This window comes from Enhydra lutris, unplaced genomic scaffold (assembly GCF_002288905.1).
Source record: "Enhydra lutris kenyoni isolate GAN:26980312 unplaced genomic scaffold, ASM228890v2 scaffoldscaffold109, whole genome shotgun sequence".
NCBI classification, from domain to species: Eukaryota; Metazoa; Chordata; class Mammalia; order Carnivora; family Mustelidae; genus Enhydra; species Enhydra lutris.
The window spans coordinates 123,493-264,396 of record NW_019154193.1 but is presented as its reverse complement, the minus strand read 5'-3'; the positions used below and the strand labels follow the sequence as shown (position 1 = coordinate 264,396).

General features: G+C 50.5%; 4 protein-coding genes across 16 annotated transcripts in view; 2 read left to right on the top strand and 2 right to left on the bottom strand.

The window, feature by feature from the left end:
* The first annotated feature begins 1,610 nt into the window (after window positions 1–1,610).
* LOC111139471 (ubiquitin B) lies at window positions 1,611–12,578 on the top strand. Its single transcript, XM_022491735.1, is given in 5 exon segments — window positions 1,611–1,708; window positions 2,641–2,791; window positions 11,601–11,644; window positions 11,710–11,745; window positions 11,951–12,578. Coding segments are annotated over 4 exon segments (687 nt in total). The 5' UTR covers window positions 1,611–1,708; window positions 2,641–2,646; the 3' UTR covers window positions 12,413–12,578.
* Window positions 12,579–33,619: 21,041 nt separating this feature from the next.
* Window positions 33,620–56,160, top strand: LOC111139467 (transient receptor potential cation channel subfamily V member 2). 12 transcript variants are annotated; one of them, XR_002640094.1, is made up of 21 exons: window positions 33,623–34,046; window positions 35,563–35,868; window positions 37,292–37,452; window positions 39,263–39,556; window positions 41,107–41,405; window positions 43,816–43,989; window positions 44,373–44,528; window positions 45,148–45,243; window positions 46,123–46,193; window positions 46,551–46,716; window positions 47,744–47,810; window positions 47,918–48,258; window positions 49,161–49,288; window positions 50,232–50,311; window positions 51,986–52,163; window positions 53,360–53,719; window positions 53,941–54,016; window positions 54,249–54,515; window positions 54,799–54,890; window positions 55,389–55,493; window positions 55,724–56,160. XR_002640094.1 is itself a non-coding variant. In XM_022491730.1 (15 exons), exons 2-15 carry the CDS (start codon window positions 35,669–35,671, stop codon window positions 52,078–52,080), a joined length of 2,301 nt encoding a protein of 766 aa, XP_022347438.1. In that variant the 5' UTR covers window positions 33,624–34,046; window positions 35,563–35,668; the 3' UTR covers window positions 52,081–52,186. The 12 variants fall into 12 exon arrangements, 3 of the variants coding, with proteins under 3 accessions (XP_022347439.1, XP_022347440.1, XP_022347438.1); XR_002640093.1 differs by having other exon boundaries at window positions 53,941–54,039; XR_002640091.1 differs by having other exon boundaries at window positions 53,941–54,300.
* A 73-nt stretch (window positions 56,161–56,233) lies between these two features.
* LOC111139469 (leucine rich repeat containing 75A) lies at window positions 56,234–100,206 on the bottom strand. 2 transcript variants are annotated; one of them, XM_022491733.1, is made up of 4 exons: window positions 99,955–100,206; window positions 70,955–71,083; window positions 60,965–61,080; window positions 56,234–58,106 (listed from the first exon to the last, which is right to left on the bottom strand). In XM_022491733.1, the coding sequence occupies exons 1-4, from the start codon at window positions 100,204–100,206 to the stop codon at window positions 57,566–57,568; spliced, it is 1,038 nt and encodes a 345-aa protein (XP_022347441.1). In that variant the 3' UTR covers window positions 56,234–57,565. The 2 variants fall into 2 exon arrangements, with proteins under 2 accessions (XP_022347441.1, XP_022347442.1); XM_022491734.1 differs by lacking the exon at window positions 60,965–61,080 and having other exon boundaries at window positions 57,747–58,106.
* Window positions 100,207–140,434: 40,228 nt separating this feature from the next.
* Window positions 140,435–140,904, bottom strand: part of LOC111139477 (zinc finger protein 287) — an 83,807-nt gene continuing 83,337 nt past the window's right edge. Inside the window, 1 exon segment of the mRNA XM_022491744.1 lies at window positions 140,435–140,904. This exon segment is cut by the window's right edge and continues 376 nt beyond it. The gene's annotated coding sequence lies outside the window, so the exon portion shown is untranslated.

Sequence of the window (140,904 nt, the reverse complement as noted above, 5' to 3'; positions counted from 1 at the left end):
AGTTTAACAAAAAACAAATAAAAAATTTTAAAAATCACACTTTGTGACAAAAAAGCCTTTCATCAGCGACCTCCAAGTGCAAAATTAAAGAAACTTATATTTATGTTATTCTAGTAAACAGACCTTACCCAATTTTAGTTCATTTAACTTAAACTGTTGTTAAACTCATCATTTACCTGTCTATACTGTTAACTCACGGACACCGTTTTGGAAAAGGACGCTTAGAAATGCTGTATTTCAATGACTGACGACCTTTTCTGAGGGGTATGCCGCTGATTTGCATTAACGTGCTCATCTGCAGACTACTCCTCACTTAGGGAGGTTGGTTATTGCGCCACAAACAGCCCTCTGCTTGTTTATTTCCACCCCCGGCTCCATGACTCAGACTCTGGGCCACGTGTCCCCCAGAGCCCAACGCCCCTGCCTTAGTGGCGTTCCTCGGGTTATCTCCTTGCGGGACATGGGGCCACACCCACGGCGTAGGGAAACCAGCTAGAGGGGTCGTAGCTGGGAAATGCCACCTTATAGGGTCACGCGTTTGGAGGAGAAACACTATTTTCTTGTACACGAATTCCTCGTCTCCCAAAGCGGGTTTTCGGCTTCCCGATCCGCAGCTTTTCCCCCAACCAGAGTTCGGGAAAACAGCAAGGAGGTGAAAGAGACTGCAGGTTTCTGCCCACCGTCGTGGTCACCGGGAGCCCTAGCCCAGTCTCTCTGGGCCTCCTTGGTGGGGGCGGGGCGGGGGAGTGGGAGGCCGGCCCCCCACCCCACAGGTCTCGACCCGAGAGTCTAGCGTACGGATTCTCCTCGGGAATTGAGAAGGACAAAAGCATTCTGACTCTAAAAAGAGTGGCATTAAAGCTCCTTCATCCTGCTATAACCAAGGGCGAAAATGAAAGCAGCCCGGACAGGCTCGCGTTAAGATGGGGGTGGGGAAGTGTGCTTCCGCTGCAGACACTGACAAAACACAGCGGCGGGCCGCGCCGCTCCTGAGCGCCTCCGAACCCGAATCGGGGTGGCCCTCCCGGGAAAGTCGCTGCGGAAGACCCTTTCCCCCTACCTAACGCGGGAAAAACCTAAGACTTAGGGGGGTTTGGGACTTCGGAGGCGAGAGCAAACTACCCCACCTCCCCCACCGGCCGGAAGTACCCCTCTCTCTCAACGGCGCGCCTCTGTGGCGCACGCGCACCGAGTTACTTAGCAACGTCGGCTCTAACCCACCCCAGCTTGGAGCCCAGCAACAACCGAGCCGCCGCGTGTCCCACCAATCAGCGCCGGCCTCGCCTTCACACGCTTCACCAATCAGTGCCGGCGCTGCAAGGAAGTTTCGAGAGCTTTCGAGGAAGGTCCCCCTTAACTCAAATCCATCCGCCAGATAATTTTCCTACTTTTTCCTAAGGGAGGAGAAGGGTCGCCTGGAAGAGAGGGGAACTGATTTTTCAGGGTTTTTTCTTCGGCTCTGAGGAACCTCGGGCTCAGTGGAAGGGCCTAATCGGGCCGCGGGAGGTGGGGCCGCGCGAACTACTTTCAGCCGCGTACGGACACGGCGGCTACGTAAGCAGTGATGAGTCACGCAACAGACGCTGCATAAATTTCAGCCCCGCGGAGCCGCCAGCGTTCAGGAGCGGCTGGCATTGTCGGGTGTGGGTGTCTTGGTGTTTGAGTGACTCGACGAGATTGCGTTCAGTGTCCTTCCACTCGCTAACAGGTACTGGCCGGCAGCCTTCGAGACCTAGGAGGAGTGGAGAGGGGCTCTAAGTGAGACCAGGCTGACGGATTGGGAGGTGGGGGGGTTGCCTCAGGGAAAGGGGTTGGGGGAGGGGAGGGCGAGATGACGCGGCGCTGCGGCGCCGGGCCTTTCCGGAAGAGTGGGCCTTGTTTACGTGGAGGGAGCGGGGGCGGTTGGCGCGCGCGCGCCGACAGAGACCAACCGACACTCAACCAATGGAGATTCCATCGAGTCTGCTTCAGGGGGGGAAGGAGGAAAAAAGGTAGTCTAGTATGCTTTCTAGAACTGTCTTGAGTTTTGAATCCCAGCGCGGTGAAAGGGTCCCACCTCACTTTTTTCTTCAGACGGTAATTTTTATTTACCGAGATTCGGGTTTTGTTTTGTTTTTAAATTCTATGTATCTTCAGGTTTTGGGGAAATTCAAAGGGTGCGGGGGAAGACGGTTTAGAAGACTCTAGAGTAATTAGGGTTCTGGATATTAATCTTTGGGGTTTTTTTGTTTCTTGTTTTTTCTTTTCCGTTTAAGTTGAAGCCTTGATTAAATTTTGCATTCAGCGGCTGATTCAGGAATACTAAAGGGGGGAGTTGTGAGCGATGTTAACGTGGTTAAAGCACTTTGGAGATGAAATTAATTGTTCGCTTTAGAGAATGGGTTATAGGTGTGGGTAATATAAAGATTTTTAAGATTTATTTACTTCTTAATAGAGGCGGGGCGGGGGAGGGGGGAGAATCCCAGTCAGGCTCCATGTTTAGCGCAGATCCTGACTCTCAGGGGCTCTCTCCCACGACTCTGATGACCTAAGCGGGTGTCTTGAGTGAAGGCACTTAACCCATTGGGTCACCCAGGCACCCCGCTAATTAATACAAGGATCTTGAGATGGTACGCTGACGTTTTTCTTCTTAAAATCTAGGTCAAGATGCAGATCTTCGTGAAGACCCTGACCGGCAAGACCATCACCCTGGAGGTGGAGCCCAGTGACACCATCGAAAATGTGAAGGCCAAGATCCAAGACAAAGAAGGCATCCCCCCAGACCAGCAGAGGCTTATCTTTTGAGCAGAGAGCCCGATGCGGGACTCGATCCCAGGACCCTGAGATCATGACCTGAGCCGAAGGCAGCGGCTTAACCCACTGAGCCACCCAGGCGCCCAGTTTTTTTTTTTTTTAAAGGTTTTATTTATTTATTTGACAGACAGAGATCACAAGTAGGCAGAGAGGCAGGCAGAGAGAGAAAGAGGAGTCCCGAAGTGGGACTCGATTCCAGGACCCTGGAATCATGACCTGAGCCGAAGGCAGAGGCTTTAACCCACTGAGCCACCCAGGCGCCCCTCAAAGGGCAGTTTTTAATTCCACAGTAATTAAGGAACCTGTTCTTTACCTTCCTTTTGGCATCAAATAAATTCAAAGAGAGAAGATCTATTAGGGTGACACTAATGTCTGAAACATTAACGTAGTAAGTCTCAAACCGGGTAAATACATCTTTGTATTTTATAAAAGGAGACTGTAACATTTATTTTCTTCTTCTTCTTCTTTTTTTTTTTTTTTTAAGATTTTATTTATTTGACAGAGAGAGACACAGTGAGAGAGGGAACACAAGCAGGGGGAGTGGGAGAGGGAGAAGCAGGCTTCCCGCCCAGCAGGGAGCCAAACATGGGCTCCATCCCAAAACCCTGGGATCAGGACCTGAGCCAAAGGCAGATGCTTAACGGCTGAGCCACCCAGGCGCCCCTATAACATTTATCTTTTAAGAACCATTTTTAGGGGCGCCTGGGTGGCTCAGTGGGTTAAAGCCTCTGCCTTCGGCTCAGGTCATGATCCCAGGGTCCTGGGATCGAGCCCCGCATAGGGGCTCTCTGCTCAGCGGGGAGCCTGCTTCCTCCTCTCTCTCTGCCTGTCTCTCTACCTACTTGTGATTTCTATCTGTCAAATGAATAAATAAAAAAAAAATCTTTAAGAACCATTTTTAATCTTTTTTTAATTGCTGGAATCAGTGTCCTTTCACTTCCTGAGACATCTTTGTGCTCTTTAAGGATTTACCTGAGCTATCTCAGGGATTTGCTCTGCCAGATGTTTGCTTAATTTAACTTTGTTATAGCTTTACTGAGGAATAAATGGTGCACGATAAATTGCACATATTTAAACTATATAAATCGGTAAGTTTGGATATATGCTTATACCCATGAGACAAGCACCAAAATCAAGATAGTAAACATTTCCCTCACCCTCCCAAAGTTTCTCCTGCCTTTCATAACCCATCCCACCTCACTCCTTCTTCCTGCCTCCATCCCAAAGTGACCATTGATCTGCTTTTCCTCTTGATAGATTAGTTTGCATTTTCCAGAATTATCTTGAGATTCGTCCATGTTCTTATGTGTCTACGTGGTTCATTTCTTTTTATTTCTGAGTAGTAGTCCATTGTATGGCTATACTACAGTTTTTCTAATCAGATGAATTTACGTAATTGTCTCTCTCCATACTGTCTGGGGGGGAAAAACTGTCTGGAAAAACAACTACAGCAAAACACTAAACCTGTGGCCCACCTCTAGCAAAAGGACAGACTTTAATGCCAGCATGTTCTAAACTCATCTCACTAATTTAATTTTCTCTTCTTTCTTCTTTTGTTGTAAGTTCCCACATTCTCTTATCTTTTAATTTTGTCACGTACATTTAAGTCAGTCATCTCGGTTCTTTTCTGAAATAAGGATCAAGTACAACTAAATAATGTCCAGTTTTCTATTTGATTTTACCACTTACTTCTGTTTTTTTTTTTAAGATTTTATTTATTTATTTGACAGATAGAGATCACAAGTAGGCAGAGAGGCAGGCAGAGAGAGAGAGGAGGAAGCAGGCTCCCCGCTGAGCAGAGAGCCTGATGTGGGGCTCGATCCCAGGACCCTGGGACCATGACCTGAGCCAAAGGCAGAGGCTTTAACCCACTGAGCCACCCAGGCGCCCCATGTCTTCCTGTTTTCTTTAGGGATGCTGGATTTTGTTGACTTGGTCTACTTACTTACAGATGTTCATCATTTCCTGCTTAGACAGCTGCTGCCATCTCCGGAGTCCTGGTCTCTGAGCTCATCTCCCTTCTGTTCACCTGCTATGATGTCACCAGACTATCATTCTACAGCAGAAATCTGATCATGTCATTCCCACACAAAACACCTAACCAAAGGATCTAAAGTCCTTGCCATGATGAGGCAACTCATTAGTCACTCATTCTTTCAACAAATATTTACTGAGCACTGATTATGTATCAGGCTCTATGCTAGCTGGCTAAGTTTGGAGGCATGGTGACAAACTGGAGAGATGTGGCCTGTACCCTCATGGAATTTATATTCTAGCAGGGAGACAAAGAGATTTTTTTTAAATGTGCGCAATATGATTATAAACTGGGTAAACATGAAATTGTTATTAAGTAACCAGGGTGCTGTGACTGAGTTCTGAGAGCAGGGGTGGATGGCAGAGGTGGCCCCTTTGAAGAGGTGACATTTATTCTTTTTTATTTAAAGATTTTTATTTATTTGACAGACAGAGATCACAAGTAGGCAGAGAGATAGGCAGAGAGAGAGGGAGGAGGAAGCAGGCTCCCCGCTGAACAGAGAGCCCGATGCAGAGCTCGATCCCAGGACCCAGGGATCACGACCCGAGCCAAAGGCAGAGGCTTTAACCCACTGAGCCACCCAGGTGCCCCGAGGAGGTGACATTTATAGTGCTTGAATTATGACAAAGAAATGGCCATGGGAAAGGCTCTCGGCCAGGGAAACATCAAGTACAAAGGTCCAGAAGTGGGAGAAAGCTTGGATGGCCAGTATGGCGGAAGGGACAGTCGTTGCTGGACAGTTGAGCTCTGCCTGCTTCTCCAGCCTCATTTCCCAAACCACAGACCCACATGCAGGCACCCTAAATCCCAGACATGCACAGCTACCCCACTCTTTCTTCAACGTGCCATGCCTTCTCATTTTGCACCTGCTCCCTCCTGATGATCCTACTCCTGGTGTTTGGGTTTCTAAATAATACCTCCAACAAAACCTTTGGGTTCCTCTCCTACCCTCTTCCAGGCACCAGACTGCTCCTTCCTCCTCTGGGCCTTCGTAGAAGTCTGTATGTACTTCCCATTTTTTTTAAATAGCTAGCATTTCCTGAGTGCTTTCTGTACAGCGGGGACTATTCCAAGCACTTTACCTGTATACTCCACTTTATGAGGCAGGTCCATTTATAATCCTCAAAACATCGATGAGCAAGAAATTATTACTGACTCTACGATACAGATGAAGAAACAGAGGCCCAGAGAAGTGACATCATTCATCCCCAGTTACACAATGAGGAAACAGCAGTCAGGATTCCAACCCAGACAGTACAGTTTGTATGTTAACAATGAAGACCTTTTGCCTTTCAAGATTGAGAACAGTGGCTAACACTCATGAAGCTCTCCCTATGTGCCAGGCTTCTCAACTCTTGACGTGCATGAACTTACTGCACCCTACAACTCTCTGAGGTAGACACAACAGCCCCCTTACTGGCACTGAGACTAGAACTTTCTTGGGTGGAGCCCAGGTCCTGTCCCAGTCAGCAATCCCAATGTCTCCTACACCCAGAAATTGCTGAACAAATGTCTGCTGGATGGATGAATGAACTATCAGACCCAGTGTTTTTTTTCTTGGCTCACGAATCAAGAGCGTACAGCGCCCAGAAATAGTTGCTTGGAGAAAATTATTATAATGGAATATAAATCTGTTGTAGTAAATATATACCTATGAGAACTAATATAAAGGCTAACTTCACATGCATATTTGCTGCATTTTCAAATGTGAGGTAGGGTAATTCCTTTATATTTCAGAGATTGTATTATATATTAGAAGATGTACTAACCGACCAAAAATGGGGCAAAGGGCTGCTTCTAAGACAGCTCCCACAATAAATCTAATGTGTGTTGAAGTGTTCTCACAGCTCACAAAAACAACACATCAACTTATAAAACCATCTCCATCTTTTGTCTAGCTATTGTTCTTTGACTTGACAGCAAATAAGTTTCACTTATTAGACACAATGAAGAAAAGTTTAAAATGTCATTGAGGGGGGTGCCTGGGTGGCTCACTGGGTTAAAGCCTCTGCCTTCGGCTCAGGTCATGATCCCAGGGTCCAGGGATCGAGCCACGAATCGGGCTCTCTGCTCCGTGGAGAGCCTGTTTCCTCCTCTTTCTCTGCCTGCCTCTCTGCCTACTTGTGATCTCTGCCTGTCAAATAAATAAATAAAATCTTTAAAAAAATAAAAATAAAATGTCATTGAGGGGCGCCTGGGTGGCTCAGTTGTTAAGCATCTGCCTTCAGCTCAGGTCATGATCTTGGGGTCCTGGGATTGAGCCCCATGTCGACTCCCTGCTCAGAGAAGCATCTGCTTCTCTTTTCCCTCTGACCCTCCCCCACTCTTGTGCTCTCTCTCACTCTCTCTCAAATAAATAAATATTTTTAAAAATAAAAATAATAAATCAGTAGGGAAATGCAAATCAAAACCACAGTAAGATATCACCTCACACCCATTAGTAACAAGTATTGGTAGGATGTGGAGAAATTGGAACCCTTGTACATGGCTTGTGGTTATATAAAATGGTGCAACCATTATGGAAAACTTAAAAACAGAATTGCCATAAAAACTTAAAAAAAGAATTACCATATAATCCAGCAATCCCACTTCTGAGTATATATCCAAAAGAATTGAAAGCAGGATCTCAGAGAGATATTTGCACACCCATATTCATTGCAACATTTTTCACAATAGCCAAGAGGTGGAAGAGACCCAAATATCCACAGACAGATAAGTAGATACACACAATGTGGTATCTACATACAATGGACTATTAGCCTTAAAAAACAAAGAAATTTGTCACATGTATGGATGAACCCTGAAGACATTATACTAAATGAAATAAGCCAGTAAAAACAAATACTATAGGAATCCACTTTGATAATGTATCTAAAGTGGTCAGAATCATAGAAATAGAAGGTAGAAGAGTGGTTACCAGGGCCTGGGGGCGGGGAGAAATGGGGAGTAGTTGTTAAGTGGGTACAGGGGTTCAGCTTCGCAAGATGAAAAAATTCTAGGGGCCCCTGGGTGGCTCAGTGAGTTGAGCGTCTGCTTTCTGCTCAGGTCCTGATCCCAGCGATCATGCCTCGCATTGGGTTCCCTGCTTAACAGAAGAGCCTGCTTCTCCCTCTCCCTCTGCTGCTTCCCCTGCTTGTGCTCTCTGTCAATGAGTAAAATATTTTTTTAAAAGTTGAGAAATTCTAGAAATCTACAAGTCACAGTAATGTGAAATATAATTAATACTACTTAACTGTACACTTAAAACTGGAAAGAGGATAAGTTTTATAGTATGCTGGTTTTTTTGCCAAGGGGAAAACAAAAAAAGCTAAAGCAAATAACAAAATGTTCGGATTTAATAAAGTTGGGTGTTGGTTATGTGGTTGGTTATAGTTATTATCTCCAACTTCCATTTATGTAATATTCCATAGTAAACATTTTTTTTTAAATATTTTTATTTATTAGTTGACAGAGATCACAAGTAGCAGAGAGGCAGACAGGAGAAAGCAGACGGGGCTTGATCCCAGGACCCTGAGCCCATGACCTGAGCCGAAGGCAGAGGCTTTAACCTGCTGAGCCACCCAGACGCGCCCCAATGTAAACATTTTAAAGTAGCTATGTTTTATTGGACAGATTTCATAATTTTAAGGCCCAAATGTAAAGACAATACAGACTTTCTCCCTGTGTTCATTTGGACATTCAATATCAAAGTTTCTAACTTGCTGGTAATGAATCAGGAGCTTCATCCTTCTATTGAAATAAACAGCCAAACGAGGAAATGACAAACCACTTATTAACTCTGTATTTTAAATATCAGATGATAATGTCAAGAAAACAACTGTGAATTTATCATTGGAAGCACAGTTTTCGCACAGATTTTTATTAAAAGACATCTAGCCAAGTGAAATTACTTAGAATCTTTGTTTTTTTTTCCAAAGAACTGCCTACGCAAAAAATATTTTGTCTATGGAAAATTAACTCTGGTTTTTTGCTTTGTATTTTGGTGCCTGAGGCTGTCACTAAATTGGGGTGTTCCCCCCCAACTGAACAAAGGTAAAACTGCATTACATTTACTACACATGTATTGAACACAATGCCAAGTATTGTGCTAAATTATCAAATTCCTGGTCTTTGGGATTTTATAATTCTGTTCTCTAATTTGTTCACAAATCATCTTTTACAATTTAGTGCCGGAAATGACATTATGACTAAAATGTTCACTTAAAAACAGACCATAAAAAATTCACCTTGTTTTACAAGGACAGCACTTGTCTTCCTTCTGAAAACATTTTGCTTTGTTGAGGTTACCAAATGCCCCACTTTGGGAAAACATTAAACCAGGAAGCTGTATGACTAACTTGGTTCTGGCAATTGCTAGAACCTCCAAATGAAGTCATCCTATCCGTCAGGAGCTCTCCATTCTAGATTATTCTACCACCCAAACTCCATGACTCAGGAGAAGCTGCCAGTTCGTGACACAAACTCAGACTCATTCTAAGTTTAACAAAAAACAAATAAAAAATTTTAAAAATCACACTTTGTGACAAAAAAGCCTTTCATCAGCGACCTCCAAGTGCAAAATTAAAGAAACTTATATTTATGTTATTCTAGTAAACAGACCTTACCCAATTTTAGTTCATTTAACTTAAACTGTTGTTAAACTCATCATTTACCTGTCTATACTGTTAACTCACGGACACCGTTTTGGAAAAGGACGCTTAGAAATGCTGTATTTCAATGACTGACGACCTTTTCTGAGGGGTATGCCGCTGATTTGCATTAACGTGCTCATCTGCAGACTACTCCTCACTTAGGGAGGTTGGTTATTGCGCCACAAACAGCCCTCTGCTTGTTTATTTCCACCCCCGGCTCCATGACTCAGACTCTGGGCCACGTGTCCCCCAGAGCCCAACGCCCCTGCCTTAGTGGCGTTCCTCGGGTTATCTCCTTGCGGGACATGGGGCCACACCCACGGCGTAGGGAAACCAGCTAGAGGGGTCGTAGCTGGGAAATGCCACCTTATAGGGTCACGCGTTTGGAGGAGAAACACTATTTTCTTGTACACGAATTCCTCGTCTCCCAAAGCGGGTTTTCGGCTTCCCGATCCGCAGCTTTTCCCCCAACCAGAGTTCGGGAAAACAGCAAGGAGGTGAAAGAGACTGCAGGTTTCTGCCCACCGTCGTGGTCACCGGGAGCCCTAGCCCAGTCTCTCTGGGCCTCCTTGGTGGGGGCGGGGCGGGGGAGTGGGAGGCCGGCCCCCCACCCCACAGGTCTCGACCCGAGAGTCTAGCGTACGGATTCTCCTCGGGAATTGAGAAGGACAAAAGCATTCTGACTCTAAAAAGAGTGGCATTAAAGCTCCTTCATCCTGCTATAACCAAGGGCGAAAATGAAAGCAGCCCGGACAGGCTCGCGTTAAGATGGGGGTGGGGAAGTGTGCTTCCGCTGCAGACACTGACAAAACACAGCGGCGGGCCGCGCCGCTCCTGAGCGCCTCCGAACCCGAATCGGGGTGGCCCTCCCGGGAAAGTCGCTGCGGAAGACCCTTTCCCCCTACCTAACGCGGGAAAAACCTAAGACTTAGGGGGGTTTGGGACTTCGGAGGCGAGAGCAAACTACCCCACCTCCCCCACCGGCCGGAAGTACCCCTCTCTCTCAACGGCGCGCCTCTGTGGCGCACGCGCACCGAGTTACTTAGCAACGTCGGCTCTAACCCACCCCAGCTTGGAGCCCAGCAACAACCGAGCCGCCGCGTGTCCCACCAATCAGCGCCGGCCTCGCCTTCACACGCTTCACCAATCAGTGCCGGCGCTGCAAGGAAGTTTCGAGAGCTTTCGAGGAAGGTCCCCCTTAACTCAAATCCATCCGCCAGATAATTTTCCTACTTTTTCCTAAGGGAGGAGAAGGGTCGCCTGGAAGAGAGGGGAACTGATTTTTCAGGGTTTTTTCTTCGGCTCTGAGGAACCTCGGGCTCAGTGGAAGGGCCTAATCGGGCCGCGGGAGGTGGGGCCGCGCGAACTACTTTCAGCCGCGTACGGACACGGCGGCTACGTAAGCAGTGATGAGTCACGCAACAGACGCTGCATAAATTTCAGCCCCGCGGAGCCGCCAGCGTTCAGGAGCGGCTGGCATTGTCGGGTGTGGGTGTCTTGGTGTTTGAGTGACTCGACGAGATTGCGTTCAGTGTCCTTCCACTCGCTAACAGGTACTGGCCGGCAGCCTTCGAGACCTAGGAGGAGTGGAGAGGGGCTCTAAGTGAGACCAGGCTGACGGATTGGGAGGTGGGGGGGTTGCCTCAGGGAAAGGGGTTGGGGGAGGGGAGGGCGAGATGACGCGGCGCTGCGGCGCCGGGCCTTTCCGGAAGAGTGGGCCTTGTTTACGTGGAGGGAGCGGGGGCGGTTGGCGCGCGCGCGCCGACAGAGACCAACCGACACTCAACCAATGGAGATTCCATCGAGTCTGCTTCAGGGGGGGAAGGAGGAAAAAAGGTAGTCTAGTATGCTTTCTAGAACTGTCTTGAGTTTTGAATCCCAGCGCGGTGAAAGGGTCCCACCTCACTTTTTTCTTCAGACGGTAATTTTTATTTACCGAGATTCGGGTTTTGTTTTGTTTTTAAATTCTATGTATCTTCAGGTTTTGGGGAAATTCAAAGGGTGCGGGGGAAGACGGTTTAGAAGACTCTAGAGTAATTAGGGTTCTGGATATTAATCTTTGGGGTTTTTTTGTTTCTTGTTTTTTCTTTTCCGTTTAAGTTGAAGCCTTGATTAAATTTTGCATTCAGCGGCTGATTCAGGAATACTAAAGGGGGGAGTTGTGAGCGATGTTAACGTGGTTAAAGCACTTTGGAGATGAAATTAATTGTTCGCTTTAGAGAATGGGTTATAGGTGTGGGTAATATAAAGATTTTTAAGATTTATTTACTTCTTAATAGAGGCGGGGCGGGGGAGGGGGGAGAATCCCAGTCAGGCTCCATGTTTAGCGCAGATCCTGACTCTCAGGGGCTCTCTCCCACGACTCTGATGACCTAAGCGGGTGTCTTGAGTGAAGGCACTTAACCCATTGGGTCACCCAGGCACCCCGCTAATTAATACAAGGATCTTGAGATGGTACGCTGACGTTTTTCTTCTTAAAATCTAGGTCAAGATGCAGATCTTCGTGAAGACCCTGACCGGCAAGACCATCACCCTGGAGGTGGAGCCCAGTGACACCATCGAAAATGTGAAGGCCAAGATCCAAGACAAAGAAGGCATCCCCCCAGACCAGCAGAGGCTTATCTTTGCCGGCAAGCAGCTGGAAGATGGCCGCACTCTTTCTGATTACAACATCCAGAAAGAGTCCACCCTGCACCTGGTCCTGCGCCTGAGAGGTGGCATGCAGATCTTCGTGAAGACCCTGACCGGCAAGACCATCACTCTGGAGGTGGAGCCCAGTGACACCATCGAAAATGTGAAGGCCAAGATCCAAGATAAGGAGGGCATCCCCCCAGACCAGCAGAGGCTTATCTTCGCCGGCAAGCAGCTGGAAGATGGCCGCACTCTTTCTGATTACAACATCCAGAAAGAGTCAACTCTCCACCTGGTTCTCCGTCTGAGGGGTGGCTGTTAATTCTTCAGTTTTGAATTCGTAGTGCCCAATGATGGCATTGCTCTGCACTATAGCCATTTTGCCCCAATTTAAGTTTAGAAATTACCAGTTTCAGTAATAACTGAGTCACTGGTTTTCTCAATAGCTGTTCAAAATGTTAATAAAAGTTTTGTTGCATGGTAGCATACCTGGTGTCTGTCGTGAAATTATGTAGTGGTGTGGGGACTATTACCTGATTAAAACCAAGTTCAAAGAAGGGACTTAGCATTCAAAAAGTCCGTTTCATCAGCACTAAGTCATTTTGTTTGAGAAAAGGGTGTGTTACAGGGAATTTATCCTTCAAGGTCTGTCTGAATGATCTTGATGTAAGGGGGAACCATTTCTTAAGTATTGCACAATTAAAAGTTGCTGAATATGGAGGCTTGATGAGGGGAAGCAAACTTGATTACTATCTTCCTCTTAAATAGTGGTAAACAAAGCTACTGAAGCATTATAGAGAGAAATGAAATTTTGGTTGAGGCTGCTAAGTTGTGTCATCAAGTATTTTGATTACTGGTTGACTGCTCATGTTGGCTGTCAAGTGCCTTCCATTCAGGTTCTGACCATAGGTTATGAAACCCTAATTTCTCTGCAGTACATGAGCTTCAAACCAAGTGGAGTCCTCGTCAACAGATTTGGAAGAATTCAGGTTTGAGGAATGACCTGATCCAAGGCAATTTGTTGACTTTGGTTTTAGGCAACAAATGAAGGTGGTTCCTAAAAGTAAGCTCTGCCTAACATGGGGTTTAAACTCTCAAAGCTGTTGAGATCAAATGGCATGTTCTGCCAACTGCTAGGCGCTTCACTGGTCCTTAATGATAATTGCACATTTTTTTAAGGAGAATCAGTAAAATAACAGCAAATGAGCTGAGTCTTGACAAAAACCTTCACTATAGAGTCAGCCAGATGCAAGCAGTTCTTACACATCCATACCAATAAACATGTTTCCAATAAAATGAAGTAAAAACCTTATCTGGATGGGAGGGTACCCTTTATTGTTAACGATACCTTAAGTTCTCTCTCCTGCATTCACAGTACCCTGTTGTGGAACTTGAGTAAATAGCTAAAGCGGTTTTCAACTTGGGACAAAATGGGAGTTGAAGGGAGTGCAGTGTAAGGGGGAGAAGTTAGAAACCCTCTTGGGTTTTCCCAAATTGACACTAGTAGGAAAATAACTTCTGGTGCAAAAACGTGATTTCAAGTGTGCTGTTAGGAGTAAGAACAAGAACTTAAAGATAGAACAGCAGAGCAGGGAGAGAAGCAGAATGAGAAGTAGGCTTCCTGCTGAGGAGTCCTGTCATGGGACTCAATCCCAGTGCTCTGACATGATGACCCAAGCCAAAGACACACCTGACTGAACCACCCAGGCAGCCACGGGAGTAAGAACATCTTAAATCACCGAGGTGTGTGACGACAAAGCTGTACATTATGCCAAGAAACAGGCCTCTGTAGGTATACCCGACAGTGGCGGGCTTGCTGCATAATTTTGGGAACTCTGTTTTAGCTGTAGTTTCTTAATTTCTGTCCTAGAAATTTACTTAAGTTTGAGTATGAAATACTAAGTTGGTGTACTGAACCAAGGTTTTCGTTCTAAACTGGACTGTGGAAATACTATTTAGTGGGCTGTTTTCAGTAAGTATTTCAACACCCTAGAATGGTAATGCTTGAGCTAGAAAGGGCAAAACAGCTACGTTAAAACTTTGGAGGTGGTGATGGAAAATTCATTTTAGATTTAAGGAAACAACATTCACTTTCAGATGGGAAGGATTTCGATATTGGAAGGTGACATCCTCTCCAGTCCCAACATTTTATGGTTGACTTGCTCAATGCCTACTTCTTAGTTCAAGCCAAGAACTCAAGTCCAAGTGTCCTGTCAACTAGGAGTTAGAAACCTCAAAATTGACAATGTTTTAGGCATATATCCTCAAACTAGTGTTTTTAAGGTGGCGTTTTGCTGAATATTCAGCAGAGTAAGAACAGGCCTTTTTCTAGTGAAGCTGGGTTTCAAAGATAAGTCTTGATTCTTTCCCAGACTTTCCTTTACACTTAATAAAACCCTTGATTAGAAAACCTGGAGAATAAAAGTATTTCACTGAATAAAAACCTAGTGGTGGTTTGGGCATTAGGACTTGAACAGCTGTGTTATTATTTCTCCCAAATCTTCAGTGTCTTGACGGTTGGCTGCTCTGCACAGTCTTGTGGATCTTGAGAATAAAAGATACAGCTTACACTGTTTAATTTTCTCAGGGTCTCTTCTGTAGGGGTTCCCTATGAATTCATTGTTTAGCAAATCCTCTCTGCACACCACTTGAAATGTGACCGAGAGAAATGCTCTCTGTGTGTTGGTCTTCAACAACCTCTGCTCTCAGTTGAGTTTGGGAAATGAGTTTATCACTCGTGGCCTCAAACCTTGCTCTACATAGAACAAAATTGAGGCCAGTTGTAGTGTGTGGTTCCTGTTCGTTTCTCTTGACCACTGGTAAGGCACTGGCAATGCCGGGGGGCGGGGGGTGGGGGCGGGAATGTGACTGGGAGTGGGGTTTTGCTTTGGGGATGTTCTAGAAAGGGATGGGTGGGGTGATAAAGATGTGTTCATGTATCTGAGTCCAAGATAACTCATTTTTATCACCTAGTCAACTTAATGTTCTTTGTCCTCCTAGAGTTAGTTCCTCATCTAGCTGCGAGAGATATAGTTCTCAATTGCACTGTTAGTCTAGATGCCAAAGAGCCCGTGGGAAGAGAGAGACCTGTGTTCTGCCATGGCCTGTGGTGAAAGTACCACACCGGCCCCTTAAGAAAATGTTTGCCCTCTACTTCGAATCCAGTAAAAGCAGGGTTTCTTTTAATACATCTCTTCCGAAACAGTGCTCATACCTGTGTGCAAAGATGTGCTAAAAGAGGGACCCCTGGCTCGTTCAGTCAGTAGAGCATGCAACTCTTGATCTTGGGAGTTGGGAGGTCGAGCCTCATGTTGGGGGTAGAGATTACTTAAAAGATTTAAAAAAATGGGGCGCCTGGGTGGCTCAGTGGGTTAAAGCCTCTGCCTTCGGCTCAGGTCATGATCCCAGGGTCCTGGGATCAAGCCCCACATCAGGCTCTCTGCTCAGTGGGGAGCCTGCTTCCTTCTCTCTCTCTCTGCCTGCTTCTCCGCCTACTTGTGATCTCTGTCAAATAAATAAATAATTTTTAAAAAATCTTTAACAAAATAATATTAATTACACCTATCTCAGAATAGTTAGGAGGATTACATGTCAAAGTGCTTCAAACAATGCAAAACCTTGCCTAGTGCTTATAATGCTATTTAATGCAATAACAAAATTGAAAATGACCTAATTGCCCATGAAAGGAGAGTGGTTACATCATAATAATGCAGTAAAGAATGCAGGAGATAGGAACTGACATGGAAAAACATTCAAGTAAGTGAAAAATGCTCTGGAGAATAACATGTATGCGGGCATAAGCATGCAAAAAGGTGCACCCCTGTTTAATATTGGCTGCTTCAGGAGTGTAAAGGGGTATGTATTTTAATTCCTTCCTAGGTATTTTTAACTCTGCCACCTGTCAGCTTCTGGGAAGACTGAAGTCGTTTACAAACACAACAGCGTTGTTCACACATAGCCCCTGTTGAAGAACCAGCGATGTTATTCTGAAGTCAAACTGTGCTCCCGAAGGGGATAGAGTAAATTTCTCGCACAAGTCTCTTTCATTCTCTGTGGATCCTCCAGGACCTTTAGAAACTACATCTCATGGGACTAACTGAACCTCAACACATTTCATTTTCATTCTACTCTGCTCATTCCTCAAAGAAGCTGTAGGGACAAGCCATGACTCCCCTTTAATCAGGCCCAGCCCACTCTGAATGGAAGCTTTAGACCAATGGGGGGGACTTTTGGGAAAGGATCTTGCACTTAGTGCAACAATATTAACAGAAAAATAAGTGTGGAGTTTGCTTCTTTTTTCACACTTTCTTGACCCCATCACTATCCTTATCCTCCTGTTTTCGGGGGTGGGGGGCATCCTCAGAAGTTGAATGGGAAAGTGCACTCTCTAGCCAGTAAGTCTCACCCAACCTGCATAATTTATTCTAGTATCTACTCCTCTGTTCACCCAACACCTATCAGGACTCCTCTTAAGGAATATTTTTACCTTCAGAAAATTCTGGTTTCAGTGTTTCCCAAACTTTGTCCTCCAAACCACTGTGAAAAAGATGCTGTGGTCACAAGAGCTCCGGAGGTCATTGTCTCCCTCCTAGACACTTACAATGTGCACTAGTATGTTAAAGGTTGCAGGAAGTTTAGCTCTGAAGAACTGGTTTGATGTTTAACACAGTGTTTTTCTATTTCCGGTTTCCCTCGTGACCTCTCCCCTGCCTCCCTAACCACTGCTGATGGTGCTGGGTTCCAGTATTAATTTTGTTTAAGATGTTTATTTGTTTATTTGAGATAGAGAAAGAGCGAGAAAGCAGCAGAGGGAGAGGGACAAGCAGACTCCCCACTGAGCAAGGAGCCCGATGCGGGGCTCGATGCCAGGACCCTAGGATCATGACCTGAGCTGAAGGCAGACGCTTAACCAGCTGAGCCACCCAGGCGCCCCTAATTTTTCACTATTAAAACAATGCTGCAGTGCCTTTTAATGCCTTTTATGGCACATGTGCAAATATTTCTTCAGGCTATACCTAGTGGTAGTGGTGAAAATGGAATTGTTGTATCAAAGAATATGGCATTTTAAAACCCATGATTACTATAAAATTGCCCTTCAGAAAGATTGTGCCACATGCAATGGAATATTATTCAGCCCTAAAAAGGGAGGAAATTCTGACACATGGTACAGTGTGGATAAAAGTTGGAGACGTTATGCTAGGGGAAATGATAGGGGAAATGAGTTGTTCACAAAAGGGCAACTACTGTGTGATTCCCCACATACCCGAAGTACCTAGAGTCATCAAATTCATAGATGCAGAGTGGAATGGTGGTTGCCAGGGGCTTGGGGGGAGGGAAAGGAGAATTAGTTTTTAGTGCGTAGGAAATTTCAGTTTGGGGAGAGGAAAAAGTTCTGCAGATGAGCGTAGTGGTGGTCACGCAACAGTGTGAAGGTACGTGATGTCCCTGACACATACCACTTAAAAAGGATTAAAACGGTACATTTTTTGTTATTTATTTTTTATTATCTTTATTTTTTAAAAAGATTTTATTTATTTATTTGATGGAGAGAGATCACAAGGAGACAGAGAGGCCGGCAGAGAGAGAGAGGGGGAAGCAGGCTCCCTGCTGAGCAGAGAGCCCGATGCGGGGCTCGATCCCAGGACCCTGAGATCATGATTTGAGCTGAAGGCAGAGGCTTAACCCACTGAGCCGCCCAGGCGCCCCTTGTGTTATTTTTTCTACCACAATAAAAAACCATACCAATACCAATATACGTAAGACTTCCTCGTCCTCCATCCCCTCGTTAATATGCATTATGAATCATTCCAAGTTTGGATACCTTGAAGGGCAAAAGCGACACTTTATTGTTTAAGTTTGCACGTCCTTGATTAAATTTGTGGGATTACAGTAATCCCCTCCCCTTATCTGGGGTTTTGCTTTCCCTTGATTTCCGTTACCTCTGGTCAGTCTCAGTCTGGAAGCAGATGATCCTCCTGATGTGTAGACGGAAGATAAGTAGTAGCCTAATTCTCCATCAAAATACCTACCTCTTGACCTCACTTCATCCCATCACACACGCATTCTACCTCCTCCCATCCTCACAAGAAGGCTGAGTATAGTACCACACCACGTTGCAAGAGGGAGAGACCACATTCACATAATTTTTTATTTTTTTTAATCTTTTTGAGTTCTTTTTTTTTTTTTTTTTTAGATTTTATTTATTTATTTGACAGAAAGTGAGCACAAGTAAGGAAAGCAGCAGGCAGAGACAGAGGGAGAAGCTGGCTTCCAACTGAGCAGGGAGCCTGATGCGGGGCTCGATCCCAAGACCCTGAGATCATGACCTGAGCCGAAGGCAGACGCTTAACTGACTGAGCCAGCCAGGCACCCCCACATAATTTTTTAAAAAGATTTTACTTATTTGACAGAGAGAGAGAGAGAGCACAAGTAGGGGGAATAGGAGGCAGAGGGAGAGGGAGAAGCAGGTTCCTCGCTGAGAGGGGAGCCCAGCACAGGGCTCGATCCCGGGATCATGACCCGAGTCGAAGGCAGACACTTAACCGACTGAGCCACACAGGCGCCCCTCATTCACATAATTTTTATTACAGGATATAGTTATAATTTTCCTATTTTATTATTATTGCTAAGCACTTACTGTGCCTAATTTATAAATTAAACTTTATCATAGGTATATACATTTAAGAAAAAACACAGTGTATGCAGGGTTCATTATTATCTGCATTTCGGACATCCACTTGGGGGTCTTGGGATGTACTCCCCATAGATAAGGGGAAGACTTCTCTAGACACCTTTTATATTTTTTTAACATTATTTTTACTGTGAATTACCTATTCACATCTTTGCCCATGCTTACTATTAAAGTGTAGGACCTCTTTATATATTCTAAAAAGTAATAATCTATTATAATTGTGGTAAACAGGGTCTTTCAGACTGTTATTTTACCCATTGCTTATGGTGTCTTATAAAAACAGAAGTTTTGAATTTTTTAAGCTTTTTTTTTTTAATTTAAATTTTACTCAGTTAACATACAGCGCAATATTGGTTTCTGGAGTAGAATTCACTGATTCATCACTTACATATAACACCCAGTGCTCATCACAAAAAGTGCCTGCTTAAAACCCTTCACCCATCTATCCCATCCCCTCACCTTTTTTTTTTTTTTTTTTCCAAGATATCTCTAGGGGCGCTTGGGTGGCTCAGTGGGTTAAAGCTTCTGCCTTTGGCTCAGGTCATGATCCCAAGGTCCTGGGATCGAGCCCCGAATTGGGCTGTCTGCTCAGCAGGGAGCCTGCTTCCCTTCCTCTCTCTCTGCCTGCCTCTCTGCTTACTCGTGATCTCTGTCAAAAAAAAAAAAAAAAAAAAAAAATCTTGGGAAAAAAGATATCTCTACATACAATGTGGGGTTTGAACTCACAACCCTGAGATCAAGAGTCCCATGTTCCCCCGAGACCGAGCCCACCAAGTACCCCAGGAAGTTTTGAATTCGAAAAAGAATCTGGTGGGACCCCTGGGTGGTTCAGTTGGTTGAGCAAGCCACTCCTGATTTTGGGTCAGATCATGATCTCATGGTCATGGGACGCAGCCCTCCCGCTCAGTGTGGGTGGGGGGGTGGGGGGTGTGTCTGCTCCAGATTCTCTTCCTTTGCCCCTCCTCCCTGTGTTCTCTGTCTCTAAAATAATAAAGAAATCTTAAAAAAGAAAAGAAAAAGAAAACAAATTGGGCAAACTTTTTCTTTATGGCTTCTGGGCGAGAAAAATAACTGAATATGTAAGGCTTTTAATAACTATATATAACACACATTTTTTTAAAAAGGAGATTATATAATGCTTCTCACCATTCTGGGACAGCAGTGTTTCAGGAAGAGGAAACTACCAAACTCAGGATTTCCAGATCATAATAATATTTTGGCCCCCAAGGATCAACAAATGAGTGACAGACTCTTTGGAGCCATTATCTACTGGTTAATAGCTCCAATGTCAATAGTGACTTTGACATACACTTTATTTTTTTATTTTTATTTTTTAAGATTTTATTTATTTATTTGACAGAGAGTGAGAGACCCCAAGCAGGCAGGCAGAGAGAGAGGCAGAAGCAGGCTCCCCGCTGAGCAAAGAGCCCCATGCGGGACTCAATTCCAGGACCCTGAGATCATGACCTGAGCCGAAGGCAGAGGCTTAACCTCTGAGCCACCCAGGCACCCCAACATACACTTTCTTTTTTTAAAGATTTTATTTATGTATGTATGTATTTATTCAAGAGTGAGAGCAGAGGGAGGAGCAGAGGGAGAAAGATGGTAAACTCCACACTGAGCACAGAGCCCAGCACGGGGCTCAGTCCCACAATCCTGAGATCATGATCTGAGCCGAAATCAGGAGTCAGTGGCTTAACCCACTGAGCTACCCAGGCATTCCTGACATGTGCTTTTTATATTAATAACTATACCTTGCCAAGCATACTGAACACTATTGTAATTGTTTCTTGTCGCACCTGTGATAGCCGCATGCTTCTTTATAAGTTAAAATAAGTATGTTTCAAAAAAGCACAACTTTGGGGTGCCTGGGTGGCTCAGTCGGTTAAGCATCTGCCTTCAGCTCATGTCATGATCCCAGGGTCCTGGGATCGAGTCCCACATGGAGCTCCGTGCCCAGTAGGGAGTCTGCTTCTCCTTATCCCTATGCCCCTCCTTCCTCCTTGTGTTCTCTCTCTCAAGTAAATACATAAAATCTTTTTTAAAAAATGGCATGACTTTGCTATCTTGTCCTTACTGATGTTTTGGGCTTGAGTTTTTACTTCTTATTTTTTTTAATGGAAACAGCCTGATTCATATTTGTTATCCTATCAAGGGACCAACACAACACATATTCATCATTAAAAAAAAATTAGAGGGCGCCTGGGTGGCTCAGTGGGTTAAGCTGCTGCCTTCAGCTCAGGTCATGATGTCAGGGTCCTGGGATCGAGCCCCACATCAGGCTCTCAGCTCAGCAGGGAGCCTGCTTCCCTCTCTCTCTCTCTCTCTGACTGCCTCTCTGCCTACTTGTGATCTCTGTCAAATAAATAAATAAAATATTTAAAATAAAAATAAAAATTAAAAAATTAGATAATCTAGAATGGCAAAAAGAAGAAAACAAAAAGATTTGAATTACCTGAATTCCCACCAACTAAAAGTAGCTATTCATAACAGATTTTTAAAATTTTTTTATTTTTATTTTTTTAAAGATTTTATTTCTTTATTTATTTGACAGAGATCACAAGGAGGCAGAGAGGCAGGCAGAGAGAGAGAAGGAAGCAGGCTCCCCGCTGAGTGAAGAGCTCAATGCGGGGTTCGATCCCAGGACCCTGGGATTATGACCTGAGCCGAAGGCAGAGGCTTTAACCCACTGAGCCACCCAGGCACCCCCGTAACAAATTTTTTTAGAGAGTCATTGAGCTCCCGCAGTGTGGGGAGGGGCAGAGATAGAGGGAGAGAAAGGATCTCAAGGGGTCTCCAGCTGAGGGTGGAGCCCAAGGTGGGGCTTAGTCTCACCACCCTGAGATAATGACCTGAGCCCAGAAATCAAGAGTCCCATGCTTAACTGACTGAGCCACCCAAGGGCCCCTAGCTATGAACATTTTAAAAGCACATAACGCTTTATATGCAATTCTACTTCTAGGGATCTGATACTATTACAAATGTAGACAAAGAAACATGAACACAGATGGTCCCTGCTGTATTGTTAATAATAGCAATAAAAACAAACTAATAATAGCATTAAAAACAAACTACATGTGAATAGAAGTGAGTAAATGTGTTCCCACTTACCTGAACAAGGGGATATTTATACTTTAATGATTTTGCATACACATAATATAATTCTAGAAGGATACATAAGAAATTGCTGATGGTGGTTGGTTCCAAGAAGGGAAGTGGGAAGGGATACATCCTTTCCACTATGTAATATCTTTTAAACTGCTTACATTTTCACCATGGGCAGATATTATCTATTCAAGTAAATAAATACTTAAAAATTCACATTTATTTGATGAGTGAGATTTAGCACCCTTTATTTTTCCTTCTGTGAACCCTCAGTTCATATCCTCAATTTTTAAAAAAGATATATTTATTTATTCTAGAGAAAGAGAGAGCTGGTAGGGGGTAGGTGGGGTGGGAGAGGGTCAAAGGGAGACGGAGAAAGAGAAACTCTGGCAGACTTCCAGGTGATTGAAGAGCCTGATGCAGGGATTGATCCCACGACCCCGAGATTGTGACCCGAGCTGAAATCAAGAGTCGGATGCTAACTGACTGAGCCACCAGGTGCCCCTCATAGACTCAATTTTTTTTTTAAGATTTTTAATTTATTATTTATTTGACAGAGAGAGATCACAAGTAGGCAGAGAGGCAGGCAGAGAGGGGGAAGCAGACTCCCCGCCGAGCAGAGAGCCCTATGCGGGGCTCCATCCCAGGACCCTGAGACCATGACCTGAGCCGAAGGCAGAGGCTCATCCCACTGAGCCACCCAGGCACCCCATAGACTCAATTTTTTAAAATTTTGTTCTGCTGTCTTATTGGTTTGTAAGAGCTCATTGTAGGTTAAGGATATTTACTCTTGGGGGCCTGGGTGGCTCAGTTGGTTGAGCGACTGCCTTCAGCTCGGGTCATGATCCTGGAGTCCAGGATCGAGTCCCGCATCGGGCTCCCAGCTCAGCGGGGAGTCTGCTTCAACCTCTGACTCTCCCCCCTCTCCTGCAATCCGTCTCATTTTCTCTCTCAAATAAATAAATAAAATCTTGAAAAAAATATATTTACTCTTTGCTGCAAGTATTGCAATTTTGTTTACTGGTTGCATTTTAGACTTTCAGGAGTTTCCCCATAATTATGAGGCATTTAAGGCCGTTTGCCAGGATCCTAAAGACACAATGTCACCTTTTCACGTGATTTTCCATCCACACCAATGGGTATTTGTATTATTAGGTGTTATTTACCAGCTCCTTGAGTGGTGCCAGAGCTGCAGTCTTCCCTCGCTGCTCCTGGCACTGGAGCAAGGGTCTAAGCTCCAAGTCAACAGGTGGCATCCAAAGGATCCTGAAAAAGGCAAGCTTGGCAGAGCCAGGCATCCTTCAGCGCTGTAGGGATGGACGTGAACTTCCTGCTGGAAGACGGTGAGTGCAGGCGAGCACTGGGACCAAGCGGCTGTTCTGGGAACAGCAGGCAGAGCACAGAGACCCACCCTTCAGACTCCTCCAATATGTGGCCCAGACCTTCTTGCTCTTTCCCCGCCGGAATCCGAGTGGAAGAAACCGGAGCATTCAGCAAAGAGAATGTGCAAATCCCTGGGGAAGAGAAGGGCCTTTCAGTCTTATCCGAGGAAGTCTTTACGGCCACGGGAGAACACCGTATCCCCATATACCTAGCAGACCAAGGTCACCACCTCTCAATTTGCAGATCAGCTGGCAGCCTCCAACAACCCCTGGTTCCCCTTGACCTCCTGGGAAGCAGCCCCTCAGCCCTTCCCACGCCTGTGAAAGTGGTTCTTCCCGGCATCAGACCTGAACATAATTTTCTCTAAAAGCTGAGGCAGCCTGTTCTCTTTAGCAGCCAAAGCTTTGATTCAGAAGCTCTCTCCTGGCCTTTTAGGTAAACTTAACCCCTCTCCCTCCTCCCCTGAGCTTTTCCTGGAAGCAGCTTGGCAAGGTTTACTGGAACAATATGGCTCCAGTCCCCGCACCAGTCATGACCTTGAGAAGGGAGGGGGCACAGAGCGATCCCAGGGCAAGACTAGAGGAGCTTGGGAAAAACAGAGACCTCCAGAGATAAGAGACAGAGAGATAAGAGACACTGCGGAGTGTGCACATGGTGTGCTGGGCCCGGGCTTTCCTGGAACTGCTGACACATCTACTGTCTACTCTTTTCTGCAAGAACATGAACTTGAGGCTGCTCTGGCTTCCGGTAATGTGCTGGTGATTTCCTCTAAGTGGCCACCGGCCTGCAGACTGACTGCGGCTGCCGAAAATGACTCACTCGCTTTGCTTCCAACCGCTGTCCTTCCAAACTTGTATTTCAGGCCTAAGCAACCCAGCGAGACTCCAAGCTCCATCCTGGTTCGGACGAGCATGGCCTCTAACATAGAAATTTTTTTTTTAACATAGGAAATTTTAATGAAATTAAGACCTTGTGCCTAAAACATACCACAAAGTAAATAGGACAACTGGCCAGGCTTTCTTGGGTGACCCCAAACCACAGAATGTAAGAGGAGGAGGTAGAGACACAAACTTCCTGTGGGGCATGGTTTGGGTATGCCCGGAAGCAGATAACTATCATCCCTTGAGTTCTGAAAAGGTGGGGCCAAAGCTCTGTGTGAATCTGGGCCCAAAAACATCTGAGGAAATGAGACTGTTGTTCTAAGACTTACTCTAAAGCCTCATATTTATAGAAATGGGGACCCCCTGGGTGGCTCAGTCGGTTAAGCCACGACCTTCAGCTCAGGTCATGATCTCAGGGTCCTGGGTTCGAGTCCCACATCGGGCTCCTTGCTTGGTGGGGAGTCTGCTCCCTTTCCTTCTCCCTCTTTCTCTCTTTCAAATAAATAAATACAGTCTTTAAAAAGAAAGACAGAAAGAAAGAAAATTGGTCTTTCTTACCATGTGCAAAGTGCTAGGGCTCCCCAGAAAAATCTGCTGTCAGTCAGTGAGTGGAAACAGGCAAGTAAACAGAAACTTGTAACTGGGGATGCCGAATATGGTGTGGGTCTGGGTCACACTCAGCTGTTGGCTCCTCCCCAGGAGAAGGGAGGGAAAAGTGTGAAAAATCTCTTGGGGTCCTGGGGAGGGATGAGGTGTTCCGGGACGGGTAACCCACAAGGAAGGGTGGAGTTCCCCTCTTGTTCCTTCCCCACCATGGCCTTGGGACCCACAGTCCCTGCCTCCACCTCTTCTGTGACTCAGATCTCTGCTCCAGGTGTGTCCAGAGTCAAATCAGGGCCGCCCAGGCCTCAGTGTTTGGGAGACGCCAAGAAAACAAGTGCAGACTGACCAACTTCCAGTGGTTGCCTCCTCATCCCCCCACTTTAACCATGCAGGGAATGACATTTTAGGGGTGAGTCCTAATGCTTCTTCTCCCCAGAGAGCAAAGTGTGGAAACGTGTCCTGAAAGTCGTTTCGTGGGCCGAGAAGCAGCTGGCTGTACTTTTCTGGTGACTTCTTCTGGGGATTATCTACTAATACAGAGTATTCCCAAGGACTATAGAAGGCGGGGTGGGGACCTCCTCTACTCTCAGTCCTTCACTCCTGTTGCTTTCAGTCACCCAATATGCAGGTTTTTCTTCCTGCACCCCCCAATTCAGAAACACCAGCCTGGTGTCCTACAATTTAAGTCTACTCTGATGCTATCTGACCGGAGTTAGTCAGGTCCCACAGGGGAAAGTCATCATCACCTTGAGGAAAAACTAGAAACTGTATTCTCTTCAGAATAAGAATCTTAGACCAGAGACGCCTGGGTGGCTCAGTCATTAGGCGTCTGCCTTCAGCTCAGGTCATGATCTCAGGGTCCTGGGATCGAGTCCCGCATCGGGCTCCCTACTCAGCGGGGAGCCTGCCTCTCCCTCTGCCCTTCCCCGTGGTTGTGTGCATTCTCTCTGTCTCTCTCAAATAAATAAATAAATAAAATCTAAAAAAAAAAAAAGAATCTTAGACCAATAAACGGTGCAAAGATATAAGGAAAATATTGGAGCTGTAACACAAGAACACAAAAACATCAAAAAGAACCAATCAGAAATACTAAGTTGAACACATAGTTGTTGACTAAAGAACAATATTCAAATATTCTGTTGAATAAACAGCAGAATGAGGACAGGTGGGGTGCCTGGGTGGCTCAGTTGGTTAAGTGTCTGCCTTTGGCTCAGGTTATGATCTCAGGGTCCTGGGATCGAGCCCCGCATCATTGGGCTCTCTGCTCAGTGGGGAGCCTGCCTCTCCCTCTGCCTCTGCCTCTTCTCCTGCTTGTGCTCTCTTGCTCTCTCTCTCAAATAAATAAGATCTTTAAAAAGAAAATAGTTAAGATCAAAGAAAAAGGAAATATATCATAAAACCAGTAATTAAAGTCAGAATTAAAATAACTTCCATGTGAGTTCAGAGCTGAGTAGATAACAAGGCAGGGCCTTTGCACATCTTTAGGTTAGTGGTACAGAAATGAGTTAAAAAAATAAATAAAAATAAAATAAATATCTGGGACGCCTGGGTGGCTCAGTTGGTTGAGCGACTGCCTTCGGCTCGGGTCATGATCCCAGCGTCCTGGGATCGAGTCCCACATCGGGCTCCTTGCTCAGCGGGGAGCCTGCTTCTCCCTCTGCCTCTGCCTGCCACTCTGTCTGCCTGTGCTCACTCTCTCTGACAAATAAATAAAAATCTTAAAAATAAATAAATAAATAAAAAATAAATAAATAAAATAAATATCCATCTAAAAAAATGAATTCTGAGCCCCAGCACACCGCCACTCGCACCTTCCCTGGTAGAAGACCATCTCTAACCTGGCAAGTTCAGGACGCCTGGGTGGCTCAGTCAGTTAAGCATCTGCCTTTGGCTCAGATCATGATCTTGGGGTCCTGGGATAGAGCCCTGCACCAGGCTCCTTGCTCAGCAGGGAGCTGCTTCTCCCTCTGCCTCTGCCTGTAGCTCCCCCTGCTTGTGCTCTCTCTCTCTCACACAAATAAATAAATAAAATCTTCAAAAACTAATAATGCTCTGGCAAGATCAACTCTTTCAGTTCAAGGTAAATGACCTCCACTCCAGCCTTTGGAAATCACCTTTTATCTTTTCCCTTCTCTGAGATTTTTCTGTATTTCTCACAGGGAGTTCTGTGCACCAGCTGTCAAGTGGTACCTGGGATGGGTTGGGGGTTAAAGTAGAGGCTGGGAACCGCACTAACCTTGGGGTATAACAGGACCCTGGGAGCTGCTGATCGTCCCTCGTATCTGAAATGGTACCTCTGTGTGGGCAGGGAAGAGACGGTCTAAATCCTCAGTACAATCCCTCCCTGGGAAATACACTTCTTCCTTTTTCCTGGTCACCTAGCGCAAACCCCAGCATGGGTGAGTCCCACACTGCCTTCTCCCTGCCTGGACTCAACTGCGGGTGTAAAAAAACCCACACACACAACAAAGCTGACAGGTTTCATTTTAAATTCATAATCATGAAAACCAAAAACATAAACCACTGCCCTGCAGTTCTATTCCATTTCTCTGAGAGGTGATCGACTCTTTTTTCTTTACACAAAGCCTGCCCCCACCTTGACCCCACATCTCCTTCTTGTTAGTGTCCCACCTCCCTGCCTCCCTAAATAATGAACCGCCTCCAAAGGGTGGTCTGCACTTTGGCTCAACTTCAACGTTTTCACTCTTCGGGGGTACGAGAGGAAGATTCCAGAACGTCTTAAAAAAAGAAAAAAAAATGTCACAGCTATGGTTGGGCTTCCAGTTTTAACATGCTTTCCTCCACAAACCCCTCTAAAAGGGTCACAAAGGGGATGCCTGGGTGGCTCAGTCAGTTGGGCGGCTGCCTTCAGCTCAGGTCATGATCTCAGGGTCCTGGAATCGAGTCCTGCATCGGGCTCCTTGCTCAGTAGGGAGCCCGCTTGCCTTCTTCTCTCTGCTTGCCTCTCTGCCTGCTTGTGCTCTCTCTTTCTCTGACAAATAAATAAATAAAATCTATTTAAAAAAATAAAATAAAATAAAAGGATCACAAAGAAATCAAAATGGTGTGAGCCCACAAGGACAAAGAGGGTGAAAGAAGACCGAGCAGAGACACCATGAACCACTGATACTGACTCAGAACTCTGCAGAGAAGCCAAGACCTTGGTGCCCTGGGGACCCATGCACAGATGAGAGCCTGCCTCCTGGGAGGAATGAAGAGGACATTGGCATACGACACTTGGGGAACCACAACCTCACCCTTGGGGGAAGATTGGTGAACCCCCAGCCATGCATCTGGCTTTCTGGTAGCTCAATTTGAGGAGAGCTTCTACTGTGAAAGGCAGAAACCTACAAAAACAAACAGGGACAGGGGTGCCTGGGTGGCTCAGTGGGTTAAAGCCTCTGCCTTTGGGTCAGGTCATGATCCCAGGGTCCTGGGATCAAGCCCCGCATCGGGCTCTCTGCTTGGTGGGGAGCCTGCTTCCTCCTCTCTCTCTGCCTGCCTCTCTGACTACTTGTGATCTCTGTCTGTCAAATAAATAAATAAAATATTAAAAAAAAAACAGGTACAAAAGGAGACAATACAAAGAAAACAAAGGAAACTCTGAAGAGTGTTTACCCATTCGCTAACTCTCTGGACCCCGAGTGCTAGTATCTGGCAATGTGTGTCCTGGACACCCAGATCTGGACAACTTTTCTCCTCACCTAGGCTTTCATAGGGGCACCTGCATGGCTCAGGAGGTTAAGCATCAGACTCTTGATTTCGGCTTTGGTCATGATCTTGGCGTTGGGCTCTATGCTGGGCATGGAGGCTGCTTGGGATTCTCTTTCTGCCCTTCCCCCCATTCTAAAAGAAAAAAAAAAGGAGATTGGCTTTTGCAGCAATGGGGCAGCCCTTGGGGTCTCTAGGGCTCTGAGGGAGGGTCTAACACTCAAATCATAACTTCTCCTTCTGAACTCTTGCCCCTGATTCTTTAGTCAACCTCTTATTCCCTTTGCTAAGATCAGAACGTTTGTGTTCCCCCCCGCCAGGCCCGCAAAATTCCTAATGCCCAATGTGATGGGATCAGGAGGCCTGGTCTTCAGAAGGTGCTTAGATCACGAGGGTGGAGTCCTCATGAGTGACATTGGTGCCCTTTTTTATAAAAGAGACCCAGAGCGATCCCTTGCCTCTTCAATCAGGTGAGGACACAGGGAGAAGGTGCTGGATATGAACCAGGACAAGGTCCCTGAGCAGGAGGCAACCATGCCAGGGCCTTGACCTGGACTTTCCAGATCCCACAACTAGGATAAATAAATTCCAGCTTTGAGGCAGCGCCCTCCAAGCTTACTCGCGTTCCCATCTCTAGAGTGCATCCCTTTAGGACCAGCCCGCTTCCTCACGGAGGCAGACGGCACAGGTCCTGACCTCTCACTGTCCAGCTCATCCCTTCAGGAAAGGAGTGGGGCTGGAGGCGCGCGCCGCCAGCAATCAAGGGCGCGGGGGCGGGGCTCCGCAGCGCCCCCACGTGGTCATGGGAGACTTAGCGCCGACTGCGGGACCGGGACTCCGCGGGGGGGGGGCGTGGCCGGGGCGCGGGCGCGTGCTCGCTTAGGGAAAGGGGGCGGGGCTGCACTTGGGGCCGTCCCCGGAGCTGTCGCGGGGGCGAGGCTGAGGCCGGGTGGGGGAGGAGTCCCGGGGTGGTGGAGGGGCGGTGCGGGGGCGGAGTCTCCCCTCTGCGTTCCAGGCTCATGGTTTTGACCCGCATCCACCCCTCCGAGACCGAAAGCCGAGTTCTAGACTCGGCATCCCACGCAGCCCGGGTTATCCTTGATCTCAGTCAGCCTATCGGATGCATTCTCGGTTCTCGGCCCGGACGGACCCTGCCTGCGTCTGCCCTTTCGCCTAGTCTCTGTCGCGGGTTCTGGCCTGTCCTGCCTCAGGCTGTGTCTCTCTTCTCTGTCCTAACACCCGCGCTTCCTCTCTCTGCCCCATCTTTATCTTGACTCCGGCTTTATCTATCTTGACTTATCCCCCTTTTCTCAGTTCTGGTCTCTCAAATGACATCCCTTTCTCCTGATCTTTTCGTTAGTAAAATAAAAATCCATTAGCCAATAGCAGGGCCTTTTGAGAACAGGGCCCAGCTCCAGCCCAAGGTTGGGAATCCCTAGAGCTGACCGGACCTGGGACTGGGCTCCCAGATTTAGCCCGTGGCCTGGATGTGGCTGTTCTGGATCCTGGGGGGAAAGATCCCACATAGAGGTCTGGCCAAGCAGTGGCCTCTGGGGTTCAGAGGCAGTGTGGGAAGGGGCAGCTCACTTTCCATGAGAGGGAGAATTCTCCCAGGCCAGCAGGCTGTACTCACACCAGCAGGACTTTAGTCCCCTTTTCCAGGAGGAGCTCTTGGTCTTGGTAGCCCTCTGAGGGTCCCTGTCTCGCTGAGGACCAGGGTCACCTCACCTAGCATTTTTTTCTGCCACTATGAGCTTGCTGAACTCCAGTCTCTGCCTGCGTTGTACCAGGAAGCCTGTCGAGGTTCCTAAACGGGCATACTTCTATGCCTTTTCTGTCAGTTCCAGATACAGAGATGCTCAGGGAGGCTGCATTTATCTGGCCAGTAAACATCGCCCAGCCCAGGCTCTGGACCAAGTTTTGGGGTTGGCACAAGGAGAAGCAAAAGCTTTAGGCATGGCTCCTGGTTTGTTCACCTGGCTCACCCCAAGTCCTACCCTTCCTTCCCTCTAAGGCCAGAACAATTCCCACCTTCCAGACTCTGAACCCCTCTCAACCACCTCTCTTTAGAATTTACATTAATTATGCACAGAGTTTGGCCATATCTTGCATATGTGAGTTGGAGCATTAACTCAACAAGAGATTCCATATTATTTTAGAAGTCAATGGAAAAAAATAAAATAGTATAAAGGATACACATTGAAAAGGAAGTTGCTTTCCCATTCTTGATCCTTTTTTTTTTTTTTTTTTTTTTTACACGTAAGCTTTACACCCAAACTGGGGCTTGAACTCGGGATCCTGAGTTTACTGACTGAGCCAGCCAGGTGTCCCCCATCCTTGATTCTTAACTCCCTCCTCCAAAAGATACCTTTGTTACACATTTTTGTGACCTTTTTATTGTTTTTGTTAAAATTGATTATGAAAATAAATTCAAAAAAAGAAACATGCCTTTATAAAAAGTAGCTAAGTGTGAAATGAAACACAGAAGTGTAAAGGAGATTTTTTACTTACTTAGAGGAGATTTTCCTTACATGGAGACTAGACTGGGGAAGTTTCTTGAAATAGAAGTCCAGTAACCTTGGAATTGAGGAAGACTTGCTTCTCTGCCTGATTCATTTTCTGCTAAAAACACAGGCATTCTTTCCTGCTCAGAGGACTTTTTTTTTTTTTTTAAGGTAGTACGGTTCACCAATTTAAAGTGTACAATTCAATGGTCTTTGGTATATTTACAGGGTGTGCCACTGCCATCACAGTCAAGTTGAGGACATTTTCATTTCCTCCAAAAGAAGCCCTGTACATTTTATTTCTATTTTTTAAAGATTTTATTTATTTATTTGACAGAGAGAGACACAGAGAGAGAGAGGGAACACAAGCAGGGGGAGTGGGAGAGGGAGAAGCAGGCTTCCCACTGAGCAGGGATCCCGACTTGGGGCTCGATCCCAGGATCCTGGGATCATGGCCTGAGCCGAAGGCAGATGCTTAATGACTGAACCACCCAGGAGCCCCAGCTCTGTACATTTCAGCTCCCCATATTCCCCAAGCCCTGTTGCCCTCATCAACAACTAATCTATTTCCTGTCTCCATTGATTTCCCTATTCTAGAGTTTCACATAAATCAAATCAAGCAATATGAGATTTTTTGTGACTGGCATCTTTTACTTAGCCTAATTTTTTTAAGGTGTATCCACAATTTTTTTAAGTTGTAGCATGTGAAACTCCTTCATTCCTTTTCATGACAGCCTACTTGTGCCACAAGGCAGAGGCTTTAACCCATTGAACCACCCAGCACCCCTCATTGTGGTTTTTATTTGCCTTTCCCTGATGGCTGATGATCTGAGAACTTTTTATAAACTGCATTTGCAACTGGGGTTTTCAGCCCAGTTGTCAGGGTCACCTGATGTGGTGATGCCTCTGAAGGATGTGAGTGTATCCACTCACTCCTCAGTTTTTCCCCAACACAGTAATGTCCTCTGCATTGTGATTAGCCACCCAATCATTCAAAGCCTTCTTGGGGGGTGGGGGAGGCTTCTTGAGCACAAGCAGGCTGCTGGGTCCTGAGGATATGGAGAAAAGAGAAAAAAAAAAGCAAAACTTTGTCCCTTGTAGAGCTTGGTGCATAAGCATGTGGCCCTGGAATTCAAACCTTGCTTTGTCTCATCCCAGCCCTCTGGCTTTGGACAAGGTGCCTAACCCTGCCCAGCCTCAGTTTGCCAGTCTGTGAAATAAGGTTGCTCTGGGAATTGCACGTAAAGCACTAGCCACAGTGTCTGGCCCGTGCTGAGCGCTTAGTATGCATCTGTTATTGTTAAAGGTGAAGCCAGACAGATGTTAACAATAATGGATAGTGAGTTATGATCAGAGAAGTACTAAGTGTCATGAGAGCACATAATGGGGCCCCCCAACCTGGTCCACGGTCTAGGAAAGGCTACCCAGAGGAACCAATGTTTAAATGGAGAGACAGCAGATGCGTAGGAGTTGGCTAGAACAAGGGCAGTGTTTGGGGGGGGGGTGTGTGGGCAGGGAGGGTTGTTCCTGGCAGGTGCACCAACTTGTGCAAGGCTTGGAGGCAACAGAAGGGGGCATGACATACTGGAGAAACTGAAATGCGTCCCAGTGTCTAGAGCCACATGTCCAATGGAATCCTCTGGAATGATGGAGAAGTTCTATATCTGTGCGGTCCAGTATGGTAGCCAGTAACCAAATGCGACTACTGAGCATTCGGAATGTGGCTACCGTGACTGGAGAACTGAATGTTTAATTTTGTTTCATTATAATTGATTTACATTTAAATAGCCCCTGTGGTTAGCGACTACCCAATTGGACAGCGCGGGTCTAGCGTGTAACCTGTAAGACAGGGTTGCGAGAGAGATGAAGGTGGAGAAAAACATCTAGACTTCACAGGGTTATGGTGTAGAGTTTGCATTGTATTTGAAGCCCAGGGGAAGCAATGGGTTGGGGGTGGGAGGTGGGATTAAGCAGAGGAGTGGGGGTGATCAGGTTTTCCAAAGATCCAAAGATCCTTCCAATTGCTGTAGGGAGAATGGAGTACGAGGGTAGGGTTGGTCTGAAGCAGAGAGACTAGTTGGGGGATGGCTGCAGTCTCCCCGGGGAGAGATGATAGTTGTTTCGGTCAGACAGAGAAAGAGACAATTTGGTAGGTTTGGGGAGGGGACTGGATTTTAGGGAGCTGGGAAGAGGAAGGTGTCCTAGTCTCCCAGCAGGGTGACTGAGTCCCTAAACCCTAGTGTGGAATTCCTCCCTACCAGGGAGTGGCCCGGAGTTATGATTTCGGCATTACCTGGGGGCTTCCCTGTCGGCCCCTGCTGGTTGGTGCTGGAAGCGCCTTTCACGAAAGGAAGTGTGCCACTGACAGGCCCCCACCCCCCCACCCCGGCTGGGGGGCTGGGGGAAAGCCCCGGCAGGTGCGAAAATCCCCGCAAACTGCTAGCTGGTTGGGTGGCGTGTATTCCCAGGGTCGTGTGCTGGGCTGCGTCTCTCCTGTCCCCGGGGCCCGTCCGCATTAGTTCTATCTGCCCCGTGATGGGTTCCACCAGTTCCCAGTCTGAGCCACATGGCCCCTGGAAGCCCTGTGGTGGGGCGCGGAAGGAGGTAGACATCAGCACCATGGGGCAAGAACCCCCCCCACTCCATGCCGGCTCCCACCGGAGGCAAGGCCCCAGCACCCAAGGGTTGCCTCTGGTTGCCCCACCCCCACCGGGGCCCTCCTTGGCTAGACAGTGGGGGTGGGGAGGCGGGGCGTGTCTCCCGAGAGCAGGGTGTGGCCAGTGGTCCAGATGGTCACTCACTGATGGCCCTCCTGTCCCGACCCGGGAGAGATCCCCCTACCCCACACCATGCCGGCGGGCCGGGTGGGCTGAGGGTGCGGAGACCCAGAGACCCCGAGACCGCAGCCCGCTGGCGGAGCTCAGAAGCAGGCTTGGGGAGGTGCTGCGGCTCCGGGCTGTCAGCGCCCGCCACCCTCCCGGCTTCACTTCCTCCAGCAGCCCCTGCAGCCCCGGAGGCCCGGGATCCCAGCGGTGCGCGGCCCCGGACGCCGAGCCCTAGGCTCGGCCGCCCTGCGGGGTAAGTCGGTGGGCGATCCCGGCACATCTGGGGAGGGGGCGGCCTTGACCCGACAGTGACTGATCAGGGCGGCGAAGCCCGAGGGCGGGGGCTCCCTGCTTCTTCAGCCCCGAGCCAGGGTCTTCGAGGGGCTCCGGCTTCCACCTGGACTGCCGGACCCCTTCCTCCCGCCCGGTGAGGGTCAGGCCCCCAGGATGGGGGCGGGTGCTGAACAGGTAGCTGTCGCTGCTGACTCTTGGCAATGGTGAGCTGGGGGGCTTCCGGGGAGGCAGACTGGGGGGCGGGGGAGATGGTTAGGGACACACGCCAGCTAAACGGTGTGTGGCTTGGGGAGGATGCCCCAGATTGGACAGAAAGATGGTGGCTCACGTTGAAGTAAAAAACCAAAACCAAACTAATTAACAACAACAAAAAAAACCCTGCATGTGGAGGCAGTCAGCCAGATCCCGGCCTCCCCAGCTTCTGTGGGAAAATGCCTCCCCCACCCCCACCTCCAGGTCCCTGAGGGCTGTGGGAGCCTGAAGCTGGATGGGACACAGCCCAAGCCCTGCCACCATCCACCCTCTCTACTTCTGGCCTTTCTTTTCCTTTCCCATGCTCTTCTCTGCTCCCTGCCCCCTTCTCCCACCCAGCTGTCCCCCCACCCACCGCTCGCTCTTATTCCTTCTTCCTGCTCCTACCCACTGGTGGGCACATAGTCTTCCCCCTAACTGCACCCCCCACCGGGGCCCCACGCCTTGCCATGCGATGGGGACTATGGTTTCCATTCTCCTGTGAAGAGATGTCAAAGCCCTGAGCCCCATCTAGGACCTGAGGTGGGCTTGTCTGTCAGGGGGAGCTTGGGCCTCCAGCGAGGGGTCTCCCTCCCCACTCTGAAGCCCCCACAGACCCAAAAGCACAGAGAGAGGTGGCATTTGATGCCTTCAGAGATGAGTCAGACTGAAAACAGGGATGGGCCCCAAGAGCTACTGAGAACTGAAGCAGACCGTCATGGTAGCGTGCTGTCTGTGGTTTTGGACCAGGGTCTGCCAACAGCTGACCACCTTGAGAAAGTCACTTCCCCTTTCTGGGCCTTAGTCGTCCTGGTAGCAAAATAAGAGGTTTAGTAGACTGGTTTTCCAACCGTTTCTGTGGCAAGAGGTTGAACGACCTGCCTCTAGCCTACAACGGCACTCTTATCTGCTGTGAGTATTGGCCACTGGACAAGATGTGATGTAGAGAAAGGTTCATACTGTGAACTCGAGAGTTTGTTTTCCTGGATCAGCAGCTGTGGTCTCTCAGATCCCAGGAAGTCCCGGAGGGACAGTCAGGGACAATCTCAACCCTTCCCATGGGACTGCGTCAAGAGGCAGACCTGTTGGGTCCCTGTTCTTCCCATGTTCCAAGCTCACACCAGGGGCCTCCTTCTCTCTCCTCACCCTCTGCCTGCCTCCCTCATGGCTCATTCCCTGTCCCATTGGGCTGACTCGGTGGGTGGGTCTACTTGGACTCAGCTTCTAAACTTTTCTTTTTGTAGGCCTCAGCTGGACCTCCTATCCCTACCCAGGCTGGGAAGAAGAAGGAGCTTCTGACAGCTCTGTCACCAAGGTTTGAGCCGGACAGAGCAGCCTCCTCACCCTAGGATGGCCTCACCCTCCAGCCCTCCGGCATTCAGGCTCCAGACATGGGATGGAGACCAAGAAGATGGCAGTGAGGCGGACAGAGGAAAGCCCGGCCACGGGGATGGGCCACCCCCCATGGAGTCGCCGTTCCAGGGGGAGGACCAGAAGTCCTCCCCTCAGATCAAAGTGAACCTCAAATACCGCAAACCAGAAGGTGTCAGGTGAGGCAGCAAACGGGGGTGGGACTCGGGGCGGGGGACGCTCACCTCTAGTGGAGGACCCTGAGTCAGATTTGGTGGCCTGGCCCAGCCCCAGTGCCCCTTCGGGTATGTGTGTGGTTTGCCCGGTCTCCCCCCTCAGTGTGAAGTCTGATGCATGAGGCTGGCAAGGCAGGACTCCGTCAGGAAAGCCCCTTCCTCCATCCTTGTGCCTGAGATGGGGCACCAGCCCTTGGCTGCCCAGCCTGGAGACCGCCCCCGCCCCCATCACTGGTGTTGGAAGGCCATGGTCAGATTCAGACCAGGCCAGGAGAGGATGTGCGTGAGGCTTCTGGGAGTCGGGGAGCCTCCCTGACGGGCAGAATAGGCCCCTCACTGCCGTCTGTGCTTTCGCTGGGCTGCCCTACCCCAAGACGGTGATGCCACCCTGTGACAGGAAGTGTTTTTTCCAAATGGCCAATTCCCCCAGCTGGACTGCCCATAGGGCTCCCTAGTCACCCGCATGGTCCTCTTGGTCATGGTGTGGCCACGTGGCCTGCTGGGGAGATGAGGGTGTGTCTGGCCAGACCAGGAGGACACCCAACTTCCTGCCATGGAGGAGACAGGGCCTGGCTCTCTCAGTCACACAGCTATAGCTTTAACACATGACTGAGCCCAACAATCTCCCATTCATCAGAGTCACCAAAGCCTTCCTTGGTGAAGCCAGGACCTGAGACTCTCCAGGGAATCAAAGAGCCCCCCACCTTTGTTTGTCCCTTCATATCTGCTGACCATGGTTCCAGGAGCCCCCAGCATGGGGGGCATCCCCAGGATGGGTCCCCCTGCTCCTTTCCCCTTCCCTGTCACCAGAAGCTTCTAAATGCTAAAGAGTTATAGCATTTCCCCAAAATGTGGCTTCTCAGTCAAACTCTGGTGAACATCTGATAGTTTTCAGCGCTGGGCCCCCATGTCTTTGAGAAACCTCTGTCTGCCTAGCCTAGACTCTGCCTGGAGGTTAGCAGTCAGGGTCTGGAGTTAGTTAGACACCCCTCCCCCCATGTGAGCCCGTTCTGCACATGTGGTCCCATCCCGACCCGGGGTCCAGGTCAAGGGCATGACACGTTCTTGTGCTGAAATCCTCCCTCTGGGATCAGGAGCCTGTTGTGAAATCATCAAGTCAACCAGCAAATGATAAGTACCTGATACTGAGACCAGACTCCATTTGCTCTGCCTGGAGTCACAGGGTGCCCGGGGCTAGTGCCCCGGACAGACGGACAGGCCCATCTCCCTTTCTCGGGTCTCTCAGCGAGTCCTTGGTCTGCCCTGGGAGGAAGAGCTCCTCAGAAAGGCTCCCCCGGGGCTCACGAGCCTGCAAGGTGCACACAGGACTCCATGAAAGGGCTGCCCGGGTTGGGGGCTTCCTGAAGGGGCCATGGTTCTTCCATAGCATCAGACACAAGTCACATCCCCACAGCCAGCCGGACCCAAACCGCTTTGACCGTGATCGGCTCTTCAGCGCAGTTGCCCGGGGTGTCCCCAAGGATCTGGCTGGGTTACCAGAGTACCTGTCCCGGACCAGCAAGTACCTCACCGACCAAGAGTACACAGGTAGGTCTGCCCTGTGGGCCAGAGCCCCTGCGCCCTGACCGCTGTGCTGAGACTTGGCAGACGGGTTAGCCTTGACCTTGGTCAAGAGCCAAGGGGCAGTTCTCAGCAACCCTCCAGCCCGAATGCCTCGTTTTGGTCATGGATGTGCCTCCCACGTCCACCCACCCCACGGGCTCCTGGCCTACCTCTGCCGTCCTCAGCCCATTTCACTGGCCAAATGGATACTCACAGGCTTCCACGGTGCATTGTTTTCTTTTTCTTTTCTTTTTGTATAACAGTGTTGTTGAGGTGTAATACACATACCATACACTTGACCCATCTCAGAACATTTTTTGCCCCAGATCGAAGTACCTTGATCGTTCAGTCTGGTTAGAAAAACAAGATTTGTGTATTCTAGAAGATTCAGGTAGTAATGGCATGTATAAAGCTGAGGGTAAAACAGAAGGACATCCCGGATCCCCGTTAATGATTTGGAGTCTATCTTTTTTTTTTTTTTTTTTTTTTTTAAGATTTTATTTATTTTTTTGTCAGAGAGAGAGAGGGAGAGAGAGCGAGCACAGGCAGACAGAATGGCAGGCAGAGGCAGAGGGAGAAGCAGGCTCCCTGCAGAGCAAGGAGCCCGATGTGGGACTCGATCCCAGGACGCTGGGATCATGACCTGAGCCGAAGGCAGCTGCCTAACCAACTGAGCCACCCAGGCGTCCCAGCGTCTATCTTTTCAAAGCGTTTAAATATATTAGGTACATACTTATGTGATGGGTCTTGCCATGTGCTACATCTCGTACTTTCTTTTTTTTTTTTTTTAAAGATTTTATTTATTTATTTGACAGAGATCACAAGTCGGCAGAGAGGCAGACGGGGGGTGGGCGCGGGAAGCAGGCTCTCTGCCAAGCGGAGAGCCCAACTTGGGGCTCAATCCCAGGACCTGAGATCATGACCTGAGCCAAAAGCAGAGGCTCAACCCACTGAGCCACCCAGGTGCCTCCATCTCGTACCTTCCACTTCAGTACACAGACCTCTAAGTCAGTCACTTTGTCAGCCACAGAGGTTTCTGTTGTGTACGTTTACCACAGTTTAGCTAACGAATTCCTTAATGATGGCCATTTAAGGTTGTGTGTCGTTTTTGGCCTCCACATACTCTGTGCCAGGCCCTCTGGGTACTAAAAATTCTGTATGTAATTCCATTGGGCCCTTAGAACAACCCTGGAATAGTCCCATTTTACAGTCAGGAAAACTGAGGTTAAGAAAGGCCGTGTGACCTCCCCAAGGAGACAGAGCCGTTAAGGGGTAGAGCCACCTAACGTTGCTTTGAATGGTCTTTTGTAGACCATATTGCACATACAACAAATTTATGTCTTAGAAACTTATCTTTGAGGCAGAAATTACAGTCATATCTGTCGGTATTTTATTTATTTATTTATTTATTTTTAAAGATTTTCTTTATTTATTTGACAGACAGAGAAAGAGAGTGAGAGAGGGAACACAAGCAGGGGGAGTGGGAGACGGAGAAGTAGGTTTCCTGCTGAGCAGGGAGCCTGATGCGAGGCTCGATCCCGCCACCTTGGCTGAGATCGTGACCTGAGCAAAAGGCAGATGCTTAACGATTGAACCACCCAGGTGCCCCCTGTTGGTATTTTAATACCTGTTGGCTCAAGACTTACTGACCTTGCCGCATGGCTCTGCTCCCACCAGTCATGTGTGACAATCATTTTTTATCCCCCTGCGTGGGCTTGCTGTGCAGGCTCGTAGGCGGTCCAGCCACTCCCCACCTGAGCACTCTGGTGCCCCTTCCCCTCCCCTTCTCCCACAGAGGGCTCCACGGGCAAGACGTGCCTGATGAAGGCTGTGTTGAACCTTCGGGATGGAGCCAACGCCTGCATCCTGCCATTGCTCCAGATCGACCGGGACTCTGGCAATCCCCAGCCCCTGGTCAATGCCCAATGCACGGATGAGTACTACCGAGGCCACAGCGCCCTGCACATTGCCATCGAGAAGAGGAGCCTGCAGTGTGTGCAGCTCTTGGTGGAGAATGGGGCCAATGTGCATGCCCGGGCCTGCGGCCACTTCTTCCAGAAAAAGAGCCAGGGGACTTGCTTCTACTTTGGTGAGGAGCCTTTCTTGGATAAATTGAGGGGCAGAGGGGATTAAAGCCTTGTCTAAGGTCACATGGGTAACGGGTGGCAGAGCTGTCTGACCCCAAGGGTTCATACTTCTAATCACTGGGCTGCCTGCAAAAGCAGTTTGTCTTAGGAGATGTTTTAGCCTTGTCTGGGCAAGGAAGCTCCCCACACATCCACACCCAGACCGGGGGGAGGGGAAGGGGCTGGCAGAACTCGTGTGTGGGAAACCTGACCAGACAGGGTTATTTTATTTTTAAAGATTTTATTTATTTTTATTTGAGAGAGACAGTGAGAGAGAGCATGAGAGGGTAGAAGGTCAGAGGGAGAAGCAGACTCCCCATGGAGCTGAGAACCCGATGCGGGACTCTATCCTGGGCCTCTGGGATCATGACGTGAGTAGAAGGCAGCCACCCAACAACTGAGCCACCCAGGCGCCCTGTATTTTAATTTTTTTTTTTAAGATTTTATCTATTTATTTGACATAGAGACAGAGATCACACGTAGGCAGAGAGGCAGGCAGAGAGAGGAGGGAAGCAGGTTCCCTACTGAGCAGAGAGCCTGTTGCGGGGCTCTATCCCAGGACCCTGAGACCAGACCTAGGCTGAAGGCAGAGGCTTAACCCACTGAGCCACCCAGGTGCCCCTGTATTTTAATTTTTTTTTTAATTTTATTTATTTATTTGACACACACACAGAGAGAGAAAGATCACAAGTAGGCAGAGCGGCAGGCAGAGAGGGGGAAGTGGGCTCCCTGCTGAGTAGAGAGCCCTGAGATCATGACCTAGGCTGAAGGCAGTGGCTTAACCCACTGAGCCATCCAGGCGCCCCCTTGTATTTTAATTTTAAGGTTTTTTTTTTAGATTTTTTTTTTATTTCTTTATTTGACAGAGATCACAAGCAGGTAGAGAAGCAGGCAGAGAGAGAGAGGAAGGGAAGCAGGCTCCCCACTGAGCAGAGAGCCCGATGCGGGGCTCGATCCCAGGACCCTGAGACCATGACCTGAGCCGAAGGCAGAGGCTTAACCCACTGAGCCACCCAGGCGCCCCTTAATTTTAAAGATTTATTCATTTTAGAGAGAGTGAGCAAGTGAGCATGGCGGGGGAGGGGCAAAAGGATAGGGAGAGAGAGTCTTTAGCACACTCCACAGTGAATGTGGAGCCCGGCCCGAGGCTCGATCTCACGACCCTGGGATCATCACCTGAGCCAAAAGCTTAGCCGACTGCACCACCTAGGCTCTCCATGTTCTGCTCCTTTAGATGGTAAAGAGTTATGGTCGCCACTCCCTTGGGTCAAGAGCTGGACAGGGCCGCCTTCACCAGTGGAAAAGGCACAGCTGCCCTCCACGGTGTCTGGGACCGTCTTCCCTCATAGTACAGACCTGGGAGGGCCCGGGATCCCAAGGCAGCGTTCCCTCCTCTCCTGTGGGTGGCTGTCTCTCCTGAAGGAGGTCTGGCCTTCTGTCCTAGGAGCATGAGGAGTAGGCAGGTGGAAACTGGGAGGCCTGAGGCTCAAGCTGCCCCCCCTTGGCCCCCCAGGCGAGCTGCCACTCTCCCTGGCCGCGTGCACCAACCAGTGGGAGGTGGTGACCTACCTGCTAAAAAACGAGCATCAGCCCGCCAGCCTGCAGGCCGCCGACTCCCTCGGCAACACGGTGCTGCATGCCTTGGTGATGATCGCAGACAACTCAACTGAGAACAGCGCCCTGGTGATCGACATGTATGACAGGCTTCTCCGCGAGGGGGCCCACCTCTGCCCCACAGTGCAGCTCGAGGACATCCCCAACCTGCAGGGACTCACACCCCTGAAGCTGGCCGCCAGGGAGGGCAAAATCGAGGTGAGTACCTAGCTAGCCCCCATTCCTTCCCCACCTTTCCAGGAAGCAACAGGACTTATTCTGAATTTTCTGCAGAAAGAGCCAGGGGTGGTCTTCTACATAGATCACTGGTCTCCCCACTTTTTTTTTTTTTTTAAGATTTGATTGATTTATTTGAGAGAGGAAGACAATGCACACAAGAGGGAGAAGGAGAAGCAGGGAACCCCACACGGGGCTCGATCCCGGGACCCTGAGATCATGACCTGACCCGAAGGCAGACATTTAACCGACTGAACCATCCAGGCACCCCAGGGTCCCCACTTTTTGATTTAACTCTCCTGGTACTAAGAACATGTTCAACACACACCTCTAATATATGTGTGTTTATTGATGAATTATATATGAACTACTGAACTGATAAATTACATTATAAAACACTGGGATTTTTAAGTCATTTGGGTTTCTCGATGAGGAGACAGTCTTTTGATATTCTTTGCCTCTTGTATGATTAGATTTGCTATTAGGTTTTCTGCATAGTGATTGGTAAGTGTCCTTTATAATGAATGCATTAGCATTTTGTTTTCTATAACAGCTGCAAATGTTTCTTCTGGTTTGTTAGTAAAAACATTTCTTTTTTTTCTTTTTTAAAGATTTATTTATTTAAGAAAAAGAGAGCAGCGGGGAGGGGCAGAGGGAGAGGGAGAGAGAGAATCTCAAGCAGATTCCTTGCTGCTGCTGAACACAGAGCCAGAAGCAGGGCTTGATCCCAGGACCCTGAGATCATGACCCAAGCTGAAACCAAAAGCCGGCCACTTAACCAACTGAGCCACCCAGGCACCCCATAAAAGCATTTCTTTTCTTTTCTTTTTTTTAAGATTTTATTTATTTATTTGTCAGAGAGATAGAGAGAGTACAGGGAGGCAGAGAGGCAGGCAGAGGGAGAAGCAGGCTCCCCGTGGAGCAAGAAGCCCGATGTGGGACTCGATCCCAGGATGCTGGGATCATGACCTGAGCCGAAGGCAGCCGCTCAACCGACTGAGCCACCCAGGTGCCCCATAAAAGCATTTCTTTTGGGATTTTTGCCCTGCAGAATTTTTACATTTTCCTATATATACACAATTCTAATTATCTTTTCCTTTAGAATTCCTTGGTTTTGGTACTGTTTAATACCTTCTATAAGGCTGTGTGTGTGTGTGTGTGTGTGTGTGTGTGTGTATATATATATATATATATATAATATATACATGTATATATATAAAAGCTTGTGTGTGTCCGTATACATATATATTCTGTATCCATATTTTCCTCCAGACTTTGCAGTTTTATTTTTAATGCCTAAAACTGATTTGTCTGGAAGTCATTTTGGTATAAAAAGGAAGCATGACTCAGCTCTACTTTTTTTTCAAATGACAACCAGAAGGTTGTCTGAGCCTAATTATCAGCGGGGCTTCACGGTGGGCAACCTGTTCCTTTTACACAGGGCCCCATGCTTCAAACACAGGCCTTTTTAAGGGTTAAGATTAAAAAAACATAAATGGGAGTTTTACTATTTTATTCCCCAAGGTTTTTGGGGAACCTGGGTTCCAAAGGGAACCTCCCTTTGTTGTCCAGAGGCATGGCTGGGTGGCCTTTCCTTTCCCCATTCCTCATTTGTAAAACCAAGTTGCTTTTCTATCTCTCTCTTTTTTTTAAAGATTTTTATTTATTTATTTGAGAAAGAGAAAATGAGCAAGGGGGAGGGGCAGAGGGAAAGGGAGAAGCAGACTCCTCGTTGAACAGGGAGCCTGATGCGGGACTCAATCCCAGGACCCTGAGATCATCACTTGAGCCAAACTCAGATGTCCAGCCGACTGAGCCATCGAGGTGCCTGGCTTCTTCTTCTTTTTTAAGTAATCTCTACACCCAGCATGGGGCTCGAACTCATGACCCGAGATCAAAGGCCACATGCTTCACCAACTGAGTCAGCCAGGCACGCCAAAACCAAAATGCTTCTTAACCTGTTCAACTTAGGGATGCTTTCTAGTATGTTGGAAGCTCTGAGCTCTGACCACAGAAGTGTACACATCTGTGTAGCTCATATCTCAGGGGGCCTCCCGGAGCCCTGGGCTGGTGGTCCCTCTGCCAGTAGGGGGTCCAGGAAAGAGGCCTCGGGACAGGAGTGGGGAAGGAAGAGCCAGGTTCCCTTAGACCTGGACATATGTGAATGGACGGGAGTGTTTATATCGTGGCTGAACATGTGGGATGTGTGAGCAATCATACGCACAAGGACCCGTGTGTCCGGGTGTGTGTGTGTGTCTGCGTGCAGCTCTGCAGGTGGTGGGCAGCTCTGCGGGGCGCTGAGTGTTTCCCAGCCACCCTTTCTCCCTACCCAAGGTCAGTGCTAGGAGGTAGCCATGCAGGCCAAGCTCATGTGCCCCCATCCCCACTGCAGATTTTCAGGCACATCTTGCAGCGGGAGTTCCCAGAGCCGTGCCAGTCACTTTCTCGCAAGTTTACGGAGTGGTGCTACGGGCCAGTCCGGGTGTCATTGTATGACCTGGCCTCTGTGGACAGCTGGGAGGAGAACTCAGTGCTGGAGATCATTGCCTTTCATTGCAGAAGCCCGGTGAGCCCAGGGGGGCAGGGGTGTGCGTAAGGGGACCTGGCCCAGCTCCCTGCAAGGTCCACACGTCAGGGCTGCCCGCGGGACCAAAGCTGCCCTGGGACTGTGCCAGTGGGGATGTGCCCCCCCCATACTCCTTCCACACCCCAGTCCCACCTGACCTGTGTGGAGCAGGCTGGGGGCCTGGGGGCAACCACGGGCGGCCTGTTGACTGGCCCCTGCTTGGGGCTGGAGGATGAGGCGCTCCGTCAACCCATAGCCATGTGGGTGGGGTGGAGGTCGGTGGGGAGGGCTCATTTGCCCCCCCCACCCCACCTCCATTTCCCTCAGCCCTTGCATTGAGCCTGACCTGAGCCTGACCCTTGCTTTCGCATTCCCATCCCCAGGACCGGCACCGAATGGTGATTTTAGAGCCACTGAACAAGCTGTTGCAGGCGAAGTGGGATCTGCTAATCCCCAAATTCTTCTTCAACTTCCTGTGTTACTTGATCTACACGGTCCTCTTCACCTTGGTTGCCTACCACCAGCCGGCTCTGGAGAAGGCAAGGCCCGGGAGGGGCACATTCTGGGGGAGGCCTCCTGGGAGCGACCCTGGAGGATGATGGTGGAGGGTGGGGTGGCCAGCCCTGTCTGCAGATCCTCACACCGAGGCTGTGACGGCTTGAGTGATAAGCCCGGGCTCGGCCTCAGCGGGTAACGGTATGGAAGCCCACACCGTGGGGAAAACAAGGATACTGGCCCAGGGCTCGCCATATGGGAGACGGTATTCTAAGGAAGTGACTTGTGTTAACTGACTTAATCATTGCTCACAACAACCCTCTGAGGTGACAGCTGTTACCATCTCCAGTTTACAGTTGAGGGAAGGGACGCATAGAGAGGTGAAGTAACTTACCCAGGGTCACACAGGCTGTAAGTGCGGGGGTTGGGATTTGAACCTGGGCAGTCTGGCGCCAGACCCCACCCTCAAAACCACATCAGTGTGTCTCTATGACAGGCTAGAATCCGGGGTGGGGGTGGGGGTCCTGCCGCTGAGCCCGTGCTCTTTGTGCTGCTCTGCGTGGTCTCTCCACAGCTCGTGCTCAGATCCGGCCCTCAGCTGAGAGTCTCCCTGTTGGCAGGGGACTCCAGGCCCCAGGTCCTACCAGACTGTCTCCTCCGCAGGCCTTCTTCCCCCAGGAAGTGACTGCTAGAGACTCCCTGCTGCTGTTTGGCCACATCCTGATTCTGCTTGGGGGCGTCTATATCCTCGTGGGCCAGGTGAGGGCTCTTCCCATCCCCCCCCCCCCCGGCCCCCACCCCATGACTCGCAACTCTATGGGCTCCCGGACCACCCAGAAGCAAATGTAGAATTCCCACCAGGAGGGGCCTTCCAGGGAGTTAACCACAATCCCTTCATTCCCTGAAAACCACAGAAACCGAATCCTCTACCCAGTCCCGCCCCTACCAGCCTCAGGGCAGCTGAGGGCCTTGGGTTCTGGGGCTGGCACCTCCCTGCTGCGCTTTCTGGGGTGCCTGTGGGGTAGCACATGGCCTCTGTGATTCCTCGGGCCCTGCCAACTCTGCTCCCCAAAGAACGTGGCTGGAAGCCCCCGTCCCCAGGTCCCTTGGCTGGGCCGTTCCTTCCTCACGTGGGAACCACAGACAGGATGGGGCAGGCAGGCTCAGGTCGACTCCGCCAGCAGGGCTTTTTGAGGAGAAACTGAGCCTCAGTGTGGGCAGTAGTTGGGGACCAGATTCAGGTGGGCTGGCATCCAGGGGGGGTCCCTGTGAGACTAGGGGAGGGGAGGAGAGGGAGCTCTTCCCCTCACCAGGAGTAGTGAGCGAGTTCTTCATCAGGATCCATGGGGAGCTAAGAGGCCCCTGGCGTTGTCTGGGAGTCTGTGGGGAGGGGGGGACACATTCTGGAAACAGGCTTCAAAGCTCTCTCAGGGGTCAGCAGGATTTATGAGTTCCACACTCCCCCCAACCCAGAGTCCAAGAGGCTGCTTGAGCCCCTGAGGTCGCAGAGCCAGGCCCACAGGCAGGGGGCACAGTGGGGAGCCCGGGCTTAGACCCCCCCAGTGGGGCAGCAGGGCTGCTCGGTGCTCGGTGGCCTGGGGAGCAAACTTCACACGCCCTGTGCCCCTTTTCCCACAGCTGTGGTATTTCTGGAGGCGCCGTCTCTTCATCTGGATCTCCTTCGTGGACAGCTACTTTGAGCTGCTGTTGTATGTGGGTCCTCCCTCCCCTCCCCTGTCTCAGGCCCCGGAGAGGCTGGTGTGGCAGAAGGGCTCCAGGCTGGCTTGAGAGGAGGGGACCCGGCATCAGGGAGTGCCAGGGGCCCGGGACCAAAGTGCAGGCTGTCTGGCCTGGGGCTCCAGTGCCCTCCCGCTCCCATCCCTGAGAGTTCCCTGTACTGAGTGCTCGCTCTGCACCTGATGGGGTCCGGTCCCAGACAGATGGAGGCCTTCCCATCCATCAGGAGGTGGCGGGAGAGGCAGCGGTGGTCAGCGCTGGCCAGTGGGGGTCAGGGGGAGCCTTGCCAGGGGTCAGCCTGCAAACTGACCCAGATTCTCCCTGCACAGCCTGGTCCAGGCCCTGCTCACGGTGCTGTCCCAGGTGCTGTGCTTCCTGGCCGTGGAGTGGTACCTGCCTCTGCTTGTGTCCTCGCTGGTGCTGGGCTGGCTCAACCTGCTTTACTATACACGTGGCTTGCAACACACAGGCATCTACAGTGTCATGATCCAGAAGGTGAGAGATGGGGGTGGCCCTGGAGTAGCCTGACCAGGCAAAGTTGGGCACCACCCTCCAGCAGGGCTCCTCTGGGCCTCATCGGACAGGCGCTCTCCTCCACGGCTCACCTGGCCAGGCGCTCTCGGAGTGCAAGCCGGAGCATGAGTGTGCAGGCACCTGCCCTCAGGGGTCAGTGCTCTGCACGGGTAAGCAAACACATGACCCCCGGGGAGGACGTGCATCTCTGCACAGCCCAGGGGCAGACACGGTACACAGGAGCTCGTCTGCATGCCTGTGTCCTGGAACATCTGGGCCCGTGGACTTTTCTGCATCCATTTACGTAATCAGCAAAAGTTTGGGATGTGTGCCCTGTGGGCCAGGCCCTGTTCTAAGCATTGGAATATGCTCCTTTGGTCGCTAACAAAATGGGTAACTCGTCAGCCCTGCTGCAGGGCACATTGTGGTAGGGGAAGTGAAAACACTCAGAGACAGATGAGAAGATTACATATTGCTCTATGGTTTGGGGGGGGGTTTTTTGAGAGAGACACTGAGTGGGAGGGGGCAGAGGGAGAGAGAGAATCTTAAGCAGACTGGGGGCTCGATCTCATGACCCTGAGTTGAAATCCAGAGTTGGACACCTAACTGACTGAGCCGCCCAGGCACCCCTGATTAGATATCGTTTTTATTTTTTTAAGATTATTTATTTATTTATTTGACAGAGAGAGAGAGATAGAGAGAGTTCACAGGTAGGCAGAGAGGCAGGCAGAGAGACAGGGGGAAGCAGGCTCCCTGCTGAGCAGAGAGCCCGATTCGGGGCTCAATCCCAGGACCCTGAGATCATGGACCGGAGCCAAAGGCAGAGGCTTAACCCACTGAGCCACTTTAAAGGTTTCTTTAAAGACTTGTCTACTCCATGTGGCTCCTTGAGGCCTTGTGTATGCACACCTTTGTGCATGTGGGTGGTGTGGGCCGCGGCAGGGGTCAGGGGTCGGGCCCAACAGCCTAGTCCCCCGCTCTGACTCCTGGATGCACGCGTGTGTTCTAGGTCATCCTGCGGGACCTGCTCCGCTTCCTGCTCGTCTATTTAGTCTTCCTTTTTGGCTTCGCTGTAGGTAAAGGCGCCCCTCTAGTCCCTGCCCAGCCCTTGCCCGGTCCGTATGCCCTGGAGGCTGCCCCTGGCCTCCCCAGGCTGAGGATCCCCCCTTCCTCCCTCCTGCAGCCCTGGTGAGCCTGAGCCGGGAAGCCCAGGACCCCAGGGGCCCCAGGGGCCCCAATGCCACGGAGGCAGCAGCACAGCCTGGGGCAGGAGGGACGGAGGAGGAGGGCAGCTCCACCCCATACGGCGGCATCCTGGACGCTTCCTTGGAGCTGTTCAAGTTCACGATCGGCATGGGTGAGCTGGCCTTCCAGGACCAGCTGCGCTTCCGCGGGGTCGTGCTCCTGCTGCTGCTGGCCTATGTGCTGCTCACCTACATCCTGCTGCTCAACATGCTCATCGCCCTCATGAGCGAGACCGTCAACAGTGTCGCCTCTGACAGCTGGAGCATCTGGAAGCTGCAGGTGCTGAGGGCGGCTCCCCTCCCCGACGGCCTGCGGTCTGGGCCCCTCTCACCCACGCTTTCCTTCCGGGGGCTGTTGTGAGGATTGAGAAAGCTCACAGATCTAGAGCCCTTGGGATGGTGCCTGGCACCTAGTGGGGGCTCCATGTGTTAATCAGGATTGTGATCTTGATCATGATCAAGGACTTCTCGAGAGCCTACCGTGAGGCTCGGCTCGGTTCTACATGCGAACCACACGGCAGAGAATGAGATCAAATCCTTGCCCTCATGTAGCTCACCTTCTGTGTTTCTCATACCGTTGGTGGGGTTGGCTTGGTGGGTGAGGCAGGACTTGCAGTCCTGGGACGGGCCAGTCTGCGGGAGTCGGGGCGCAGAGGCCCCTGTAGTTGGGGGCTGATGTGACACCCGCCTACCTTGAAAGCAGTAGCTGCTTCTTCTCCAGAGAAGGGTGGGGGTGCGGGCGGGCAGTTGGTACTCCGAGAGCCTTGCTGGGAAGCTGGACTCTTACTGATTCACCGTTGACCTTGGGCAAGCCCCTTACTTCTCTGAGCCAGCGTCCTCACCCACAAGTTCCATGCCCCACCTAATTCCCTCCTGTGCCAGGGGGCAGACTCCATGTGGGCAGAGCAGACAAGCTCCTGCACCTCATGGTGTGGAATTCTGGAATCTGTAACTCTCCAAGTCATTGTTGAGCATGCATTATGGGCTGACTTCTCGACACCTGTCCACCTGCAAGTGTGGAAACTGAGATTGGGGGAGGGGGTCCTGAGGGGGCTTCCATCCCTCAGGTAATCAAATGTTGGAGCTAGACTCATATCCACCTGTGTAGCAGACCCGGGGTTATACTGTCAAGTGCTATGAGGTATCCTCCTGGCTACTGTCTCATGTGTCCTTTGTCCGCAGAAAGCCATCTCCGTCCTGGAGATGGAGAATGGCTACTGGTGGTGCAGGAGGAAGAAGCAGCGGGCTGGTGTGAAGTTGACCGTTGGCACCAGGCCGGATGGCAGCCCCGATGAGCGCTGGTGCTTCAGGTGAGGGAAGGAGGCAGGTGAGGGGCAGGCGGCCTGGGGCCTTGCTGCCCCGTGATCCCTGGAGGTTGCTGTGGGGCAGGCCAGCCTTACTCTTTATTTATTTATTTATTTTAATTTGACAGACAGAGATCACACGTAGGCAGAGAGGCAGGCAGAGAGAGAGGGGGAAGCAGCCCCCCTACCGAGCAGAGTGCCTGATGCGGGGCTCGATCCCAGGACCCTGAGATCAAAACCTGAGCCAAAGGCAGAGGCTTAACCCACTGAGCCACCCAGGTGCCCCCAGCCTTACTCTTTTTAAAAAATTTTTTATTTAGTAATCTCTGTACCCAGTGTGGAGCTCGAACTCATGACTGGGAGATCAAGAGTCACATGCTCTTCTGACTGGCGCCCCCAGCCTTACTCTCTCTTTTATTTTTCTTCAGCCGTACCCTCTTAAAAGCCAGGGGACAGCTGCCAGGAGTCAGGTCTGGTGGGAAAGGCAGGGCCTAGGAGCACCAGGCACTCTGCCCCAGGCAGGCGAGGTCAGGGATGCTGGATCTCAGAGGCCCAGGCCCGCCACTTACCGCCTGTCCCCTCTCTGGCTGTTCCTGACCTACTCCGTGGCCTGAAATGGGGAACAGTTAGGAGGCCAGGAAGCCAGAGGGACCCTCAGGTTACAGCACAGTAGCCTTGCCCCGGCTGGTCTGCCTGCCGACTCTCCCAGCTTGACCACAGAGGCGACAACCCTCCCACGGAAAACAAAGTCTTCCACGGGAAAGAGAGCCTGGTGGCAACTGGACAGCGGGATGGTGGGTGGCTCAGTGTCTGGGGAGAAGGGGTGGCCAAAGCCCATCCTCCTCCCAGTCCCCGTGTCTACCCTGTGTCTCCGAGCGCCCCTCTCCTGGGGCGGAGCGTGTGGCACAGGTGGCTTCCTGGAGCCTCAAAGCTGCTCTGTGGCCCTCAGGGTGGAGGAGGTGAACTGGGCCTCGTGGGAGCAGACACTGCCGTCCCTTTGTGAGGAGCCCTCAGGGCCAGCAGTCCCTGGTGAGTAGCGGCGGTGGCCGGAGTCCTGTCCTGGAGAGAGAGAGACAGAGAGAGTCTGCTCAGCCACACAGCCATGGAGAGTCTAGGCCAGGACCTCCCCCGTGTCCAAGGCTTGCCCCACTAAGGAGCACTTCCCACCTTTCCTCTCCACTCCCACCTCCTTACTGGCCTGTTTCAGGCGGTCACCTGGGAGACACTCTGAGGCTGTTGGTGCTTCCCCCTCCAGCCCTAAACCTGCCCGCACCTCCTGCCTCTGGGCCTATTCAGCGGGCCCTCCAGCGCCAGCCTTGGGCTGAGCCTGGGGACCCAGCCGGGGAGCAGGTTAGAGAGGGCCCCCTACCTATCCCGCAGCTTTGGGGGCATCTCCCAGAGCCCCCACTCATAGGCCAGGCTTGTTGATCCCCAGCTTTCCCTGGCTACAGGAGCCCCCAGCCCCCATAGCCCTGAGAAGTCACTTCTGGTGCTTCTCCCCCACTGTCGTGGCCTGCGTCCTGTCCATTCTAGTGTGGGGACAGCCCCTCCTGTCTCTACCCTGAGGCCTGTTCTGAGGCTTAACTTTCTCCACAGTATGTCCTTTCTGGAATCTTCAGTAGCTCCCACTTCAAACCATCCCCACAACAGCACCTGCATCACCTCTGACCCCTGCATAGGGGGTACTCCTCCAGACTCTGGCTCCAAAGCCTGCTGGTCTCCCAGGCTCCTGGGTCCCTAGTGACCAGATGACCATGGCCCTCACAAACCCACAGGTTTTCTGCCTGCCTTCTTTTTGTCTCCCTTCCCCTGAGTCCTGCCACTCTGTCACTTTAATGCTGAGACTCTGAAAGTCACCTTGCCCCTCATCTTGCCCCAAGAATTCCACACCCCAATCCCATACCCACTGCCAGCTGGAGCTTCCAACTGGAAATTCCCAATAGGAACGACCGTGGGGTTATCCTACCAGGTAGTGTGTGTGCAATCCCACACCTCCTCACCCAGGCAGGAGGCCTTGAAGATCTCTGTTCAATGTCCCCCTCCCAGGCAGCCACTCACCCCTCTGCCCCCACCCCTCATTTCTCCCCCTTCTGCACCACTGCTGGGCTCAGGGCTGCACCCTCTCCTTTAGACAAGTCTTTCTGCTCTGGGCTTCTCTCTCTGAGGCAGACAGAAACTACACGAGGCCCACACTCCATGCCTCCCACTGCCAGGAAGGACTGACTCCTCAGTGCGGAGGTGAAGATCCAGTGCTATAATCCCGCCCATTTCCAACACCTCCCTCCATGCGACAGCTGGTCCCTCCATGGTGCTCCCTGTTCTTTGCTTTCCCTGGCTCTCTGTGGAAGTGTCATTCCCGCTCCTCTGGGTGTCCAAATCTGCTGTCTTCCTTACAGCTTGGGTTCCCTCAGAGCTCCCTGAACACCTACTTCTCACTTCCCTCCAGCTCTTCAGCAAGTCTCAGGTGTCCTGGTTTCTACCACCAGGAATGTTGAACTTCTGGGAGGAAGCCCCCAACTGGCACCAAGCTGGGGTTCAGGAAATGCTTATGGAAGGGGGAGGTAGAGAGAGGGATTGTTGGGGACTTCGGGATTACCCGCTGTACACAGAGGATGTGCTTTCATGGCTGTGGCCGCCTCCTGTTTGTCCTCCTGGGGACACAGCCCAAGGGCCAAGCCACAGCGCTCTCCATCCTATTTACAGGCACCTTGAAGAATCCAGCCCCAGCCTCCCAAGTAGAGGAGGACACTGCCTCAGAGGAAGATCAGCTGCCACTCCAGCTCTTAAAGTCCCAGTAATGGCCCAGATTCGGGACAGAGTCAGGGGACCTTCCCAGCCCTACCTGGTGGCTCTGGGCCCCCAGGGAACTTCGGTAGCAAATGTAAATAAATATTTTCTCATCACTAACTCTCCTGGAAACATTATTTAAGTGAAGTTCATGGGCTCTTGGGCTGGTTGACAATCTGCACGTCTCGGTGAGCATTTCTCTGTCTGGGGCTGGGCTACTCTCAGCCTCACTCAGGCACAGGGGACCCTTCCCTGCTGGCTCCCAGCCTCAGGGTGGTCCTTTTCTTGGGTGCTGTGCCCGCTGTCATGACAGATATGCGGTGATAGACACAGGAAACACAGCCACCACTCCTTCCTCTCCCATAGCTTCCGGACATCCCTTAAAGCCACCTCCAAGATCTCTCTCAAAGCTTTTGAGCTCCATGGCTTCCTTCAGGCCCTGGATTATTAGCTTCTTTCTCTTCTGGGCTGCCTGCTCAGTTCCTACCCCTCCAAGCTGTACTGCAGGGCAGGCAGAGGGGCCTTCCTAAGATGGAAGAGAAAGAGAAACATCTTAGGGTGTTTCTGTGCCCTGAAGGCTTAAGAGGCTCCTTCAATGCCCACAGGACGCCCTAGCTGGCCTCCCCAAGTCCTCCACGGTTTTGACCCCGAATTTCCAGACACCTCTTCCCCGATACCCTTGCTGCCCCCCAGGCTCTCCTTAGAACCTTTACCAAATTCTTCAGGCAGACCGAGGAACCCGTTTATTTAACCCCCTGACTTGGCTTTTGCTGGAAGCCCCCGCCCCACCGTTAAAATCCTTAAAATTCTAAGACCAGAAAGTTGTCTCGCGATAGCTTTTCCAGTTTTCTCGTCCGGACGAACTGCTCTCCCTCAGAGTAATGAGCGTTTATAAAATGCGATTGCACTGAATGGCTTTTAAGTGGCAGAGGCCGGAGCATGTGCAACGGCTGAAAGGAAAGCATTCGTGGAGTGGGAGAGGTTTCCATCGCTGGTGGGTTGGGGAACGGATGCAGGAGTCCTAAGGAATCAGGAAAGAAGGGGCGGAGGGGATGGAAGCGGTTTCAGCTAAGACACGTCTGCTCGCTCCTTAGAGGTCATTCTCAAGGGGAGTGATGCGAGCTGTCGGCGCGCAGGCGTTCTGAAAGGCTCCGCGGATATTCGGCAATGGCCGTGGGGAGAGAGCAGACAGGCAGCCCGAAGAATGAGAAGCAGCTACTATTTTATGAATGCTTGTTGCCTGCCAAGGCTCCGCAGGGTTTCAAGCGTGGTATGTCATGTGATCCTCAGAACAGCCTCTGCGGTGCCGACAGCTTCATTTACCACACGAGCCATCGGAAGCTCACACAGGCTGAGAAATGTCCTCCACACCACGGAGATAAGGAGGTACGCTCCAGCCCCCGCGCATGCGCCCTGAACACCCCGGGCGCCGCGGGACCCAGAATTCCCGGGGACGTGGAAGAGACCATAGGCTCTAACGGAGGGGGGTGTCACCGGGTGGTGAGACGGAGTCTGCATCGTGAAATGAGCTGGAAGTTCCCGTGAGTCTCTGCCAGTATTACCCTCCCTTCTGTGAAGAATGGAATATTCCGACTCCTTAAAGGCCCAGGCCGCAAAAGAGACGATCTTTTCCGTACGGTGAAAATGGAGGTGGGTGGTGTGTGTGATTGGGCCTAGTAGCTGGCGGCGAGGGCGAAGGAGCTAAAGGTTTCTTAATTTCTGAGAAGTTGTTTTCGGGAAGCTTCTGTGGGGGGCGCAGGGCGGCTCCCTATGGCGCGTCTCCGGGTTTCGGGGCGGGCGCGGCGGTTGGGGAGAGTCAGGCAGGGCTGCCGGGGACTGAGGCTCAAGGCCCGCGCGCGTGTTTCCAGCAGGGCCGCTGCCGCCGTCGACTCCGGAGCCCGAGGTCCCCGAAGGCCGGTTCCCTGCTCCCCGGACGGGGCGTGGGAGGTGCGCCAACCCGGGAGGACTGGGTAGGCGCGGCCCGGGGGAGCGTGGGGCATGGGACATCGAGGAGGGCTTGCCCGACGGTGCTGATGATCCTGGGGTTAGGAAGTGCCGTCAGAAGCGATAATTGACGACTCTGATGCTTGTCTGACCGTGGTCGCGGAAGCCTCAACGGTCGGGTTGAACAGCACTTTAACTACGTGCCCTTAACGCCTGTCGCCCTCCCGTGTTCCAGGTGGCACATCCCTTGCAGCGCCTTCAGGCCAGGAGCGGTCTCCCACCCGGAGGTAGGACCCAGTGTGGGCAGGACTTACGCCAACCCCTAACGTCGCTTTTCCGTGTTCGTTGGTCTGAGTGCACCGGCATTGGCTGCCCCTTCACGGTTGATGAATTGGGCAGTAATTGTGCCCCTCTGCACTGCACACGTAGCCTGGCGCTTGGAGTGGCAATGGCAGGGCGCGGCTGCTGACCCTGAGCTGTTCTACCACAGCTGTCGCCAGAGGTGAATTCCGTTAAAATGCTTGGTTTAAAGCGGCCAGTGCCCCCGTGGTTCCTCAAGCAATCAGGGCTGAGTTCTAGGTTCCGTTCAGGTGTCGGGAGCGGTGCTGGGGAGCAGGGAGATGTTGACTGCTCTGATGAAATCATCTATAGGAAGTGCCGTCAGAAGCGATAACTGACGATAACGTTCCTGGCTGACTGCGGTCAACAAGTCCTGCCCAGCTGCCGCCGCCCTGGAGTAAGTTGGTCTGGTTTGGACAGTGACCTTTTCTCGTCTGTTCACCCAGGTTGCACATGAGTGCTGCGGGGTCACCGGTGTGTGATCAGATCGAGACCAGCTGCTGAGTGTTCGAGGGAGGAGCACTGGCCTGCCGTTAAGGTAAGCTTCGGTCTGTGGAACAGTTTGCATGGCCGGCCGTTAGATGATGTGACCTTCCGGTTAGGTCGGGTAGTGGCACTTTTATCCGGCTAACCTAATAACCTTGTATTACTGTAGCCCTTGACCTTCATTGAGCGTATCCTGGAGATACAGATACGGTTCATAGTGGCAGTGGAGCAGAGGGCAGAGGAAAGCCGGGAGTTTCTGTTAGCTCACTGCTCTAAAATGCTGTCCCAGTTGCCTGTCTACTGAGATGTAGCTTTCCTCGGTCCCTGGAGATGACCGCGTAGGTGTGTGGGGTTAAAATGATGGGATGAAATGAGGTTGCAACACCCAGAAAAGCCAGTTAGGACTTACAGACTTCACATGGCTTCATGAACGAAAAAACACCTCCAGTGGGTTCTTAAGGGCTGCCGTTAGGATGGGCTGGGATTTGTAGTTGAGGCTCTTCATGAGCAAAACTCTTTTCTCTGCCTTTGTTACCTGCTGCCTGACTAGGGATGCCTCGGTTCATTCCCCTCTGGGTTTTGTGTGCTGAAGAACGGTGATCGCGGTGTGGAGTTTGAAAGCTGGTGGCGGCTGCAGCTCAGCCCAAGGAGAGAGGTAAGCTTCCAAGGACAAGGACCCCTCCCCCGTGGTAGAATGAATAAACGGCTAGTGTTGTTAAAAGAGATTCTCAGAAAAAGGATATCAAATGATGAAATCACCCAAAATAGCTGGAATTACCGGCAGATTGTGTAGTGGTGAATGTATGGTTTCTGAAGATACCTTTTTTACACTGAATAACTGTTGGTTGGAGCAGGAAGTGAGACTGATACTTAGTTTCTTTGCAGTCCGTCTTTGCAGAGAATGGTCAGCCATGCTGCAGCAGTTCAGGGTCCTGTGGTCACCATCAGTTCGGACTGAAAACCCAGGCTTCAACAGTTGGTGTGGAAACCGTGCTTACCTTGTGCTGAGATGCGGAGTCTGTTCTCTTAAAAGTGAACCAACTCTTTTTGGCTCTTAATCTTAAAAGCAGAGCCAACAAGTGTGTTTGGCAAACTGTAGGGTAAGCACTGTTGGTGTCATTGAATTCTTGAGTTTTCTAGTAATGTACTATAAATACTGTATTTTTATCTTTCCTACCCAGAGAGCTTCTATAGTTTTAAATACTGTATGAATTTGTTCTGTTGGGTAAGGGTCTGAGTTCTTTAAGATGCAAACATATTTCTTCTGAAACTGATACTTATGTGCAATTACCACAAACTGCAATAAAGGATGGTCTTTAGTACTGGTTTTTAAAAACATGTATTTGAAGAAAAAGTGGTCACTGCTGTCACATTAGCAGTCAAGGTATTAGCACTTGTACCTTCTCCAAGGTCAGCCTAAGCTGTTTCCCTTCTAACAACTTCAGACTTGGAGGGTAAAAGTTCCAAAGCACTTTGGGCTGTGTCCTTTTGCATAGCTGCCTACCTCCCGAAGCTCTGCACTGTGCTTCGTCCAAACATCTGGGCAGTGGCAGGCAGGGTCCCCATAGTGTGGCTTTATACGTAGCCCGTCTTGGTGCCTTCCTGAATTGGGATCTCACCTACCTGTCACTGGGCTAGAGGCTTGACAGGCCATGCTTCTCAACTGTCTGCTGTTTGCCTGTGCTCTGCTCACCACCATGGGCATCTGTAAATTTCTCAGGTTAAAAAGAAGGTTGGTCTCCAGTATCCCTGAACTTCAAGTCTTTTCCTTGGTTTTAGGGCTTAATGTGCCTAGAAGGGATTTTTAGCTGGTAGTATTAAGGGGGAGATGTGAGAACCATTCAAGGAACCCCCAGTTCAGCCCCATCTCCTGGCTGTCTTGCTGGGAGGCTCTAGATCTGCCAAAAGTTAAGTCTGACCTCATTTTCATGGTCTTGAGTTTTTTATTAGAAGGTTTTTGGGAGTGAGCCTAGTATCCCTGATGACTTTCTGGGGGACTCCACAAGCAACAGGAAAAGGTTTTTAAAATCCTTTTCAAGGGAAGTACTCTTGACTTGGAACACTGAAACCTTAGTGAAGGTCTGGTAGTCTGGGTTGGGGGGTTTTTTGGGCATATGCCATGTATGTAGGCATCTTGGGATGGTCTGTTGAAGGGTACTCGGGCTGGTCCCAGGGATAGGGCCTGGGACCCCAGGGGGAGGTGTGGGCTCAAGTGGAGGCTGAGACTGAGAAGTGGTTCCTCAGGGCTTCACAGGGAGGAGATAGACCACCACCTCAGATGGGGACTAGGTTCTTGAGTCTTTGGGGAGCTGGTCAGTGCCACTACTCCAGACTCCTGGCCAGGTGTTAGGGCAGGGAAAAAGGTTCCATCCCAAAATACTGGGTTAGATGTAGGGTGGGAATATCACTCCCTGCCTGGGGTTAAGTTCTGACCTAGAGTAGCTCAAGCATTCCTCTCCATACAAGACCACCCACAAATCTGGGGACTTGAGCCATACATGACTTCTCAGGAGCCAAAAGGCAGAGGAGGTTGACAAGAGGGGGAAGTGAGAGGACTGGAACAGTATTGCACAGCCCCCTTCCCAGATGCTACAGTCTGGCTCCGGTGAGTGGGGTTGTCCAGGCCAATTTTGGGTGATTACCTGAGGCTGCTGGTGGGGGGCCCCCTAGCCTGCCTCAGTCCTCCTACCCCACCGGGACTCCCTGGTGAGGATCCCCACTTCTGTGTCATGTCTGAACTGTACCTACAGTCTCCCTGCCCTCATGGTCTTTGGCAGGATCCAGAGGGCCTCCCCCAGGGTCCTCCTGGTCTACTGTCCCATCCCGGGCCTCCTCCCCACCGCAGGGGCCCTCGCCCAGCTCCAGGATGGTGGGGAGGTGGCCCTGCTTCGGGGAGCGCTTGCGCAGGCTGAGCAGGAAGGGCTGCGGCAATGAAAAGATGTCCACGTTGTTGCCCAGGTCGATCCACGTGACATTGGGGAACTTGCTGGGGTCCTTGAGGGTGTCAGTGAGGTCACGCAGCAGGGCCCGGGTCAGCCGGTTGCCATTGAGCGCCAGCGTGGTGAGGCGGGGCAGCGCGCTGAGCGCGGGCAGCAGCTGCAGGACCATGTCGTCAGTGAGGCCCGTGAAGCCCAGCTCTACGCTGTCCACCTGCTCCCCGCAGCGCTGCAGGTAGCTGGTCACCCGCTCCAGGTCCCGGGAGGTCAGCGGGATGCCGGACAGGTCCACAGTGTTGTCTGGAGGGCTCCCAGCCAGGACAGCCTTGAGGCTGCAGGGAAGAAGGGACAAGTCAGGTTCAACCAAGTGGGGCCGGCCTTCTCCCGGAGGCAGCAGTGGCCACCACCCAACCCTGCGGCTCCAGGGACAGGACAAACCAAAGACCTCTGGTGCCCTGGCAATACCTCACATCTCAGCCTGGCTGGGCCCAGATGCCTAGAGCTTGAGGGACTCCAGGGAAAGGCCCAGAGGCTTCTGCAGTGACTAAGGGTACATTCTGGGGCCATAGTGCCTGGGTTTGCATCTTTTTTTTTTTTTTTTTTTTAAAGACTTTATTTATTTGACAGAGCACAATAGGCAGAGAGGGGGAAGCAGGTTCCCTGCTAAGCAGAGAGCCCAATGCGGGGCTCGATCCCAGGATCCTGAGATCATGACCTGAGCTGAAGGCAGAGGCTTAACCCACTGAGCCACCAGGTGCCCCTGGGTTTGCATCTTAACTCTTCTTCCTGCTCGTGTGAGCTCTGGTCCCTTAACTTCTCTGTGCCTCAGTCACTTACCTGAACAATGGAGCTGAGTACCACAGAATTAAGTGAAATAAGGTAACGGATGCTGAGCATTTATTTTTTATTTTTTTAAGATTTTATTTATTTATTTGACAGATCACAGGCAGGCAGAGAGAGAGGAGGAAGCAGGCTCCCCTAGAGAGCAGAGAGCCCGATGTGGGGTTCGATCCCAGGACTCTGAGATCACGACCTGAGCCGAAGGCAGCGGCTTAACCCACTGAGCCACCCAGGCGCCCCGGATGCTGAGCATTTAGAACAGTGCTCACGTACCAGAGAGGAGTGAATATTTGCTGTGGCCATTATGAATCACTTAGACTGAACTTCCTGCTTTCCCAAGAGCAGCGCTTTGAACACCGTCTCGCCCACCCGATGGGGAATCCTTAGGGAGAGCCCTGTAGGGCAGCGGCAGGGGAGGGCGCAGGGTCTCTGAGCCTGGGGGTGGGGGTAGTGCTGACTCCTGGAGGCTCAGGGCTGTGTATGGGCTTTCACCCCCTGCCGTCTGCTACTCCTTGCTCTTCTGTCTTCCTGGACCTTGCTCTGCGGCCAGAGCTCCCCCATTTCCAGGTACCCCAAGCAAGCCCTGGGACCCCAACAGTGGGAAAGAGAGGAAGGTAGGGGGGGACTCAGCTGCCTGCCTCTCTGCCTACTTGTGATCTCCCTCTCTGTCTCTCTCTGTGTCAAATAAAATCTTTAAAAAGGAAAAAAAAAACATGTCAATATGAGCAGCCCGAGGATCATGGCTTGGACTTCTTGGCAAAACATGTATCCTTGAGATCTGAAGCTGGAAGGCGGCTTGCAGTCTCATCTTGCCTCTCAGGGTGTGACCTCTAAATGCTTGAAACATTGCCTGCCGTTTGTTCAGGGTAAAATAAAGCACAGACCCATTACACCTGGGAGATAGGGAGCATGTGGTTAACAACCTGGGCCTGGGGTTTGAAGCCAGCCCTGCCACTTAGCAGCTCGGTGATTGTGGCCAAACGGCGACAGTAATATCCCCTACCCCATCCAATCCTTCAGCAAGTGTTTTTAAACTCCCATTATGTGCCAGGCACTGTCCTAGACACTGAGGTCCTAGTCGTGGACAAGACAGACATGATCCCTGTTTTCACTCTACCAGGGACGGGGGAGACAGACAACAAATGAGATGGAAGTGAGAGGAGCTTGGTTGGACATGGCCACTCAGGGAAGGCTTCTCTGAGGATGTAATTCGAGCTGACATTGGAAGTAAAAGTGGGCCCTCAGAAGGGTCTCGTAAAAGTTCCAGCAGAGGGAGGGCATGGGCAAAGTCCCTGAGGCGTCTGTGAGACAGCAGGAAGGCAGCATGGTTGCAGCGAGGGGAAATGGGAGGCGAGAGACCAGAGAGGGGCCGAGCGCCCATCACAGAGGACCCCGTTTGACGTGTGACGTGGGGAGAGAGGCTTTTGAAATGAAGAAAGGACAAAGCAAGCGGCTGTGTTGGGGAGACAGAAGAGGAGGCTCCTGGATTCCAGGTCACATTTCGAGCTTTTCAATCCTAAAGAACTAGGTCACAGACTCCTCATGGCTTCCAGGTCCCATGGGTCCTCCTGCTCTGCTCTGTCCCCATGTACAGGCTCTGACTTAAGCCCACCTGGAACCCCATCCTTGACTCTCTTTTCCTCCACCTGGGAAGGAATCCGGTTTTGGAGTGGAAGAGTCCAGAAGAGAAAGAGGAACCAGACCTCTTGTCAGTGAGGGAGGGCAGTCCTGGCCCTGCCCAGTCTAGGGGAAGCACACAAGCCACTCTGCCCCATGGTCATTTGCTAGAAAGGCAGGGGTGCTCCCTCCAGAAAACCTAACTTCCTGGCTCTCCTTTACTCGCTTCCAGTGGTGCTAGCTATCTCGCCCATGGCTTCTGTGCCTATGTGCCCCAAGCCCCCAGTCTTCAGGGGGCCATAAAACTCTCGAGGCTTCTCACTGCTGCATGGCCCAGGGGCATGGCTAGAGCCTGGGTCCCCCCCAGGAGACATCCAAAAGTGGGGGATCCAGTGGGAGTGCCCACGTTCGGCACAGCAGGAATTAGAAACTCCTCATGTCTTCCTCCCCACCCACCCCTTCTGAATGGTGGTGTGCTGGCTCCCATCCCACAGAGCAGGGAGAGCCCCACCGGCAGTTCCCCTCATATCTCATGCCTACCTGGAGTGCCCTCCTGGCCGCTCTCCCCACCCAACCCTGACTCATTCAGGCACCTTCCAGAGCAACCCCTCTGATTCCAGCCACCCCCCCTATCGCCCCAAGGAGCCCAGCCTTGTGTGGGTTTGCTCTAGGCTGCCCTTGTGGAAGGAGGCCTAGGGTGGAGGGGCAGGTCTGCCCCAGGGAACAGACTCACCAGGCCTGCGGCTTCCTCTTCACCAGCCCTCGGTGCCGCCTCCACTGGGAGTGGGGGCTCAGGTGGTAGGTCAGCTGCCGGCATAGCTTCTCCATGGCGCCCAGCGCATCGCCTTCCTGCAGAGACAACCACAGGCAGGAGGCCCTGAGTCACAGGCAAGGGCCCAAAAGACCAGGCCCTCCCCTCCGGCTTCCCCTCTCCAAGGGATGAGCTGGGGGAGGCTTCTTCCTGCTGGGCCTCCAAGCAGAAAGCAGTTGGTTGTAAACTGACCTGCACATGGCTGTGAATTAGTTGCTATCATGGCAAAATGGAGATTTGCATAAAACTCTACATTCACAATCTGACAATTGACCAGAGCTGAGTGTTTAGCCAGTATTCATCATGGTCCCTGCCTCTTCCCAGTGGCCAGGGCTGTTCTGCTCACTCATTTGCTCAACAAAGGTTTACTGAGCACCTACTAGGCACCAGACAATTGTTCTAGGCAAAAAGAAGAAAGGGGAGGGGCCTGGGTGGCTCAGTGGGTTAAGCCTCTGCTTTCGGCTCAGGTCATGATCTCGGGGTCCTGGAATCGAGCCCACATCGGGCTCTCTGCTCGGCGGGGAGCCTGCTTCCCCCTCTCTCTCTGCCTGCCTCTCTGCCTACTTGTGATCTCTCTCTCTATCAAATAAATAAATAAAATCTTAAAAAAAAAAGAAAGGGAAATATTTTTATGATGGTGCACGTGGGAAAATGTCAAAAGTAGGAAAATAAACAAGGAGTGTCCAAGTCCTTTCCAGCCCAATTCATTTGTCTACTGTAATCCTAGTCTGGCCCATCAGCACTTTTTTTAAAAAAACTAAGTTCTACACCCAGTGTGGGGCTTCAACCCGAGAACAAGAGTCCCATGCTCTACTGACTGATTGAGATGCTGCAAGCCCATCAGCATTTGAGTTTGAAACCCTGGGTATTAATTTTTTTAAAAAGATTTTATTTATTTATTTGACAGACAGAGATCATAAGGAGGCAGAGAGGCAGGCAGAGAGAGAATGGGAAGCAGGCTCCCCGCTGAGCAGAGAGCCCGATGCGGGGCTTGATCCCAGGACCCCGAGACCATGACCTGAGCCGAAGGCAGAGGCTTTAACCACTGAGCAACCCAGGCACCCCCAGAAACCCTGGGTATTAGGTCCTGAATTGTGTCCCACCAAAGTTCTTAAATTTAAGTCCTAAACCCAGGTATCTCAGACTACAACTGTATGTGGAAATAGGGCCTCACAGAGCAATTCAGTTGTTAAAATGAGGTCATTTGGGGTGGGCCCTAATCCAACATGACTGGTGTCTTCATGAAAAGGGATTAGGTCACAGACATGCACAGAGGAAAGACCACATGAGGACCCTGGAGAAGCCGGTCATCTTCAAGCCAAGGAGAGGAATCAGAAGAAATCAACCCTGCCAACACCTTGATCTTGGGCTTGTAGCCTTCACAGCTATGAGGAAATGAATTTCTGTTGTTTAAATAGTATTTTGTTATGGCGGCCCTGACAAACTTACATTGGGTTTAGAGAGACGCTAGAGAGACCACCTCTGTCCCAAGGGAAGTCAGCTCAATAGACAGTCACCAAGCCCTGGGAGAGGGGGGCCAAGAGTGAGTGAAGTTCAACCTTGAGCCCATGTCCAGTGCCTGGCACACAGCGGGCACTCAATAAAGGCCAGTGGAAGGTTGTTACCATCAACATTCTGCTAATGGAGATGCAGCTTATTAAGTACTTAAAAGCATGGACTCAGAGCCAAACCGTGTGGATGTCAACCCTTGCTTTGCCACCTCCTCTGTGACCTTGGGCAAGTCACTTGACCTTCAGTCCTCCTCTGTGAAGGGATAATAGAACCCAATGCACGGGACATTTTGTAAGGATGAAATGAGTCCCCATTTGCACAGGGCTGTGACTATAGCTCAGGACACAGGCAGCTCTCCAGTTTTGCTCACTGTGTCAATAATGTCCCAAATGAGAAGAGCAATGTAGATAGGCAAAACTCGGGCAGGGTAGAGGAAGAGGAGTCCTCCCCAGGCTCAGATGTGCATTGGGGTTTTCAGGGTGGATGGGTTCGTGATTTTTGCATGGAGAGAGGGAACGAGGCATCTCTGGGTGAGGAGGAAATGTGTGCAAAGGTTTGAGGTTGAGGGGTGTTATAGGCACGGGAGCAGGTGACAATCTGGGATCTGGTCACATCTCACCACCTCCACAACTACCACTTTGGTCCAAGCCACTATCTTCTGTCACCTGGTTTGCTGCACATGGACCTTACACTAGGACTTCATGGAATTCCCACGACACCCCAGAGCAGAACTGCTCTCATTAGCCCCATTTTACAGAGGAGGAAACTGAGGCATAGAAAGCAGGGCTGGAGCTGTTGGAAAGGCAAGAAAAGAAGACCCTGAAGGCAAGAGACAAGAGAAGAGGCAGGAAAGGGGGATGTTGAATATCCAAAGAGGTAAAGCATCTGAGCAGGGCTCCAGGAGACAGAGGCTCAAGACGGAAGAGAATCAGTGTAGACAGCACCTCTGTCTCTGGTCTCTGGTTCTCACTTCCTCCTGCCCCAGCCTGCCTGTCTGACAAACGTCACCTGTCGCTTCAGGCGATTACACTCTCAACGTTTAGGTTGCCGTGTTCTGATTCCAGACTGTTTCTTGCTAAGCCTCCGCATTTGGGTGTGTGTGATGGGAAGCCGGAGCGGCAGGCAGCGGCTCCATCGGGGGAGAACAGCAGGATCGTGTTTGCATTTTGGGACTGTCCCTCTGACAGACAGTGGTTCGGGGCCAGGTCCATCTGCTTTGTGCAGTTTGGGGCCTCTGTGCCGGGCCTACAGAAAGCCCTGAAAGTGATGGAGACTGAACAGTGCCCAGGATGGAGAGGGTGTGGGCAGGGCGGGGATGAGGAAGGATCCAGGTTTTGGGCTTAGGACCTGGGTAGAAGGCAAGCGGCTCTGGGATAGAAGGGGATGAGAAAGCAAGACGGGGGGAATGAGTGCTCGTTTGGCGCCACGTGGAGTCTGAGGGGGTCTGTGAGTCCCTCCTGGGAGATGTAACTGGATTTATGAGGCTGTGGCTCAAGACACACTCATCAGCCTCTGATTTACCCTCCAGCTGTGGAATGAGGTGAGGCGGAAAGCAAGGGGCAGGGGGAGGACACACCAGACTGGAAGGGATGGAGAAGGCACAGTGTAGCCATGGGCACCAAGGAGAAGGGTTGGTGGGACTCCGACAAGGAGGCCTTGGCCAGAAGAGGCGCACGGAGGGGCGGTCATGGTGGGGGCCCTAGTGAAGGCCAACTCTGGAGGCCAAACAGAAGATGGCAGGCAACAGCAGAGATGGCGCCTTGAGAGCTGTGGTTCTTCCCTTGGGGTCCTCACATCCTGGAATTACCAAGGGGCTTTAAAAAACCCTGCCTGGGCCACCCCCAGCAGGAGTGGGCAGCTTGCATGCAGAGATTTTTTTTTTAATTATTTTTTTAAGATTTCATTCATTTATTTATTGGACAGACAGAGATCACAAGTAGGCAGAGAGGCAGGCAGAGAGAGAGGAGGGGAGCAGGCCCCCTGCCGAGCAGAGAGCCCGATGCGGGGCTCGATCCCAGGACCCTGAGATCATGACCTGAACCGAAGGCAAAGGCTTAACCACTGAGCCACCCAGGTGCCCCAGCATGCAGAGATTTTTTTAAAAGCTCCATATATGATTCCTGTGTCGCCAAGGTGGAGAAGCACCGGGGCAAACTCTTCAGAGGGGCGGGGCTGGGGATGGATTGGGTGGTAGGTCGGGCATCACTCCTGGGACCACCCCGCGGCCAGAACATTGCCACTCTCCCGCGGCACCTGCTCCACAGATGAGCACCGAGCTCCAAAGCTTCGGCTGCTCCTTCAAACACTTCCGTGGGGGGCGGGGGGGTGTCAGCCTCCCAGCCTGAGCCTCTGGGCCTGAGCCGCTGGGCGGAGAAAGGAAGAAGCAAAGAGGGAAAGGCGGCAAAGCAGCCGCCTCAGTGCGCCGGCGCTGCCACAAGGGGGCAGCTGTGTGCAAGGCGCCGCAATGGGCTGATGGCCCGTCGCGGTTCCCCGCCCGGGAGACTGAGCAAGCCTGTTTCCTCACCAACAAGGACAACAGATACGGTCACCTCACAGGCGATTTGAGACTCAGCGTGGGCTGGTGTCGTAGAAGGGAGAGCTCGCTTCCGTCTGCCTGGGCTACATAAACAGCAGCTAACATTTACCGCGCTTCTACTAGGTTAGGCGTCGCCTCTGCGCACTGCGCGCACGAGCTCATGACGGTCCTGTAACTCACAAGGATCCTATGAAACGGGGGCTACTATCACCCCCACTTTACAAAGGAGGGAATTGAGGCATAAAGAAGCTGACTAGACAGGCAAGCCCCACAACGTGTAAGATGGAATGAGGACGCAAAGCCCGGCTCCGGGGTTGGCATCCTTCCCAACCTGCCCTCCCGCCCTGCGCTGCCCTCCCGGGGATAAATCATTTGCTTAGGTGGGTTCAAGGTGTTTCTATCATTTGCACCCGCAAAAGCCTTAAGCAAGCCCATCTAGTCCCCCCACCCCCCAACTCCAGGTCTCCCTCCCGCGGAGAAGAGGACAAAGCAGGACGGACTCAGAGCTGGAGAAGGAGAGGGTGGGGAAGGCAGGGGCTGGAAGGGGAGGGAGGAGGCAGAGGAGGAGAAAGTGTCGTTCCTGCGTGGTTTCCAGCAACAGCAGCCACGCGCCCCTTGTGCAACCTTGGCCGAGGAGTGTGACCACCTGCCCCACAAGTTACCCGGTCGGTGCGCCCGGCACCCGGCGCTCCGCGGTGGGCAGGCCCCTCTCTGCTCCTCAAAGTGCTGAGGCCCAGCAGCCCCTTTGTGAAACCAGACCCCATCCCACGCTGCAACTGATTGGTCCAGAAGCGGGCCCTGGCGGAGCGCAGCCAATCAGCTCTTTCCTGGCGACGAGACACACCCCCGTCTGCTCCCAGGGCTGGACACCGACAGGTAGACTGGCAGCCCCCCGGGAATGGAGAGTGAGACCTGGGGGAGCCCAGAGGAGGGGTGGAGAGATGTCTGCACAGCGTGTCGTCTGTACTTCTAGCCCCTCCTTCCAAGCTTGGCTGTCTTTGGGCCCCACGAGAGCCCTCGGTATCAGGACAAATTATTTTCCTAGCTTGAGGCGCCAAAAAAGCCCTCCTCACCCACACCGGGGGCTCAAAGGCAGTTTGTGGAATTAATTCTACAGCTCCTCCTGCCACCCAAGGAAGGAAGGAAGGGGCAAGATGCAAGTCTTGGGTAGCTGGGCATTGCAGGGTGGAGCGAGGGTCCCGAAGCACTGGGGCCTCCTATTGCCTCTGACCGGAGCCAGGGGGGTGGAGAGGACCCTGAGGGACTCTGGCTGACTTGTCAGGAAGGATGCTCAAGGCAGACCGCAGTCCCCTCCAGGAAGGCCACAGCACCCCACACTGCTCCACCTGTCGCCTGTCCGATGGGGGCTCCCATCCGCCATCTTGGCTTCCCCAGGCCCCCAAACAAGCACAGCCCTCCACTAGCGCCGGCCAACGGCTTCCCTCACTCATTCATAAAACCATTCTTCAGCTATTGACCGTCCTTCCTTCCACAAGCTGGATCCTGCTTCGGATATGGGGAGACTTGAGTGCTATAGACAGCATCGCGGGGCTTCCTGCCCCGACTTCCAGTTGGGTTCAGCCAGTGAGAGCGATTGGAGTGAGACCAGAGAGCAGGAGGAAGGATCCTTCCTCCTCTCATTCCCTCCCAGCTTCAGGATGTGAGGCAGCCAGATACCAAGAGTGCCCCACGGACCCTGGCCTCCTGTCACCGCCCCCTCCCATCATCTCCTGCTCTGCATCAGGGTTGATCTGGGTGATGCATAGAATGTGGCAAGGTCATAAAAGATACTGTGGTGTCTGCCTTGTTCTTTTCTCAGATCACCTGCTCTGGGCTAAGCCAGCTGCCCTTGAGAGAAAACTCAAGCGGTCCTATGGAAAGACCCACGTGGCAAGAAACTGAAGCCTCCTGCCAGCAGCCAAAGAGTAGGCCAGCCCGGAAGGGGGCCTGCCTATAGATCCTTAGAGCCCTGGCCACTGTCTGGAGGGACCCCAAGCTAGAATTACCTAGTCACACAGTAGAGACTGCCCAGGGATAAATGCGGACCGTTTAAAGCATGGAGTTCTGGGGTCATTTGTTACACAGCAATAGAAGACACAGCATTGTCCTGGGAAGGGAGCTCTCATGGCTCTGGTCACAGCTTGTACTAAGCCCTGCCTGATGCAAGATGTCACTGCGAACAAGATAGATGCCATCTACTCCCCCTTCGGCAATACCACTGTTCTCACGGGGTACGGCCAACCGTGTGTCAGGCGACAAAGAGATAAGCCAGATAACTTGGGAGACCAGTGAGAGAAATGAAGCCCTCAACAGGGCATGGGGTGACCGGGGGAGCCGTGTCAATGACGAGGCTGGTCACAGAAGGTTCTGGAGAGGCTGAGTCTGAATGGAGGAGCTGGGATGCCAGGCAGAGGCGGAGGCAGCAAGGTCCTGGAGGCAGGAGAGATCTGAATGCTCCAGGAACCGAGAGGAGGCCCAGGTGGCCCGAGCCGCTGAGTGAGCGGAGTGGAGAGGATGAAACAGGAGATTCGGGCGGGGAACCACGGATGGGGTTTGGGCTTTAGTGAAAGTAGGACATTGCTCCCTGGCTGCTCCCAGAGCACAGAGGGCTGGGAGGCATGACGGGATGTGCGGGTCTGGCACTGGGGCCCAGGGGAGGAAGGGGTCTCTGAACTTGCCTGCGACATAATCTGTGCTGGTGGTGTGATGTTTTTGGTGGGGGAGGGGTGGTGACTCAGGGACACCCAGGCAGAAATGTCCAAAAGGTGGGTGAGTTTTGAGCTGGAAGCTGGGCTGTGGATGAATCAACACACAGTCATGGGCGAGATGGGGTTTTGCCTGTCCCCTCCTTCTCAGGGCACGCACAGTCCCACCCCCATCTAAGGCCTAGGCCCATGTCCAGGTGGGACACCAGAGGGGGCTTTGGGTAGGTTGGGACTCATTCGAGGGGGTCATCTTAGTCGTGGGGTTAGTGGTCTGGTGGACCCTCCCTGAGACTGGACAAGGAAGGGCTATTTCCTTTGTCCCACATCACCACTGAGGGAGGCGGCCCCTTGAGGTTGATGGTTTTGACATCTCTGATCTGAAGTTCTCAGATGAAAGATCTAAGAACAGGAAGTCCTGGGCAGCCCCGAGCCAGCTCACGTTTTGGGGTGAGTGCACTCAGAGGCTGCCTTTATCACCAGCTTCGGGGTCCCAGAGCCAGGACCTTCAGCCCTGGCCTCAACCTCAACCCGGAGAGCCCTTCCAAAGGGCCTCTCCGGCCACATGGCCTTGGGTATGGCTAGGGGAACCAGCCAGGCCCCGGGGCCTCCGACCAGGCTGACACCCCTGACTTGCTCTGAAAATCAGGAAATCCCAGGCCGTCCCCTTGTTCTCCAAGACTCTGAGCCCAATCCCTGCCTCAGTGTCCCACCACAGACCTGCTGGGTCTGAGCACCCTGCTTGGCCCGTGATGGGTGCTCACTGACTAGGGACAGCTTAGCTTCTGGGTATAGGGTGCTCAGTCCTGCCAGGCACACTCTGGAGAGAATCAGTTCACTGAACCCCACCCCCCAGCCGCGGCTCTATAGGGGACGGTATTGTTATGTGCCTTTGGAGTTGAGGAAAGTTCAGTTCAGCTAATGAAGTGGCCTAAGAAAGCTACCCCATGCTGGAGGGGGGTGGTGGGAGATGGGGAGTGGGGGCTTGGGGGGGTGGGCGGCAATGTTTGTGTCTCCCACCCTCCCAGCTCATAGGTTGAACCCCATCCCCGGGGGATGGTGTCTGGAGGTAGGACCTTTAGGGGGGGAGTAGGATTAGATGAGGTCATGAGGGTTGGAAGAAGAGAACAGCTGGCTGGCTTGCTTTTGGCCAACATGAAGCCACCATGAGAAGGTAGCTGTCTGTAAACCGGGAAGAGGGCTCTCGCCAGAACCGGACCTTGCCAGCACCCTGATGTTGGACTTCTGGCTTCCAGAACTGTGAGCAATACCATTCTGTTGATTCTAAGCCACCTAGTCAGGGGTAATGTGTTGTAGCAGCCTGAGCTCAGAGCCCCCCAGGTACAGCCCCTGTACTCCCCACCCAGACGGAGGGGACAGGGCTCAGCCCAGAACCACTTGGGGCACCTCCCGTGTCCTGTGGTTTGCACTGGCAGTTACCCACCTGCAAGCCCTCCTCCTCCGGCCCAGATGCAGCCCCACAAGTCCCCCCTGGCCCCACCCTGAGCACTGGGAGCACTGGAAGCACTGGGAGCTCAGGGGTCCGGTGCCTGAGCACCAGCCTGCAACCAACCCAGAACTGGGTCCAATCACACCTGTGTCCCTTTTAGCAGATTGCTTCATTACCTGACTTTGGTCTTCCTCAACTCCAAAATGGGCATAAAAATAACATCCCTCCTCTTGAGCTGTTCCAAGTGCCCTGTGATTGGTCACCCGTCACCTGGGGGCATTTGAATTCACGGTCCAGAAAAGGCAGAGAGAGGTCTGGCACCTGCGAGGCCTCGGACAGACCCTGCTCACAGCTTCCCCAGGCTGAGCCAGGTAGAATGGGAATGAGAAGGGAAGGTGATTCCAAGCCCGGCTGGTTCCCCTGCGGCTCCTAGCACCAGCCCCTCTCCCCCAGGCCCCGAGGCTCCCAGCCTGCCAACCCTCCTTACCGGCTTTTTCTTATGTCCCCTATTTGAGCCCCGTATCCTTGCCTTCTGCTGCATCCCACCACCAGCCCCAACACCCCTCCTCCCCCAACGGCTGCCCCCGCCCTTCAGAGCTCGCTCCTCACCTCAGAACCTTGGCCCCAGACAGCCCCAGGAGCCAGAGAGAAGTCTGCATACAGAGGCCCGGATGGAGGCCCAGCTCCAGAACAATGTTGCCCGTGCTCAAGTCTGCGCTCAGACCAAGGGAGGGTGGGTTTGACCAGCATGCCCTCCCTCTTCTCCTCAATCCTACTCTGGAAGCAAAAGCTACCCTCAGGCACTCCTGGGTCCTGCTCTAGGCTTCCTGGCCCTGTCACAAAGGAAGCCCTTCTTTTGGAAGCTGCTGGAAAATGAGGGATGGGAGAGAAGCGCTCCAGAGTGGAGCTGCCCCCACACTGGCCCTCCCCTTCCCTGCCGGGGTCATGCTGGGTAAGCTGGCCCGGCACCCCGTGAGGAGGGGGGCAGACGCTCCCATCTGGAAGTTGGCTAAGCATCACCCGCCCTCGGAGCTCTCCCTTCTCAGCTCTGGAAGCCAGGCAGACGTGGGCATGAGCAAAGTGGGGGGATGTGTGTAAAATGACATTCAGCCTTTGAGAGGAAGGTCGTTGGGAGTGCTGAGGACTGAGGCCCTGGAAAGCACCAAGTGGGGTCACTGCTAGATTTACATGGTGCCTTTGTGCAAACAGGAAGAGGTCCACCACTAGATGGACATAGGCTTGAGCCAGTGCCTGTGAGTTGGTGGCAGAGAGAGGGCTGGAACTGAACTGTCTCCTGCCACCTTGGCGTGTGCCTGTCTTTGTGCAAGGTACAACGCACACAACTGTCCATGGCGGTCCTCGCCCACATCACAGGTGTGGCTACTCAGCTCCAGTCCCATAAAATGAGGGCTCCCTGCTGCAGGAGCGTCCCATTATTCAAGGGCAGCTGAACAGGGAGAGATGTGTGAAATAGTCTTGAGTTCTAAATGTTGGCGATGAGTCCAGATTTAATACCCCCACAGGTCAAACAAAACCTGGGCTCATGGATGCTGGGCCTTAGGACAGGGTGGGCACCCCAGGCCCCACTGGTTTGTCCTCCTTGGGCCCCGGGCAGTAACGACCAGCCCTCCCTGGACCCTTAGCTGCTCTGGCCAGAAAGGCGCCCACCTCCCACCCCTAGAGGTGGCCGGCTCAGACCACGGCTGCCCTACCGGCTTGGGGCAGTGGATGTAGCGGGCCAGGCTGATGATGAGGTCGTGTGTGATGGGGTCCACCAGGTTCCTGAAGCTGGCGTAGCGGTACAGAACGTCGTCTAGAGAGGTCGACTCCATGCCCAGGTCCTGCAAGAGGGAAGGATGCCCAGAGGTCAGGGGCGGCCCAGTCTTACTCTTGAGTCCCACCCAACACACCCAAAACAGCCCTCTGGAGGTGGCTTAGCGCCCACCCCCCGCCACACCCTGGCCAGGGAGGAGACCCACCCCCCACCTTCAAGAAACTTTCCTAGTTGCAAGGAAGCATCTTAGAACCTCCCCCCAGAGGGCCAGGAAAACTCCTGGAGAGATGGTCTTCCCAGTGCATGCACGTCTCCAAGCCCTCCAACGTTGGACGAAGACCACTCCTCCAGCCCACCCAACCCAGGAGGAAGCCAAAGGCGGGCTGGCCATTGTATGAAAGGTTGCTTTTCTACATAGGGCAAACCTTGGAAACGGCGTGCAGCATAAATTCCCCTGCTCTGTGATAGGGTCCCATGTACTGATAATGATTTGTTTTTGTTTTTGTTTTTCATGCTTCTGAGGTCATCTGTACTACTGCTTCTCCAGATGACCCAACCTCAGTGCTCCTTTGCCTTGGGGTTTGGGGGCGGCAAGTTTCTGGATTACGGGATTGCAAGGAAAAACTGCCGGGGACCCAATTTTAGTATATGTGCTGCCGAAGCGAGCACACTGCCGGGGACCCAGAAGAAAACCCCATCAGGGCTCCTTTAGAAAGGATATCAAGTGGGAGGGAGGAGAGGGAGCATGGAGGAAAGGGGCCCTGAGCGGGCTGGGGGCAGAGGTTTTCCAAGCCTGAGGAGGGACAAGGGTTTGGGGGCACCACACTCTGAGAGCCCCAGCTGGGAGCCCCTGGAGATACTCCTGCCCACCTGCCCCCATGGACTTGGCCAAGAACAGTCTCCAGTGTGGAGTAGGACCCAGGAGCCCTCCTCCAGGTGTTCTGGCCTAAGAGCCCCAAGATTCTTGCCCCACCCCAAGGAAAAAGTAGGCTCCCCAAACACGACTAATGCTTGAATTCTCTACCAGTCAAGTTGAAAGAGGCTTAATCGCTTTAGAGAAGCAGAGAAACATGGTTTTCTACCCTAGAGGGCTAGAATAAACTTTATGCCCTGTATGTGTGAAAGGACATGGGTAAACACCATGACTTTCTCAACACCCGTCCCTGGTTTCTGTTGTCATCGGGTGGGACTGTGGTTTCTGTCCTCAGCTTGGTGCCTTGCCCAGACCAGGCCATGACAGGAATGATGACATTCCTGCCCACAGCCCACCGTGAGGACCAAGGAGGCCACTGAGGGTGGGCAGGGAAAGCAAGGATGACCCATCTGTGCTGTCTTCACCCTCTGGGCCCCTAGGCACCCCCCCACCAAACCACTCACAGAGCTGCCCCAGCACAGCCCAGAGGAGGAAGGCTCCTGAGCTGGGTGGCCAGGATCCCACACCCTGGGGACATGAAATGTCACCTGATGGGTGAGTCCCAGCAGAGGTTTGCTCCCTGTCATGTCAGTGGGGGATCCTGAACTTTTCCAAACACCTTCCCCGTGTGATTCTTAGAAATCCCAGTAAGGCAAGTAGGTTGGGCATCATGACTCCCAATTTACAGATGGAGAAACTAAGGCCCAGGGTTTCAGGAATGGGATGAATGACATGACGGTTCTAGTTAGCACTGAAGTGCGGATTTGAAATATGAAAAAGAGCATACACATCCTAAAAGTTCTCGTCGGAAAGAAAAAACACGTCTTTTCTCCCCCTTCCCCAAAATGACACGAGGTGAGGATGTGAACTTACTGTGGTCATCGTTTCAGCATATGGAAGTCAATCATCATTCTGTGCACTTTAAACTTACACAAGGCTCTAATGCAGTTATATCCCAATAACAATGAGAGGGAAAAAAATCACATATAGTAAACATGCTTTTATTTTTATTTTATTTTTTATTTTTGTATTTTTTAAGACTTTATGTATTCATTTGACAGAGAGAGAGAACACAAGTGGGGGGACCGAGTGGCAGAGGGAGAGGGAGAAGCAGGCTCCTTGCTGAGCAGGGCGCCTGATGTGGGACTCGAACCCAGGACCCCGGGATCACGACCTGAGCCGAAGGCAGATGCAGGTGCCCCAATGAAGATTTTTTAAACAATAATTTCGGGAATGGTGGGGGTGACTGACATTTCTAAGGGCAAAGAAAGAAAGGGTCTTTGCCAGGGGCATCTAGAGGGGCCTGGGCACTTGCTGGGGAAACTTGCTGAACCCGCCCTCTGGCTGGGTCTTACCTGCCATGGAAGGGACACTTTGCTCCCTTCTCCTTGTTAGAAAGGAATGGACACCAAGGGCCAGTATTGGGGCTCTTGTCTTCCATTCGGCAGGACTGACTCTCGGAGGCTAGAAGCCCTCCGTCAGGTTCTCTGGCTGCCGAAATAATTTCCTGGGGACCTAGATGCAGGGCTCAAGGGCTGGTGCAGAAGCTGGCAAAGGGAGGCTTTGCCCGTCCCAGAGCTGAAGGCCTTCGTGGAACTAAATAAAACACCATCTTAGGCCTCTGTCCCTACCCTGGCTTGTTCCATCCCTCGGCCAGGGCTGTGTCCTGGGCAAGCTACCTCATGTCACTGAGTCTCAGTTTCCTCATCTGTAAAATGGAGCCAGTGACCACCCCCGTCACAGGTAGGTGAGAGGAATAAAACCAGGTAACACATAAAGCCTCCTGTAGGAAAGAATATCACCGACACAGCTCTCCCCACCCCACAATCCTTCCCTCCCCGCCCCGCCCCTCTGCAAGACCCCTCCTCTCCTCACGCAGTGATTCATGACCTCTTTTTGGACCACAGACCCACTTGAGAAGGTGACAGAAGTCACGACCTCTCTCTCCAGAAAACCTGGGAGTTAGGCCTCATGGCCCTCAGGGCCCGGACCCACAGGATCTCGGAACACAAACTCAGGTATGTGCAAAAGTGCAGCCCACCCTCCCTGCGGCAGGAGGAGGCTGGGAATGTAGGAAATTGCAAGGGGCGGGGGGGGGTTGGGCGTCAAAGGGCCTCTGTTCTAGGGTCTTGGAGGGCCAAGACCAAGTTCATAGGGCCAAGGCTTCCCTTTCCTGGGGCAGGGAGGTGAGGGAAGGGCAGGGACCCATGGGTGGAAACAAAGGGGCAGTGACTGTCACAGTCAGAGGCTGGATTTGTGGCCACAGGAGAAGGACAGAAGATAGATTTACCTTTCCTTTCCTGCCTGTCCTGCAGGCTGGGTTGCCCCTCTGTGAATTGTTGCCTGAACACAGCCTCTGCCTCCCCCACCTTGCCCCTGTGTACCCCTCTGCTCAGCGTGCACCCCATCTCATGCTGGTCTCTTCTCCCTGTCCCTGAGGGCCCCTGCAGAAAGCACCACATTCCAGGTCTACCCAATCCTGACCCACTGACAGTCGGTCAGCCAGGGACGTCTTCCCTCTTGGGCTCTGTTGGCACATCTGTGAAATGGGCTGATGAACCACACTCGTAGTGACCAAACCATATTTTCAAGATCTTGGGGCTGACTGATGGCAAACACGAGAGAGGCCAGAAGAGTCCTCAAGGCTTGGGACCCATTTCTCGGCAGAGCAGCTCTGCTGGCCTCCCTTTGGTTAAAAAAAACAAAACAAGGGGCACCTGGGTGGCTCAGTGGGCTAAAGCCTCTGCCTTCGGCTCAGGTCATGATCCCGGAGTTCTGGGATCGAGCCCCACATCGGGTTCTCTGTTCGGTAGGGAGCCTGCTTCCTCCTCTCTCTGCCTGCCTCTCTGCCTACTTGTGATAGCTGTCAAATAAACAAATAAAATCTTGGGGCGCCTGGGTGGCTCAGTGGGTTAAAGCCTCTGCTTTCGGCTCAGGTCATGGTCCCAGGGTCCTGGGATTGAGCCCCGCATTGGGCTCTCTGCTCAGCGGGGAGCCTGCTTCCTCCTCTCTCTCTGCCTGCCTCTCTGCCTCCTTGTGATCTCTGTCTGTCAAATAAATAAATAAAATATTTAAAAAAAATAAACAAATAAACAAATAAAATCTTTAAACAACAACAACAAAAAAACAAAACAAAACAACCCGCCAAAGTAGTTCTGTGGCCAAAGCGAAGTTTGAAAACCCTGGCCTGGCTGACTGCTTGGGCTCTCTGCTCCTACCAGCCCTGCCCCGTCTTCCCCTTCCCCTCCTCTACAGGCCAGTAGAGGCCTTCCATCTGGGGAGGACCAAGAAAACCCTCCTTGTGAACCCTGGAGGCTGGGGTAGCTCTGGGCAGAATGTTCTTCCCAGAGCCCCCATTCCGTGTCCTTCTGCCCTCGTGGTCATTCTGGGCTCCCGGCCCGCTGACAGTGGTCCCAGCTCCCCGGGCTGCTGTAGTCGGGGTTCATTCAGCTGTTGTTTGGGGGCTGGGGGTAGGCGGGAAGCAGGCAGGAGGGGGATGGGGAGGAGTGTCTGGGTCTCTGCAGGAGGCGACTTTGCTTGGAGAGTGTCACCTGCAGGGGACCAAGGGGCCCAATGGCCAGCTCATGCCACCTCACCTAAGTGGGGTTCCCATGTCACTTGAGTGAGAAGAATCAGGCTTAAGGACTTGTTCCAGTGGGAAGAGAGATGCTGGGACTGAGGTTAGGGATACTGGCCTTCCGCAAAGTGAGCAGAGACCCACATAGATCACCATTAGATCAGCATTTCTCGAAGTGTGGTCTCTAGTCCCTTCCAGGGGCCCTGTGATGTCCTCTTCTCCGATGACCTATCAGCGCGACCTAGATTTTCTTTGCAGACTTCAACCAAAACAACCCACCGCCAGAGACCCAGTGCAGAAGAGGCGGGTGTGAGCGTCCAGCTGTCTTTAAAGCCACACATTAAAGAGATCCACAAAAGTGTGAAACAGTGTCACACTCCTCAGTAAAAGGCTTTTCTTACGGGGGAAAAAAAAGTTTTTCTTTTGGAAAATATAGTTATTTTTGTAAAAGTTTATTTCACATGCGAGATTATTAATTTTAAAAGAATGAATAAATAAATCTTTTTTTTTTTTTTTTAAGTAAGCTCCATGCCCAATGTGGGGCTTGAACTCACGACCCCGAGATCAAGACTCGCATGCTCTACCGACTGAGCCAGCCAGGCACCCCCAAAATGAATACAGACACCTGTAAAATACCTTTGTTTCCATTTCTAATATAGTACCTGGCATCCATCCACTAGATTTAACCCACATAAAGAAAATCTCTCTTTGAGGTTCTCCGTGATTTTCAAGGGCACAAAGTTTCCTCTAAACACTAAAAATTAAATAAATAAATAAATAAAATAAAAACACTAAAAATAGAACTACCATGCAATCCAGCAATCCCACTTCTGAATATATATCTAAAGGAAATGAAAACGGGCCACTGGAGAGCCATATGCACGGCCATGTTCACCGCAGCATTATTCCTAATATCCAAGAGACGGAAGCAACCTAAGTGTCTCTCCGTGGCGGAAGGGACAAGGAAGCTGTGGTATATAAATATATACAGACAACAGAATACTATTCCGCTGTGAGAAAAAAGGAAGTCCTGCCATTTGCGACGACATGGATGGACCTTGACGGCAAGATGCTAAGTGAGGTCAGTCAGACAGAGAAAGACAAATACTGGATGATCTCACTTACTTTTTTTTTTTTTTAATTTATTTATTTGACAGAGATCGCAAGTAGGCAGAGAGGCAGGCAGAGAGAGGAGGAAGCAGGTTCCCCGCTGAGCAGAGAGCCCGATGCGGAGGTCGATCCCAGGACCCTGAGATCATGACCTGAGCTGAAGGCAGAGGCTTTAACCCACTGAGCCACCCAGGCACCCCCTCACTTACTTTTTAAAAAAAAGATTTTATTTACTTATTTTGAGAGCGAGAGAACGAGCGAGAACACAAACAGGGAGGAGGGGGCAGACGGAGAAGGAGAAGCAGACTCCTTGCGGAGCAGGGAAGCCCACAGGGGCTCGATCCCAGGACGCTGACTGAGATCACGACCTGAGCTGAAAGCAGATGCTTAATCGACTGAGCCACCCAGGTGCCCGAATGACCTCACTTATATGTGGAATCTAGAAAGGACCAAACTTGGAAACACAGGGTAGGATGGTGGTGAGCAGAGGCTGGGGGTGGGTTTAAGGGTACATAGTAGCAACTAGTAGCTAAATAATTCTTGGGGATCTAATACACAGTACCCTGACAGTAGACAACAAAACTATGACAAACATTAACCTCCCAAAGAGACTAGATCTTAACTGTTCCCACCGCTAGAAGAAATGACAACTATGTGATCCCCAGACGCGTTCGCTAACCCAACGGCATACGGCAACATCGGTGTATCAAAGCAAAGTTGTACGCCTGAAACATACAATTATTACATAATAGTATTAAAATGACATCTCAATTTCATATATTGTATTTCAATGATAAACATAGTAATTATATATTAAGTATTACAATATCAATTATATCTCAGGTTTTTTTTTTTTTTAAGGTTTATTTAATCTCTACACCCAACATGGGGCTCAAATTCATGACCTGGAGGTCATGAGTCGCTTGCTTTTCTGACTGAGCCAACCGGGCACCCCTCAGTTTTCAAAAGAGTTTAAACAGAGAGTATGAAGAAATCCTGATATCAAAAGAAATTTGAGAACTTCAGGGTTAGAATAATGGGGTGCTCTGGGAGAAAGGGGCTAAACTGAGGGTTGGGGAGCTGGGTTAGGAGCTGGGAGCCTCTGAGAAGGGTTTATCTGCCCCAAGCCTTCCCTTTGGTTCCGGGGAAAACTCCTATTCTATACATAGCAAGGTTTCCTTCTTTCTCGAGTTACCCTGACCCCTTGAGGGCTGATCTGAGGGGTCCAGGAGAGGGAAGTTCCCCACACACCCATGGATGGTGTCTGGGAGAAGGAGCGACATCAGTCCAAGAGACTGACTCCAGACTTCCAACTTATTGACGAATGACTCTGGAGAACTGGCACCCTGGGGACCAAGTCCAAAGGACCTGGACAGGGGCTGGGAGGGAGGGTCACTGGGAATTTCCTTGCTTTATCAGGGCACCAGCTCCATCCCCTGCTGGGTCTTTGGGGCTACCACTGGAGATTCAATTTCTGCTCTTACTTTTTTTTTTAAATGTTAAAACTATTCTGTTGACGATACGATTTGGCATTCTGCATTCAGGTTTGGACACGGATTTGGGGACTGAGCTGGCGTGTTTGCTACCCGTCCTCAGTACTTTCCCATGACTGGACTCAAACCAGTCCTTTGCGTTCTCGCATGGCTGGAGGAGTTTTCCTCTCTGAAGGAATGCATAGTGGGGTTTGTTTTCTAAGCTCTAGCCTATCCAAAAATTTAAAAAATATTTTGCTTAATTATCAGAGAGAGAGAGAGCACAAGCAGGGGGAGAAGGAGGGGGAGAGGGAGAAGGAGACGTCCCGCTGAGCAAGAAGCCCGATGCGGGGCTCCATCCCAGGACCCTGGGATCATGACCTGAGCTGAAGGCAGACGCTTAACCAACTGAGCCACCCAGGTGTCCCCAAAACTATTTTGGAATGAAATCACACCTGCAGATGATCTGGCTAGATAATGCCCCAGTCGCTACTCATCCCTTGGGTGCCCTTGGCATGGCCGCCCCAGATGACTCTGAGGCCAGCTGATGCTTTTTCTGCCCCGGGTCTACAGGATGGTTTTGTCACGAACCTCTAGCTGCCTTTCCTGGATAGCCCCAGCACACTGTCCCTTTCCTGGAAACACCAGTTCAGCAAATAGGGGGACCTAAAAACCCATTTCTGTCTTTATAACAATCTCTCAAAGTCACCGAAGGGGCATCCCTACAGGATATCCCTCAAAACTCCAAAAATCCCTTCCCAGAATCTCTCCCCTGACCCCCAAGTGCCCTTCAGCGTCACCTCTCCATGCTGTCAACCCTCCTAGCACCCAGCCCTTCCCTTCCTGATGCAAACCAACTTAACATCTCTGGCTGATCCGGATCTTAGATCAACCCCCTCCCCACCTGGAAAATACCAAGTGTTAGTAAAGACGGGAGGAAATTGGACCGCTCCCGCTTGCTGATGAGAATGTAAAAGGATGCAGTCACTGCGGAAAACAGTCTGGCACCTCCTCAAAAAATTAAAAACAGTATTACCATATACTCCCCCAAAGAGCAGGGACTCGAGCCAGTATCTGCACACCTGTTAATAGCAGCACTATTCACAGCATCTGAAAGGTGGAAAGAACCCACCCGCAGACCAGACGAATGGAGAAACAAAGTGTGGTGACACATACAATGGAATCTTAATCGGTCACAAAAGGGAATTGAAATCCCACATAAGCCACACCCTGGATGAACCTTGAGACATCATGCTAAGTAAAATAAATCCCTCGCAATAAGTGGGACTTATATGAGGTTCCAAGAGCCACCAAATTCACAGAGGCAGAAAGTAGGACGGTGGCTCCCAGGGGCTCGGGGGATAAGGAATGGGGAGTTCGTGTTGACCGGGTACGGAGTTTCAGCTTTGCAACATGACAAAAGCTCTGGAGGCGGATCATAGAACAATGTGAACGCACCCAACATTGACCCGTAAAAATGGTTAAGATGGTACAGTTTATGTTTTGTGTATTTTGTAACAATTTAAGAAAAGACCCAGGAAGGCAAACCTAGACACCTTCTGGAAGTAAGGTGCAGCATTGGGAGAAGGGGGCATGCGCATCTGGCCAATTTTTTTTTTCTATCACACTCGGTTATTAAAAGTTTTTGCCACCGTTTGCCCGTCTTTCCATCTTCAAATGCGAAACCTTTTCACAGCCTGTCTTTTCATCAGGAAAACCAACATTGGCTCCCGGAGTCTTCTGATTTTATCATTTATTCTTTTACTTTATTTATTTATTTTAGATTTTATTTATTTATTTGACAGAGGTCACAAGTAGTCAGAGAAGCAGGCAGAGAGAGAGGAAGGGATAGCAGGCTTCTCGCTGGCAGAGAGCCCGATGTAGGGCTCTATCCCAGGACCCTGGGATCATGACCTGAGCTGAGGGCAGAAGCTTAAACCCACTGAGCCACCCAGGAGCCCCTATTCTTTTATTTTATTTTTTAAAAGATTTTATTTATTTATTTGACAGAGAGATAGAGAGCACAAGTAGTCAGAGTTGCAGGCAGAGGGAGAGGGAGAAGCAGGCTCTCTGCTGAACAGGGAGCCTGACGCGGGGCTCGAACCCAGGACCCTGCCGAAAGCAGCTGTTCAACCAACTGAGCCACCCAGGTCCCCCCCGTTTATTTATTTGTTTTAAGGATTCTGTTTCTAAGTAATCTCCACACCCAGCGTGGGGCTTGAACCCACAACCCTGAGATCGAGAGTCACACGCTCTCCTTCCTTGTCCCTGGCCTTGAGCTCCTTCCTGTTCCACAGCACGAGGCTCGGCTCCCACTGCCTCCCCTACACCCAGGGTCCCCCCCCACCACCACCACTTGCTCACCCTTGATGGAGGCACAATCTAGCAAGATCCACGTCTATCATCTGCCTTGTGGGAGACACTGTGATTTATAATAAGAAATACATATTTGTCCTTTGTCCCCATTTCTGGCACAGAGCTCTTAAAACCCCTGAAATTTCATAAGTGATGAAAGTGACAGAAGTGTCTCGTCATGTTAATGAGGTGGCTTTTGGAAACCCCCTGGATCACCTAGCGAAGGGGGCTGGTTGCTGTGGTGAGAGGGCTGGAACTGTCAGCGCCCCCCCACCACCGTCCCCTGCCCTATGAGTCCCTTCCATGTAGCTGTTCCTGAGTTATATCCTCTGTAATACATGGTCATCTAGTAAGTAAACTGTCTCCCCGAGTTCTATGAGCGGCGCTAGCAAGTTAATCGAACCCCAGGAGGGGATCGGGGGAACCTCCTACCTACAGCCTGTGGGTCAGAAGCAAAGGCAACAATCTGGACTTTCAATTGGCATCTGAGAGGGGGTGTGGGGGGCTGTCTTGTAGGACCCGAGCCCTCACCCTGTGGGATGTGGGGATTCTCTCTCCAGGTGGACAGTGTCAGAATGGGGCTGAGTGGCAGGGCACCCGGCTAGGGCCGGGTGGTGGTGCCTGTTGGTGGTAAACCGCGCCCATGCATTGGAATCGGGAACAGGAATCTTGACCTTGTCCCAGGGCTGCTTCCTGGGTAAGAGTCCACTCCACCTCTTCAGGCTCTGGCTTGCTGAGAAAGCCAGCTCAGAGCCCAGCCTTGGACACTGAGCCAACGCGACTCTGACCTTGGGAAGGGATATCTTCCCACCCCCACCTCCCCTCCCCCGCCTCCTCCCTGCTCCCTGGTGGCTCCTGGAGGCAGGGGAGGGCCTTGCCAAGGGAAGGCTGTAAGCACCACTCTTTCTACCCCCAAATCACTACTTGAGTGGGAAAGGGACACTTTGCCTGACTTCCTGATTAATGAAGTCTTCAGACGGAGGAAGAAAGCGATTTCCCTCCTTCCTTCGGGAGGCCTCAGATCCATCACAGGAAGCCGGGGGGCCAGCTCTGTCTGTCTGAGACTGAAAGGAGGTTCCTCCCAGACTGTCCACCTGTCTCTGTTTTCAGCATTTTTCATCTTTTTTTTTTTTTTTTTTGGCAGGTCTTCTTAGGTATTTTAGGGGGAGGCTGGGGGAAGCCGCACAGGAGGCTGCCAGGCGCTTGCTATTTTAAACCACGGCCACCCCCTTCCCTTTTAAATTGAGGTTCTAAACCCATTCCCAGAAGGAAGGCCCCACGGGAAATTAGCTCGCCTCGGTCTCTCCCTCCAGGCATGATTCCACAGCGTCTGCAGCAACAGAGCCGGCAAACAGGAAGGTTGCAAGCTCTGAATATTAACCAGCCAAGGTAGACAGCTTCAATATGGAAACCACCAGAGCCCGCATGTGCAAAGCTGCTTAATGAGGTTGTAATCAAACACAGTGCACCAGAAGGAGATTAATAAGAGTCCAGAGGGCAAGCAGGAAGCAGAACCGGCTCCTCTTCCCGCCATCCCCCCACCTGGGCTCCCTAGAACATCAGAGGCAGGTTCTCCTGAGGGAGGGCATGGGCACGGTCATGGGAATACTGGCCTTACGGGCTGAACCGAACTTGTGGCCCCACCCCCATGACATTCTGGCTGGCCTTCCAGGGGATTCCCAGGGAAGGGAAGGGAACTATCAGGTGCCCTCCGGGAAATGCAGCCCCAGGAAGCCTCCAGGGAAAGGAGCCAGAATGTCTCTGGAGCCAGAGCTGGAGGGAGGGATGGGGCCCTGGTGCAGACTCCAGGCACCTGCTGGCTCAGGGAAGACAAGAATCGAAGAGGAAGCAGGAAGGGGTCTTAAAAGCGGCCCCCCAGGGGGGCGGCGCACGTGGGTGGCTCAGTGGGTTAAAGCCTCTGCCTTCAGCTCAGGTCATGATCTCAGGGTCCTGGGATCGAGCCCCATATTGGGCTGTCTGCTCAGCGGGGAGCCTGCTTCCTCCTCTCTCTCTCTGCCGGCTTCTCTGCCGGCTTGTGATCTCTGTCTGTCAAATAAATAATAATAAAAAAAATTTTAAAAAGCGCCCCCAGGGGATGGAGGGGGCCCCTGGAGTGGGTGTCCACACTAAGTGTGAGAAAGAGATGGCAGATGGACAGGGCCAACGGTGGATCCCTGAAGACACATTCACATTCCTGGTTCCTGCTGCCCGTGAATGCTAGCTCGGTTGTAAAAAGGGCCTTTGTCGACCAGGTTAAGTCGCAGGTCTCAAGATAAGATCAGCCTGGGTTATCCAGGGTGGACCTAAATCCAACGACAGGTGTCTTTCTAAGAGTAACAGAGAAGAAGGTGACAGGAAGGCGGAGGCAGAGACTGGAGCGAAGCATTCCTAACCGCTAGGGGTTGGAAGAGGCAAACCATGAAATCACGTCTACAGCCTCTGCGGGGAGCCCGGCCCTGCCAACGCCTTGACAAATGTTGGACTTCTGCCCTTCAGAACTGTGAGAGAATCAGTCTCTGTTGTTCTAAGCCACCAAGTTGGTGATCCTTTGTTACAGCAGCCCCGGGAAACTAATACACGCCCAATCAAAACAGAGGAGGCATTTTTTCCCCAGTAGATGCACCAAGGAGGGCAAGTGGGCTGGGACCCCTCCCCTCATCCAGCCCTGCAGCTGTGTGCAACCCAGGACCACTGTCCTCAGAAATCTACTTCCTGTTTCTACCAGCCCTGGGTCCTCTCTGGGTGCATGTATCCCTGACACACTCTCCTTCGCCATCTGCTCCCCAAGGTGGGACTGGCTGCTCAGAGATGCTCCCTGTAGGACCACCTAGAGTGGGATGATTCCCCACTCCATGTGAGAAAGAACTTCTAAAAATAGTGATTTTTAAATTTTTTTTGAAAGGTTTTATTTATTTATTTGACAGATAGAGCTCACAAGCAGGCAGAGAGAGAGGAGAAAGCAGGCTCCCCGTCGAGCAGAGAGCCCGATGTAGGGCTCGATCCCAGCACCCTGGGATCATGACCCAAGCCGAAGGCAGAGGCTTTAACCCACTGAGCCACCCAGGCACCCCAAAATAGTGATTTTTTAAAAGACTTTATTTCTAAGTCATCTCTACATCCAACATGGGGCTCAAACCCACCACCCCAAGGTCAAGAGTTGTATGTTCCACTGACTGAGCCAGCCAGGCACCCTGAAAATGGTGAATTTTACGTTATGTATACTTTACCACAATAATTTTTTAAAAACACAGGTGGTGAGCTCACAGTCACTGGAGGTATGTAAGCAGCAGAGAGATAATCACTCAGTGCTGCTGTAGCAGGATTTCCATGCTAGTAGGGAAGGTAGCTGCTAAGGAATCTTCCCTCTGGCTCCCTGTGATTCTCATCATTATCATGAGCCCCCTGGGCGTGAGATCCAGGAGTCAGGGAGCCCAGGGTGTGACAGTGTGTCCCATTCCAGAAGATGCCCAGAAGAGCTGCAAGAGGTAGGGCTCTGAGGACAGGAAGAATGGGGGAAAAACTCGGAATCCGAAGCAACAGATAGAATCTACAAAGACAGAATATACGAAACAATAGGTCAAATCCAAGAGAGAGGAGGAGGCAGGGTTTGGGGCTGGGCAGGGCTAGGACCCTGGAGAGAGAGGGGAAGGAGGGAAGGGTCAGACCACTCCCTGCAGGTGGCATTTGAGGTGTCTCAGCCCCAGCAACCAGACCCTGGGCTCCTGGGCTCCCAAGAGTAAAACTGTTCTGCAGCAACAAAGTGTCCTTAACTCAGGAAGGGCTGAATTAATCCGGGAGATAGGGAAGCAAGTGCAGATAAACTCCGGCACGTACACATCTGGTATCGGATACATTTGTAATGTTTAGGAGGCTTAGATACATTACAGTCCCTAACAGATGAGCCTGGCAATTCCCATTTAGGATGGGTTACTGAGTAATGGACTCTAGGCTTACGATTTCAGAGAGGACCTGGAGGAGTTTGGGACAGTTTCAAAATGTTTATGGACGCCTCGCTGCCTCAGTCAGGAGAGCATGTTACTCTTGATCTCAGGGTTCCAAGAGTACTGAGTTCAAGCCCCACTTTGGGTACACAGCCTACTCAAAAACAAAAACAACCCAAACACAAAAAACTCCATCTATGGGGCACCTGGCTGCTCAGTCGGTGGAGTGTGTGACTCTTGATCTCAGGGTTGTGAGTTTGAGCCCTACGTTGGGCGAGGAGCCTACTTAAAACAGAATGTTCAAGAGAATTTAATATTCGCTCTTTTCATAGGCTTAATCTGTTAAATTTTAAGAACTGTTTAGGAACTTGGGGAAGGTCCTGCTTTTTAGGAAGGCTGTTCATAAATTTAAGAAAGCTGGATGTGTTAAATCAGTAACATCACTAAGATATATCTACATAGATTTAGTTACTGAAGTTCTAAGCCCCCCACCCTTAAATGCAATGGTTTAAATCTACTAGATTTATCAGCAGAATAATGGTGTTTGTTTGTTTTTTATTTTCTAAAAGATATTATTTATTTGACAGAGATCACAAGTAGGCAGAGAGTCAGGCAGAGAGAGAGGGGGAAGCAGGCTGCCCGCTGAGCAGAGCCTGATGTGGGGCTAGATCCCAGGACCCTGGGACCATGATGTGAGCCGAAGACAAAGGCTTTAACCCACTGAGCCACCCAGGTGCCCCTGTTTGTTTTTTAAAGATTTTATTTATTTATTTGAGATAGCATGAGAGAGAGCAAACATGAGCAGGGAGAGTGGGAGAGGGGGAAGCAGACTCCTCACTGAGCAGGAAGCCCGATGCGGGGCTCGATCCCAGGACCCTGGGATCATGACCTGAGCCGAAAGCAGCCGCTTAACCGACTGAGCCACCCAGGTGCCCCAGAATAATGGTATTTGTAAATTAAACATAAAATCGTAGTGAATGGGGCGCCTGGGTGGCTCAGCGGGTTAAGCCGCTGCCTTCGGCTCAGGTCATGATCTCAGGGTCCTGGGATCGAGTCCCGCATCGGGCTCTCTGCTCAGCAGGGAGCCTGCTTCCCTTCCTCTCTCTCTGCCTGCCTCTCTGCCTACTTGTGATCTGTCTGTCAAATAAATAAATAAAATCTTTAAAAAAAAAATCGTAGTGAAATGGTAGGCTTTAAGATTACCACTTCAATATATTAAGTAGTAGGGGCGCCTGGGTGGCTCAGTGGGTTAAAGCCTCTGCCTTCGGCCCTGGTCATGATCCCAGAGTCCTGGGATCGAACCCCACATCGGGCTCTCTGCTCAGCAGGGAGCCTGCTTCCTCCTCTCTCTCTGCCTGCCTCTCTGCCTACTTGTGATCTCTGTCAAATAAATAAATAAAATCATATATATATATATGTATATATATATATAGCAGTAATTGAGAAACCCAAGCATCCACAAGTAGTCCATGTGTGTGTTTGTATATATGCGTATGCGTGTAGATGTACATGCTTGTAGAATGTGTGTATACATTTATAGATGTATGTGTGTCTGTGTGTGCATATATGTGTGTATATGTGGTGTGTACATGGTGTGTGTGTGTGTCACATGCACCCTCCTTGCCCAATGTGCCTGCCTGGCTGAGGGGTGAGGGGCCAGGAGTGGGGTTCTCTGGTCTCTCCAGGGGTGGCTGGTGACTTTCCTATTCCTCCTGGGCGGGCCACTTGGCCCCTGCAGAGTTTTGAAGTCCCGCATCCTGGCCAGCTAGACCTCCTCAACCTTGACCCGTGCCCTCCCCACCAGGGTGCACGGGCTGGGCGTTCCCTTTGCCTGGCAAGGGGCTTCGTGGTTCTGTGTTGTTTGTATTTGAACTTTGAATTCTTTCAGAATGACACCCTTTGCATTAAACAGGGCCCTGGAAACAGATGCCCGGCTGTGGCCAAGTGTAATTTAATTAAAATCCAAGCAACAGCAGTAGCAACACATAAATATCAAAAGGATACTTTTTCTGGGGGCTCCTGGGGGGCTCAGTGGGTTAAGCATCTGACTCTTGGTTTCAGCTCAGGTCATGATCTTGGAGTCGTGAGATCAAACTCAGTGCTCAGCAGGGAGTCGGCTTCCCTCTCTGTCCCTCTGTCTGTCCCCCAGCTCACATACTCTCTCTCTAAATAAATATGATCTTCCCCCCGACAAAGAAAAGATAATTTTTCTTTAGAAAAATATAGTCAGATGGGAGGTGTAGCAGGCCTGAGGAGGGTTTGGTCTGCTCCCCCTCAGGTCACTTCACCATCTAGATTCTTCTCAGGGTGGGAAAGGAGACACCCCAGATCCCTGTCCTGGGTTAGACCCTAAGTCACTGTGGTTCCGGGCAAGTCATCCCTTTGCCCAGGTAGCAAGCTCACCTACAAATGAGGATCACACCAGCTCATTCTTCCTGAAGAGTGAGCAGAAAGTAAGAGAGAGTGGAAGGGGGCCTTGGCCTCCAGAGGTTCGGAACACCAGGAATTCAACAAATAACCATTTCCTTTCTCCTGTCCGAGGACGCGTGTGCTACTGTGCTTTATGACTCTCTGAAAGGGGGGCAGTATTTGCACTAATTCCCAAACTTAGTTTCCGAGCCCCTCCCCACTTCCCCACATCTTGTGGGGCTGGGATTCTGCAGGAAGCCTGGGGCCAGAGGGTCCCCGAGGGCCCCTGGCTTTTCTACATTCCAGAATTCTCAGCACTTTCTCATCAGTCCCAGCGGCCTCCTGATCTCTCTGCTTGGGAAACAGTCTGTGTGAGTTGTTTATGCTTTCTGGTGAATGCATTTGTCCTTCTCTGTGGTAAATTTTGTCTGTTTTTTAGATGAAGGTTCTGGTCCATTGTCAAAGGAACTGTAGGTAATGACAAAGAGGTGGATGGAGGAACAACTCAGACCCTTCTTCTGGCTCCTACCATCCTGCTTTCCAAGTAGGACATAGTTCACAGAAACAGCCCATTTCTCAGACTGAGAAGCTGAGGACTGGAGGGTTTTCTCATACAGTGAGTGAGTAGCAGGGACGGGAGGGCCCTAGGGTCCCCTGAGGTTTCTAACTCCTTCTCTTTAGCCACCAACCCATAGAGGACAAGGGTATTAGTTAGGATTTTCCAGAGAAACAGAACCAGTAGGGTGTTGTGTACATGTGTGAGAGAGAGATAAGGAGAGAGAGATAAGGAATTGTTTCATGTGATTGTGGGATCTGGCAAATCTGAAGTCTGTAGGGTAGGCTGGCCCACTGAGGACCCAGGAAACAGCTGGTGTCGCGGTCTTGGGTCTGAAGGCAATCTGGAGGCAGAATTCCTTCCCGCCTTGTCTTTCAAGGTCCTCAACTGATTGGGCAAGGCCCACCCACATTGCGGAGGGCCACCTGCCTTACTTAAAGTCTACTGATTTCAATGTTAATCTCATCTAAAAATCCATTAGTGGTGACATCTAGACTGGTGTTTCACCGACGCTGGGTACCATGGCCCAGCCACGCTGACAGAAAAGCAACCGTCACAAACAACTGACGGTCTTTACCACTTTTAATCTCTAGGTCAGAGCCAAGGCCCAGGCAAAGCCTCCAAGAATCCGGGTGAGCAGAGATGAGTCACGCTGGAGAAGGGATCCAGCCTGAATCCAGCTCATTCTCAACTCTGAGCAGGAAGTGGTGTAGAGAGAGGAGGAGGAGGAGATCCCCCAGGGCCCAGTGTGAGGCTTGGTCTGCACCTCCACAATCAACCAGTTCCCCCGAGAACCTTCCATGCAGAATCAGTGACTTCGATGACCTGTCACTAAGGAGCCTCAAGTCATTCTCCCGGCAGAGGGGAGGGCAGAGGCTGGCCTGGGAAGGGAGTCATAGCTGTGCTCTCTGAGGGCCCCCAGGAGGGGCCCCAGTCTGCTAGAATCTTCCCCATTCTCAGGCCCTGCTCCTCAGGGCCTCGTTCTCCCTGTGGACGCAAGGAACAGGGCCACAACCAGCAGCAGCAAGAAGGAATCCGTCCGAGGGACTCAGAGGCTGCAAAGGAAGGGGGGGCCTTGGCCTGGTTTCTGGGAGGTCACTGAGTCTGTCCACAGCTTCCTGGGACCATGAGAGGGAGTGGTGGGGGTAGGGGTGGGAGGGCCAGAGCTGCAGGCCCAGCAAAGGCTTGGAGCTCTCCAGCAAGGAGGGACTGGGCCCCTCTTTCCATCCCGGCATCCCTGCATTCGGCCCACAGGATTTCCCTTGGTGGCCCTCCTCCCTCCAGAACGTGGCCCATGCAGGACTCCTGGGAGCATTGTGCCCAACCCACTGCCCTTGCTCCTCTGGGCTTCCTAGCCGGCCTCTTGTTTTTTATTTTATTTCACTTTTTAAAAGATTTTATTTATTTGAGAGAGAGAGAGAAAGAGCATGAGCAGGGAGGAGAGGGAGAAGCAGACTCCCCGCTGAGCAGGGAGCTCATGCGGAATCAATCCCAGGACCCTAGGATGACGACCTGAGCTGAAGGCAGATGCTTAACTGACTGAGCCACCCAGGCGACCGCCGCCAGCCCTTGCTAGTTTCTGGAACAGTTTCTCATTTCCATCCCAACACCCCTCCCTTTTTTGGGCATGGCCCTCTCCTCCTCCCCTCCAGAGCACCTGCTTCTGGGTCCTTGCTCATGCACCAGCCTCTCTTTGAGATGCGTCATATACCAAAAACATGTCTGTTCTTCTCGCTCAGTGTGATGGATTCTCTACCAGCAGGTGAATTCTGAAGAGATGGGAATTCTTGGAATCTTGGAACCATTTTTTTTTTTTAAGATTTTATTTATGGGGCGCCTGGGTGGCTCAGTGGGTTGGGCTGCTGCCTTCGGCTCAGGTCATGATCTCAGGGTCCTGGGATCGAGTCCCGCGTCGGGCTCTCTGCTCAGTGGGGAGCCTGCTTCCCCCCACCACCCCCTGCCTGACTCTCTGCCTACTTGTGATCTCTGTCAAATAAATAAATAAAATCTTAAAAAAAAAAAAAGATTTTATTTATTTATTTGTCAGAGAGAGCATGAGCAGGGGGAGGGGCAGAGGGAAGCAGGGACCCTGATGTGGGTGATCCCAGGATCTGAGGACCCCAGGACAGTGACCTGAGCCCAAGGCAGACGCTTAACTGACTGAGCCACTCAAGTGTCCCGTAACCTCTGTTGTGTCCAGTATCTATATCCAAGAACTGTAGCCCTCCACACTCCTGAGGGTCTCTGGGCCACCAGCAGTCTGGAAAACCCCAAGGCAAGGATCTTGCCTCAAAGTGTTTCCACCACAAAACTCCACAACTCCAGAAGGAAGTGGAAAATACAAGTCTGCAGCTGAGAATAATAAAAAGTTCCAAAGACCGGCACATCCTAGGAAAACTGCATTGGATGGAATTATTTCATGGGGAGATGTGGAGGGTATTTACAGGGGATGGGAAGCATCCAGACCTTATTTCCCCTAGAACTAGTGGAGGCGGGAATGGAAACAGTCTGGGAAACTGGAGGGGAATTCCTGGATTCCGGGGACACAGGAGGCCGCAGCCCATGGGAGCCCAGCCAGGAAGGACACCATGGTTCTCCTGCTTCTCTGTTGGTGCTCCTGACTGGGTCTGGTTCCAGACCCGCTCAGGATGCTTTTGATTGTCTGACCCCCTTTGAGAGGCAGGAGTGCTGAGCCAGAACCTTACAGAAGATGCCCAACTGCTCTAACTCTCCAATTTAGGAAGAAGAGGCCAAGCATCTGGCTCAGAGTCAGAAATCACGTGGTGGCTGACACATTACCACTTCTTGCCTTAGGTGATTTGAGAAGGCTGTTTTGAGGAGATGAGTGGGCAAGGGATGAGGCTCCTGACTGGCCTCAGCTGATAAAGACTGAAATTTTGTGCCCTTTTGCCAAGGCTGCCAAATACAGCTGTGCAGGGTGTGTACTGCACAAAGGCATCCGTCTGAAACTGCACTCACCAAGATCTGACTCTGGCTCTGCCACCAGGGGGTGTCCTCTATCTCTTACAAAGGAACCGTATTGGTAAGGAGATGCCTTACATCTCACTGAAAGAAGCCAAGATGATGAGGCATCCTTGGGTCATCTGGATTCACTGAATGGCCTCCATACCAACAAAGTCGTTGGTTTCCCAAGGCTGCCAGGGAACAGAGGAACCACAGGAACCCCTTTCTCTCTGTCCAATTCCTCTGGGGAGGAACCAAGAGACAGATCCAAGTCCTTTGGTTCTCTAAGGACATTCAAACCCCAGCCCTTCCTGTTCTCTGGTGGCCGGGACCCAGGATCACAGCCAGGAGTGAGCCAATGGGACCTCAATAGGCAAGACAGTCAAGGTGGCCCATCAGAAGGCCAGGGTGAAGCACCTGTTTCCGGGTGGGCCTAGAGCGCCTCCCATGCTTCTTCCTCTGGAGTTTCTGCTTTCTCTTAACTCTCTTACCTACCCGGGGATAAAGTGACAGTCCCACAGGAAGGCCATCAAGAGCCCTAAGTAAGAGATTATAAACCAATCTCGGCAAACGCACCAGAGTCACGCTGAGTTTACTCTAGGGTCCTGGAGTTTGAATCTTCAACACCTGGGTCCTGGCAGGTGCAAAGGAGGACAGCTCCCAGGGTGGCAGGCCTGAGAGGGGTCTGAGGGTGGGGAGGGGAGCAGAGTTAGGTGGTTAGTGGGTGGTGATACTGTCAGAAAGGACAGGACCGGGCTGGGCGGGGCAAGGCAGTCTGGTGTTCAGCAGAGGGATGAGGGCCCTGGCCCTGTACCTGAGCTATGTCTGCAGGCCTCCAGGACAGTGGGGTGGACAGTTCCAGTCTGACCATTTACCAGGAGCGAAAATCAGAAAGACACGTTCTTTCTCTGGGGCCACCTAGCTGACCACAGACCACACTCCCCATGGTGGGCACGGCGGAGGAGGGGGTGGCCCTGTCAGGTGTGCCAGGCCCGGCTGGCTGCGGTATGGTGTGTGCTGGGCCAGACATCCAGGGTGATGCCCAGGGTGGGGTCTCCCTGTCTGAGAGATTTTCTGGGTTTCTGTCGGTCCCCAGCGCCGTGGGAGGGAATCCTGCCCGACTCCTGCCTCTCTGCGAGGCCTGAGCCAGCTGCGCCAGGAAGCGGTGACAGCATGGATGGTGACAGCATGGACGGAACTAGGAGCAGCAGGGCGATGGAGGCAGGGGGAGAGGGTTGCTCACAGACAGCTGTTTTCCCAGGCTCTGCATCCGGGCTCCCTGCAGGTGGGTGGTATGCCTGCATGGGGAGGGCTTCCCTGGGGGTCCTACCCCTTGCCTGGTGGCCCTCAGTGGGACGGCAGTGTCCTGCAAGCCTCCCTGGACGGCCCTCCCTGGGGAGGTGGGGTGTCTGGAGGGGTGCAGAGAGACCCGGAGACCCGGGAGACCTGGAGACCTGGAGCTCCCTGGTGTGCTCTTGGGGAACCTAGGCTGAGGGCATGGGGTGGGGGGGCAGACCTGAGCACCAGGGCTGCTGGGAGGGTTCGCTCAGGGCAGGTGAAGCAAAGCCCCAACTGGGAAATGGGAAGACGGGGAGGGTGGGCTCTCTGCCGCCTCCAGGCTTGGTGCTGGCGTCCACTTAGGAGCCCCGTGGGAGACAAGGGCTTTGCACAGTGGCCATCGCGTGCTGTGTGCCTGCCCCTCTGGGTACCCCCACTGCCATTCCCTGCAGCCACTCCTTGGCTCTCTGCCCAGCCCAGCCTCCCTCCATCTGTGGCCAGAGTCAACTGGCAGAGTGAGCCTCTGACTGGCTACAGCCGGCTCTGCTCTCACTTGCCACCATCCACGGGACCAAGGCTCCTCTGATCCCTCTAAAAAATGAGCACTGTGGCCGACCCAACTTTTCCCACTTCGTCCGGGGGCCATGCACCCCATCAATGCTCAGGAGGGAGGGTCTGCTGGGTGAGACCAACTAGTGCGCCCAGGTTGCAGAAGGTGCTGGGCGGGGGTTCTGCCCCGAGGACAAGGCCCCCCAGCTCTGCCTGGGCTGGGAGTCTGGGTCCCTGGGGGCAGCAGAGAGGCACCAAGGAAGGGGCCTACCGGAGGGAGGGAGGAGAGGCCAATGTGAGGGGGGCCCAGGCAGTCTCCTGGGGCAGAGGAGGTGGCGGGGGGAGGGGAAGCCTGAATGAGTCCCACAGGTAGCAGGTCCCAGCAGGGCATGGCCAGGCGTGGGGACTGGCCTTGCTCTCCTTTGTGACACCCTGGGCTTACGGCACAACACAGGACAACGCAGGCCCCTGTCAACACTGGTCTTTGCTCACACACTGCTGCCCGGCTACGTGAAGGTCTGCAGGTCCCCCCTTCTGGCCTCTGCCTCCCATGCTGTGTGACTACTCTCCTCTGTCAAAGGAGGGCTGGGTCAGCTAGGACTGTGGCATGCATGACAGGCCGGCCTCTGCGGTGGCCAGCGTGGCAGGGCAGGGGTGGGGGGTGGGAGTGTTGGGTTGACCCCAAAGCCCCAGGGGTCTGTTTCCCTCCAGAAGCCCCTCCCTGTGTACCAGCTCTCTCCCACGGGTTGGGGACAAGGGAGTGACCTCAGGGCGTGAATGTTCACCTGGCTCTGGGTCTGGAAGGAATAAAGTGACCACAGACGGGAATGAATGGGTCTTTCGGAAACCGCGGGAGCCTGGCTGGAACATGAGTGGTGGCAGACAGACCTCCCCAAACACCCCTCCCTTCTGTGGATGGGGGTGTTCAGTCCAAAGAAAGGAAGGAGCTGGGCAGGTAAGGTCTGAGCTGGGACCAGAAACGAGGGCTCCTGGTTGGCAGGGAAGGTCCCCCCCACCCCCCACAGGGCCCTTCCTCTGGGCCATGCTAAAGTGACTGCCCTAGGGTCTGCCTCTCGGGTCCTCACTACCCCTCCAAGTGCTGTGGGGAAACATCATGCCTGCGGTTTGGTTGTCTGCTGCCTCTCCAGTGCCTAGAACAGGATCCGGAGGCACAGGCATGCAATTGTAGAAGAGATGAATTAATTCCCACGGTCTTCTTTTTTGCTCATCTGCCTTTTCATCTTTTGCTACAATGATTATTCAGTGCTTTCATAATATTAAAAAAAAAAGAGGTCTTTTTCTTCTTTTCTTTACTGTAAAAGCAATATCCTTCCAACCTGCCAAGACTATTCAAGGAGCAAAATAAACATGGGGAAAATGCTTTATGGACTAGAAAGTCACATGCAGACAGGAGGGGCGTCTCCAACTGCCTGACCTCTAGCTCAAGGGACCGGAGCACCTAATGGATGACTGGAATGAGCAGGTTCCCTATCCCGACTTCCACTAGCCCCTTCTGGCCTCCCGCCGTGGAGGCTGGGGGGTTGCTGCAGAAGGAAGCTGACCAGGGGCGGGCCCACGAACAAGAGGCAAAGAGCCTGCCTCTCGGCCCTGAGGACACAGAGAGAAACGCGCAAGCACAAAGAGAAACCAAAGCAAAGGATGGACGCCGAGGTCTGAGCAGGGGCAGGGGACAGCCTGGAGGTGGGCACTGACCCCAGACCCCAAGCGAGGCCACCTCTGCAGGCTCCGTGCTCTGAAACAGCCCCTTACCCTCCCAGAGGGCCTCTTGCATCTATGCCGCTTAAGATAAAGTTAGAAACATCAAAATGCCACATCGCTTTGAGCAGCAGCCGTCAGCAGAACTCCATATGGCTACAGCAGCCAGGAGTTGGAACTAATAAAAGTTAAAAAAAAAAAAAAAAAAGAAAAGAAAAAGAAAAAAGCTGGGAAATGCTCCCGGAGAGCCACGTGGGCACTGCTCAGGGCCGGTGGGTGGGGTGGGGAGGAGAACAGGCATGGTAAGGAGGGGCCCCCCCCAACCCCTGCTCCCTGTGCCAAGGTCACCGTTCTCAACAAGACAGCCAGCTCTTCTAGTGACAGCGAGCCCAAGACACCATGACTGAGTCTATTTTGGACAGCTGGGCTCCTCTCCCACCCCTCCAGGTTCTCCTAATGAATGAGGCTCTGGTACAGCCAGCCAGGGCGGGGGCATGGAGCGCACGGCTGTGTGTGTCATTTTTCTCACGGGTCCCCCACAGCGCTGCTCTTAGAGGGAAAGAGGGGGCAGATGGCTGGGGGAGATCCCCACTTGAAGGATGGGATCTCCTTAGTCGATGACCCCACCTCTTGCGTATCCTGGTGGGGAAGCCAGAGAAAGATCATCATCACCCTGGTGACTCTTTTGCAAGGTGGCCCTCAGATACAGGAGGAGTGCATGGTGGGGACAGAGGAGCTGCTGGCAGCTTGGGAATAGGAGGGGGGGCAGCGGCACTGTCAGCTCTGCGGGCTGCTGGAAGGATAACCTGGCCCCATGCTTGGAGTGGAAACACTCCAGAAGTCTGAGCCAGACCGTGCTGGCTCCTGAGAGAGAGTTCCAGGGGCAGCAGTCTGGAGGGGAGTGTGCCTGAAAAGAAGTTTAAAATCCATTCCATGAGGATTTCTTGAAACCCCACCATGCCCAGTAAGGGATCTATGGGATCTGCCCCAGGAAACAGCGCAGGGAGATGAAATGGCATCAAGGAAGGGTGGGTGGGGCACCGCGCCCAAAGGAGGGGAGTCCGTGGATGGACCCCAGGGTATTTTGGGAGCCATGAAGACAAAGAGCAAAGCAGAGGCTGGTTATCTCTGAGGAGACAGGCACTTGTTCCAGAAAGGAGGAGCTTTCTTGCCCAGCTCCTCGCCGTGCCATGGTAGCTGGCCAGACTGAGGCTGCCGCATCTCCGGGCTGGTAAACCAGCAGTGACCGCCCCGGATTCCTTCTGCATCTTTATAAACTGGAAATGCCCTCGGATGGCCCAGTCGGAGAGGAGTGGATTTTAAAAAGGAAGGTTTCTCTTTTGTGGACAAACGGAACATGATTCAGCACAAGCAGCTGATCAGGAACGGGGAGGCCGGGCTCTCCTTGCCGGCTCCGCTCCCCTCCCACAAAACCTCAGCAGAGGCTCCGGACTGCACCTGTGGATGGGATCCCTGCGGCGCCCACGGAGGCCTGGGCACCAGGCCGCTCCTCTCTCCAATAACACCACCACCTGGCAGGCTGTCAGGAACAGCCAGGCCCCGAGGACACTGCTCCCGGACATCCAGCCACATGGAAGGCAAACGTGTGGGATCTCATGACCATACGGATGCGCCTAGTGGATAAGCCCGCAGATGTCCAGCTGTGGCTGGGGATTCGAGAGCTTTTCCAGAACACACGGTGATGGGGGGAGTGGGTGGCGATGCATAGCTTCACGCTGCACAGACTGATGAAAGAATGTCACAGGCCTGCGGGGGTTCAACACCATGCCAGGGACAACGGTGATGGCGGGGTCTCCACACTCGGGAAGCATGTGACTTGGTCTGACCAACAAATTCTATGTCAGGTGAAAAACTCAATGCAGAAGATTAACTGCTCCCCAGTGTTGTGGGACCTAAAAGGCGAGTGACTCTCAGAGCCAAGGGCTGACATGGAAGCTGCCTCGGAAAGGCAAGAGGCATTCACTGGAAATGGGGAAAGGCGTTCCAGGTCAGGGAAGAATCAGATCAAGGCCAAGGGTGGGAGGGCCCTCCCTGTTTGGTATCTGTTGGCCTTCCAAGCGGCTCACTGAAAGAGATTTTCTTAGGTGGGGTGTCAGAGGAAAAGGGGGACCTTCAAGGCCATTCTGTTCATCTTTCTGACTTTAGGTAAGAAACACCCATCTAATGTCCAGGTCCCTAGGGAGCCTCTAAGTGCTTGTCCACTATTCAGCACTCCTGGGAAGCAAGTCATCCAAGGCCCTGGTGGGGGTTCTTTTTTTTTTTTTTTTTTTTTTTTTGCAGTAGCTGATGTGGCTCATTCCCCCAGGTAGAGAGTGAAGCCAGCAGACTGAACCAGGGGTCCAGGCCCAAGCCACATCACTGAGCGGGACTAGACAGACCAACCCCGGAAGAGCTCTGCCCAGCAGGGCTATGCCATACTGAATGGCAATAAACTGACCTAATCAGACCCTCTTTCTGGGAAGCAGGGAGGCAGGTGCACATGAGCAGGTGGGCCATTTCAGCCTGGTATATCCTGGGGAGACTGACCCCTTATTCTAGCGTCCCACGAAGCTAGCCAACAACCTAGTCTGCGATCTGTGTGCCTCAGAGAGGCTCATTTTGCCCTCTCTCCATGCCTGAAGGTACTTCTTTCCCAGGGCTCCTTAAAGATGGCAGGCCTGAGCCCAGGGCTTAGGGAGAAGCATCTGGGGGAAGGGTCAGGCCCGCAGGAATGAAGCCCAGGGATGGGGAGAGGAATGGCTTCCTCTACCCACAGCTGGCTTCTTTTGTCCCCATGCTTTCCCCGTGAGAGAATATTTCTGAACACGCCCTGAGCTTTCAACGTAGACAGAGCCCTGGCCAGGTCGACTAGATCCAGAAACTCTCTGGGCCTGGCCTGAGAGAGGATGCCAAGACCCTGCCCCTAGCCACGCCGGCCACAAAGGGGGGCGGGGTGTCTTGTTTCTTATCATTAACGTGAGAATGTATCTGGATTTGCAGAGCTAACTCCACTGCACATTCTTGGTACCATCTGCTCTGCTCAGTCCCCCAGTGATTCTTTGGGAAATCAGGAAACAGAACTCAGGAGGTTATCTGCTGGGTCCAAGGTCAAAGCTGACTAAGGACTGGAAGGCAAGCCGCCTTGGGCCCCAGCTCTTCTCATGATTACACAGCTCCCGCAGAAGGAGGGATCGCTCTACTCGTGCAGGGCAGCTTCCTGGCATTCTGCCTGAACCCCTGGGCTTGGCTCAGTTAGCATTAGGTAAAGTCTCCTAATACCTTTCCAGCAAGTGACGAGCACAGACTGACCCGAGAGTCTCCAATCAGGGAAACCACCCTCCAGACCTCAGAGGCGAAGGTGGGGGACACTTGGAAGCGAGTGATGCCAGCAGCCGCCACAAACTGCCACACAAGGTCCCGAGGTCCCCGCTTCCATTCCTGAGCCTGTAGCAAGTCACATAGAGGGAGAAACGTGATACCAGACTAGAGCAGATCTTGAACTTGGGGTCTGCGAGCCCTTTGCAATTCTTGCAAGATTGTACACACATGTTGGTGCATGGTCTGGGATGAATGTCCATAGCTCATTCAGGGCTCCAGATGCTAATGACTTAAAGCTGAAAAGCACAGGGGTCTAAGATCCCAAGTCTCCTCTAGCCCTAGAGCTATGGCCTTCCCAAACCCAGCAGCTAAACACACGCTTTCAAACACAAGAGAAAGCACTGTGCGAAAAAGCAACGCAGGGCTATGACCGTCCTGGCTGCTGTTGGGTCCCTACCTGTTCCCGTTCACCTACACTTGCCCCGAGGGGCTGAGCCAACCCCTGGTGAGGCCCGGGGTGTCTTCCTGTCTCTCAGTGGCTGCTCATTCCCTTTCTGAACATCACCACCTCCAGACTAGAGGAGCAAACTGGAAAGGAAACACAATTTGGGAAAAAAAGCCACTTCTTGCACAGATCCAGCGCGACATTCCTCTGTAGAGCCTCAGGGTCCTAGAACACGGCCTGTGTGTGTCTCTCATAGCCATCTGGACCCCGGGGCTCCCCTCTCACACTGCTCAGGGGCCATGACCATCTCTAGGAGGAGCCCTGATCTGTATGTTCTTGGCAACAGGGTAGCTCTCCATGCCCCTCAGAGAGGCCCATCACTGATTCCAAAGAGACCCCAGACTTCACCTACAGGCCAGAGGCCAAGGAGCCTGACACAGGAGCAGGAAGGCAAGTTATCTGCTCCTTTCACAGAAAAGGGGCAAGTCTGATTAACCCCATCTTGCCCCCCATCAGCCCTCCTTAAGGGCTAAGACACCTAAGAAGGGTGTCAGGCCACAGACAAGACCAACAATTCCCAGGAAATGTTCCCTGTCTCAAGGACCCCATAAGGCCACAGGAACTCACCTACTCTCCAAAAACCAGGGAGTGGTTCAGCCTCTGGATGTGGAATCACGCTCAGTTTCAGAGGGACTGGAGGAGCCCACGGTGTCTGCCAACGCCTGCGGGCCCTACGCAAATGGCCCTGGAGAACGCTGGCTCGACTTTGTTCCTTTACCCTTGAAATGGGGTTTATCTTGACCCCCACCTGTCAGCCCTCTCTGCTCCTCTGTACCCCCTGAAGCACCCACCCCAGTGCTGGGGGAAAAGCACATGATCAGTAGTAGAATCTTCTGACTGTGTACTCCATGGGACAGGATGGTCTGGAAAATCAATCTTTCTGTCTGAAAGCATCAGAGTTTCCGGAGAAGCCATCCTCTGTTTCCCATTTTCAAAAGACAGAGAAACACACGCCTGCTGAAGTTATGTCCTGCATAATGTCATCTTTTTTTAATGATTCAATTCAGAGAAGAAACCTAGGAATCCAGAGGCATCTCAGGCACCATGCTGGATGCTGTTTGGAAAAGCAAAGGCAAGAGGAGTAGCCCCAAGTCTTCCCAAGTCCCCAAGCCCCTGCTTCCTTCTCCCTATGCAGCACACACCTTGGGAACACACTCCACGGTAACAATGCACCAGATACAGAAGGTGTCTGTGGAGGGGGGTAGGGGGAAGGGTGCTACAAAACCCCGGAGGGATGTGTGTCTGATTAGATTTTGGAAGTGCCTACAAGGAAGGCAGCGCTCCTACAGCCTCTTTCATTAGTGATAGAGAAACTTCAGAAAGGCCACCTGAGGTTCCCCCCTCCTGGGTCTGCAGTGGACTCCACCATTGCTGGGGTGATCGAGGAGGAATATGGGGGCTGGACGCAGTCACCCCCCAAAAGCTGGGCCAAGACTTGTTTGGTGATGCAGGAGATGCACCCTTCTGCCTCTCAACAAAATCCATGGACCAGGGGGCCCCCTCCCTCAAAGGAAAGTGAAGGAGGAAAACAAGCCAGGGATGGGGATGACAGCATCTGCCCAGGGCAGCCCCGCAGCAAAGGGGACTGCCCAGTTCGGCAGTCAGTCCCTAGCCAACGGAACAGGGACAGGAACAGGCTGAAGGCGGAGTGCCTCAGGTTCCTGCAGCCCGGTACTCACAAAGGAAACCAAGCCAGCTCCCCCCTCCCTTCTCTCCACTGTTCAGCAGAGGATCCTGGCTGAGCACCTGTCGAAGTAAGCCAGGGGAGATAAAAGCTGTCTCCCACCTCGACGGCTACGCAGGATGCCTCCAAGGTTGGGCAAATGATCTCAGGACTGGCACTTCATCAGTCCCAGGGCTGTGCCCTTGGACTCCCCCTGGGGAAACTGACGACTGCGCATTCCTTTAGGACCCTTGGTGACTGTCAGCGGATAGAGAGGAAGAAAAGCGCCCTGGCATCCAGACTAGGCATCCCTCCCCGCATCTGCTCCCTCCGACCATCCCTGGGACCTGCCTCCCTCTCTGCCCATGGACGAGAGAAAGGGGGACATTATTCCAACAGGTCCCCTTCAGCCGGGCCTCACCGGGCCAGCCTTCCTCCGCCCCGCCCCGAGGCCTCAAATTCAGCGGGAGCGCCGAAGCACCTGCTGCCAGACCCGCGGCATCCCCGCGAGAGGGGGCCCTGGGCGGTGCCCTCGGCGCTCCCGGCCAGCTCGGCAAGGGGCGGGGCGCTCCCGGGGCCGGCGCGCCCCCCGCACCCCCTCCCCGCGCTCACCTGGCGCAGGTGCTGCAGCAGCGTCCCCGCCTCCTCCCGCCGGCCCTGACGCACCATCCGCAGCAGCTCCTGGACCATGCCGACGCGCCGGTGGTAAGGGGGCAGCCCCGCGCCGGCGCCCGCGCGCCCCGCCTTGTCCCCGGCGCGCAGCAGCAGCGACGCCCAGAAGTCGGGCCGTTCGCGGCGGGGGCCGGGCGCCGCGCCGGGGCTGGCTCTCTCGGCCAGGCTGCCCTTGGTCTGCCGGGTGCCCATGCCGCCGCGGCCCGCCGGCCCTGCCCGCGCCCGGCCGCGACGCCGCGTCCCCCGCCCGCTGCCCGCCCCTCGGCCGCCCGGGGCGCGCCCGCCTCCCGCGCGGCAACTTTGGGGGAACTGTTGCGCGCGGGCGGCGCGGGGGCGGGGGCGAGCGGCCGCCCGCGCTCCCCTCGCTCCTCCCTCCGCGCTCCCCGGGCGCGCTCCCCGGGCGCTCGCCGCCCGCCCGCCCGCCAGCCCCGCCCCGGCCCGCCCCGCCCCCGGCAAGCTTCAGCTCCCGCCCCCGCCCCTGCGCCCGCGCCCGGCTCCGCGCGGCCGCGCGCCGCCCGCCTCCGTCCCCCTCCCCTGCACTCCCCGCCTCTCTCCCTCCCGCAGCTCGGCTCCCGGCTGGGGCCTCCGGGGCCCCTCCGGCGTCGTCCGCGGCGCCGCGCCCCCTGCAGGCCGCCGCAGTGCGCCTCCCGGGGGCCGTGGTGCGCTGGCGACAGGAGCGAGCAGGCCCCGGGGACCCTAACTCTGGGTCCCCGCCAGGTTTCCCCGATGCTTCCACGACCGCGCGCGAGGGTGAGGCCGGCGGGAGGGGAAGGGAGGGGAGGCGGCCGGTGCGCCCGACGAGATGGGGAAACTTTGGAGCTTGGGGGTTGGGTCTCAGCCTCAGAGTCGGGTTTCTCAAAGTGGGGTCCGCTGCGCACTGGCGCGCAAGTCATCTGAGGTGCTGGTTCAAAACGTAGGCTCCTGGGCCTGGCCCCAGACCCCCACATGAGAATCTCCGAGGCAGGGCCTGGGGATCTGCATTTTTTAGCCAGCCTCTGGGCTGATTCTGCTGTACGCTCCTTTGATACCTCGCCTGCCCCGGAGGTCAGGAGGAGGGCCGAGTGCTGGCGGCTGTGGTTGGAGGTGTTCAAAGCCAGAAACTACATGCAAGGTTGTGTGTTGCGCGCGTGCTCTTTCATGGAGAGAGTCCGTCTGGTGCTTCCAGCAGTCTCTTAAAGGGTCTGGACCATCAGGGTGTCAGGAACTGCTCTCTCCTTTTGTTCTTCTTCTCACACCTCTGCAGAAAGTTCTTTGAGGTCATCCTGTGCATAAAAAGAGAGGCGTGCCCGGAGGGAGGCCCCACTGCAGAGTTCTGCTGGCCCCCTGCTTGTGCCAGGCCTGACCCAGAAGGGATCAGACCCCCTGAGGTCAGATGGTGCTTGGGAAGCCAGCCAGCGCCCTGCCAGAGAGAAAGCTAAGGCACTCGGGGACTTTCCCTGGCACAGAGCATGCTGGGAGGCGGTGGTCGCTGGTGTCATCTGGGGGGTGCAGGAGAGTGGTGCGCGCTTGGCCCTGACCCAGGCACTGGTGGCTGCTTTCGTGGAGACGGCGGTGTGAGCCACAGGGACGAAGTCATAGAGAGCCGGAGCCCACACACACTGTGAGCAGAGCATCGCACAAGCCCTCAGCTCCTTCCTCTGCCCTGTCGAGGTGAGAAGGCTGTATCAAGAATTGGGAGAGTCCAATGAGGGGGTGCAGAAACTCCAAAGAGAGTGCAGGTGCGCTGCAAAAGACAGTTCCTTTCCCTCTGTGAGCATCCCTGGGGCTTCCTGTCGGTGTTTCCGTTGCCAACCCCCAGGACCTGGAGAATGAGTCACCCGATCTCCAAGAGCAGTCTTCTCTTTCCCTTTGATGCCCCGCTCCCAAATGCCCATCCTGCTGGCCCAGAGCGCTCAGTCTTCCCGGAAGCCGGCGTCACAAGCCTGGGAGCAACACCTTCCCAACTTGCCTGGACCTTTTGTGTGTAGAAGACAGCTGGGGGCATCTCCAAAGAGCCCAGGCTGGGAAACACGTGCATGCGTGCTGGAGTGCCAGGCAAGGGGGGCACCAGGGACACTTGATGACCAGGCCCCTCCCTAGGGACCCTGGAGGGTCCACTCACCTGGAGGCAGACCACCGCCTGAGCTGGCCGGTTGGCCTGCTTGAGGGTGTGTGGTTGGGGCAAATGCCATGTCAGCAGAGGAGGGTCTGAGCCAGTCCCTCACCTGGGGTCTGGAAGTCACCCTCTTCCTCTTCTTCCGAGACCTGGTTCCATCTTTCTTCTCCTTGCTATTAATTTTAAAAAAATTTAAAGGATTTTATTTATTTGAGAGAGAGAGAGCACAAGCAGGGGGAAGGTGTAGAGGGAGAGGGAGAAGCAGACTCCCCGCTGAGCAGGGAATCCAGATGTGGGGCCCTGGGATCATGACCTGAGCCGAAGGCAGATACTTAATGGGCTGAGCCACACAGGTGCCCCTTGCTCTTAATTTTTTACTCAATTTTTCGCTTTTTCCTGGTTTGTTCTCTTTAGTGTATAGTCTTCTCAAATCTCTTCCATCTATTTACAGAGAAAAGTTTCGTTTCCCCTCCCCCATCCCCTCCGGTCACCAATGCCCCACCTTTCTCTTTCCTTTTCAGCTAAGCTTTTTGGAAACATATTTATTTAAGATGTTTACCTAATTTACTCTTCGCCCACTCTAGCCACAGTATGTCATTAAAATCTCTCTGCCAGTGACCTTGTCGCTAAGTTCAGTGGGCACTTTTTTTGAGAGAGATGTGCCACGGGAAGGGCAAAAGGAGGGAGAGAATCTTTTTTTTTTTTTTTTTTAATTCCGTTTCTTTATTTGAGAGAGAGAGAGCATGAATGGGGGAAGGGGCAGAGGGAGGGAGAGAATCTTTTTTCTTTCTTTTTTTTTTTTTGGTAAAATTCTATTTCTTTATTTGATAGAGGGAAGGAGAACAGGTCGGGGAGGGGCAGATAAAGTGGTAGAAGTGGACTCCCCACTGAGCAGGGAGACCGACTGGGGATCATGACCCAAGCTGAAGGCAGGTGCCCAACCAACTGAGCCACCCAGGCAGCCGGAGGAGAGAATCTTAAAGCAGGCTCTTTGCCTAGCTTGGAGCCCATCGCGGGGCTTGATCCCATGACCCCAAGATCATGACCTGAGCCAACAGTAAGAGTCAGACGCTTAACCAGCTGCGCCACCCTGGAGCCCCCAGTCTTCCTCTTATTTGACTTTTAAGCAGCATCTCTTCCTGTTGCCTACTTTGAAACTACACTCCCTTGGCTTATAAGGCATTACTCCCCTCTAAGTTTCTTTCTTAAGGTCCTCTGGGAGTTCCTTTTCTTACCCTCATCCTTTCCCTTTTGGTGTCACCTAGTGTGTGACCCTGACCCCTCCCCAGGTGATGTTGTTTCTGCTCATGGCTTTATCTGCCATGCACACACCGAAGGCTCCAAGTTTCTCTTTCTAGCTCAGAAGCTAGTAAGCTCACCTGTCACTGATTCCCTGATGCTGGCGGAAGACTGGAGACTCTGGGGTCAGAGACACAGGACCTTATTACACAGACACACACAGCACATGACATGAGCTGTGGCATATTTCCAATGATCCCCTTTGCCTCTGAGTCCCATGGGGGCCGCACGATGGGCCTAGATGGATGCTCTACAAGCACTGCGTTCGCATCACGGGGGACACCAAGCCTGGGAACCCATCGCTCCCATAGGGAGGAGTAAGCAAGCCTAGAGGGAGACACCACCTCATCTCTCAAGGGTGCTTGCTACAAAGACAACACTGAGAAGTGGTCTGGGTCCAAAGTGGTCAGGGTCCTGCCTCCTTGGCGCACAGAGCAAGATGCGGAGTACGGAAGACCACTGGAGGACTAGCTCTTTCAACTGTGGGCACTTCATACTCAACAAACTAGGGCATCCTCTCCCAGGCCTCCTTCCCCACCTGCCTACTCCACTCTCTGCTTACTATTAGTGTGGCCAGCCAGAGACCCTGGAGTCACTGTGGTCTCTGGTCTCTCTCAGGATCTGCATCTGGTCAACCGTGTCCAGTTAATGATGCCAAGGATGGTGGCTCTCATTTATGCACATTCGCCGGGTGCTTGTGTCTATCATATGATGTCACCCTTTCGACAATGGCGAGGTCTGTTTTATCGTCGTCCTGATTTCCCAGGGGAGGCAGCGGAATCTCAGAGAGCTGTGACTTGCTCACAGATAGTGACTGGGATCCACACTTAGGTCTGTCTGACTTGGAAGCCTGTGTTGTTAATGTTGCTTTATATCCTTGATCCAGCTGTTTAACTGCCTTGTTGAGGATCTGTCATTCATCACCCCAGTCGGTGGATCGCAATAGTCTTCTTTCTAACTTGTCTCCCCACCTCCAGTGTTGCTCTTTCTAACGTGTCTTCCATGCGGCAGTTGGAGCCGTCACTATAAAAGGAAACTAACTCTGTCTCTCGCTCATCCTCCCTCTCTCCCCTCCTCCGTAGTTCCTATCACTTTCAGTCCAAACTGCTAACCATGGCATTCACATCCCCCAGGTGCTACACTGTCCTCATGCTCTATGCTTCATGAAGCCATCATCCCATATTACTCACCCCTCTCCCAACATGGCATATGCTTTGCACCTTGCACATACAGCACAGTCTTCCTGGGACGTTTTCACCTCCTTAACAGATGCCTAGTCATCCCTGAAGATCCAGTTTGAATATGTCTCATGTCCTCCTCTGTATGGGTCTAATCTCTAGAGAATACCATAGCCTATCTTGCACCATGTTTCTACTGTTCATTGGCCTGTGCTGTTCTGCCTGGAACATCCTTCTTCATCCCCTCGTTGGTCTTTCCTTTAGACTAAACTTAGATGTCACTTCCTCAGGGATAGCTTCTGAGTTTCTCTTGCCTCCCACCACCTAAAGTTAGGTGTCCATCTTTTGTGTTCTTCAAGTCCCGCTGCTTGAGCCCAATGTAATGAGCTGTAATGACCTAAAAGCACTCTAAGCGCAGGTTGTCCACCAGACTACAGAGCTCAGTGCCTGGCACATTAGAGGAGCTCAGAAAATACTTGTTGAATGAAAAAAAGGCACACGTGGCCGCCTCCAGTGTGTTAGCCTAGCAGCAGGAAGTCTGTACATGGCAGATGAGCAAGAAGATGATTGAATGAACCACAAAGCGCACTAAAATGCAGGTGGGATTTGTTGACACGGAAGCTACTGGTGAGCCTCAGGAAATCAGTTTGCAGGGAATTGAGGAGCTTGTTCTTTCAAGTAACTTGTGAATGGCACTGTTATTTGTTGTTTTTTCTGAAGGGAGATAGATCACTTTATTAGGAGAAGATCATGGAATTTATCTTTTTGGTCATTCTCTTTTATTTTATTTTTTAAAGGTTTTATTTATTTATTTGAGAGAGGCAGAGCACAAGCAGAGGGAGCTGCAGTCAGAGGGAGAAGCAGGCTCCCTGCTGAGCAAGGAGTCCGACGTGGGACTCGATCCCAGGACCCCAGGATCATGACCAGAGCCAAAGGCAGACTCTTAACCAACTGAGCCACCTAGGCACCCGTTGGTCATTCTCTTTTAAGCAAGTACTTTTTGTTTCTTATTTTTATGTATGTATATATTTATTTTTAGAGAGAGAGAGTGAGCACATGCACATGGGGGCAGGTGTGTGTGTGGGAGGGAGGGGCACAGGGAGAGCATCTGAACCAGGCTTCATGTCCAGCCCGGAGCTTAACTCGGGGCTGGATGTCACGACCCTGAAATCACGACCTGAGTGGAAATCAAGAGTCAGACCTTTAACCCACTGAGCTACCCAGATGCCCAAAGAGCAAGTAGTTTTTGTAACAAGGGAAGCACTGGCCTTTTATTATCTTCAAACCTGGAATTAAGGAATTCACATCATGATTTCCCTTTGAACATTCATTTCAGTTTCTGCTCATGTTGTAAGAACTTGAAGTAGAAGATGCCTGTGGAATTTGAAAATCACTCGGGTTATATAAATGTTGAAATCAAAATATCTAACACATCGACCGAACAGTAAATACTTTTTTAAAAAAATATTTTATTTATTTATTTGACAGAGAGAGAGAGCTCACAAGTAGGCAGAGAGGCAGGCAGAGAGAGAGAGGGGGAAGCAGGCTCCCCACTGAGCAGAGAGCCCAATGCGGGGCTCGATCCCAGGACCCTGAGACCATGACCCGAGCCGAAGGCAGAGGCTTAACCCACTGAGCCACTCAGGCACCCCAGTACTTTTATTCAATACATCAATCTCTTATTACCATGATGTTTTTACATTGATTATATTTATCATTTTTTAAAATAACCATGTAAAAGTGTTACTACACCTTTTTATTTATTTATTTTTAAGATTTTATTTATTTGACAAAGAGATCACAAGTAGAGAGGCAGGCAGAGAGGGGTGGGGAAGCAGGCTCCCTGCTGAGCAGAGAGCCGAATGTGGGGCTCAATCCCAGGACCCTGAGATCATGACCTGGGCCGAAGGCAGAGGCTTAACCTACTGAGCCACCCAGGTGCCCCATGATACCTTTATTTATTTATTTATTTATTTATGTAGTTTTGATTTGCATTTCTTTTTTTTTTTTTTTTCATTTTTTTAAATTAACATATAATGTATTATTAGCCCCAGGGGTACGGGTCTGTGAATCATCAGGCTTACACATTTCACAGCACTCACCATAGCACATACCTTCCCCAATGTCCATAACCCAACCACCCTCTCCTTACCCCCTCCCCCTGGCAACCCTCAGTTTGTTTTGTGAGATTAAGAGTCTCTTATAGGGGCGCCTGGGTGGCTCAGTGGGTTAAAGCCTCTGCCTTCGGCTCAGGTCATGATCCCAGGGTCCTGGGATCGAGCCCCACATCGGGCTCTCTGCTCCGCAGGGAGCCTGCTTCCTCCTCTCTCTCTCTCTCTGCCTGCCTCTCTGCCTACTTGTGATCTCTGTCTGTCAAATAAATAAATAAAAATCTTAAAAAAAAAAGTCTCTTATAGTTTGTCTCCCTCCCAATCCCATCTTGTTTCATTTTTTCCTTCCCTACCCCCCCAAACCCTCCACCTTGCCTCTCAAATTCTTCATATCAGGGAGATCATATGATAATTGTCTTTCTCTGATTGACTCATTTTGCTCAGCATAATACCCTCCAGTACCATCCACATCATTGCAAATGGCAAGATTTCATTTCTTTTGATGGCTGCATAGTATTCCATTGTGTATATATATACCCCATCTTCTTTAACCATTCATCTGTTTGTTTTCTTTTTTTAAAGATCTTGTTTATTTGACAGACAGAGATCACAAGTAGGCAGAGAGGCAGGCAGAGAGAGAGGGGGAAGCAGGCTCCCCACTGCACAGAGAGCCCAATGTGGGGCTCGATCCCAGGACCCCAGGATCACGACCTGAGCTGAAGGCAGAGGCTTTAACCCACTGAGCCACCCAGGTGTCCCTATCCATTGATCTGTTGATGGACACCTAGGTTCTTTCCATAGTCTGGCTATTGTGGACATTGCTGCTGTCAACATTCGGGTGCACGTGCCCCTTCGGATCACTACGTTTGTATCTTTAGGGTAAATACCCAGTAGTGCAATTGCTGGGTCGTAGGGTAGCTCTATTTTCAACTTTTTGAGGAACCTCCATGCTGTTTTCCAGAGCGGCTGCACCAGCTTGCATTTCCACCAACAGTGTAGGAGGGTTCCCCTTTCTCCCCATCCTCGCCAGCATCTGTCGTTTCCTGACTTGTTAATTTTAGCCATTCTCACTGGCGTGAGATGGCGTGATACCCCTTTTTAAAGAGAAGGTGAAGTTTATGAAAAATTAAGAATTTGGCGAGCCTGTCCGTGATAGTAACTGAAGATCCAGAATTCAAGCGGATGATGCCAGGAGTCTAGGGATGGGATAAATCAACCATTGATTCTCAACCTTGAGGCTCCATGCGAGAGTCCTAGGGGGCTTGTTAAAACACAGATCCCCGAGCGCCGCCCCCAGAGTCTCTGATTCAGTAAATCGGGGCCAGTGTCATTTTAAATGAATTCCCAGGGATACGGAAGCTGCCCGTCAGTTGTGTGTCTGGGGACTACACTTTGCGAAGAGCTGGAAGAGCTGGAGCATGGGCAGGAAGGAAGTCAATTTTTCTCTCCTGAGGTCTCATTAAGGTTGCAAAGGGGACCTAACCATTTCTGGACTCTGAGGAATTCAGGGCGTCCCTGAAAGAACCCCGGCTATGTGAACCCGGAAGCGTGCATGCAAGGACGCATGCGCACACTCCCGCACGCGCGCATGCACGCCCGTGCGCGGGAACACGCATGCGCCAAAGGAGATCAGCCTCTCAGTTCGCTTTCTTTCGAAGGAAGACCCTCGTTCTTGGTGGGGTGCTTCTCTCTCAGCAGCTCTCCAGACACCTGGTGCCTTCTTTCGGCAATCAGGTAAATGCATTAGGGTCCCCGATGATGACACGGGCCGGGGAGGAATGTGAACCCCTATGAGTTAGTCTGACAGTCCGCCGGTACAAGCGAACCGCTTCTGTGAGAGCCCAAACATCCCACCAGCGCTTCTCAGGAGCCTCGAAGCCCTGGGACACCTTGCCCAGGCCTTTTACAGAAAGAATGCTCTGGGCTGGTCAGGAATGCAGGTGAGAGAAATGGCCTCTGATGAGGAGGAGGCAAGGGGCCCGGTCTCCGTGAGTTCCAGGTACCTCTGTGCAAACAGGACACCAGAGGGACGCATCCGCCAAGTGCCACTGGGCACTGTGTACAAAGCTGACCTCACGCGTTTCCCCCTCTACTTCTTTAATTATTTCTCCATTGCTGCATGCACGGTTTGCTTTAATTTAGCTTTTTAGTTAGTTACGTAATCAGTGCCCGTAAACAGAGCGAAGCCAAGCCAACCATTCCGTCCTAGGGTTCTCTTCCAGCCCTTGGTCCCAACTCCTGATTCCCCGTTCACCATTTCCTGCTTTCCTCTTTATATTAGTTTAAACTTTCTTTGTATAATGGGCCATGTCCGACATAGAAAAACGAAGGAGACTAGTGTCATGAACCCAGATGTCTCTATTGTCCGGATTCCCACTTTTTCAGATCATACCCAATCTTGTTTCGCTCATGCCTTCTATTCCCACATCCTGTGGGGAGTCATACTGCACTTACAGGTGTTCCTAGAGGGCTGTCTGTTTCTCATTTCTCTTGTCTTTAATGTTATCAAACAGGATGTTGCCCTGTGTAATTTTTTTCAGAGCTACTGTTTTCACTTAATATTACATTGGTAAGTGTCACCCCTGTTGTGGCCCATCACTATCTGTCATCCGTTTTGATGGTGTCCGTTCATGAGCACACCTTGATTATTTCTCCACTGTGCTACCACTGATGGCCCTTCTCTTGTCATACACCTTGTGTAAGCCTGTGAGTGCAACTGCTTAGCTTTAGGATTAATGCTGGATTGTTTCCCACCAAAGTGCTGCCCTGCCTCAGGCACCATAGGAGCGATCCCTTCCCTGATCGGTATCTTCTCTCCCATGCTGGTTATTGATAGGCATGTTCATTTTTTTGCAATTACCTTGCCAAGTAAAACGGAATCTCACTGGGGCCTTAATTTGCATCTCCTTAGTAGCTTGTGTCCTAGTCTGCTTAGGCTGACATCACAAAATACTATGGACTAGGTTTTGCTTAGGACCTGTCACCCCATCCCTTTTCCCTCTTTCCCCTTTTTGGAATGGGGATGTCTATTCTGAGCCACCCAGCCCATAGCAACTTGTTATGGCAGCGCGAGGCAGGACATGTTGTTGACTATCTCTTCCTTGGTTTGCTGGCCCATGCCTTTCCTTTTCTGTTAAATGCCTGTTCGTGTGTTTTGTCCATTTTCTGTTAGGTTGTATTCATTTCCTGTTGTTGCTATAACAAATTACCACAAACTCGGTGGCCTAAAAGAACATGATTTTACTGAGTTCCATTTCTGGAGGTCAGACGTCCGATGTGGGTCTTCCTGGGCAAAAATCAAGGTGTTGGCAGAGCGGCATTCCTTCGGGAGGCTCACGAAGAGCATCGGTGTCCTTTCCCGGCTTCTAGAGGCTGCCCACATTCCCTCGATCATGCCCCTCCTCCAACAATGACAGCACTTGGATGTCTGTTTCAGTCCTCACAGCGCCTCTCTCTGACCTTCCTACTTCCGTTTTATAATGACCCTCCTGATTACATCGGTCCCACCCACATATTCCAGGATAATCTCCCCATATCAAGATCCTTATCTTAATCCTATCTGCAGGGTCCCTTGTCCTGGAAGGTAACATTCAGCCACTATGGGAAACAGGGCGTGGATGTCTTTGGGAGACTGTGGTTCTCCCTGTGCTCCTCTTTGTTTTTCAGACATTTCCTTGCCCTCTCTGTGGGGCACCTGTGGGTGTTTGAGGAGACACAACAGAAGGAAGACCTCCACCACCCCAGACCCTCTGTGAGCCAGAACTTGTGGAGCCAGTCCCAAGTTCTGAAGTGCCGAGAGATACAGGCATGCTCTGTGCACCAGTCTTAAAAATCCAAACAGCACTTCACTTCTTTCTGATGTATGTTGTGATTTTCCAAAGCACTTCCCCATCCATAAAGTGTCTTGACTCTCAATGCTGTCAGAGGCCAAAGGCAGTGGCACGACTGCTCTGGAAACTCCCCAGCCAGTTGGAGACTAGCAGATCCTAGGCTCTTAACCCCCAACCTGGAATTCTTTCCAGCAGCTTGGGCCTGTGGGGAGAGACCCCTGTGACTTGTCACAGAGCCCTGTCCCAGCCTTTCTTCTTAACCTGCCAGAGTGGTACCTGGTGAGGGCTCCAGGATTATGAGCCGGGGCTTGAATCACGCAGGCCTGGTTGTAGCTTCCTGCTCAACCACTTACCAGCTGTGTGAGCTCCAGTAGGTGGTTTAACCTCTCAGGGCTTTGGTACCTGCCTGACAAGTCCCCAGGTGATGCTGATGCTGTCGGTCTTCGAACCACTTTGAGAATTATGCTCCGTGTAAGTCACGGGTCCTCTCTGAGTCTTTTTCTTCATCTGTAAAATTGCCCTTCTCTCCTGGTTGATGGGATCCTCAGATGAGATCGCGTATGGGAAAGCCCTTTGTAAAAATTAAAAAAGACACAGAGGGGATTCTTGACTTCATGATGTTTAATAATCGCAGCCTAGATGTGTGTTTCCTTCACAATTTACAAAGAAGGTGCTCAATATAACGCTGGTGGCTGACTGCTTAGGAGTCAGGGCAATTTAATTTCATTGACTCCAGGTCCGTCTGACTCTGACCACGTGAGCGTTTGATAACCACTTGCGCTGGAAGGATGGGTACTGCTTTGCCCTGCCTGGGAGAGACCTTGAGATCGGCCCTGTTGTTCATCCCACAGACAGAGGCTTGATGATGCTTCATGTGTTTGTGGTTATTTTTGTCAACCGTCATCTCCTCCCACTCCTCCCCAAGAAAGCTCTCCAGTGAGTCATCCGGGAGGCCCAGGAGGTAGTTGACGTTGCTGGGCTGGTATCTGGCCATTGAGGGAAGGAGAAGTGATGTCTCCTTGGGCTCGCTTTGCAGAAAAATTCCATGGATTCGTAGCCTCCTGGAAAGTCGATCTCTAGAATTTGTGTCTATGATATACATTTGGTGTGTATATTTTTATTTGTATTCACTCAGAGAGTCAACAAGTATCTGTTGAATAACTTACGTAGCAGGCATTGTTTTAGGCTCTGAGGATACAGCAGTGTACCAAACGACAAAGTGCCCCTTTCACGGAGCTCGTGTGTGTATAATATTCTTGGGACATATATTGAGAACCTACTATGTGTCATGGAATTTATTTTATTTTTTTAAGATTTTATTTTATTTAGGGACGCCTGGGTGGCTCAGTTGGTTGGACGACTGCCTTCGGCTCACGTCATGATCCCGGGGTCCCGGGATCGAGTCCCACATCGGGCTCCCAGCTCCATGGGGAGTCTGCTTCTCCCTCTGAACTTCTCCTCGCTCATGCTTTCTCTCACTGTCTCTCTCTCAAATAAATAAAATAAAATCTTTTTTTTTTAAAGATTTTATTTATTTATTTGAGAGAGCGAGCATGAACGGGGGAGAGGCAGAGAGAGAAACAAATTCCCCACTGAGCAGGGAACCTGAGGTGGGGTTCAATCCCCAAGATCATGACCAGAGCGGAAGGCAGCCATTTTACTGACTAAGCCACCCACGCACCCCTGTGTCATGGAATTTATAGTCTAGCAGGGTGGACAGACTTGTGATTACATACATGAAATAAACTGTTGTAGGGCCTCTGATGGAGGTAAACACAGGGTGGGGTGCATTGAGTCACAAATCAGGAAGAGGGGCCTGAAGGTGTGTTCCAATGAACTGGTTTTTATTTATTTTTAATTAAATTTAATAATTTATTTTTATTTTATTTATTTATTTTTTAAAGATGTTTTTATTTACTTGACAGAGATCACAAGTAGGCAGAGAGCAGGCGGGGGGGGGGGGGAAAGGGGCCCCCCTGAGCAGAGAGCCCGATGCAAGGCTCGATCCCAAAACCCTGGGATCATGACCTGAGCCGAAGGCAGAGGTTTAACCCACTGAGCCACCCAGGTGCCCCTGAACTGCTTTTTAAAGATGGATAAGAGGCGCCTGGCTGGCTCAGTCAGCGGAGCATGCAACTCTTCATCTCCGGGCTGTGAGTTCAAGCCCCACGTTGGGGGCAGAGATTGCTTAAAAATTAAAACTTTAGAGATGGGTGGAATTTTCCAGGTTGGCTAAGGGGAGGCATTGTGCAATGGAAGCTGCATGGTGTAGCTTGGCACTTTAGTCACCTGCAGTGGTCCCATAGAGCTGCAATACGGGTGGCAAGGGATGGAGGGGAGGTTGGAGAGGTGGGCAGGGGCCTGGCCATGAAAGGCCTTCAGTGACAGGGATTTAGCGCTTAATCCTGCCGTCAAGGTATTGTGTTGCAAAGTTCAAGCCAGAGAGTGAAATAACAGTGCTGTGTTGCGGGAAGAGAACCGTGGAGGAGGTGCGGAGGTAGCCAATGGGAGTGTGGAACTAGAGGTAGGAGATGGAGATGAAGGCTGGAACCGACGTGAGGACAGTCAGGATGGAGGGGTGGTGTCAGAGAGGTGCGGAGGATGCAGAATTGGCAGGACTTGGTTACACGTTGGATGGTTGGCAGGAAATGTGAAGGGAAAGAGGAGAGGCTGGAGGGGTCAGCAAGAGTGTGGGGAGAAAATGGCTCCTGGTCCACACCTGTTGAGTTTGGGGCGCATCTTGCAGAAGTGCAGGACCCTGATCTAACTGGACTTGTGCAGCTGAGAACAACCCCATTTAGCAGTAACTGAACACACAGGTAAGTGGGTGGGGTGAGCTGAGGTGAGAAAATGGACAAGGACAGGTCAGTGGGACATAGTGTCATTTCACGTGCTGGAAGAGAAAGGGGAAGCTTTGAAGAGAATCTGAAGACGATGTCAAAGAGTAAAACAGGGAAACTGTTAGAGTAGGCAGTTAGTTAGGGTCTAATAATAGGCTACCTGGAGGCCAACAACAAGGAAATCATTGCTTGCTCTCGGGAAGGTCAGAGGCATGTAAGGGTAGCACTCCACAAGAAGCCAGATCAAACCAGACAGCCCCAAGATGGCGGCTGCCCTGAGAGGAACCCCTGACCAAATAAAGAAGAAAAGGCATGAAACCCTGCATCTACCCCCTAAGTAATGAATATTCTGCCCCCTAGTTAACAACTGTCAATAAAAGATAGAAACCCAATCCCCAGGGTGTATAGCTGACACACTCTCTGTCTTATCTCTCTCTTTCCTCTCTTCCCTCATTCGTCTTTACATCTCAAAAGTGTACTTTTTGCCTTTGTAAACTTTCCCACTTGTGTCACTTGTCTGCTGTGTTGTGTGTCTCTCTCCTCGAACTCTTTCTCCCTACTAGAACTGAACCTTTGGTGACACCTTTGGGATGGGCTGGGTTGAGGTCCCAGGACCCCAGGTCTCCCCAGTCCACCTGCAACAAATTAGGAAGAAGCAGGGATTAAAATGATTGCTCTGTGGAAGTCAATGATGGAGAAAGTTCCAGATAGGAAAGAGTAGTCACTGGGGGGGGCAAATGCTGCTGAGACAGGTCAAGATGAGGCCTTGGGACTTTGGGTTTCAGAGGGTGACTTGAGCCCCTTCCCGTAAATAAATATTTATAGAACGCGTGGGAGAAATTTGGGAGGTGAGACTATGAACACCATCTCTGAAGAGTGGCCACTGTCTATTAGTTTATGTCTCTCTACTCTTGACTCCTCTGGTTTATCAAGAATCTCCTGGGCGCCTGGGTGGCTCAGTGGGTTAAGCCGCTGCCTTCGGCTCAGGTCATGATCCCAGGGTCCTGGGATGGAGTCCCGCATCCGGCTCTCCGCTCAGCAGGGAGCCTGCTTCCCTTCCTCTCTCTCTGCCTGCCTCTCTGCCTACTTGTGATCTCTGTCTGTCAAATAAATAAATAAAATCTTAAAAAAAAAAAAAAAGAATCTCCTCCCCGTTTATCACTGAAATGACGAAAAGCAGTGGGAAATCACACTGAAACCTGGAGAAAGCTGCTGTTGGTCCCAGAGACTTCAAGGAGCTTCTGCAAGGGTTAATGCAAGCAAGAGTGAATTCAGGGAAGTGTCTACAGAGGCTCAGGTCACCACACGTGGAGAAAAAGTGGAGTGGACCCTCAGTGAAACACAGCATGCTCCGAGCTTTGGCAAAAGGCACTCTTCTGCATGTGCGTTGCAACTAGGGCACCGTGCTGAATGTGAGGGACAAGGTGGGGACCAAGACAGATAACATCCGGGCCCTCAGGGAGCTTACATTCTAGTAGGAGAGATGGACAAGAAACAAGTGCGATAAATGACATGAACAAAATAAATTAGGATGAGCCCGTAGAAACTGGAGAGAAATTAATTGAGATACATGGTAGTCAGTTTATCTTGCTGAAAATGCCCAACTTCAGCACACAGCAGATTTCAGGAACCATCATGATTAATGATTGATCACATCTTGCAGAGAATTTTCTCCCCTCCTGTTTTGGACAACTCTTGCTGCCAATGGTAGGAGTGGTGGGGGAGGGGTTGGGGGAACAGAATTCTATGAAATGCTCATACCCTGAGGCTACACCCTGATTCCGTGGCTCAGAGCCCCTGGGATCCGAGGCAAGATGGGTCACTGGGAAGATTTCAGTTTAATAGAGTATGCATATGGCTATGGTTTCTGTCAGAGCAGCACCCATTCCTCACTTCTGGTAACATTCTGCTCCAGCCGCGGCAAGATTGCTCACCCAAATCTCTCCCCAGGTTTTCCAACGTAACCAAGGTCACACAGAGCTGGGACCATAATACACAGAGCTGGGATCCTAACACAGTTTATTCTGAGTCCGTGCTGCACTGAGCAAAGCAAGGGCACCTCAGCCGTGGGCTTTGACACATGCAGCCCTACCAGGTAGAAGAGGAGGAACCCCAAGCTAACTCCAGGGGCAGAGATCCCCAGCATGTTTGCCCCATTCAGAGGGCTCAGCTCCCCAAGCATCTAGGGCCAACATGGTTTTGGGAAATAGCTGTTTATTAGATAGGCCCAACTAAGCAACCATGACAAAAAGACCCAAAGATATGTATTGGGTCAAACATAAGCAACGTTTATTTCTCATTCATGTAACAAACTGCAGCATATGCTCTTAGGTGATTGGTGGGTCTTTACTGTGTGGCGATTCAGGGACCCAGGATCCAGTATGTGGTTCTAACATAGCCTAGTGGTCGTCTGTGCTTTGCCAACAGAAGGGGAAAGACGATTCTTGGGAGCCTTTAGCTTGCCGTATCCGCAGGTCACATTCTATTGGTGAGAACTAGCCACCATGGTCAAACTGAACTACAAAGGAGGCTGGGAAGTGTAGTCTAACCTTGCACTTTGTTATAACCCCGCCCCACCCATAACTACAAAAAGAGAGAAGGATTTTGGTGGGCAGAAAGGTTTGACTTTCTGAGAGGCACTCCAGTGTTCAATTTCTAATTCTAGAGCAAAATTTCCTGATTGTGATGCTTTTGACCTTTTAGACTGGATAATTCTTTGGGGGTGGGAGGGAGGCTGCCCTGTGCATTGTAGGATGATTAGCAGCATCTCTGGCATCTGCCCACCTGATGCCCATAGCACCCCTTCCCCCCCTTCTCCCAGCCCTGTTATGATATCAGAAATGTCTCTAGACATTGCCAAATGCCTCTGGGGCACAAAATCACCCCCAGTTGAGAACCATTCTAGACAATGAGAACAAGTGTCAGAATCTTCTGTCCAGGGACGAAATGCAACAAAATAACCTGCCCACACTTTGTCACTTGGAAAACTCATGGAGTTGCTGCTAGTTTTTGCACACAAAATTGACAGACAGCTTTGCTGAGGTGCTGACTTGAAGTTGCAGAGAAAAGTGGGTGATAACAAACCCCAGCCCTCAGACTCTCCAGGCCCCGGATGCGAATGCAGCAGGTGCTTGTCACAGGAGAGCAGCACATACATTAAGTCTTTTCACTTAGTACAAATCTCCAAAACCATACCAGCTTGCTTGCAAGAACACGCTTTCTGGGTTATTTGGTGCAGAGTTTCTGAAATTTCTGTGAGTAGTAAGGATTGTTTTATGTTTTTGTTTTTGTTTTGATATCTTGCCTAATACGAGACAATGTGTGTAAGGATCTGGCAAGTTCTTGCTCTGTACGGACATGGAAACAAGAGGGAGATGCCTAAGAAGGATATTTGTTTTTAGGAAGTGGATTGTCCTGGAAAAACTGGTGAGAATTCCTTGTAACCTGGTAAAAACAGGAAGTGCTACCATCCAGCAAAGGATTAAGGATGCCAATAGTTTGCTTTATCTTCTAGAAACCCAACAGTGATGTTCTGACTTCTTGGGAAATAGCTTTTCTGGCTACAGTGGATGGGTATTCCTTCTCATTCCCTAGGGATCTTTGGGAAGCGCTTCAGGGTTTGGGCAGTAGTGCCGGACAATGAACTGTAGGTTTGTGTGTAGCTGGGAATATGAAATATTCATTTCCTGGTTCACTGGCAGCGTGAACCCAAGCGAAGATGGTTACGTCTTTTTAATTTTAAAGCTACTTAATTAAGATGAGATTAAAGTGGGGGCACCTGGGTGGCTCAGTGGGTTAAGCCTCTGTCTTCCACTCAGGTCATGATCTCAGGGTCCTGGTATGGAGCCCCGCATCGGGCTCTCTGCTCGGCGGGGAGCCTGCTTCCTCCTCTCTCTCTGCCTGCCTCTCTGCCTACGTGTGATCTCTGTCTGTCAAATAAATAAAATCTTTTAAAAAAAGATGAGATACAGTTCATAATCAATAATCATAATCAATAGTAAATCATAATCAATAAAGCTCAATTTGAAACACGGTGAGAAAAAGGAATAGAGAAGTGTTCTGTGGTGCTGGAGGGGCACAGAGTAACAGGTTTCTGTGAGACAGATTTGTGTGCAAATAGCTAAGTACTCCTTCCGATTATGAGCAATTTGGGTCTGAATAAGCATTTGAAGATTCACAGACCCATGTTTATCATTCTTTCTGGGCAGGCCTGAAAACACTAGACTTGGCTATTTACCAGTTGCTAGGTAGTCTGGAAACGACAGTGAACCAATAGCATCACTGATCTCCTGTTGCCGCGTGATTGTTTTTATTCCAATGTGACGGAGTCAGTCCCCTGCTCAGCACCTCTCAGTCACTTCCCACAGCCTGCGAGTGAGTGTCCAAACACCTCCCCAGGCCCAGAAGCCCTCTGTGGCTCCTTTCTGAGCCCTCTCTGGCTGCTGGTGCAGACCTCCTCCGCCACCTAGAATCAGCAGAGCCCAGTGCAAGGCCATGAATGCACCAGGACATGTCAGGCCCCCAGCATTGCTCAGACGTCTCGCTCCCGAACCCCCAAAGCTTGATGGCTGCTTTTTTGGGGTTTCAGGATTCAGGTCACATGTTACACTTTCTAGAAAGCCTTCCCGACTTTTACTGTGGCCACCCAACAAGAACTGGCCACTCCCTCCCCTGTGCCCCTCGCGTCATCGATAGGCCTTTGTCACTCAGAATCTGTTTGCACTTTATGTCACACGTTGTTTAGATGTCTGACTCGCCCCTCCTCTGAGGGCAGGGCCAGTGTCTAACTAGCTGTTTGGGGGAGCAATAGTGCCTAACGAAGGATGTGGAGAATGTTTGTTCAATACGAATTTATTGAACAGAGAAAAAACAGAAATTTCTGGGGCACCTGGGTGGCTCAGTGGTTTGGGCCTCTGCCTTCAACTCAGGTCATGGTTTCAGGGTCCTGGGATCGAGCCCCGCATCTGGCTCTCTGCTCAGCAGGGAGCCTGTCCCCGCTCTCTCTGCCTCCCTCTCTGCCTACTTGTGTTCTCTCTCTCTCTGTGCCAAATTAAAAAAAAAATCTTAACAGAAATTTCTGTCATGTGGCTTTTCTTTTTTTCTTTTTTTTAATTGTGGTGAAATACACATAATGTAAAATTCACCATCTTCATCACCATCCACCTCCAGGACTCTTTTTGTCTTGTATAACCCAAGCTCTGTACCTGTTATACACTCCCTCCCCATTCCTCTGTCCTGTCAGCTTCTGATAATCACCTTTCTGCTGCTTGTCTCTCTGAATCTGACATATCCGTATTCTAGGTACCTCATATAAGTGGGATCCTGTCCTACTGTCTCTTTGTGCATGGCTTCTTTCACTGAGCATAATGTCGCCAAGGCTCATCTGTAGCATGTGTAAGAATTTCCTTCCTTTTGAATGAAGGCTAAATGATACTGCATTGTGTGTATACCACATTTTGTTTATCCATTCAGACATCGAGGGACACCTGGGTTGCTTCCAGCTTTTGGCTATTACAAACATAAGTGTACAAATACCATTCAAGTCTCTGCTTTTGGTTTTTTGGGGGGTGGACCTAGATGTGGAGTTGCTGGATCATACGGTAAATCTGTGTTTATTAATATATTGCCCACAGGCTTTCATTGAAAGCTCATGGTAATTCGAGGAGGGAGAACAATTACTATTCCTTTATCAGGAGATGAGAAAAATTAAAGCAATTGCCCTGTTTCATAAAGCCAACTGGTGGCCAAGTTGGGATTGCGACTCAGACACTTAGATCTCCAAACCCATGCTTCTGAGTCCTGTCCCCTCTCTGCTTTTCTCCAGGAGGGTAGTCGGCTCCCTTGCTCTGGTGGTTGAAGGCCTTGACTTGGGTTGGGGAAAAGGAACTTCCCAAAGAAGAGACATCCCATTTGTAGGTGGTCATCAAGGCTAGCGATTTGTGACTGGCTTTACCTCAGTCCTTCAGAGGCTTGGATTTTCTGCAGTGAGGTTGTCATGCAACTCAGTGTTCTGTACCCTAGGACAGGATGACCTAAGAAACTCATGATCGAGTTTGGTGATTACAAGATCACTCAAAAACAACTTGGTTGCCATGCATTCCTCTGAAGTAAGGACTTAACACGGGAGATCATTTATATCTAGTTGAGATGGGGTGCTCAGTGGGTTAAGCCTCTGCCTTCGGCTCAGGTCATGATCTCAGGGCCCTGCGATTGAGCCCCGTGTCAGGCTTTCTGCTCAGCAGGGAGCCTGCTTCCCCTTCCCTCTCTCTGCCTGCCTCTCTGCCTACTTGAGATCTCTCTCTCTCTGTCGAATAAACAAGTAAAATCTTTGAAAATAAATAAATAAAAATCTGGTTGAGATTGTTCTGATTGTGTTATCCGAGATCTCTTGGTGGTTCCAGGCATGAAAGAGAGAGTCGGTTCATAATCTAATAAGTCGTTCAGAAATAATCTACCTGTGAGAAGCCTTACCTGTCTATCTCGTCAAAGATCTGGCAGCTCATTAAACCACCTGGTAATTGGTGGGTTATCAGCTCACACCTGGATATACCACTGCATCCACAGGACCCAGAGGAGGAACCAAAACCACCCCTCCCTGCGCAATCGCCACTAGACGTGAAAACCCAGAGCAGAGAAGAAAGGCAGGGGAGAAGACAGAGACCTGTGCTTTGAGGCACTTTCTCTGCTCCAGACATACAACAGTGACACATAAACCATTGAAACAGAAAACCCCAAATACCCAGATAAACTCAAAGACAGGCTGAATGCTTAAAGAAGGAAAAGATCAAGCAGGAGAGAGACGAAATACTCCAAGAGCAGAAACGTAAAGCTAAGAGCAAACGGTAGCCTTGGGTTTGTGTTCTGGTCGGAAGTCAGTGGGGATGACTGGGGGTTTGAATCCTGTGGGATGAAGATAACTAAAAGTGTTCCACACTGGGCTCATGGCTGGAAGTAAGGGACAGAGTAGGTCATGAAAGGAAGTTGGGAAGAAAGAACTATGGCTGACGGCCGCCCGGGGAGGTGGCATTTCCTAAGCTGTGAGACCGGGGATGTAGGATGGATGTAGGACGTGGGAGACAAGCTTCCCAGCCAAGTCGCCCGTTGGCATGTTCCCTGATTCTGCATGACTCTTAAGACCGTGATGTCATGGTAAGATGATGGCTTGGCCAGGAGGCAGATGGAAGCTACTGCAAGACCACTGGGCGCGCGGAGACAGAAGCTCAGAATAAGAGAGAGAGAGAGAGAGAGAGAGAGAGAGAGAAATAAAAACAAATACATCCCAAGAAAATAAAAAATTGGAATGTGAATCCACTGCAAATCACATTCTGGAACAGACTGATAAATACTTCCAAATAAATATATGTGGCATGCTCAGAGAGATACAAAAAGGAATAACTTCTGTTTTAAAAAAGAGCAAGAAATTATTTAAAAAGCAATCGGGGGTGCTTGGCTGGCTCAGTCAGTGGAGCATGTGACTCTTGATCTCGGAGTTGTGGATTCAAGCCCCCAGGTTGGATGTAGAGGTTACTTAGAAATAAAATCTTCAAAAAAAGAAAAGTCTTTAAAAAAAAGTAATCAGAAAGGAAGTAGGAACAGGTGATGGTAAAAAGAAACACGCTGAAGTCTTCAAATCGTGGAAAGAAAAATAGTCATCGAAATTTTAGAAATTTACATATGGGGTAAACTCGACACTTGGCAGACAAAGAAGAGTGGTGAATTGAAAAAAAAATGGACAAGGAGATTAATTGTTTGTACCTTTTGGGAAAAATCAACATGTTCCCATTATCTGGATGTTTACAATCCCTGTCGAGGACTCCCTCTTCCGATCACTATTCATCCCTTGGTTGGGCCATGACAAGTTTGGGTCAGCAGTCTTGCTCATTTCTTCGTGGGAGTTTCTCAGGGCTTAGGACCCTCTCAGAGCTTAGGACCACCAGACTTTCTACAGAACAATTTCCCTTGGATTCATGCCAGTTTCCTGGACAAGCCAAGACCTGCAGGAGACCTCACGAAATGCAGATATACAATGATGAATGCACTTGGGAGATCTCTGACATCTTTGATCAGATTCATCTCTCTCTCTCTCTCTCTTTTTAAGATTTAATTTATTTATTTGACAGACAGAGATCACAAGTAGGCAGAGAGGCAGGCAGAGAGAGAGGAGGAAGCGGGATCCCCGCTGAGCAGAGACCCCCCCGATGTGGGGCTCTATCCCAGGACCCTGGGATCACGATCTGAATCGAAGGCAGAGGCTTTAACCCACTGAGCCACCCAGGCACCCCCATCTCTTTTTTAATTTTAAGACTTATTTATTTATTTTAAGAGTGTGAGCAGGGGGAGGGGCAGAGAGAGACGGGAAGAGAGAATCTCAAGCAGACTCCATGCCCAGTGAGGAGCCTGACTGCAAGGCTTGATCTCACAACCCTGAGATCATGACCTGAGCCAAAACCAAGAGTCAGACGCTTAACCGACAAGCCACCCAGGCGCCTCCATCAGATTCATCTGTCTGGGTCTGAACACACTGCTTAACTGCCACCACCCCCCTTTTTTTAACATCTACACATTATCAAGCTTTGTTGGTCTTTCCCTAAACTTGTTGCTTCAACAGTATATCTAGAGTAACCTACAACATTTCTGAAATTCATCTCAGTGAGAGAAAACCCTCCAAATATATGTGTGGAAAAATAAGGTTAACTTCTAGGTCCTTCCTGTTTTGGGGCTCTCCCTCTTGTAACAGGAGACCTGGAAGGAGGAGCATTGTGCATGTTCTAGATTCCTCCTGAGAGGCAAAGGCTAGAAGCTGGTGTGAGTGCATGAATGTATCATGTAATAGAACCTGTATATAATACATACTGAAAACAACTCAGAAGTTATTTTTACTAACAGAAATGTCTGCTCAAAGAAGTCATAAGACCACTTCTCTAAACATTGGACTCGTGCTGGCAATGCATTTGCTGGCCACGTATGAATCATTGCATTCAGTTGGAAGATGCCCTCTTATCCTGGTCTTCTTTGGTTTCTCTTCCTCTAGTGCAGTGTGCAATGCAAGACTCCAGACAATGAATTCTATTTCCGGGAACAAGTGGAAGCTGCAGGGGGCGTGGGACAGTCATGAGCTACACTTTCAGGTCGTTTGTTCTCCTGTGATGGGCATGTGCAAATCCTATTGTGAAAATACGTCTCTAAGACAGAATAAAGCCTTTAGCTTTATGATGTCATAGAAGTTTAATTCTATTCACTTTTTTTAAAAAAAAAGGTTTTATTTATTTATTTGACAGAGAGATAGCACAAGCAGAGCAGCAGGCAAAGGGAGAGAGAGAAGCAGGCTCTCTGCTGAGCAGGGAGTCTGATGCGGGGTTGGACCCCAGGACCCTGGAATCAGGACCCGAGCCGAAGGCAGCCGCTTAACCAACTGAGCCGCCCAGGCGCCCCTCTATTCACGTTTTTGCCTGCATTCCAACCTCACAAAAGGTTGAATCCAGAGGACTAAGTTTCTTTAAAATCCCACACGCTTTATTAGCACCATCTGTAACAACAGAGTTTTGCTGTAACGTTGACGTGAGTTCCCAAAACATCGCGCGCGCTAGCATGCGTTGGGAGACTGCACTCTGAAACTTGGTTGGTGACATAGAGAAAGATGGCTCGGAATCCAATAACAACAATAGTGGCACTGCGTTACATGTGTTCGATGGTTAGGAAACACGTAAATGTTACAATAAATGGTGCTCTTTACCTTACAGAAGTTTGCTTGTGGAAGTGGGCATCGAAGGGTGCACGCAGCTTTTGATTTTGGGTGAAGTAGTGGAAAGAGGGTGATCTGAACTTGGACAGACAGTTGTTCCATCACGCATGGATGAGCAGGCAGTGTTCGAGACGTGTGCACGTGCTTTGGTGTTTCCCCAGCATGGCTTGGTTGTGTGGGGTGAGGTTTTCTGCATTCATTCCTTTTTTTATGGATGAAATCACACACAATCAAAGTTTGTCATGTGTTCAAATTGTTTCTCTTTATAGCAACCGTGGTGGAACAAATCTGTGCTTTCAAAACAAGCATTATAGAAGAACTGACTGTATTTAAAATATCGAAATGTTACCCAATTCCAGAATTTTCCACTAATCTCCCCGCCTCTTCCTCCTCCTCTTTTTTTTTTCTTACAAGGATGTCATACATCCTGCTTTTCTTTTAAGATTTTATTTACGTGTTTATTTGTCAGAGAGAGAGAGAGAGCACACAAGCAGGCAGAGTGGCAGGCAGAGGCAGAGAGAGAACCAGGCTCCCCCGGAGCAAGGAGCCTGACATGGGACTCGATTCCAGGACCCTGGGATCATGACCTGAGTCGGAGGCAGAGGCTTAACTGACTGAGCCACCCAGGCGTCCCTCCTCCTCCTCCTTTTTAAGTTTTTTTTTTTTTTTTCTTTTTAAAGGCTAGTCAAGGGAAGCAGCAAGAGCGGACAGGAACTAAGAAATCTGTAACTGGCTGTAATTGATTAATTGTAAATTAATCTCTTATTTAATGTTTTCGTTGAATGCACCCAAAAAGATGGTTTCATGAATAATGTGTATGATATAATCTGGAGTTTCAGACACTAGAATAAAAAAGTGATTACAGACTTTTAATGGATACCAAAAAAAAGAAGTTCTGCATGGGGATCTAGGAATTCTTTATAAACTTGACCCATATTGGGCATAGAGATTACTTTAAAAAAAATTATGATTCGCTTGATGTTGGAGACAAAGAGGAAATCGATAAGAATTTAGACTACCATATTTTGGGCCAAACACAACTTCAAAATTTACCATGAAATTAAAAGCTATTTCTTTTCCTTTTCTTTTTTTAAGGTTTTATTTATTTATTTGACAGAGAGCACAAGCAGGGGGGCGTGAGTGGAAGGCAGATGGAGAGGGAGAAGCAGGCTTCCTGCAGGGCTCAATCCCAGGACCCTGATATCATGACCTGAGCCACCCAGGCACCCCTGTGTATACACTTTTTTGCACTAAAAGTTATTTTTAAGTTTAAGGTCATTAAGCAATATGATAAGTTTAGTTTTAGCAAATACATTTCTGATTTTATAGGAAGTTTGGATTTTCATGATAGTGGATTATAAAACAGTCCCTTTCCCTTTGATTTATTTAACTTTACCTGGGAGCATACTACAGAGGAGGAAAACCTTTGAGTTTCTCACATTTTGATGCCATTTTATTTATTTATTTATTAGGTTTATTTTATTTTATTTTATTTTTAAATATTTTATTTATTTATTTGACAGACAGAGATCACAAGTAGGCAGAGAGGCAGGCAGAGAGAGAGGAGGAAGCAGGCTCCCTGCTGAGCAGAGAGCCTGATGCAGGGCTCAATTCCAGGACCCTGGGATCATGACCTGAGCTGAAGGCAGAGGCTTTAACCCACTGAGCCACCCAGGCGCCCCATGTTTATTTATTTTTAAAGATTTTATTTATTCATTTATCAGAGAGAGACCACAAGCAGGCAGAGGGGGAAGCAGGCTCCCCACTGAGCAGAGCGCCCAATGCGGGGCTCGATCCCAGGACCCTGAGATCATGACCTGAGCTGAAGGCAGAGACTTAACCCACTGAGCCACCCAGGTGCCCCTATTTTATTTTAATATTTTATTTATTTTTTAAAAAAGATTTATTTATTTATTTGAGCGAGTGTGAGCTGGGGAGGGAGCGGAGAGAAAGAATCTCAAGCAGACTCCCCACTGAGTGTGGAGCCCTACTCCGGGCTCGATCCCTCAACCCTGAGATCTTGATCTGAGCAGAAATCAGGAGTTGGATGCTTAACCACTTAACTGACTGAACCCCCAGGCACCCCTAAAGATTTTATTTTTAGGAAATCTCTACACCCGGGTGGCTCAGCCAGTTAAGCATCTGCCTTTGGCTCAGGTCATGATCTTATGGTCCTGGGATCGAGCCCCACGTAGGGCTCCCTGCTCAGTGGGGAGCCTGCTTCTCCCTCTGCCTGCAGCTCCCCCTGCTTGTGCTCTCTCTCTGTCAAATAAATAAGTAAAATCTTTAAAAAAATAAAACTAAAAATGAAAGTAATGTCTACACCCAATGTGGGGCTCAAAGTCACAGCCCTGAGATCAAGCGTTGCATGGTCCACTGACTAAGCCAGCCAGGTCCCCTCAATGCCATTGTAAAAGTTCCTTCCACCTGGGGCGCCTGGGTGGCTCAGTGGGTTAAAACCTCTGCCTTCAGCTCGGGTCATGATCCCAGGGTCCTGGAATCGAGCCCCGCGTGGGGCTCTCTGCTTGGCAGGGAGCCTGCTTCCCTTCCTCTCTCTCTGCCTGCCGCTCTGCCTACTTGTGATCTCTGTCTGTCAAATAAATAAATAAAATCTTTAAAAAAAAAAAGTTCCTTCCACCATATATTATATGATGATAAACAATGGATATCAGTCTTCAGATATGCGGTGATATATGAATCTTGGCTGAAGGCTTTTTTTTTTTTTTTAAGATTTTTATTTATTTATTGGGGTGCCTGGGTGGCTCAGTGGGTTAAAGCCTCTGCCTTCGGCTCAGGTCATGATCCCACAGTCCTGGGATCGAGCCCCGCATCGGGCTCTCTGCTCTGGAGGGAGCCAGACTGGGGACTCGATCTGAGGACCCTGAGATCATGAACAGAGCTGAAGGCAGACGCTTAGCTGACTGAGCCACCCAGGTGCCCCCGGAGATTTATTTTCTTTCTTTACCTGAGAAATTGCTCTGTCTTACCACAAGCAGAATTTCCAAATTATTATTTACCTCTCATCACCTTCAGTTTGTTATCAATTAACTAAAAGCAAAAATCCTTGAAATCATATGAGTAGGTTAGAAAAGGAAAAGTAGGGGGGAAAAATTCCTAAAAATAAATCCTCCTCCTCATTGACTTGGAAGCATAAATATGTCTTGTGAATGCAAATGCTGAAACCAAACAATTTTCTCCACAACATTTCAAGTCTCTGGAAGGTTCCACGATCAGCAAGAGCACAATTTTATTCCAAGATAAGTTGTAGCCCATTTATTTGATGAAATAATTGGCAGTAACATGAAAATCACATATTCCGGTTCTTTTCTTCAAAAGATTGTGTTTACTTGAGTGTTCGTTGAGTTGGCAGCTACAAGATGCCTGGTGTCTCTGAGTTAGAAACAGACCAGCTGCTCAGCAGGACAGCTTTTCCTGGCTTGAGCTTACCAGAAATGTCTCTCTGGGGAGTCCTAAAGAAGACACCCGTAAACAACACACAGAAAAACATCGTTTCAGTAAAAAATGAAAGTCATTTCCAACGACGGCGGCTTCTTGCCTGCCTGGATGCTTACAGAGGGGATGATGCCAAATGTAGTTCAGGGAAAGGGACCCCACAAGGGGTCAGAGCAATTTGGTCATAGCACGTCAGTCTCAGGTCGACTGTCAGATATTAGTGGAAATCGAAGAAATGGATGGAATGCCTCTCCTTTTGGCGCTGCTCTCCAAATATTATTTCTGGAGACAAAAATCTATGGTAAGCGTCGGGCAGCTCCGAAGGACGAGGGAGGCAGCTATCAACAGAGTGGAGTGCGTGGGTGGAGCTCACGGCCGGTGTGCGGTCCTGGCTGTGGGTTCCGCTGTCGTTTTGCTGGAGGTGCTGGAGAGGGTGGCAGCTGGGAGTGAGAGGGGGGGAAAAAACCCGAAAGATTTTTCTTTACTATGAATTTCTGATTGTTTAGGAAGGTGTGTGCTTTGGTCAAAAGATTTCCTGCCGGGGCGCCTGGGTGGCTCAGTGGTTAAGCCCCTGCCTTCGGCTCAGGTCATGATCTCAGGGTCGTGGGATCCAGCCCGGGCTCTCTGCTCAGCAGGGAGCCTGCTTCCCCCTCCCCCTCTGCCTGTTTCTCTGCCTACTTGTGATCTCTTGCTGTCGAATAAATAAATAAAATCTTAAAAAAAAAAAAAAAAAAGGTTTCCTGCCAGTTTTGACGTTGGTGGTTCTAGTGTGATTCTTTGATGGGATGTTACATTAGTTTCAGGTGTACGACACAGTGATTGGACAGTCACCGCCGGTCCTATTACAACACTGTTAAGTCCGCTCCCTATGCTGTGCTTTTCATCCCCAAGACTTACTCTTTTTTTTTTTTTTTTTAAAGATTTTATTTATTTATTTGACAGAGAAAGCACAAGCAGGGGGAGCAGCAGACAGAGAGGTAGAAGCAGGCTCCTTGCTGAGCAGGGAGCCCTACGTGGGGCTCGATCCTAGGACCCCAAGATCATTCATTACCTGAGCCAAAGGCAAACGCTTGAAGCCTGAACCACCCAGGCGTCCCCGTTCCTCTGCTTTTTAGAAAGATTTTATCCTTTCTTTGAGAGAGAGAGAGCGCACATGTTTGCAGGTGGGGGCAGGGTGGGGGACAGGCAGAGGGAGGGAGAGAGAATCTCAAGCAGACTCCCTGCTGAGCAAGGGGTCCAATTCGGGGCTGAATGCCTGAGATCAGGACCTGAGCTGAAATTGGGAATCAGACGCTGAGCCAGCTGAGCGCCCCCAGGAGCTGTACCCACTCCTCCATGGGCGGACAGTCAGCAGCTTCCCTATCTTGGCTGTTGTAAATAATGCTACAAGACATGTAGGGGTGTGTATAGCTCTTTAGTGTTTTCATTTTCTTTCATAAACCCCCCAGAAGTGCAATTACTGGGTCATACAGTATTTCTATTTTTAATTTCTGGTGGACTCCATACTGTTTCTGCAGTGGCTGGACCCTCTCCGATCTGGTCTTTAATGAGATGTCTGCTTTGACAACTGTCCTACATTCAGGACATCCGCAGGCTTGTCCTCCCGTAACAGGACTCCTCTGATGGCAGTAAGGGAAGAGCTATGATTAGGGCTTTTCACAGTTACAACATTTATAAGGTGTCTCTCGGGCGTGAGCACTCGAACATAGAATAAATTCAGTGCTCTACGTGAAGGTTGTTTCCCATGTAATGCTTTCAGAAGGTTTTCCCCATGGTAAATTTCCTAATGTTCAAATGGGATTTTGTAAACATGGAGGGATGTCCTACATTCATGGTATTCAGAGCTTTCCCCTAGTTTGGATTCTCTGATGGAAAGTAAGAGATTATCTTTTTTTTTTTCTTTTAAATTAACATATAATACATTATTTGTTTCAGGGGTACAGGTCTGTGATTCGTCAGTCTTACACAATTCATAGCGCTCACCACAGCACATACCCTCCCTGATGTCCATCACTCAGCAACCTCATCTCTCCCTCCCCCCAACCCCTCCAGCAACCCTCAGTTTGTTTCCTGAGATTAAGAGTCTCTTATGGTTTGTCTCCCTCTCTGGTTTTGTCTTGTTTCATTTTTTCCCTCCCTTCCCCTATGATCCTCTGTGTTGTTTCTCAAATTCCTCATATGAGTGAGATCATATGATAATTATCTTTCTCTGATTGACTTATTTTGCTTAGCAAATATACCCTCTAGTTCCATCCACGTCGTTGCAAGATTTTTTTGATGGCTGCATAATATTCCATTGTAGATAAACACACTACACCTTTATCCATTCAAGAGATGATCTTGTAGACCATCCCTCATATTTAGCACACAGATAGCCTCTCTCCGTATAAATTCTCTGTGTAAGGGACGACTTAGGGTTGAGGCATTCCCTTAATTCTTTTTTTTTTTTTTAAGATTTTATTTATTTGTGTGAGAGCAGGGGGAGGGCCAGAGGGAAAAGGAGAGAGAGAATCTCAAGCAGATCCCCCAATGAGCACAGAGCCTGACCGAGAGATCTCGACCTGAGCTGAAATCAGGAGTGGGACTCTTAATTGACCGAGCCAGCCAGGTGCCCCCATTCCCAAATTCTTACACTTGTTTTAGGATCATACATCCCAGTATGATTTGTCTGATAACGCATGAGAGATGAGCTTTGGCTGAAAGCATTCTCTCATCCTTTATATTCAGAAGGATCCTTGCTCGTTTGAATCTTGTGACGTTGAATAAGGTGTGTACTTTACTTGAATGATTTCTGCATATTTTGCACTGAAAAGATTTTTCTGCAGACCAGATTTTCTGATGTTGAATAAAATATGAAGACAAGTATTTTCCACATTCGTTACAATCATAGGATTTGGTAATTTGCTAGAACAGCTCACAGAAACTCAGGGAAACCTTTACTTATGTTTACTGGTTTATTTTATTTTATTTTTTATATTTTAAGATTTTATTTATTCGACAGGCAGAGATCACAAGTAGGCAGAGAGGCAGGCAGAGAGAGAGGGGGAAGTAGGCTCCCTGCCAAGCAGAGAGCCCGACGTGGGGCTTGATCCCAGGACCCTGAGATCATGACCTGAGCCGAAGGCAGAGCTTAACCCAATGAGCCACCCAGGCGCCCCCATTTACTGGTTTATTATGACGAACGCAACTCAGGAGCAACCAAATGGAAGACATCGATGATGGGGCAAGGTATGGAGATGGGGCGTAGAGCTTCCATGCCCTCTCTGGGTGTGCTGCCCTCCCAGCACCTCAGTGTTGGGGATCTCTGAACCCCTTTGTTCAGGGTTTTTATGGAGGCCTCACGGATTGACTGAGTCATCGGCCATTGGTGATTAAGTCTCCTCCCCAGAGGTCTGGGGGTGAAGCTGAAAATTCCAACCCTCTCATCACATGACTGGTTCTTCTGGCGACCAGGAGCCTCCTTAGGGGCTTTCCAAAAGTCACCTCATTAACGTAAACCCTGGGGTTATTATGAATAACAAAAGACCCTCTTTTCAACTTTATAGCTCATAGAATGCAAATATTATAACAAAGGATGTGACTATGGCTCTTAACTCTTAGGAAATTACAAGGGTTTTAGGAGCTCCAGCCAGGAGCTGGGAATGAAGCCCAAATATTTCCAATTATCTCCCAATATACCTCAGACACCATTTGTATTCAACTTCGTATTGTTGCGTCTGGCCAAGAGGCCAGCCAGAGCAATGACACTGTGGACAGACCTGTCACCGGGACGCTGAGGGCAGGGGAGGTAAAGGCCACCATAAGAAGTGTGCAGATGCTCCATTCTGGGGCCGGACCCATCCAGGGGAAGTGGTAGGCACAAACCTTGGAAATGAGGCTAAATTCAGTTTCCAAATCAACAATCAAATTAACCTCTGTCTACTTGTGATCTCTCTCTGTCAAATAAATAAATAAATGGGATCTTAAAAAAAATTAATGATTTTGTACTTTTTAAAAAAAGATTGTATTTATTTATTTGACAGAGATCACAGGTAGGCAGAGAGACAGGCAGAGAGAGAGGAGGAAGCAGGCTCCCCGCTGAGCAGAGAGCCTGAAGCGGGACTTGATCCCAGAACCCTGGGATCATGACCTGAGCCAAAGGCAGAGGCTTTAACCCACTGAGCCACCCAGTGTGGAGGCCAAGAAAAACAGGGCTGTACCCACCTCGAGTCTAGCCCTGACATAAGTACAGCCATCTTGGCAAAGCAAAAGCTGGCACCTTGCACCCCCTCTCCACCTGCTCCCCTCCTCTTGGTAGTATGTGTGACATTCCTCAGCCACCCCTGGCTGCCCTAAAAGAAAAACAAATAGTTAACTTACTGAGATCACAATCCTGCAAGACAGGAGTCTCCCTTGGTTTACAAATGTCCTAGAGATCTACAAACAAAGAAGCTATCTAACAATAGCACAATTTCCAGAGGCAAATAACTCAGTTCCTCAAGCCCTAAATAAAGTTAAATTTCTTCTAAACCCAAATCTCACTAACAAGGACGCTTGATAACAAGAATGTGACATTCCACCAGGAAACTCCCAATTGTCTTCATGCTAGTGCCTCATTAAAGGGAAAAACGGCCTTGGCTTGATAGTAACCAGGCCTTCAATATCCTGACAGTCTTCTTTACCCTGATAGCCCTTCTGAACACCCCCTTTGTCCTCACCCACTGCCAAGTCCACCCCTATTCTGCCTTTAAAAACTCTGACTGTAATCTGGCTCAGGGTCCAAGTCCCTACTCCGCTGCGTCGGGTGTCTTGAGTTCAAGCAGAGCTGAGCAGAGACCCCGACACGGGGCTCGATCCCAGAACCCTGGGATCACAGCCTGAGCCGAAGGCAGAGGCTTTAACCCACTGAGCCACCCAGGCGCCCCATTCCATTTATATATTGATGTAATTATAGATAAGTTTGGGTTTCAATCTACCTTCTTGCTATTTGTTTTCTACTTGTCTCACCAGATTTGTTTCTTTTTCTCTCCTTGCTTGTCCCCTTTTAGAAACAAACCAAATGTCTATCATTAAAGGACTAGTTGAATGCATTATAGTACCTCCAAACGATGGAGTATATGCAGATGTAGAAAGAAGAACTACCCCTGTGATCACGAGGAGATATCTGTCTGTCTGTCTATCTTTCTCAGTTGGACACTTAACCGAATGAGGCACCTAGGTGCCCCAGGATATATTTTTATGTGGAAGAAGTGGTAAGACATGTATATATGTTACAGTTTGTTGGGAAAAGGGTGGGGGGGAATATAAATATATATGCACACATTTCCTTATATTAAAAAATGGAAGAGTAAATCAAAAACTTTTTAAATGGTTGGCTTTTTGGGAGGAGCTGACACTCCCTAGTACCCAGATTGTGCTCTCTAAATACCAGCTCCCACTAAAAGGAAGCAGGGCTTCTTGAAAAATGGTTAAATCCAGGTTTGGGACAGGAAGTGTGCAAGATGAACCTGGTATCACTTCAGAAAACAAACAAGTATCAAAGATAACCAGTTATGTTAAAGTGTTCAGGAACCCAGCTATAAAGACTTTATGGGGACAGCCTATAAAGGTCCAAGGTGGGACAATTTGAACATCAATGACCACACTCACCGTAATACATTTGAAACATAGTTTAAATGCATGAACTCAATGACACTTAGCAAGCAAACAACTAAATAATCAAAAACCTCATTGGTCTCCTTGGGAGTATCCTAGGGAATGAACCATCCCCCAGGGAAGCCCAATAGTTGATGGGAAGTTTCCTTTTATAGGGATAATCCAATGTATACATGAAGGAATTACAGATTATAGAATATTACTGTTGTGCAACTCCTAATGAATTAATGGATCTGGGTATTGATGACCAATGGGTGCTTACATCATAAGAAGAAAAATCCAGACATCTGCGCTTTCCGACAGAACACAAACCCTCTGTGAAGTATTTTTGTGGGAAAAAAAAAAATTGAATGGGATCAAGCCTCCTGTTAGCATTTTTTTTTTTTTTGAAATACATGAAAGCAGAACATTAAAATATCTACCCAGTTAACAAGCAAAATCAGGAGTGTAGGCAACATTACAGGACAAAAGACCCAGTTTCTCGGAGAAATATATGGAAAGAAATGGAAGAGAAACGTCAGGGGGATTTATAGATTGAAAAAGCGACTTAACTGACATACCAGTTAAGTTCAAAGTGTAGAACTTACTTGGGTCCTGACTCAAACTGTGAAAAACACAAAGGAATTTACATCAGGGGGGAAAATCTCAACAATTCACTTGATAATATTAGGACTTTCTATTTATTTATAGTAGGCTCTAGGACCAAGGTGGGGCTTGGATTTAGGGCCAGATCAAGAGTTCTATTCTCTACCTCTGAGCCAGCCAGGCGCCCCAGGACTTACTTTTTTTTTTTTTTTTTTAAGATTTTATTTATTTATTTGACAGAGATCACAAGTAGGCAGAGAGAGAGAGAGAGAGGAGGAGGAAGCAGGCTCCCTGCCGAGCAGAGAGCCCCATGTGGGACTCCATCCCAGGACCCTAGGATCATGACCTGAGCGGAAGGCAGGGGCTTAACTCACTGAGCCACCCAGGCGCCCAGGACTTAATAAAAAAAAATTTTTTTTAAGGCAATACAGATCCGGCGCTGTGTTTAAAAAGAGCCCTCTTTAGAAATGCAAAGTGAAGTGTTCAGAGATCGATAATATGATGTTGATATGTGCTTCCACGTGACGGGGGTGACTGTGTCGGCGGTGGACATGTGCAGCCTATAGATCGGAAGGGATAGGGTGACAGTGGAAGCTGGTGGACAAGAACGAGGGTTCACGGGGAGACCAGTGAGAAGGCAGCGGCATTCTTGGAGGGAGATGATGGTAGCTGCTATAACGGCAGCCAACGCAGATACTTGAAGAAACCGCGTCAACAAGTCCCTCTGTCCCTGAAAGCTCAGCTTCCTAAAGCAGCTCACTTGGAGCCGGCCTGGTGTGCCCTTGAAGGGGCTTGCGGACACCTTCCCAGCACGCAGCTCCCAACCCCGCTCCCACCGCCGCTTCTCCTCCTCTCCAGGAGAGGGCGCTCAGGTGCGCTCAGATAGGCAGGAGCCGAGCCACTATGACGGGGAGGTGCGCATGCGCCGCGGAGGCTGCGGACCACACTTCCCAGGAACGCTGGCGTGTCTTGCCCCGCCCAGTGCCCTAGAGCCCCTTTGAAGCCGGGCGGCGGGCTTGTTCCTGGATCCCCTCTGCGCTCCCGAGGCTTATCTCAGGGAAGGGCCGCTCTTGCGCCGAAGGCCGTTTGGAACTAGTTTTAGATCCGAGCCCCTCCCGCAAGAGGGGAGCTTGGTCCTTTGACTGTCACTTCTCCCTCGGACGGCAGGCCGTCCCCGGGGGCGGGCGAGGAGGACCCACCCCGCCGCACGGGTGGACTTGGAGCCCCTTGAGGCCCGTCGAGAAAGCTGGACACCGGGGAGGAATACGGAGTTTCAAAGAGGACTCACTTCCGAGAAGCGACGCTCCCCGCGGTCTTGTTTGAGTGCTCGAGCGCCGTTCGAGGAGAGATGCCCGAGATCCGCGGTGGTTGGGAACCAAACGGGAGCTTGAACCCACGTTCCCGTAAACAAGACTGGAGAAGGGGTACACGAGCACTGGCGACTCCGGAAAAGGAAGACCCCGCTCTTGGAGCCGCATAGATAAACTTCTCAACTGCCATTCCCCGCCTGCGGGGTGCCTGCAAGGATTTAGGACCGCGGGGCACAGGCGCACCGGCGCAGCGTGGCCGACAGAGGGCACCATTACTCGCCCAGCGCTCTCCCCGCTGGTTGCTTGCTTCTTCCCAACTAGGGTGCTGCCTTCCTAACCCGGACTCCTGGCGTTGTGCCTCCGTTGCCCTCTCCTTTCACGCTTCGGAGCTCTCCCTAACTGACCGTTGCTTCCCGACACTCACTCCCCTCCCACACGCCCAGTGAGCGTTGCTCCTTTTATTACTTTGCCTGGTGTTGGGCTTAGCCAGTGGACCGGACCCCCCGCCCCACTGTGTAGGTACATCGTTGGCTAGATCGTTCTCTAAAGGGGCGGTAAATATTTTAGGCTTTGCGGTGTCTGTAACTTTGCGGTTGTAGGAAGAAAGCCGCCAAAGGGAATACTTAAGTGAATATGGCGGTGTTTTAATAAAACTTCATTAACACTGAAATTTGAATTTCGTGTATTAGAAAATATTATTTTCCCCAACCATTTAAATATATTGTACTCCAATGAGTGAGGATAGTGTTCCAGGTGTAGTTTTTAATCCGTGTACAGTGGAGTGAGATGATTAGTTTTCAACTCTGGGTATAGACCTGATTTGGAATGACCCAAGATTTTTTGTTTTCAGGGAAAGGTCTACTCTGTAAGCTTGGGCCAGGCAACTTCATTTGGGTTTTCTGTCTTCTCTACATAGAAGCCGTAAAGGCCCCCAAATTCTTGGGAGATTTCCAGTCTTCTACACTGGAAAGGACAACATTGGGAGAAGCGATAGGCCAGGGGCTCTGAGCATCCCTACATATTCCTGCTGGGTATGCGGAGACTGCGAGGTCTTAGTTGTTATTCACCTGGGCCATTTCTTAGCCCAAACATGCAAGGTGGCGGGTGGTGGGGCGAGACAAAGAGCGCGTTTGCTTACAACTCACTAGAAAAGTAGCGATTCCCCCAGGCTCAGTGTTGCTTTCCTCTAATGCTGCCCACTGTTGGTGCTGGAATTCATCTAGGCTCACCTGAGGTCACCCTCTTGCAACTTGGGGTGGGGGTGCGAGTCGAGTGAGTGGCTTAGGCGTGAAGTTCTGGCTGCTTCTGCCATGAGTAATGAAGCTGTCTGTGACCCAGGACTCTCCTGTCTTCTCCATCTATAACATAACGAGAGCCTAGCTTATCATCTTGTAAAAACCCCAGACCTTTGACAGCTCTGGACAAGCAAAACATGTTTTTCTTAATGAGAACAGAATCTTGATTATTGTGCAAAAGTTCCTGCAGGGTTGCCCTAATCAAACTGTGTGTGCCAGGTGCTGTGTTTGGTAGAGGAGATACACAAGTGAGTACAATGTAGTGTCTCCCTTGTTAGGAGCATGTTCTTTAGTAGGAAAGATGGTCACTCTTCTGAAGGTCTTTAACGTTTATTTTTTAAAAGCTCTTTCCCCAATGTGGGGTTCAAACTCAACTCTGCGATCGAGAGCTGCCTGCTTTACCAGGTGAGCCAGCCTTGTGCCCCTGTTCGTCCCAATCCAGATCCTTAGCGAGTCCTAGAGACTCACCTTCAAAATAGATCGTGTTGGGTCCCTTCTCACCACCTCTGCTGCCACAACCACCGTTTGTCCTCTGAGTCTCTGTGATAGCTTCCCGCTTCTGCCCTTGCTGCACTTGAGAACGCTGGAGTCACCTGGGGCACTGAAACACTGATGGCCAGTCTCCATCCCACGTAAAGAAATCAGTATCCCTTGAGGTGGTAATTTTAAAAGCTCCCAGGTCATTCCAGTTGCAGCTAAGAGTGAGACCCACTGCTGGTTGACAGTGAGAGGATACTGTAGGGTTTCAAGCAAATGGCGACAGTCAAACACTCTACTTTACCTGTAGTGCCATGTGGTGGCCTTAAATGTTTTCACGTGATGTCAGGAAGTATGGAAGATGCACTGAGAGGGGTGAGATCAGGGCAGGGTGAACACTTACCTGGTTATGAAATAATCTGAGTAAGAGCGGATTAAAAGCCTGAAATGAGGTCGGGGTGGTGCGGATCTAGAAGAGATGGAACATTTCTAGAATACATGGAAAGTAAAACCAGTAGTACTGTAACTACAGGTGAAGACCAGAGTGGGCTCCAGCCTCCCTGCCAAAGTTACCGTGAGTTGAAAAAAGGGTTTGGAGGTCAAAGTTCCGTTTTACATTAAAGCCCTGAAGGTACTTTTGAGATAGGTGATAGCATTGACTACATGGCTCTGAAAACTGGGAGAGATGTGGGTGGGAGACCACAGCTGAAGTGGGGGTAGACACGGGTGCATTCTTTGTTGGGCTGTTCTCATCTCAAAATTTGAGTGTAAGAAGCTATATAGGAAAGGAGACAAAACAAACTTTCAGCGCTCTAATCTCATCAAAATACATAATTTTATAAAGTCATAAAGTACATACTGTTTGTGCTCTGAATTTCCATTAGCGTTGATCTTACAGGAAGAATTCCACTAAGTGCTGGAGCCATGGTTCCAACCCTTACTCTGTCGCTGTAGGACTGTAGGACCTCAGGCAAGACACATCGACCTCGTGGGCATCACTTTCCCCGCCCGCACAGAGGGCTGGGGACTCGTGCTGCTTGCAAGCTCACACACACGTTTATACGTATCACTAGAGTGCACATGCTTGCCATTTTTAATGCCTGTAGTGCCTAATAATTGTAGTGAAATATAGCCATGGAGAGAACAGAAATAGAGGACTAAGTACATCTGCAGGCACATGCAAGTGAATTGATACCAGAAGATACGGTTGAAGGATGAAACCTAACAGTCTTCAGCTCTGAAGACCAAGTCTGGCAAGAAAAACTAGCACTTAGCTTTGCACGAAACAGACCCTCAGGATTCAAATTTAGATCAGAACCTGCTTTAAAGAATGTGATGGGAAAGATGGGATTAGCTTATAAATATGTAAATTACCAAGGCATGAAAGAGTTACAACATACTAGCTATCCTATATTAAGTTGCTGTCCTAACTGCTATCTGATGAACCCACCTGCCAGATGAACTGACAAGCTCCCTTTAAAATCTGCCGGCTTTGGCACAAGACCTCCTGTAGTTACACTTGCCTTCTAGTATACATTAACACTTCCGTCCTCCCCAGTTTAGCTCTATGCTTACCACGGCTTAAGTTGTGCTCCCCAGTTTGTCCCAGTACGTAATCACATCTCCCACAGAACTGTGTAATGGATGAAATGAGTGCAAAAGGCTGCCTTTGTGAGAACTTCAGTTGAGTGGTTCGAAAGACTCAAAGGCTGCTCACGAGTGACACCTCAGCAGCAACGGGCATGCCTTGTGCCCGGATCTTGGTTTCTAAACAGTTGCCTCTTTAACCAAAGATTCCTGGAGAAATGGCTCATTCCGGAGCTGGGGGCACTGACCCTGAGATATGGCAGAAGGAAATAAAGTCCTGAAAGACTAGACAAGAAGGACTGTCAAAGGATGGAAGAGCTACTTGAAGGGTTCCAAGTGGCCAAGTTTGGGACCACGTGAGCAACAGAAACAATGGCCGTAACTGATTTTTAATACATGGAATCACCTGTCATTACTGCCAATCACTTACTCTGAAAACTCTTAAGTAAAGGAAAAGAATTTAGGACTTTGCCTCTAGTGCATTCCCAGTTGATGACAGAAGGCTCTGCCGCATGGAAGTATTCATCAGTCAATGCAGAAAGAAAATTGCCTTTTTGCAAATCTTAATGAAACAGCTGATTCAGGATCATCACTGGATACTAAACCTATCAGGTAAAAGGCTGTTGGCAAACAGGTCTTCACACTGCGAAGACTGGATGGTTACCATGTCAACCGAGCCATCAGGTTTTACCTCGCCAGTAGTCAACCAAATGTTAATAAGACTTTGCATGTGAGGCGACACAAAATACATCTGTTAAACATGTTGAACCTGAAGCCAATCAGGGCTTTGGCCCTAAATGCTAGTTTGCAGAAACCACAGGGGACACAGGAACAAGAGAAACCACATACAAACCAATAGTTAAATCCTGAATTTGAGACATTCTACAGCTGACCTGCTATATTGGGAAAAAAACAAAAAGGTCCTGGAGAAAGTCTGAGGTGGGAGAGAGCTTGATGGATGAAACACATTAACAAGTAAACATAATGCGTGAAACCTGACAGCATCTACAGGGAGAATTTAAACATGGATGAAGCATTAGATATTTGAAAATTACTATTCTTTTTTCGGGGTATGTAATGGTATGTTGTTATGTGAAAAGCTGTCATTTTTATGAGAGGCATACTGAAATATCTAGGGTGAAATGTCATGTCTAACTTTACAATTGTTCAGTAAAAGGTTAAATTTTTAAAGCTAGGCGGTAGGTAAAGACGCTTTATTAACTTTTCTGTATATTTCAACACCTTTGTAAAAAAAAAGTTGTGGAAAATAAGTCTACTAAATCCAAGTGGCTCAGACAACTGTAAAAGTGGGAAAAATACATGAAGATTGATGATTCTTTTTTTTTTTTACAAGGGCATCGGTTGCCTCAGTCTATCATCGGAAGACTTTGGGGATGCGTTATTTACATACAATTCACAAAGGCAGGAAATACAAATTAAAGCAAAGAAAGGCGCTAGGGACTGTGATACTCCACACATCCATGCCAGGAGGGGGGAAAAGTGTTGTGTGAGGTGTGAAGTGGCACCATAAATAAAAACTGCATCTTAAATACAGCGGTTATTGTCTAACACAAAAGTAACTATGGCATAAGCGTAACTTGACTATGCAACCCGAAGACAGTCTATGCTTCGTGAAGGATTCCGTGACATCAGGGTTAACTGATGTGAGGACAAGGGAAAGCAGTAACTTCTGAAGAAAACACTCAAGAAGAAAGCCTGGAAGATGGTAGAACCCCTGGTCTTGGCTTCAGCACCTGTTTGCAGGATGTTTCTATCAACAGTAACATCCAAATGGAACCGTGTGCTCTGTATACTGGTATCTATGGCACCAGAATGCGGACTTTTCATCCAGCTCAGGAAAACTTCCTGTGCAAAGATGTCCCGCAATTTCTTTAAGAATATTCTCCACATTAAGATGTGGAATTCTGACTCTTCAATTTAATGGTAGTTCCTAGTACCCAATAAATAACCACTCTTTGTTAGTGGTTTTGTGCATTTTGCACATGTACACAAAATAATTTTAAATTCAACTTCACTCTGAGTCCGTTAATTCTACCTTATTACTCACCTCTAACTTACCTACGTATTTCTTAATTCAACAAACATATACTGACGGCTTCCCACACGCAAGGCACTGAAGAAACGAATTAAGAGGACGAAACCTCAGCTCTCAGAATGTGGTCTTACATTCTGACAGCGGAATGCTGTGGAGATTGAACGTAACAGTAATTGTACCTACTTCTGCTTGCATTTCTGCCAGTTTTCCTTTTAGGTTTAGGACCCCACAAACTTAGTTATTATTGTTCAATGATGACTGCATCAATGCGTTTTCCAATGTTTCCTGACATTTTAAGACTAATCCCCATTTTTACTTATGAGAAAGTATCAATTCCAATTATTACTCTAAAATCAGTCACTTCATTTTTGGTTCCTTATCAACAGGCTAAATTTTGTCTCATCCAATTAGCCAGTCTTACTTAGGTAAACCAAGTCTAACAACAGTTCATGAGCTAAGTCCCCTGTGTATCCTTTCTTCACAGCTAAGTCTTCACCCTTGATTTCTGCCCTGACCCACTTTCTGTAGTGAACTTTACGTCTATTTCCTATCACTGATCTTTTCCTCACACTCTGTAAATAGCTGTTTTCACTCCTTGTTTGTCTTGGAATGTGGGGGGGGGGCACATCTGGCAACCCAGCTTAGTAGGTTTCTTATGCTCATTCCGTGACATGTCCTTTGTCATCTTTCACTACTTTAGGAAGCTTTCTGTTGCTTAAATTAGCTGTGGTTTTTAGCACAAGAAGAAGCCCTGAAAGGATCCAATTAGGAAGTCTGGGGCCTGAGCACAGTGTCTCAACAGAAATGGGCTTTCTGTGGTAAAACAGCCACAGGGAACCTTAAGTTATGAATTTAGGAGTCAGGTGACTTTTATTTTTTTTATTATTCAGGTGACTTTCATTTTTTTTTATTATTAGATGTCAGGGACTTTTATTCTTATTTTTTCCTTCAGGCAGACAGATGTCAAAACCTAGTGAAACTAAGGCTGATGTTTTAAAGATGAATTTAAGGTCGGGTATTTAACTTTTGCCTTTTTAACTAAATTTGTACAAATGCCTAAGGGCTATATATACATTAGTTTATCCTAACAGGTCAACTTTCCGTAAGCTCTCTTCCTTGAATATTTCCATACTTAAAGGAAAATGTAATTGAACAGTTGTCACATAAAAATTAAGATGCTTTCCACTATATATATTTTGCAAACCTACTGGCTCCACATGGCAGTTATGGCATAACAGGAAAAGGGAAGGGAACCCTTTACATATTTAAGGCTTCAAAGCTGGGAAGCAATAAAGGCCTCAAAGCAGCTTTTTCAGTTATCCCAAGATGACTCACTAGTGTGAAATCCCTACTTGATGGAAGCTTTCCCCAGTTACATTCATAGTCTCATTAAGAAGT

Excerpts from the sequence above, each read along its gene's own strand:
- LOC111139467 (XM_022491730.1), top strand. The coding sequence starts at position 35,669 with ATGGCCTCACCCTCCAGCCCTCCGGCATTCAGGCTCCAGACATGGGAT. Across the intron at positions 44,529-45,147 it reads ACCAGCCGGCTCTGGAGAAG|GCCTTCTTCCCCCAGGAAGT; the intron begins GCAAGGCCCGGG and ends TCTCCTCCGCAG. Across the intron at positions 50,312-51,985 it reads CTCAGGGCCAGCAGTCCCTG|GCACCTTGAAGAATCCAGCC; the intron begins GTGAGTAGCGGC and ends TCCTATTTACAG.
- LOC111139469 (XM_022491733.1), bottom strand. The coding sequence starts at position 100,206 with ATGGGCACCCGGCAGACCAAGGGCAGCCTGGCCGAGAGAGCCAGCCCC. Across the intron at positions 71,084-99,954 it reads TGCTGCAGCACCTGCGCCAG|GACCTGGGCATGGAGTCGAC; the intron begins GTGAGCGCGGGG and ends TCCCTCTTGCAG. Across the intron at positions 58,107-60,964 it reads AAGAGGAAGCCGCAGGCCTG|CCTCAAGGCTGTCCTGGCTG; the intron begins GTGAGTCTGTTC and ends TCTTCCCTGCAG.